Here is a 129399-nt window from a genome sequence, read left to right as displayed (position 1 = left end):
TTGGGGTGCCACACCCTGCACCTAGATATAGCGCTAGGGACCCGCAATATGCATAGAAGCCTTGACGCGGCTTGGGAGCATGTCATACACCTGCGCTTGTATATGTAACCAATATCTCTGAATTCTATTATCATGTAGTGTTCTAGATTGGTTACTAACATTGCTCAGTGTGCTGAGGGAAAAAATGTCTTGTTTTACTTACCCAGTATTTAACCCCTCCCTCATGCACCTGGGTAATGTTACTGAACTAATTGAGCATCTACCACTATCTGTATGTATGTTGTTAGAGGCAGAAGGGAGCCCATATTAGGAGATGTGGGTCCTGATATGCCACATGGAGTAGTCTGGGGTTGCTCCAAGGTAGGTAGCTCTTAGTTTGGATATATCAAGTAAGGAGCCATTATCATGTGGCTCCTTGCTGGTTAATCGTAGACCCAATTTAGGGTAACGGTGGTGTGGGGTGCGGTGCTCCTGGACTGGATGGGCTGGGAGGCTTAAGTGCGGCATGCCCTTACATTCTATTAACACTTTTCCCTCACTAACACTATCTCTCTCCTATTTTAATTACATTTCATCTATCTCTCGCTTTATATATAGCTTCGGCTTCTTATCACTAATTATTAACACTTAGTATATCACTGGCATGCCGCACTGGGCTTCCCAGCTTATGATGGTTTTTGGGGTGCCGCACCCTGCACCTAGATATAGCGCTAGGGACCCCCAATATACAGAGAAGCCTTGACGCGGCTTGGGGGCATAGCATACACCTGCGCAGGTATATGTAACCAATATCTCTGAATTCTATTATCATGTAGTGTTCTAGATTGGTTATTAACATTGCTCAGTGTGCTGAGGGAAAAAATGTCATATATATATATATATCTATATGATATAGATATAGTTATATATATCTATATAGATATATATATCTATATATATATATAGCTATAGAATACAAACAAAAAGTGGTCAGGAATTGCGCTAGGGATGGTTTTTCAACCAGCTGCACCTCTGGAACGTCTCTCCTGTTAGTAAGAGACAGAAGTAAAATACACAAAAGGGGGGGTGACCAGAGTGCGCTTGAGAGATACCACTTAGCCACAGAGCTAGACTCAAAGTCCAAATAAATGTGATCCTGGGGTCACTTGTATTCAAACGGAAATGTTCATAGACTTCACAAAATAAGACCGGAGACCTCGAATGTAAAAACCAATTCTTTTATTGGAAGCCCAACGCGTTTCGTCTACACGACTTCATCAGGGACAAGGCTAAAACGTGGTAAAAAGAGGGGGTTGGTTGGCATATTTCTTGTACAAAATTGGATACAAATACATTTTATAACATAGAAAATTTGTACATACCAAAGCCTAATACAGGCTGGGAATCCGGAACAAAGAGGCAATATTTGAACAATTTCCACTTAAAATCTGCAATAATGCGTTTAAACAACCAATCACTTACAATTTTTCACAATTTCATATAATACATTAAACAAAGGGTAAGGAGCAAGCAAATGGACACAAAAATCAATTAAAAACGTACCCAAATAGGCAGAAGCGGATGATAAACGTAATCAGAGATGACAATCCAAATAGATATTTCTCAAGACCCTTCCTTCTAAGGTCTATATAGAAAGAGCTTTGTGTAGCCTATAAATGGTGGACAATAATCTATCAGTCTTAAAAGAGACTATAAAAAGTTTCATTTATAAATAAAGTCTGGGAATGGCCGTACATACCCAATAAATGAAATCCAGAGATTGGGGTCAAACAACCTATAGGTTTGGAGGTCAACCTTTCCGTTCTCAAATAGTTAAAAGCAGTGGTAAAGTCCTACAAATCAAAATATTGCGCAGTATTAAATTATATTAATGTTCCCCATCATTTATCAAAGAAAATTAATGGAGGAATGGAGCTAAGGATCACAGGGATCAGAGCTTCAGGTGTGGGGAATAAACTGACAAATGTCCCACTACAAGTGTTTAACCATAGCTTAGTATATTCCATACAGCAAAAATCATTATTAGACAGAAAATTCAATACAGTCCGCTAGCAAAGTACTTGCACATTTACATGGAGTATAAGTCCTTCCAAGATACAGCAAATAAACATATATGCTCCATTGTGGTAAGTACCAAAACGTTTTGGGTGCATATATGTTTATTTGCTGTATCTTGGAAGGACTTATACTCCATGTAAATGTGCAAGTACTTTGCTAGCGGACTGTATTGAATTTTCTGTCTAATAATGATTTTTGCTGTATGGAATATACTAAGCTATGGTTAAACACTTGTAGTGGGACATTTGTCAGTTTATTCCCCACACCTGAAGCTCTGATCCCTGTGATCCTTAGCTCCATTCCTCCATTAATTTTCTTTGATAAATGATGGGGAACATTAATATAATTTAATACTGCGCAATATTTTGATTTGTAGGACTTTACCACTGCTTTTAACTATTTGAGAACGGAAAGGTTGACCTCCAAACCTATAGGTTGTTTGACCCCAATCTCTGGATTTCATTTATTGGGTATGTACGGCCATTCCCAGACTTTATTTATAAATGAAACTTTTTATAGTCTCTTTTAAGACTGATAGATTATTGTCCACCATTTATAGGCTACACAAAGCTCTTTCTATATAGACCTTAGAAGGAAGGGTCTTGAGAAATATCTATTTGGATTGTCATCTCTGATTACGTTTATCATCCGCTTCTGCCTATTTGGGTACGTTTTTAATTGATTTTTGTGTCCATTTGCTTGCTCCTTACCCTTTGTTTAATGTATTATATGAAATTGTGAAAAATTGTAAGTGATTGGTTGTTTAAACGCATTATTGCAGATTTTAAGTGGAAATTGTTCAAATATTGCCTCTTTGTTCCGGATTCCCAGCCTGTATTAGGCTTTGGTATGTACAAATTTTCTATGTTATAAAATGTATTTGTATCCAATTTTGTACAAGAAATATGCCAACCAACCCCCTCTTTTTACCACGTTTTAGCCTTGCCCCTGATGAAGTCGTGTAGACGAAACGCGTTGGGCTTCCAATAAAAGAATTGGTTTTTACATTCGAGGTCTTCGGTCTTATTTTGTGAAGTCTATGAACATTTCCGTTTGAATACAAGTGACCCCAGGATCACATTTATTTGGACTTTGAGTCTAGCTCTGTGGCTAAGTGGTATCTCTCAAGCGCACTCTGGTCACCCCCCCTTTTATATATATAGCTATATATATATTTTCTAGAAAAAGACAAAAGCGGAGCGCTCCATAATGCAAGTATTGTTTAAAAAGGTGATAAAAAGCAAGTGCAATATGAGGTGGATCACGTACCACAAGCGGCGGTTTTCACACACCGCGGATGTAAATCGCATGTAGCCTCAGGCGGCACGGTTGGAAAGGTTACACTCCTTCAGGAACGATCAACGCCAGGCCACGACCCAACGCGTTTCATCACGTGGACTTCGTCAGAGGGCTGGCCTGGCGTTGGTCAGCACTCATTAAGTAGCGTCACCCCAGCATCATGTGACTCAATATGTAAATAGGATTTAAATCCTTTATCTGTGCTAACTTCATTTATTTTAATACTGCGCACATATTAAGCCAATACATTTTTACTCAATAAGGCATGGTTTATAACATTTTAAAGTTAACTTATGCCCACCACTACCAGTAGTCTTTTATCATGAATATAATCGACTATGTCTGGATTCCGAATGACACTACCAAATGCACATATTAAAACAAACAACCTTTTTACAAAGCATATACATTGTGATACTAATTGACAAACATATTGTCAGTGCTTATGAAAGATCCTGCAATGACAGCAGAAAAAGCAGCTTTCATCTGTGACTGTTTAAAATTTGTTTTAGAACACAACTGTTTTTCATACAGAAAAACGGGACTGCGATGGGGACGATTTGCGCTCCGGGGTACGCAAATCTGTTCCTGGGGGTTTGGGAAATGTCCCATATTTATGAAAATAACCCATTTTCCAACTATATAGCACTATACAAGCGCTACAGTATATAGATGACATTATAGTAATTTGGAAGGGGGATGAAAATGTGTTTAATGAATTTGTCAAATATATGCATAACGAAGAATTCAATCTAAGTTTCACCTCCAAATTTAATGGAGATGAAACTGAATTCCTAGATTTGGCCTTGAAGACTCCACAAACTACACCGGTCATGAATGTTGAAACATGCACGTATTTTAAACCGGTGGACAGCAACAATTATCTAGATTACAGAAGTTGTCACTATAATAAATGGAAACAGAATCTCCCCTATGCGCAATTGTACCTTCTAAGATGCAATTGCAGTACTCTAGTGAAGTTTGAAGAGCAAGCGGGAGTCTACATAGAAAGATTTAGGGAAAAAGGTTATCTCAATGATGTTATTATGACAGCTCTGGAAAGGGCAAAACATCTGGATAGAAGTAAGCTATTGGAGTATAAGAATGAAACTTCATTAACCAATAGAAGTGCACCTTTTTGTCCCTTTGTAACACAATATAAAACTTTCAGAATGAGAATATCAGACACATTCTGAATAAATACTGGCATATTGTCACTATAGACCCTATTTTGAAAGGAAAAATTACTCCCCGTCCAGAACTGGTGTTTAAACGTGCTGCAACTTTAAAAACCAAGCTGGCACCGAGCATGTTGCCAATAGCAACAGGAGGCAACACACAAAGCTTCCTTGATTTGTCTAAGCCGCAGGGATTTTTTTCCTGCGGTAAATGTAAAATGTGTGTGCATGGGCAATCAGGATTAAAAAAAATTCTGACTGATACTGGTAAAGAAATCAAGATCAAAAGTTTGATCAATTGCAACACATCTTATGTAGTATATGTCCTGCGATGTAAATGTGGCAAAACATACGTGGGGAAAACCAAAAGATGTCTCAAGGTCAGAATATTGGAACATTAAAAATTGTATTGAAAACCATAGTGTTCCTAGGCATTTCAAAATCTGCCAAGCAAGCAATCCGCAGGGAATGACATTTTTTGGCCTTGAGCATATCAAACTGGACATCAGAAAGGGTAATAGAGACCTAATGTTAGCAAAAAGAGAGTCATTTTGTATTGTAACCCTTAACACCCTCGTATCCAATGGGTTAAATGAAGGACTGGAAATTACCCCGTTTCTCACTTAACTCCATTTCCAGCCTTCTGTATTACCTTTGTGATAAAATGTGATAAAATGCCATTGAACTAATTTTTCCTCTTATCGTTTCTTTTTTCTCCGATATAAGTTTATTATGAGATGATTATGAATTAAAAAAAAATTTTTTTTTATGTACATATATGTATAAATACTACTGTTCGCTACATAGATTTTTTCATATAGATTTTTCACTTATTTATACATGTTTTTTATACAGGCTATGTATGTATATATATATATATATATATATATATATATATATACTTTTTATATGTATCTATTTTTGTGTTTATTTCTCCATTTGTGGATTGAAACAAATGTGGTTGCCAATCAATTCCTTAATCGACTCCCGATGTATGAAGCTTCAAGCACAAGATGTGTGCTATTTTATGTTTATATATATATTTAATAATTTTTTCAATGTGAGATTAATTTTTGTCAATTAGTATCACAATGTATATGCTTTGTAAAAAGGTTGTTTGTTTTAATATGTGCATTTGGTAGCGTCATTCGGCATCCAGACAGTCGATTATATTCATGATAAAAGACTACTGGTAGTGGTGGGCATAAGTTAACTTTAAAATGTTATAAACCATGCCTTATTGAGTAAAAATTCCTTGGCTTAATATGTGCGCAGTATTAGAATAAATGAAGTTAGCACAGATAAAGGATTTAAATCCTATTTACATATTGAGTCACATGATGCTGGGGTGACGCTACTTAATGAGTGCTGACCAACGCCAGGCCAGGCCAGCCCAGCCCTCTGACAAAGTCCACGTGACGAAACGCGTGGGTCATGGCCTGGCGTTGATCGCTCCTGAAGGAGTGTAACCTCTCCAACCGTGCCGCCTGAGGCTACATGCAATTTACATCTGTGGTGTGTGAAAACCGCCGCTTGTGGTACGTGATCCACCTCATATTGCACTTGCTTTTTAACACCTTTTTAAACAAAAAAAACAATACTTGCACTATGGAGCGCTCCGCTTTTGTCTTTTTCTAGAAAACCTTTGTGACCTGTGGATCCAGGTATTGCGGGAGCTGCCGGTTCAAGTTAGGAACCTAAAGTGCATCTGAAATTCTATCCTGGGACTTGTAGTTCCTCATCTGAAAATCAAGGACTTGCGCACCAGATATTTGTGATTATATATATATATATATATATATATATCCAGAGAAAAAAAAGGGGATGTAGGGCGCCACTTGTGTCCTGAACGATTCTGTTTAAGTAATAGAAAAATGCAGATACACCTTTAGAAAAAAAGGGTGTCAGCTAACCTCTAAGGATAAACACCTTAGTAAGGGGTGTAACATAAAAAATACAATGGATTGGATAGAGGTGTAAGCGACTACAAATACCTGTATAAGAAACGTGTTTCTTTTTAAAACATATAAGAATTTATTTTATATATATATAAGAAATGCACAATAGCACTATTATAAGAACAAACAGTATAATAAAAAATTACATAGAAAAACAGCAATATAAAAAAATGCAAAGCTTTGTAAGATTGCCTACATGTGATATCGCTAAAAGAAGGAGGGGATATAAAAAAGTTTTTAGATGGAGTATAAAAGTATAACTTATCTATTTAGGAGGAATCAGCAGGCAGTATCCAACGCGTTTCGTCACTTAAGACTTCATGAAGTCTTAAGTGACGAAACGCTGACTTGCCTGTTTCATTGGCCATAAATAATTTGAATTGGTTCTGGACCGCCAACCTGAGGCACCCCTGCAAGTGCTCCGAGGCACCCCAGGGAGCCTAGGCGCACAGTTTGGGAACCACTGGTGTACCCTTTCGGGGATCGATACTTCCAAAACAGTGCTGTCTGTCATAAAGCTGACATTGTCTGCAGATGGTTCGAAAAGCATGACAGATGTTACCTTGCTTAGTAACATGTGCAGAGAGAGTTACCAGAATAATCCCCACAGTGCATATGGTTTTGTCGATTAAAGAGTGATTGTGCTTTTCCGAGTGAATCAGAATAACCCCCTTTGTCTCAAATTCCTCATACCACCTACCAACATCTTAGAGTCCATGCCAAGAAGAATCCATGCAGTATTAAGGGCAAAAGGTGGTCCAACATTGTATTGAGGGGGTGGTCATAATAATCATAAAAATAATTTGTAGCAATATCCCAAGAAATCTTGCATCCCCAGTATAATTTGTTGTTCTATGACCAATTATTACCTAGAATTCTATGCAGCCAAACCCCACCACCTCTCATCTGTATGCAAGATTGTAGGGGAAAAAAAGATGCCATAAGTTTACCATATGGCCTTCTGGAAAAGTAGAGTTACATATTAAACATGTAGTCCATGTGGGATATTGGGGATTCATCAGAATGTATGGGAAAAGAGAGGTATCTGCAGGAGACAGGCACATAGAAGCTCTTTCAATGGGTGTACTGGCTCCTCCCCTCACACCAGTTAACATGAAAACTGTGCCCAAAGAAATTGAGAGTATATGGGAAAAGGATATAACTATGTGTTTATATATATATATTGTATTAAAGTGGTGACATGCAACCAGCACACCTGTAACACAAACAAATGGCCAAGAACATGATTGGCAATATAACTGTAATTCAAGAAAACAGTAACAATATAACTAATTATAGAGAACAGTAACATCCCGCACTGAGATGGGTGCCCAATATCCCATATGGACTCAGAGAAAAGGATTTACCGGTAGGTATTAAAATCCAATTTTCTCTATCATTCATATGGGATGTTGGGGATTCGCCAGAACATATGGGAATTATAACCAAGTTTCAAGGACGGACGGGAACGTGCGGAGATTGCTGTAACACCGCGTTCCCATACTGAATGTCCTCCTAGGCAATAGTGTCAAATTTATAAAATTTGACAAAAGGTATGTTAGCTCGATCATGTAGCTGCCGTACATAACTGCAGAACCGCAACACCCCAGGCTGCCACCCAGGGTGATCCCAACACCCTGGTAGAATGAGCCCTAACTGTTGCAGGGCCAGGCAGGCCGGCCACTGCATAGGCCTGTTTGAAAGTAGTACAAAGCCACCTAGCAATTGATTGCTTTGAGGCCGGATTACCTTTTTTCTGGGTATCGTACAGAACAAAGAGGGATTCTGTCTTGCAAAGCTGAGCCGTCCTATGGACGTACAACCCGAGAGCTCGGACCACATCCAATGTAGCAGCAATGTCCGAGTGAGGCCCACCTGCTGAAACCACAATGGGTTGGTTCAAATGAAAGGTCGAAACCTTTGGAAGAAACCTTGGGTTCCTTCTCAGCTCTGCCATATCCTCATGGAATATAAGGTATGGGGCTCTTGCAGGATAGAGCTCCCAGCTCTGAAACCCGCCGTGCTGAAGCCAGTTAAAGGGTTCAAACCAAGATGATTGTAGGGAGGCTAAGACTACCTCCAATTATCATGGAGGTGTAGGCGGCACAAAGGGGGGCTGGATACGCAACACCCCTTGCAGGAAAGTTTGGACCTCCGGCAAGGAAGCAAATTTCTCTTCTTTCCAAATGTGGTGGTAATGTATAGAAGTCAACAGCTTCCTGGCCTGAGTCATCGTAGAGATGACTGACGCATGCAATCCTTTGTGAGCTAAAATCTGCTGCTTAACCTTCAGGCCGTTAAACATAGCTGCTCTAAGGCAGGGGTGGCCAAACCGGTCTTCGAGATCTACCAACGGTCCATGTTTTCCAGATCTTGAGGACAAGTTTGGCCACCCCTGTTCTAAGGCCTGGCAGACGCAGGGACCTTGAGTGAGAAAGTCTCTTTCTTGAGGAGGGAGCCACGGGTCATCCACTAGCATGGCTTAAAGGTCCACGTAGCATGCTCTGCGAGGCCAGTCGGGAGCTATCAGAATTGCTTCCACACCGTTGTTTCTTATATTTTTTTAGGACCTTCGCCAGTAATGGAATCAGCGGGAATACATAGCACCAGGGTGTTGTCAGTGCGTCCACCGCCTCCGCTTGAGGATCTCTGGTCCTGTAACAATACCGGGCCAACTTTTTGTTGAGTCTGGATGCCATCAGATCTATCTGTGGGCTTCCCCACCGTAGACTCATTCTTTCAGGTTCCATTCCCCGGGGTGAAGGTCGTGATGACTCATAGTCCGCCTCCCAATTGTCCACCCAGGGAATGAAAATGTCTGACAGCGCAGTCAGATGAGCCTCTGCCTATATAATATATATATATATATATATATATATATATATATATATATATATATATATATATATATATATATACACACACATACATACATACATACATACATATACCACTTTCGTCGCATTGTCCGACTGGACTTTTACAGCCTGGTCTTTCAGCAGTGGTGCAGCTTGCAGGAGAGCATAAAACACAGCTCTGAACTCCAGGTTGTTTATGTGGAGTTTAGATTCCCAAAAGGGGGCCGGGAAGAAAGATGGCAGCACTTCTCTGAGCTCTGGCTCCTTGCTGCACCAAAAGTGCATTTACGCTGCCCCAACCCTCCTCTCTGCTCCTACCTGAAAGCACAAGAGCCCTCCTGACATCGGGGAACAGGTCGAGCGGGGCCACGGAGCCGGGAGACGCCGCTGGCGGGTCTCCGCAGGTTGTGGCCTAGTCTCCCTAAAAGCCGGGACCTAAATTTATCACCTCCCCGCCGCCTGAGCTCCGCGGCGGAGATCGCGGCGGAAAAGGCCCGGGGACGGCACTTTCTCTGCCCAGGGAGGACTGCTGCAAGGCGGACCCCCCCCCTGGCATTGTAGGGGTCATCCCTGCACCCCCCAGGCTCCCCATCTCCAGCAACACAGCCCAGGAGGCTCCAGAACAGAGGTAACGGCGGCCATTTTAACAGCCAGTGCAGGCTGTCAGTCACCCACACACGCAGCCCCTACCCACAGACCAACGTTGCGATTAGCCCTCACCACTCAGAGGTCTCACTGCTACCCCCCCTGACACCCCTAAGCAAGCCCACATTACTGGGCTTAGCCAGGCTGTCCTTTCTTTGCACAATAATTGAAGAAGTACAGTGAACGGCGGCCATCTTGGTTGGGGAAGGGGGTTAACTTGCAGTGCTGGAGACTGGGGGAATTGGTGGGCACCTGCCTAGACCCTGACTGCCACCTCACTTGTCACCCTCCTAGCTGGCCACCTCAGCCTACCCCACATCTAGTGCCCAGGGGCGCCCTCCATCATTCTGGAGACCTACTTACCAATCCAAGAGGACTATGTGATACCGCTCCCTATGCCCTAATGCAGAGGCACCGGGCGCCCCAATCACCATGCGGATATTAAACCGCACTGATGCACCCATGATATAATCCTACCCAGGGAACCGAAGATTGTGCTCTCCCTCCCTCCTGATCCAGTGAAGTCCCCGCCCTTTCATACTCCAGCGGCTATAAGCTGTACAATGCCATCCAGGCGCCAGAAAGACGTGCCGGGGACATCAAAATCGAACTTCTTCAAGCTTCCGTCTCCAGTGCAGGGGATTGCCAGGAAATCTCCGGCCACATCTTCCTATAAACAGCCGCTAGCACCTAGCACCTCCGCTGACGCCTCTTCACCACCCCCCGCGACTCTGCCAACTATGGGTGACAATGACCCCCTAACAATAGGAGCCATGAAACAACTCTTGCAGGCCTTCAAGACAGACTTCTCACAGGAACTCAAAGCAGCTGTCCAATCTTGCCAGCAGTCCATCGACGCAGTGGGACAACGGGTTGATCATTTAGAAATCAAAATGGAGGAAGTTGTGAAGTCCCACAATGAGCTGATTGTTCTACATGAAGAGTTACAGCAAGAGAATGTTGCCCTCCGCAGTAAACTAGGCGAAATGGAAGACAGGTCTCGTAGAAACAATATTAAGATCAGAGGCATCCCCGAATCGGTCACCCCAAACGGCCTGGTGCAATTTGTGACAGACCTGTTCACAAAGCTTTTACCAACGGTACACATCTCAGACTTTCTATTAGACCGCATCCACCGTATCCCCAAAGCCAAAAACGCCCCACCGGGTGCCCCACGAGACACCCTGATGAGATTTCATTATTTCCACATCAAGGAGCGGGTTCTGCGAGCAGCAAGATCCTTAGACGAATCCGAATCTATCCTGGGAGAGCTACAGATCTTTGGGGACTTTTCCGCTTCTACTCTGGCAATGAGAAGATCCTTTGCGTCAATCACTAGATCCCTCCAGAAAGCGAACATTCCATATCGTTGGGGCTTCCCAACAAAGTTGATAATCAAACGTGACGAGACCACCACCATTATCACTTCTCCAACAGCAGGTGCCAAAATTCTGGCGGATTGGGACATAGCTATCTCCCCGCCTTCTGTCAATAAAGTGGCCCAGGAGTGGTCTACGTCTGGACATACTACGTGAACGTAATGTATATGATTTGCTTGGCTCAGTTTATTCCTCTTGAAATGTGACAGTTGTTTATGTTTGAACATTAAGACCCAGCTACCCACAGTTGGCTTCTTCCGCTTAGGAGCTTTGGACGAGGGGGACGTGCGACTCATTCAGTACCCGGATATAAATCTCAGATGAGTCAGGGATATGGGTCCGCACCCCCTCTCGGCCAACTACGGGTCGAGTGTGTCTAACTAGTAGACTAATAGACTAATGTGTTTAATGCTTAACGATATTCCAGCTATTGATATGGCATGTTTTCCTATCTTGTTACCCATGTTTGTCCTAGGATTACACAGCCGTCTGCTGGCCTAGGATCTTTTCACGTTATTAGAACTAAATTCAGTTCACTACACACGTTTATTGCATTGGTGTTCTAAAGATATATTAATATTTGCTCTGTGTTTATCACCGAGGGCCCCCCGGTACAGTCCTGTGCTTAGGCCCACACCCCTATGTGCCGCCAAACTGGGCGGCCTTCTTTAACACCCTTAGGGTGTACGCTTCTATGTACATATTCCCTGTTTTACCTTTCCTCCCCTACTGAACCCACTACTCAGCTTCAGATCATCTGGAACCATCTCTCAAAACCCGTCCCTGCCCACAACACTTCGCATCAATATTGGTACGCTACATCTGGCACCACCTTTATTAGATATACAACGCAATACTTGGTTATGCTTTTCTCCCATCCCAGTTTTAAAACTGTGGCCACGTGTGCACGGCCATGCACCTCTGGCTATATGACTATACAGGCCCGAGAGCCCTTGTGGTTTATCCATAGATATGACATCGCCCACCCACTAAAGTACGAGTATCCATGATCTCGACAAAGCTTAAAATACTGTCACTAAATGTAAAGGGCCTAAACTCCCCCAATAAGCGGAGAATGGCACTGACTCACTTCGCCAGGCTCAAAGCCCATATAGTAGCAGTCCAGGAGACACACTTTATGGCTTCAGCACCTCCCCGCTTCTATGACAATAAGTTCCCAACATGCTTAACAGCTAACGGTCCAAAAAAAAAAGCTGGAGTAGCCCTTCTCCTCTCTCAGGCGTGTAGCTTTTCTCTGGAGAAACAAATTACAGACCCGGAAGGTCGATATTTAATTGCTATAGGACAAATAGATAATAACCCAATCACGATCGCTAATGTATACGCTCCCAACACCAAACAAGTCCCATTTATAAGGAAATTCTGTTCAGCCCTCCACTCATCATATAAGGGATCACTGATCATCTTAGGTGACTTCAATTTAGTCTTAGACCCTGCTATGGACAAATCGACACCCCGCCCTGCCCATGCAACTCCCCCCACAAGAAACCAATCGCAGGCATTTCAACGTATATTACATGAGTTTGGCCTTTACGATGTCTGGAGGGCAAGGAACCCTAACTGCAAAGACTTTACTTTTTACTCAGCGGTCCACAGAACCTTTTCTAGAATCGACCTGTCCCTCTCAGACGGGAGGACCCTCCAACAAATTAAGAAAGCAGACATATTGCCGATCCCATGGTCAGACCATTCAGCTATCCTGCTCATTTGGGACTTAAGCTTGGCAAGATTGCCTCCTAGACCATGGCGACTGGCCGGGTACCTTCTGTCTGATAGAGACTCTAAATCCCTAATTGATAAATCCCTAGCCTTGTTCCTAGAAACCAACTCCCCTACTGAGACCTCTCTTCCCACACACTGGTGTGCCTTGAAGGCAGTCCTTAGAGGCTCCTTTATCCAAGCTGCAGCTCAGCATAGAAAGAAACTAACCAAGAATCGTGAGGAAATTGAAGCCAAACTGCTAGACCTAGAAAATAAACTTAAACTAGATCCAACTAACAGATCCACGTACCGAGAGCTTCTTAAGATGAGGAATGAGTGGAATGCGCTATCGATGTCAGAGGTTCGGAGAAATCTGTTTAAGCTAAAACAAAAATTTTATACTCAAGGTGATAGAGCAGGCAGATTGCTGGCTAGAAAATTGAGAGGGAAGCAAGCAAAGGAACGTACTAAGCAAGTCACTAACCTGAAGGGAACCACAGTAACGGACCCCCTTGACATAGCCAATGCCTTTGCGGAATACTATTCCTCCCTTTACAACCTCCGCCATGACCCTCTCACCCCCCAACCCAATCCAGAATTAAATCTTTTTTACGTCACATCAACCTCCCCTCACTAGACCAATCCACACTACACAACCTCGAGCGCCCCTGGTCTGAGAATGAGGTCCTCCTAGTCATTGATAACCTTCCAACAGAAAAAGCCCCGGGCCCAGATGGCTATATTAATAAATTCTATAAAACTTACCGAGACCAACTAACTCCCTTATTAACCCCCCTTTATAATGAAGCATCAGCGCAAGGCTCATTCCCAGCCGAAATGCTGGAGGCACGAATCGTTACGTTCCCAAAACCGGGTAAAAATCCCAAAATTTTAACGAACTACCGCCCCATAGCTTTGCTAAATACCGACGTGAAAATTTACGCTAAATTAATAGCGAATAGACTTAACCCAATCCTCCCACATCTAATCAACCAAGACCAGGTGGGGTTCGTGATGGGACGACAGGCACCTGACAACACGAGGAGGACTATACATCTTTTGGACGCCTTCTCCGTGTCAACGGAGCCGCTACTATTCCTATCACTAGACGCGGAGAAGGCGTTCGATAGACTCCATTGGGGATATTTACAGGCAGTCCTGCAGAAATTTGGAATTAAAGATAGGGCGCTATCCTCTATTATGGCCCTCTACTCCAACCCATCGGCCAAAGTTTTTGTGGACGGCATGCTTTCATCCTCTTTTGTAATATCTAATGGCACCCGTCAAGGGTGCCCACTATCCCCACTAATGTTTGTTCTCGCGATTGAGCCCCTAGCAGAAGCGATCAGGTCAAACCCTGAGATCAAGGGCCCCTACCTGTGTAGTCGCTCATATAAGATCTGCCTATTCGCAGATGATGTTCTCCTCACCATTGCCAACCCTCCCACCTCCCTGACCGCTTTACATAAGACTCTCCATACGTATTCTTCCGTCTCTTACTATAAATTAAATAGCTCCAAAACGGAGGCTTTACCCATAAATATGCCGGCAAACACCCTAGCAGAATTAAAGCTAAGTTATGACTACTCGTGGCAGACGAACAGCCTAAAATATCTAGGTATCCACATAACCCCTAAAGTATCGGATATAATCACCGCTAACTACCTCCCACTACTACAGAAATTCTCCCAGATGACCAGCGAATGGATGCTTCTTGAGACCTCGTGGCTTGGCCGAATCTCAGCCCTAAAAATGATCCTACTACCTAAGCTACTCTATCTTTTTAGAACTATCCCTATCCTCCTCCCAAAACATTTGCTAACTAAATTTAATACAGCATTCTCAAAGTATGTTTGGAGAGGCAAGAAACCTAGACTAGCCAGAAGCAAAATGTGCCTCCCTAAGTCAAAGGGAGGATTGGCATTTCCAGATCTCCTTTCATACCAAATAGCATGTATTCTAGCCCCGCTCCATGCTTGGTTTGTAAACGATGATACTAAACCATGGGTCCTCCTGGAGAGAGGAATTTCTTCCCCGATGGACCTCACTGACATCTTGTGGCTCCCCCCATCGGAATCTCCAAACTCTATTGAACGCTCTTCTATTCTATTATCCACCAGACGCTCATGGCTAACACTGGTATCGACAATACCGGAGATATCCCTCCCTTCCCCCGATTTGTCCTTAAAGGGAATAGCCCACATGATTCCAAACTTATCACTGGACAACTGGGTTGCCCAGGGCATCCCAACATTAGGAACTATCCTCAGAGAAGGTTCCATGATCCCATTTGGCGATATCCAAACCTCCTTCTCAATCTCAGCTAAGCAGTTTTATAAGTTTCTACAATTGCGACATTGGGTACAGAGCACAAGCCCCTCCCCCCACAAAATAGTGCCAATTCCCAATTACATACACCATAGACTTACAAGAACAAACACCAAGGGCTCCATATCATGGTGGTACAATGTATTAACAGACCCGCAGCACCCGGTTAAAACACGCTCCCAATGTAAATGGGAACACGACCTTATGAGCCCTCTGTCGGATGACGAATGGAAAACCATCTTCCACAACTGCTTCCACATCTCCAAATGCCAATCTCATATAGAGCAATTCTTTAAACTGGTTCACAGGCAATACCTGACCCCAGCCCTCCTCCACTCAATCTGGCCATCTACCCCCAACACATGCTGGAGACAATGTGGAGGAGTGGGAACACTATTCCATATATTTTGGTCGTGTCCTAAGCTGAAGGGAATGTGGACTAGGATATTTACTTTACTCTCAGACATTTCGGGTGTCCTCATATCCCAACATCCGAAAATAGCTATATTCCATCTATTCCCAGACTTTGTCCCTAAGGATACTCAATATGTACTCGGCCATATTCTGATAGCGACCAAGCTGTTTCTGGCCAGTCATTGGCGAACCCCCCTAGTTCCAACGACCCTAACTATCGAAGAAGCGGTCCATAACCACTTCCGATTCGAGACAGAGGGCTCCACCTATGTTAAGCCCTCCACGCCCTCTACAACTAAATGGTCAGCCTGGCTCGCTTACACAATAGCAAAGGCCTAAACATCCACCCCAAAAAGAACTATCAGCACATATTCCATTTACACACCCCTTCTAGAGTTAATTATTGCTGAAAGTGGGATGTTACCGATGACCTCTATATCATTATGACCACATGTCTGTACCATGTATGTATATTGCTTATTACTGCAAGTTGTAAAGTGTTGCTCCCTCCCTTCCCCCTCCCTTCCCTCCCCGTCTCTTCATTCTGTATCCCCCCTCCCCCGTAGCTGTCTATTTGACATGCTGTTGAAAATCTAATAAAAATTCAATCTTTAAAAAAAAAGATTCCCAAAAGGGACCACCTGCCTTGGAAGGTCACTCCCATCATCAAGGCGCCCCATCCTTGGGCTGGCGTCCGTAGTTAGTAGAATCCAATTCAGGATCCCAAATCTCCAGGTTTGGAGCATGGAACCACCACTGCAGTGATTCCCTGGATCTTGTGGACAGAAAAACCTGTGCATATGCCGATGAGATCCTGACCATTTTCTCAGGAGATCTAACTGAAAACACGGGAGTGGAATCTCCCGTATTGGACCGCCTCAAAAAAGGCAACCATCTTTACCATTACCCGAATGTATTGGTGGACTAAGACTTGGACTGCAGCGAATAGATCGCTCACCAGTACCTGAAGCACTTGAACCTTGTCCCCTGGCAGAAGTCTTTCTGCTCCCTGGTATCCAGTACCATGCCCAGAAACAGCAGCCGCTGCGATGGGATCAGCGAGGACTTGGGAAGGTTCAGTAACCACCCGTGTGCAATGAGGACCTACGTAGACACCTGAATTGCTAGCTTCAAGGCTTCCTCTGACCTGGCTTTTATAAGTAGGTCATCCAGATAGGGTATGGTGTTTATCCCCCTCTTTCTGAGCAAGACCATCACCTCCACCATCACCTCCACCATCACCTTCATGAATATGCGGGTGCAGTGGACAGACCAAAAGGGAGGGCCTGAAATTGAAAATGCTCTTCCAGAATGGCAAACCTCAGGAACGCCTGATGTCTGCCCCATATTGGGATGTGCAGGTAGGCGTCCTTCACATCAAGGGATGCTAGGAACTCTCCCTCCTCTAGTCCCACTATGACCACCCAAGGGGATTCCATATGGAAAGTAGTTACTGTTAGGAATGGGTTGAGAGACTTTAGGTTTAGAATTGGATGTACCGAACTATCCGGTTGCGGTACTACAAATAGGTTGGAGTAATAACCCTTGCCCCTCTTCTGAGGAGGGACAGGGATAAATACCTGAGACAGCAGTAGTCTCTGTATTGCTTGTAACAGGGTGGCTTGAGTCTCTCTCAAGGCTGGTAGTCCTGATTTGAAGAACCTGTGTGGGGGCTGCTTTGCAAACTCCAGCTTGTAGCCTTTGCGAAATGAGAGTCTGTACCCAAGGAATTGGCACAGGACACCTCCCACACCTGAGCGTAGCATAGCAGATGAGCGCCCACCTTGAGCAAGACTCGTGGAGGTTTTGGGCAGTCATGCAGAGGGCTTGGATGCAGTAGCTCCAGCGCTACAATCCTGGGCTGAGGCCTTATGGAACTTTGTCAGAGAACCCCTCTGCGCCTTGGAGCCACCTCTAGCCTTCTGGCAGAATCTAGTGGCCCAAAAGGACTGCTGCACGGGACCTTAGAAGGGCCGGCAGTGCGCGTAGATGGGAGGAATGTTGATTTCCCAGCAGTAGCCTTGGAAATCAGATCATCTAACTCACTGACAACCTGTCCCCCCGTATAAGGGAGATTTGCCACGCTACGCTTTGAATCAGCATCTGTCGCCCACTGGCATAGCCAGAGTGTCCTGCGTCCGGAGACCGCCATGGCAGAATTGCATGCATTAATTGCACCTAATTCCTTTTGTGCATAGCACAGCATTTTGGCCATGTCTTGTATGTTGCCCAGTTTCTCTGAAACCTGCTCCACAGTCATGTCCCCTTGCAACCCTTCCATTATCTGGAAGGCCCAAGTATGGACGGTAGTACCGGGCGTTGACATGCGCCACTGGCAGTATAATAGCCTTAAGGGTAGCTTCTACCTTTTTTTTTATCAGAGCTGTTCTTCAGAGATGAGGACCCTGGTACCGGTAGTACCACCTTTTTGGACAAGCGTGACAGGGACGTGTCCACAACACGGGACTTCTCCCACAATTTTCAGCCTGCTGGCTCGAAAGGGAAGATGAACACAAACCATTTTGTGAGCTTAAAACATTGTTCTGCGGACTTCCACACCACCTTGAATGTGTCCTCTAATCAGCCTGTTCTGCATAAATAGGCTGCTTTTTCTGGGCTCCAAAGAATGGATCCCCTACTACAGAATCAGTTAAAGGGAGGTCCCGAAGGGCCATAATGAGTGGTTCAGTGCCTGTAAATGCAGGCTGCGAATCCTGTAAGGGCTCATCTAAATCATCCCGCAAATCTGGCTCCTCATTAGTATCAAGCACTAACCCCTTCAGGGAAAGGAATTGGAGCCAGCACTCAGCAGTTGGTGAAAGAAAAATAGTGTTTTAATGCAAAGACATAGTGGCAATGGTGACAGCTGTTATCCTGACAGCTGTTTCAACTGCTCCTTGGCAGTTTTCATCAGAGGGCCTCTGAAGTTGCTGCTTCACAAATATCCTTCATGGATACTCTTGCTTCCTTAGAACAAGACGCTGCCACTGCCCTTGCCGAGTGTGCCTTTACTATTCCTGGTAACTGCCTCCAAACTTTTATGTAACAGAATGTAATAGTTTCTTTGACCCACCTGGACAAAGTTTGCTTTGATGGCATGAAACCCTTTCTTATGATTGATGGAATAACAAATATTGGCCCTTATTCAGATCTGATCGCAGTACAAATTTGTTCTCAAAATGGGCAAAACCATGTGCACTGCAGGTGGGGCAGATGTAACATATGCAGAGAGTGTTAAATTTGGGTGGGGTGTGTTGAAACTCAAATCTAAATTGCAGTGTAAAAATAATGCAGCCAGTATTTACCCTGCACAGAAACAAAATGTAACTCTACACGTTACATCTGCCCCCCCTGCAGTGCACATGGTTTTGCCCATTTTGAGAACAAATTTGTATTGCGATCAGATCTGAATAAGGGCCAATGACTCGGAATGTCCAAATGTTTTGACTCTTAAATAAATAGACACTGCTCACACTACGTCCAACTTATGAAAATCTTGTTCCTTTTTACTTGATGGTTTCAGATAAAAAGAAGGCAGGATGATTTCTCTATTTATATTAAACGTTGACACCACTTTTGGTAAAAAAAAAAAAAAGATGGGTTTGTCCTGAGTACTATACGCTCTTCAAAAATCTTCAGGTAAGGCTCATGTAAACAAAGTGCCTGTATCTCTCCAATTCTTCTGGCTGATGTGATGGAAACCAAAAATATAGCTTTCGAGGTTAAAAATGTTAATTTTACCAAATCCAAAAGGTTAAAAAAGGAGGCCACATAAGTGTATTAAGTACCAAATTGAGATCTCAATGAGGAACAATAGATTTTATCCTTGGTCTTGCCCTTTTCATAGCTTGAAAAAAAAAAAATTCGAATTAAATTTATTTGTCTTTCCACCAGTCTTTTATCTAGCAGAATACGTAAGGCTGAAATCTGTACTTTTAGTGTCGAACTGGCCAAACCTTTCTTGCAGCTGTCACCTAAGAACTGTAAGACATCAGTTATCTTCAAATTGGCCATGTCACATTTATCCTTGCACCATTCAAGAAAAGTTCTCCAAATTCTGTAATACATTTCTGAAGTTACCTTCTTCCTTGCTTGAAGGAGAAGTTCCACAACATATGCTGACAGTCCTTTATTTTTCAATGACTGCCTCTCAATTTCCATTACGTCAAAGCCAGCTATTGAGGTTCCTGGTAGAACAGAAGACCCTGACTCAACATGTAAGGGGATGTGGTAAGGTCCAAGGTTCCTCCAGCGCCATGTCTAGTACCATCTGGAACCAAGATCTCCTGGGTCAATATGGAAGAATAACTATTGCTTGCACTTTCTCCTCTCAAATTTTCTTTAACACCTTGGATATTAGAGGAAAAGGTTGGAATATATAAACCAGCCTGAACTCCCACTTCTGGGACAATGCATCTATTTCGAATGACCCTTGCATCTGGTACCTGGAAAAGTAAAGATTCACTTTCTTGTACTTGCTGGTTGCCAATAGGTCGATTTCTGGTTTTTCGAACCTCTGGACTATTAACTGAAACAAGGAATTTTACAGTTCCCATTCTCTTGGGCAAACTACTGTCCTGCTGTTATGGTTTCGGGTGTGCACCCGTAGCCGGGACTGCTGTTCAGGACAACCACGGCGAAATCCTACACTACCTCTGTTGACCCCCCCCCGGGTAGGGTGACCGGCTCCTGCAAGAACTAGGCTTCGCCTGTAGCCGCCACGTTTGAGAGGGCGAGTTAGGCCCACCCTAGCTCCGGTGCAGCCAGGTGTTAGGTACAGACAAGGATCCAGGGATCCCCCCCAGGGTACAGTCAAAAGGATAAATCAAACTAAAAAGCCTGACAGACTTAAAGAAAAAAGGCAGCTTGCCGTAACTATCTAACGCAACTAAAAGCGCCAGCGACCTGGTCGTCCACCAACTGCAATCACGTCGCCTACACAATAAGAAATACACCACACCAAAAAGCACACAATGAACGATACGCACGAACACTAAACACAGATAAATTCCCACTGGGACCACCCAGTCTGGGAAAACTGAGAACGCAGCAACTGCTGAGGAGAATCCCACTGAGTTCCTCAGTGGGGCTGAAATAACAAAAGATGAACAAGACCCAGGAGGGCACCAAGCCAAGAATAAGGAACCAGGTCCGCAACCGGGGAACTTACAGTACCAGGAACGGACCGCCGACCAACCGATGCCCCCCGGGAGCGTACCAGCAGCAGAGAAGCACAGAGGAAGATGGCTGAGATCAGGCAGGCGGACAGCACTGGAACAGAAGCTGAAGCTGCCAGACAGGATTCAGTAACTGAGTGAAAGCAGGCTGGAACTGCCAAAGGCCGGGAAGGCTGCACTGGGCTAAGTGCAGGGAGAAATGGACAATTGCCAGCAAACGGCTGGTGAACTCCAACAGAGCAGTACTCAGACAGGTGGCCAGCTGTGGATCGGGAATAGCAGCTACTAGCACAGGAAACAGGAAGCTGGAAGCTATCACTGGCAGAGTATTGCAGGAGAGCCTGCCCTATGAAGGGCTCAAGTGATTAATTACACCTAGTAGAAATCCAGGCAGCTCCCAAGCTGTACTTAACAAGCTAATTACCTTGCAGACTAGTGAATGAATTAAGCTCACAGAATGTTGAGCTGATATGGCACAGACCTACCACTGGAGGCCACCAGTGAGTCAAATGCCAAACACAAACTGAACAGAAAACAAAACTGAACTGACCCTGGTTCCTAACACCTGCTCTGAAAATCTGCTTTCGGATTCTCCTTGCCTGGAAGATAAAAGGCTGATTTAGATTGCAGATTTACTTCTAACCAATTCATAATATTTGTCAGGTTTTTTTAACAGGTTTGCACTCCTTGAGCCTTCTTGTTTATTTAAATATTTGACACTGTCGTGATATTGTCTGTCAATTTTTACATGAGAACCTCAAATTAGATTTTTTAAGATGCAAATTGCTAGCCATACCGCTCTCAATTCTCTTTGATTGGAGGGAAATTTGCTTCCTAGAGTGGACCAGGCCCTTTGACAAGTCTGGGCATGAGCTCCACAACCTACTACACTTGTGTCTGTGGTGATGATGATGAATTGAGGATTTTCCAGAGACGAGAAGCTTTCCTTCCTCCCACCAATTCAGAAATTTTTTTGCCTCTATAGGAATGGTCACAAAGTAATTTTGAGCCGTTTGATATTTTGCATACTTTAGCAGACTCCATTGAAACACTCTCATCCTCCATCTGGCCCAAGGAATAATTTTGATAGTGGATGACATCATGCCCAATAGACTCACTGCTGTCTTTAGCTGAACTCTCTTCCTTGTTTGAATGATATCGATTAGTTGTTGGATTTTTAAACAACGTTCTTCTGACACAGAGACTGTGAACTCTGTTGTGTCTATTATTACACCAAGAAATTGGATCACCTGTGCTGGTTGTAGCTGGCTTTTTTCCCAAAGTGTGCTGAGGGAAAAAAATGTCTTGTTTTTTCCCAATGTATCAACCATCCATGATTTTGTAATACTTCTAACACCATTGTCGTAACATGGGGAAAACTGGAAAGGACTCCTTTTTTGGGGCACAACTTGTAAAGGATATGAATTTAGTTTAAAATTTTACTTTTATTTGGTTAAGTTAAAATATACGAACCAACTATCAACACACAAGCACTTTTACATACAGGAAACATGCAAGGTTTGCCAAGGTGAGTATATTTCCCTAGGCAAGACAAAGTTATTTTTAAAAAAGAACAAAAAAGAGCAATGACACCCCTGTGCCTCCAAAATTGGTCTTGGGCAGGTGGGCTTGCTCTTAGTGATGAGTTTAGCCAAATATCACCTTATATATTTTGGATGTCTATTGTGCTCCTCTGAGAATTTGGACACAAGTACACCCTAATGGCTATAAGTCAATAGACTGTTTTCTTTAGTAAAGTACCACAGTAGGGAAATAATAATGAGTATTGCTGATTAGCACATGGGGCCTTATTCTGGTCGATGCGTAATTTTCTGAATTCTTTCGGATGGTGTTTTTTAGCCGTCTGCGCATGCGTGGGTAACGCTATGCGCATGTGCCACGCAAGGTCTCCGTACTCGTTCTCACTAATACCGTACAGAAATGTGCACCGCATTCACTCGGGAAATATGGGCGTAATATGGGCGGCATTCGGAAGTACACAGGGGCGTAGTTTCAAAGTGGGCTAAACTGGGCGTACATGAGGGAGTGCACTAATTCTGGTAGGCGTGCATTCGGAGAGCACACCGACTGCACACAAACAAAAAGGCAGGAAATATGCTGTCTTCATAAGCAAGTATTACTTTGCGGACACCACTCGGTCATGCGCTAGGCATTCAGAACGCCCAATCAGTATGGGCGCACCTGAACCAGTCAGCTGAACACAATACAATCCACTCCTTTACTCATTACTCATTAATTACACTCTTGCCATTGCTTCAATTGGAACCATTGCAGCTTAAATGGACCATTACAAAACACACAAATATATGCTCAAAGCACGGCTGCACGGCACACATTTTCACTGCAAGCAATGGACAGAACTTGCTATCACTAATATAAATATACATGTCACTTTTACATTCACCAATAACATCGGTGCGTACGGGCAGGTTCCCATCCGTTCTGACGCGGTAAGACCGTGCAGACGCTGTAAGACCGTGCAGAATATGTGTGTGTACACCGCACACGCATGGTTTGGATGTCGTCCGTACACACGCCCTGTTCTTAAAGTGTGAGTCCGTCCGAATGCGGAGGACCAGTGGGCGTTTCTTCGTACCATGTCCGCACAGCGTGGCGTGCGGACCGCTCCGAAATAATTCGGAAATTTACGCACCAACCAGAATAACCTCCCTAGTGAGAGTTTTTAAGATTGTGAACAATAGTTTGAGTGCAATAATAAAGACATTTGTGGGGATGGATAGGTAAAAGAGAAAGATCTCCTTTCAGTCTGTAGCTACTGCTGCTGCTTGCTGGGAGATGCACTGATGCCAATATAGCAAGTGAGCGAGTGCTTTCAGACTTAATTTGCCCACTTAAGAAATCAGTGGGCTTCTGCTGTTGAGGCCCAATATGTGGAGCCACCTGGTTAACCTTAGGTCCTTGCAGGAGAGCTGCGCACATGGACTCCAATGAGAGAGTCCAGAAAAGTTTAGATGCAAGATATATGGGTGATCCCTCTTCCTAGCCCTAGACGCTGCTTTTTACCCTTTTGTCAATGCCAAAGTCTCTGTTGGAGAAAGATCAGTACTTGTGAGTTATCTGGGCGCCCGATATTGAAATTGTATGCCAGTACCCTAAGCATGCGATTTGATGCGATTTCCCTTGAAATTCCCTTGAAGAGAAAACCACATTGCATTGTATGCTATTGTATTGCATGTGATGCGATTTGAATATGTACAGGCACCCAGATGCCTGTTTCATATGTGAAATGGCCCCCCAGACCCCATTTTTAATTGTATACCCACCCTGATGGCTAAATGACCCCCATTGTTAAAGCCACCCCACTATCAACGCCAACCCGAAGCGCGGCGAGCGGTACGCGTCCTCCGACCTTTTCATACCCCCACTATCCGAGTCGGCGTGGAGTTGATTTTATATAGTGTGGCGAGCGCAGCGAGCCACCGAGCCCGAAGCGTGGCGAGCGCAGCAAGGGGACATGGATACCTTCACAGCTATACGTGTCCCCTCGCGGGCTTCACAGGTATCCGCGTCCGCTCGCCGCGCTTCGGGCTCGGTGGCTCGCCACACTATACAAAATCAACTCCACGTTGACGTGGATAGTGGGGGTATGAAAAGGTCGGAGGACGCGTACCGCTCGCCACGCTTCGGGTTGGCGTTGATAGTGGGGTGGCGTTAACAATGGGGGGCATTTAGCCATCAGGGTGGGTATACAATTAAAAATGGGGTCTGGGGGCCATTTCACATATGAAACAGGCATCTGGGTGCCTTCACATATTAAAATCGCGTCAAATCGCATGCAATCTGATTGTATGCGATTTGATGCGATTTTTAGGTGCGATGAAGAAAATCGGGCGCCCAGATAAGTCAGAAGTACCGAAAGATCTCATTGTCTTGCTGCTTGTCTTGAAGAAGGTCTGAGATGCAGACCGAAACGTTGACCGAGTTCATTATTTTAATGGATTAAATAAAAGTCGAATTTTTTATCTGCGAAATGGTGAGTGCCCTCCTTCAAAAATACTGTGTTGGTCCTGTGCCTTGGAGTGAGCACAACCTGGATGAATTACTTAATTGCGTGCGGATTGTGTGTGTGTGTGTGAATATATATATATATATATATATATATATATATATATATATATATATATATATATATATATATATATATATATATATATATATATATATATATATATATATATATATATATATATATATATATATATATATATATAGGTTGTGGCAGTGGTCCGGCACTCCTGCTTCAGGATTTTAAGTGCTCCGGTGCTGGCAGCGTAGTAACGAAATAGTAGGCAGGTGGGGTGTGCTGCAGCACAATAACAGAGACTGATCAACGAGGATGATAGTAAAAAGTTTTACTGAGTGACATCAAGCATCTCTGTGCCGACGTTTCGGGGTCCCGTGCGCCTCGTTTTCCCCGTTTTCCTCTTTCCTCCTTGAAAACGGGGCGCACGGGACCCCGAAACGTCGGCACAGAGATGCTTGATGTCACTCAGTAAAACTTTTTACTATCATCCTCGTTGATCAGTCTCCGTTATTGTGCTGCAGCACACCCCACCTGCCTACTATATATATATACATATACATACAGTTGTGTTCAAAATTATTCAACCCCCAATGCTGTAAAGGGGTTTAGGGACTATAGTGTACATTTGGAATTGTATTCAGAATGAAATCCTACAAGGACGTTTTAAAGAACCAAATGCAACTAAAATGACATCAATTGTTTATATAACACAGTAGTAAATGTGTATTTTGTGGTTTCTTCATTGCCACAATTATTCAACCCCTTAAAGACTACCACTCTGAAGAAGAGAGGTTAATTCTGGTGTTTTCAATCAGGTATTGAAAACACCTGTGGATGTCACCAAGCACCAATCAAGCATAATAAGCACCAATTAGGCAGCTTTAAAATGACTGTGATACTCAGCTCCTTCTAGACATTTACTGGTGTGGTTACAAACATGGTGAAGTCAAGAGAATGGTCCAGGAAGACAAGAGAAGAGGTGATTTGTCTTCACAGGAAGGGCAATGGCTATAAGAAGATTGCAAAGAAGTTAAACATACCAAGAGACACCATAGGAAGCATCATTCGCAAATTCAAGGCAAAGGGCACTATTGAAATGCTACCTGGTCGTGGAAGAAAGAAGATCCTGACTTCGACTGCTGTGCGCTACCTGAAGCGTAGAGTGGATAAAAGTCCCCGTGTAACTGCTGAGGAACTGAAAAAAGATTTGTCAGATGTGGGTATAGAAGTTTCAGCTCAGACAATAAGGCGCACACTGCGTAATGAAGGTCTCCATGCCAGAACCCCCAGGCGCACCCCCTTGCTGTCTCCCAAGAATAAGAAGAGTCGACTGCAGTATGCCAAAAGTCATGTGGGCAAACCACAAAAGTTGTGGGATAGTGTTCTGTGGACTGATGAAACAAAATTAGAACTGTTTGGGCCCATGGATCAACGCTATGTTTGGAGGAGGAAGAACAAGGCATATGACGAAAAGAACACCTTGCCTACTGTGAAGCATGGCGGAGGGTCAATTATGCTTTGGGGCTGTTTTGCTTCTGCAGGTACAGGGAAGCTTCAGCGTGTACAAGGTACCATGAATTCTCTTCAGTACCAGGAGATATTGGATGAAAATGTGATGCAGTCCGTCACACACCTGAGGCTTGGGAGACGTTGGACCTTTCAACAGGACAATGATCCCAAGCATACCTCCAAGTCCACTAGAGCATGGTTGCAGAGGAAAGGCTGGAACATTTTGGAGTGGCCATCGCAGTCACCAGACTTAAATCCGATTGAGAACCTCTGGTGGGACTTAAAGAAAGCAGTTGCAGTGCGCAAGCCTAAGAATTTGACTGAACTGGAGGCTTTTGCCCATGAAGAATGGGCGAAGATACCCGTAGATCGCTGCAAGACACTTGTGTCAAGCTATGCTTCACGTTTAAAAGCTGTTATAACTGTAAAAGGATGTTGTACTAAGTACTAAGATTGAATGTCACTTGGGGGTTGAATAAAAACTAATAATGATGTGAGCACAGAAAAGACATTTGTGGTTATTTCATTATAAACTTAAGTTTATATTTCTCTGACCTACAAGTGCCTCTTTCATGTAAATGTAAGCAAGATGACTGAATGATCAAAATCAATGTCAAACTGGCCAAAACATTCAATTTCAGTGGGGGTTGAATAATTTTGAAGACAACTGTATACACATACACACACATATACACACACACACATATATATATCCCACAAGGGTTATAAGCACCAGAGTGCTGTCACTGCTGCAGAACTCCCTTGATTCCTCACCGCTGAAGTTAATAATGGCAATTACAGAGCCCATGGAGAAGCAGGAAGCTGTGTTTTGGCACCCTCAGATCAGGTCCAGCTCTGAGGGGGGGGGGTGGGGGGGTGTTTCAACATATTTTTATACTTGAATATGGCCATAAAAGCCCTATTTGCAGTGAAACTGCCCTGGGGTACAGTGACAGCAACAAATTCCATTCTGTGGCACGGCTGCGTGGTCCCTGTGCAGGGACGCTACCACCATATTGCCGCATCACATACCGGGGTGCCCACTGAGGGAACCCCTGGTCATACTCACCACTGATGTCTTCGGGCTGAACCAGTGGTGTGTGGCATGCTGGGGGTGAGCTACGCTGACATCTAAGCGACTGCATAGGCAAACACCCTCTCAAGACAGTGGTCCCGCAGCAGGGTCAATTCGGTACCTAAAGAGGTCGGCAATTGAACCCTTCCCCTGGTTTCCCATGATGCAGGAATGCTGTTTAAGTTCAAACAGCAGACCCAAAATAACAAAGAAATAAAACTGAAGTAAAAACTCTCTGGAGCTTCACAGTGAGCATCCTTTCCTGAGGGCACATTTTCTTAAACTGGCTTGTGGGGAAGAAGTAGAGGGGAGGAGCCAGTACACCCAGTGAAAGAGCTTCTATGTGCCGGTCTCCTGCGGATACCTCTCTTTTCCCATACGTTCTGACGAATCCCCAATATCCCATATGGATGATAGAGAAATGTTGATTAATAAAGTGCCTGTATATTTCTAAAACAATTAACCACTATGCAGAGAAATTCACTGCCCTAAACCTTTCCATAAATCTCAGCTTAATCTCAACTATTCCCTATTGCAAAACATCGATTCCTAGGAATAAGATTTTTTTTTTTACACAAATGATGCAATTGCTTCATTTAGTCTTGCACTATGACACTTGCATTGTATCTTCAGCAATAGAAGAGAAGCAGGAGGATAAGTCTGAAAACGCTTCTCAACTAAAGCATCAAGAGGGTGATGGATTTAGACTAGCTGCCCAGTATCAGCAATAATGCGGCACTTTGTGGCTGGCTTAAGATCGTTTAGTAATTGCAATTTCCATATCCAACTGCTTACCACTAATGAGGAGCTACATACAATAACCACACAGTATTGGTACACTAGGATTCGTTCCACATACATTGTTCATGTTGATGAAATATGAATTGCACATTTGTTCCAATTACTTTTTTATTTTGGTAAAGAGGACTCTTTGCTTATAACAGACACTACAGATATAAACATGTTGTGGCTAGATATAAACGGAGCTAGTAAACAGAATTAAAGAAGACACGCCACGGCCTTTAAGTTAGAGATCATGAGACAAATTTGCATACAAGAAAGAACAGTATTTTATTTAGGTCTGTGTATAAGCAGAGTTCAGATGTCAATTTGCAAAGGGCAGGCAGAAATCTGTAAGCAATGAGGGGGAAAAAAAAAGAGCTGGGTAACAGGCTGCCAGTAAGGCATTGCAAAATAAAAAAGTTACATGAAGACTTTAGGATAAATCGAATCCATCTTTAATCCACTGCATCCCTTAGTTTGCTGCCTGAACAAAATAAACAGGAGGAAAAAAAAACCAAGATAATTGACCTTTAATGCACAATGTGAACACAAACACCTGCAGCTCATTCAATAAATCGTTGTCTGTTTGTGTTTTCCACCTATTTGTGATGTTTGTAAGACGTGCCCTGTGTCATACTGCTACATATCTTTCAGAACAATGAACAGCATGGACTGCCAATATATAGCTCTACAGCATGGAGTACTCTACTGGAGGGCTCGATAGAATGATGTGCCTGCTATGGCACAAGAGAGGGTGAGATTGCAGTGTGTATGCGGTGCACTTAAGGAATGGCAGATTTCTTAACAAATGTTAATACACTGCAGAAAACAAGTGGCGGATAATTACAGTATGAGCCCTTGTAAGGCAATCCAAATTTACTGATCTGATGTTACATTATACAAAATTGCACCACTTTATTTAAGGCTTTAAAGTTTACATTTGGCCACCTCAATGAAGCTGTAGCATTAGGTTTGTCAACTGGATTACTGTGTTTCCCTGTTGGATATATACACAATTTTTACACCCAAACGTTAATGCATACGAAGCAAGAAGGCATTGATAAATAAATCTGCAAAAAAAAAAGTTAATTACTGCTATGTAGGCCTGGTGACCAATAACACAGGATTTAAAATTACGTCCCACATTCACATCCACTGGACTCTTCCACCATTTAACAACGCAACCAAAACAATACACATGTGAAACAACCACTGACAGAAAAAAGGTACTAAATCTGTATATTTGGTATTGCAAATACACTTCTGAATAAGAGCAAGCAGGGGAAAGGACATGGTCTCACAGTGAGAATCTACAGCTGCAGAAGCCTGAAAATGATTTACAAAATCGGAATAAATCATTATAAAAGAACTCTTAAAATATACACTTCTTGTTGTAGACCCCCACTGTATACACATCTATAAACATTATTCCCTATGTAAACAAAGAGTGGGGAAATGGAACCACTTGGTTAATAAAAAGAAAAAGGAACTTAGGAATGTCCCTCCAAAGAGATATTAAAGGCAGAATGTTCAACAAAGAGACTACAAGAAATACATTTATTGTAACGACTCCTTTTGCTTCCAGAAGAGGTGCAATAAAGTCTCCACAGGATTCCCTAAAAATGAGTGAAAAAAAAAAATCATAGTTGTGAGAAGCACTGTGTACAACACAATAGATGTTGCTCTCGTATTTCTTTAAAGGAAGGGGAAAAAAATAGTTACAAGAAGCTACAAATACCAAAGATGCAAGATCATCAGGAGTAGTCTATAGCGGAGCTCTTTGGACTTTCTTGTTTAGTAAGCTAAAATAGTGGTGCTTTTCATTGTACACTCCGATAGAAAGGAAGGGCTTGTGAAAGAATACAGTACACGTTTCTGCACGTGTGAAAACATTGCTGGGTGAACAATGTCTGTTAGCAGTAATACTGGATGTGGGCTCTGTTGTTCCCAGTTGCATACGTGAAGAACATATCGAAGCAGGCATCTTTGTTGTGACTTAGGAGGGGAACTGATGGTACACAATCTGAGCTTGCAACTTCCATCCATATTGTGTAAGGGGTACCACCACAGGAAAGTCCATTGGAGTTGTTAACAGGGTAATTTGAGTTGGAATGCTGGCACTGTTGTTGCACAACAGTTCTTCAGACCTGTAACAAGTGACAACACACACAGTGAGTATTTCCTTCGCCTGGGTCGCAACAGTAGTGAAGATAACCAACAGAAGTACAATAAAGTCATAAATGAGTCAACATCCAGTAAAATGTGAAGCATGATCCTTTTTAAGTATATTATGAAGAAAAAAATTGTACATCTGGCATATTCAGTTATAAAATAAAATAGCTATAGTCAACAGAAAGAGGGGTGTAGTGAAAGAGGGAGGATAAGGAAGGAGAGAGAAGAGAGACATAAGAAAACGTCCCAGAATACAACTGGGAATGAAAAAGAGAAAATCAATTTGTGGTTGTAAATCTCACATGTGATTAGTTGGTGTGACATGTAGGGGCTTCATACTTTGGGAAATAATTTAGAAGAGCTATTAAGGATGCTGGTCATGTATTCTGTGGATAAACATATGAGGGACAATATGGATTGCCGATTGGGGACAGCTGGCTGTCTAGTCTGCCACTATTTGGCATGTAGTCGCAGAGATCTTATGACCATTTTTTTTGCTATTTGGACAGAGATGGGGGACCTAGTGGAGTATTAAGTTGATACATGATTTGATTGAAGACTTCCATGACTACCAAATATGAAGGAATGAGCCTTCAGCATCACAGCCCCTCCAGCATCTATCAGTGGAGCCAGGACATTGTGTGTAACCGGGTGGGGAACATAATACCATCCATATAGTATTTTATATACTATATTATATTTTATATAATAGAGCTGGAGGCAGCACTCTCCCAAATCTCTGTCCAGTCATCAGTTAAAGTAGTGTTCAGATTGGTTTCCCAAGCCTTTCATAAGAGGTGCGTTTGCGTTGGGGGGCAGATGTCTCCGTGAGTAGAGTATAGGTAAGGGCGATTAACGCTCTAGTTGGAGACCATCCAAGACAAAATTTCAAAAGCAGTGAGGGGAATATACTCATGTGAATACATACTTGAGATCATCTCCAAGTGCCCCTTCTTCCTATGCGGTCTACGGGTTCTAGGTCCCATTGACCCTGCTTACCTGTTCACACTGCACCGCAAGTCAGGATGAAGCCATATTAAACCATGCTCGTTTCAACCCAGGTTACTCCACTTATTTCAACTGGGTGTTTCCACACTGCACAATATCGTGGGTTGCTGTGTGTTCCCATGAAAGGGGGTATGAGAATTGCTACATTTGTATGAATGACACAGGTTCTGTGGATGGCTGACTTCTAATCTTCCTCTCAGCTAGTATTAATCAACCACAGAACCTGTGTAATTCACGTGTGCCCTTTAGTAAAGGAATGAGCCTAGAAGGGAGCTACCCACCATGTTGGATTGTGGCCATGACTAGATCAATTTGAGGAGGCTCCCAGACTCCCAATTCAATTCATAAATATTAAGAGTTATACACATGAGAGAAGAGGGGGAATCAACCAGATATCATCCACTAACATCCCTGTATATAATACAGTACTGTACTATAGAGCATTGATGTATGGATCTTTTGTTATAGTGAAATTCCGTGGGAAACAGATCACTTCTATAAACAAAGTGGACAGGTTTTTTTCAATGACATCTATCATAATAACCAAGCAGGGGGAGATACACTTTCCATCAATTGTAAGGCATAACACAAACAGCGAGTTACCTGGCTCAGAGCTACTGCACATCTGTATATTAAAGCAGCTGACATGTTGACTTTTTTCGTGCCTTGCCCGGTACTGGAGTTTTTCTGTTAATTTGTCGCACAAGATCATAAAAAATCTGTAAATAGAAACATTATTTAGGACTATAAATTACAGCTTTGCAAACCAAGGCCATCATGTACAGTATATTTCAGATTCTCACAATTTGAGGATTTTTTGTTTTAACATTTTGGTGATAAGAACAGACCAGGATTTAATGTAGGCATTATTCTAATGTCATACTCATTAAGGTAAGCAATGGTGGGCCCCTGAAATGTTGGGCATGGAGTCAATGTCCTTTTTGCCATTATATCAAAGCAGCATGATTGCATCTCAATTTCTATGTTTAAAATTAAGGTGTGTGGTCCTACCCCAACCCCTTTGTTTATATAATGTGCACTTTAAAAAAGGTAGATCGTTCCTTTTGCTAGGTACTAGAACTGGCCCCATCTGCCCTTAGGTGGTTTTAATCAACACAGGTCCAAGATTACGTTTTACATATTAAGGTGCATTAGTATGGTAAATCCTTGATAAATTGACATTAGGGGGGTATTTAATCTGTTCCAATATTACCCGACAGGAAATAATTGGCACTTACCTATTCAATGCTGCCCTTATGGACAGCCTTGAATAGGTGTCAGATCCGACTTTTTTAAAATCGGATCGGTATTCTCAGAAACAGCCCGATCGTCAAATTCACAGCTGGGTTTATACAATCGGCGGCCATTGCCGACATTTTTTGCGGACTTTATGAAACTCAGAATATTGAATTCAGATCCGGTGAAACTGGCCAGGATTTCGACTGTCAGTACGTTCCTACAGTCGGAATCCCCCTTAATATTAGTAATGTTAGGAACCCAGCTGATGGAGTTCATCTTGACACGGTGCAGAGCCTATTACATCTATGTTGACTATTAGTGTTATAATTGTGTACCAGCATCATCTTTTTCCTGCATGGCACGACAACTATCAGCATGGTAGCACCTCTTATATTTAAAAATAGTTAGCCCTGTCCTAGACACTGCCCCCTCTTCACTATATCAAAAACAGACAAGAGGTTGTGTATAATTTTTTTTGTTTTAAAAGCCCCCAAAAATAAAAATAAATGTAAGAGAAAAGTCAGTAACATTAGCTCAGTGTACAATGGGGGACCAAAATATAACGTTTTAGCATAGCACTACTGCCAAGTGTTGCTAGCATCGATATAATTGCCACACCTAGTCGCAATGGACACGTGAAGAGTCAATTCCACATTACCTCATTGACATTAATCTTGGACTTGGCAGAAGACTCCAGGAATGCACAGTTGTTCCACTGTCTTGCTAGGTTCTGTCCTTGTTCTTTTCCCACAACCCTTTCATCTTCCAAGTCACACTTGTTCCCAACCAGAATCATTGGCACCTAAATAGAAGAATTCTTGTAAGAAATGTATTCACATTTACAGAATAATTTAACAGCCAGGATCAAAAGACCCTCTACTTTTATTCTTGTAGGCCAAAGCCTCTCAACAAGCCCAAATTCTGACCCGTTTATAATTTGTTAGCAATTTTCTAAGGTCACCTGCAGCATCACTGAAACTGAGTGGATTAAGAGGATCACATTCACTGCACCTGCCCGGCCCCCACCCAACACAAAGATGTAGCTGCGCTCATCTATCCACGATTGGCACCGCTCGTTCCAGTTTGGCATGCCAAATTCACACCTGCGGCATCGCCACGCTTTAACGTCACCACTCAATGCTTTTCTATGAGCTGCTGGAGCAAAGTAGTCGCACAGGCATGGTGACAGGATCGACTTACATGGCGATTGGTACGGCAAAGATGAGTGTAGATACATCATTATGTGGTACTGAATCCAGCAGCACAAATTGCTTTACATGCTGGGGATATTAAAACTGCTAGTGTGAAGAGATAATGCTATAATGTGGATGCATGCTGATAAAAACAACATGATCATTCTAGAGTCTCAGGTAACGCAAGATGTACACATTAGATAAATTGTTTAGAACTAAAAAACAGTTGACCTCATACGAAAAAGTATTTAGCAACATTTACATGTAAATGTTCCCACACAATATATATCAATGGAAGCCCACTCATCACTTCCTAGTAACCGATGCCCTTGTTTATTTACAAGAGAAATATATTGCTGATACTGTGTATTTTTAACAATACTGGGAAATGAAACCCACATTAACAGTACTCTGTACATACACTGCCCATACTAGGAGGATGTGGTGACAATATCATTACACAGGTCTCACTGCAAATTTAAAAAGGAAATACACACTTTTGCCACAGAAGTATTTTTCCCTTGAGACGTTAATGCTGGCAATAACTGTTACAGTAATGAAATACCTCAGTGCCAAGAAATGTAAAAGTCTATCCATATACAGTGATTTTGGCGCTATAAAACAGTGAACAGTTCATACAGAAACTGCACAACTACAAATAAGGGGATGCGGTCATTTGGTCTACAGCATTATGGTCGACAGTCATTAGGTCAACATGGGAAAAGGTCATTAGTTCGACATTGTCTAGGTCGACAGTCAAAAGTTCAACATGGAGTTTTTCACAGTTTTTTGAGCAGACGTGTGGTTACATATAGTTACATAGTAGGTAAGGCTTGAAAAAAGACTTGTGTCCATCTAGTTCAACCTGGTATAGATATCCATTGCTGATGTGGTAGGTTCTAATATTTTACAGACAGATTATATTTCTTATTTGTACCCATGGATGTTTTTCTCCAGTAAATGTTTGTCCAACTTTGCCTTGAACGCATTTAATGAGCCAGCCGTTACCACCTCTCTGGGAAGAGAGTTCCAGAGTTTGACTGTTCTGACCGTAAAGAAATTCTTTCTACTAGCTGAATGAAATCTTTTTTCTTCTAATCTATACTCATGCCCTTGTGTCCTAGATTCCTTTCTAGTAGAAAAGAGGGTGTGTGACAGTTCCTTATATTGGCCCTTGATATACTTGTACATGTTGAGCATGTCCCCCCTTAAACTTCTCTTTTCCAATGTAAATAGTCCCAAATTGCTTAATCTCTCCCCGTAGCTTAAATTCTCCATTCCCCTAATAAGCTTTGTTGCTCGCCTTTGGATTTTTTCTAATTCTATGATGTCCTTTTTATAGTGTGGGGCCCAGAACTGTACTCCGTACTCTAGGTGAGGTCTCACCAATGCTTTATATAGTGGCATAATTACCTTGAGTCCCTAGTTTCCATTCCCCTCTTAATACATGCCAGAATTTTGTTGCCCTTTTTTGTAGCTACATTACAATGGGCACTGCATCCCAGTTTGCTGTCTATTTGGACTCCTAGATCCTTTTCAAGTATGGAATTACCCAGTTCCTCTCCGCTAAGGTTGTAACTTGCACACTGGTTGTGTCTCCCAAGGTGCATAACCATACATTTATCTACATTGAACCTCATCTTCCATTTTTTTGCCCACTCATCTAGAATTGCAAGATCATTTTGAAGCATGGTGACATCTTCTGATGATTTGATGACTTTGCTAAGTTTTGTATCGTCCGCAAAGATGGATACATTGCTGAGTAACCCTATCCCAATATCGTTAATAAAAATGGTATTTCATGCCCTACCATCCACTAGGGCGTGATGGGAGAATAAAATAGTGTGCCGAACATAGTGAGGCACCGTGGGGATGCGGTGCATTTTAAACTGTGTCCAAGGCGACTGTTTTTGACATTCAGGTCAAAAAACCGTATGTCGACCTAATCACCTGTCGACCTAGAACCATGTCAACCTTTTCCCATGTCGACCTTATGGTGTTGAACCAATGACTGTCGACAATAATGCTGTAGACCAAATGATCCCAACCCATAATAAACAGTGTCTCCAGCAACAAAATACAGTCTAGGAAATTCTTTTAAAGTTTACCTTTAGCTACACAAAACCATATGCCAATGGAAGCCTTACAGTACTATGGCACAGGGTAGCCATTTTGTGGCCTGCAGCAGCTGCATGTGACAATCCTCCAGGATGCAACCACAGTTTGAGCTTTGCATATGCACACTGTGGTGGCCGCACATGCGCAGAAGTGCAAAAATTGCCTTAATGTGATTTTTGCAATCCTGCATGGTCTTTTGAATTAGGCCCATATTGTTTTTGACCATAAGGTTAAGGAAGAAAGGAAACGATGGAGGGTTATAAATGGTGTGGTTTGAAGTATATAACTTGAAACATACTTTTCTTCCTTTCTGCTTATTGTAAAGAGCATTGCTAACTTGGCAATATTCATTTTTAAATTTTTAAAACAAGACTGCAAGGGCTCAAAGCACTATTGCTACCCCACATTCTTAAGAATTATACTCTAGAACAGGGGCGGGGAAACTCTGGCCCGCAAACGGCCCCCGTAGGCACTTTTTGTTGCCCACCCCCCGGTGGTCTGCACGGGAGACATGTAAGGGAGTCTCGTGTGAGGTGGTTATACAGGCGGGAGCACGACAAACGCCAGGCAGCCGCAGCTAATCTGCGGCGGGGACGGGGGAATCAAGGTAATAGCCCCTGGAAGGATTTCATCCATTTAAAATGGCCCGTGTAACAAAAAAGGTCCCCCTCCTCTGCTCTAGAAAATGTAGGTTGGAGACAAAAGCTGAAATCTTATTTTACTAAATCTGCTTGTAATGGAGAACAATGGTGACAGCAGTTTCTCACACATTTTACTGTGCTGTACACTGGATTGCTGATCAGTACAATGTGGTGGGCAGTAAGGTATTCAGACTGCTTAGGAAAACTGGGTTATCTTCTGATACAAAGGTCAAAGCCGCTAAGCCAGGCTATAAGCTAATTTTGAACTAAAACCATTTATATGTCTGCATTAAGCTTACATAAGTACCCACAGCTTTCTAAAGGAAACCGGTTAAACATAAAAATAATGTTTTTTTTTTGTAAAATGCTTCCTTCATACAGACTGAGGAACATGACAGCGTTCACATCTCTCTCTCTCCCCTCTGTCAGTTCCTGTGCAATGCACAGGAACCAACACAGCCACCAGCAGTTATTACATAAACAGTATACTGTTTAAGGGTGTGATTTATGTGTGGCTCCAACCACTTTTCTGCATAATGTGTAACGTCCAATGGATTATTCAGTGGGGTTTTGCTGCAGGAGGCCAGGATTACCTATACCCACAGTGCTGCAGAAAGCGACACATTTTTTATGTTTAATTGCCCTAGATCTTTCAATTCAATGCTATGTTAGCCCTACATACACTCCCATCATACATGTGTGTGCCAATCTCCAGACGTTCACTTTCCAATACAATGACTATGCTCATACAGTACCTATTGGCATGGGTTCTTAATTAGACTGGCCAGTTGATCATAGTTAATTTATGGAGCATTTAATTCCTAATCTCTGGCAAACTGCTTACATCATCAGTGTCTTTGACTCGAAGAATCTGTTCTCTGAGGTCCTGTAAATCATTAAACGTAGACTGTGCAGTTATGGAGTACACTAATGCAAAGCCTTGGCCGTTCTTCATATAAAGATCCCGCATTGCTGTGAATTGTTCCTGTACAAAAGAAAAGTGAAAAAAATAAACTGTTAAATCTGAGGAACCAATTTATTGCCAAGAAGGACCCCAAACCACCAAGAGATAACTGGTCTATAAGCCATGTATAAACTGTAGAAATACTGCATTATAGCTTATTAAATAGTACATTTCTAAAAATAATAATCACATCCGCCTATGAAGCGGGAGCGTGCATCAGCGCTCAAAACACCAAAAATGAGCTCAATCGCTCAGTAAGTATATGTCTTTAGATGTAAGGCGATTGGAAATGAGAGGCCTCTAGTTTGGTGGGAGACAGGATAGGGGAGAAATTGGCATTACAGCCATTTCTAGACTGCTAGGGTAGATTGATTAAAGCTTCTAAAAAATGAAAAGTGGTGATGTTGCCCACAGCAACCAATAACATTATCTATTGCATTATACAAAATTATAGGGCGTATTGGATAGGTTGCCATGGGCAACACCCCAACTTATCTGCTTTAAAATCTATAGTAAATCTACCCCCTAGCATTTCCTTTTCTGTGTGTCCAAGGTATTATTGTCTGATGATCCATATCCCTCCCTCAGCTCCCACTCCTGCAGTTCTGGTTAATCATTGCTGCTCTCAATGACATTACTCAGTGGTATTACTCTGGAATTGGATATATTGCTTGTGGTAGAAAAGGAAAAACACTGCACAGGTAGAATACTGTATTCATTCCCTATAACTGAGGCTGTGGTAATGTCATTAACTGTTGCAGTTGCCTGCAGCAACAAATCAAATTCTTACTGGCTGCTATTGGTAAAGCTGCCATTTTTCCAGTCTAGAATTACTGGTGTGTATGACATGTACTACAAACCATTGTGCCATATGTTTCAAAATTATATTATTGTTACATTAAACAGAACATTAAAGTTTTAAATGCCACTTTAAATTAGGTGATTTATATGAAATCCCACAGAAAGCCGCATACAAGGTATTTATGTTTTTGGTACTTGTTTCCTAGCACGGCCACAATCTTATGGATCGTGTACCTTTAAGTTAAGGTACACGATCCATACGATGGACCCGATTTCCTTTGAAATCAGGTCCATTTTGCCGGCTAGGACACAATATCGGGGGCATCGCGTCGGTCGGGACCATTAACATTGGTCCCGACGCGACCGACGCGATGCCCCCGATTTTTACATAGGCTTCAATGTTAAAAAATATTTTAACATTGAAATCGTGTCGGGAAAGGTAAAATATCGGGGGCATCGCGTCGGTCGGGACCATTAACATTGGTCCCGACGCGATGCCCCCGATTTTTCCATAGGCTTCAATGTTAAAATATTTTTTAACATTGAAATCGTGAGAAAATGTGAAAAATGTGAAATGGGCCAATATGACCCATTTCACATTATAGATGTCCCCGTCGTCACCCCACGATAGACGCCAACCCGAAGCGTGGCGAGCGCAGCGAGCCCGCGAGGGGCGGCGGTGCGCGTCCTACGACCTTTTCATTCCCCTACTATCCACGTCGGCGTGGAGTTGAGAATAGAATAGTGTGGCGAGCGCAGCGAGCCACCGAGCCCGAAGCGTGGCGAGCGCAGCGAGCCCCGCGAGGGGACGCGTATAACTTCACAGGTATACGCGTGCGCTCGCCACGCTTCGGGCTCGGTGGCTCGCCACACTATTCTATTCTCAACTCCACGCCGACGTGGATAGTAGGGGAATGAAAAGGTCGGAGGACGCGCACCGCCGCCCCTCGCGGGCTCGCTGCGCTCGCCACGCTTCGGGTTGGCGTCTATCGTGGGGTGTTGGTTTACGCCGTTAAATTTGGGGGGGTTGGGAATATTTTACATTGAATCCAATGTAAAATCGGGTCCCAGGGACCCGATTTACATTTCATTCAATGAAAAAAATCGGGTCTAAAATCGGTCGGTCGCGTCGATCGCATCGCATGCGACCAAATCGCATGCGACCAAATCGCATGCGATGCGATCGACCCGATTTTTCCGACACGACCACCCCGATGTAAATCGGTGTGGCCGTGCTAGGAAACAAGTACCATGTTTTTCACTAAACAGCATGTTACAATTAGCAGATCATCCTATTGATTCAGAGAATACTCAGTTGTGGCAGTTCTTTCAGAAAACTAGGTTGATGTCAAAACAATGTGACAGCTTCACTGCAGCTAACATGAATCCCAGAGTGAGTGAGCTGGACTCCACATCAATAAGTTAAGGTCTTTTTACCTTCAATGGCTCATTTGCTGGCAAGTATATACTCTCCTGAAACAAATACTTTTGCTTTCAGTAGTGTAACAATAGCCCTGCAGACCCCGAGGGGAGGCGCTAAGCATGTGTGGGTGCTGGGGCCCGAGAACAACCCTTCTGCTTGCCGCCGCCGGGACTCGCAGACCTACTTGTCTGCAGTCCTGGCTCTCCTCCTGGCAGGCGAATATAAACGAAAAATAGCCCACACAAAATGTCCACCCCCTTACAGCAGACACTTTTTGAAAATGCCAGAGGAGGTGGCGGCCTCCTCTAGCATTCTCAAAAACGGTCTGCTGTTAGAGGCAGCCATTTTGTGAGTGTCATCTTCATTAGCAGGAACCAGCCAGAAAGAGAGCCAGGACAGCAGAAATGTAGATCTGTGGGTCCCAGCGGCAGGCACAGGGGTAAAGCAGCAGGGTAAGGCAGGGTTGGAGGCTTGCCCTTTTTGTGCTTTTCAGTCACGCATTTAAGCAATGCAGAGCTTATGTTCTAGGATGTATGTGACAAATGTATCCAAAGCACTGAAGAGTTATGTTGTAGCTAAAGACAATTACAATGAACACTGTCTAGTTATAGAACTAAACTCAAAAGTAGTGAAGGAACCAGCTAAAGTAACCATTTGTGGCACATTAGTAATTTACATGGATGAGATCAATTACTTAGAACACTTGTAACCTACAGAAGAGTTATACTGCTACTTTGAGCTCCAAACAGAAAATGCATTTAATAATGGGCAGTAATATCTCACTAATATCTCTAACATTGCATAATTTACAAGCGTTCTCTCATAACTGTAGTAAGGAATATGCTGTGATCATGTCTTTCCTTAAGACACATCGCAGGATAGCAGCAATATACTCTTTAGGATCACTGGTTTTGGGATAGAAACAACATTAATATACTAAATTCCTACATACTGTACACCATCTGCTACCAACTCATAATTGAATAATAAAAAACATGAGCAAATAAGATTGATGTTAAAAGAAAACAAACACATAATGCAGATTAAACATGCTGGAAAATGATTAGAAAAAAAAAAACATTGTGAAATCTTGTGTGAATAAAATCCCACTTTATTATGCATTAACAGCTTAACTGTAATAAGAACATACCGTTCCTGCAGTGTCTAAAATTTCGAGCATACATTGTTGACCATCAACTTCAACTTGCTGTAGAACAAAAAAAACAGAAAATACAATGATAAAAAGTCACCCAATAAATCAAACCTTTTTAAAATGAGAGTTTACCATTAAGGGGGTATTTCATCTTTCCCCTTATTTTTGGGGAGAATTAGCATTAACTAAAACATGCAGACAGGCTCTGATGATACAAATGCTGCTGTGGGGTACAGCAGCATCACTGGATTCCTGTCACACAAGTACGGGCAGGCAGCAAATGCGTGCAGTCGCCCCAATGGATGCTGACTGATCATAGCCTGTACTGTGCTGAGCACAAAGTGGCCGGTTGGAATGATAATCGATCAGTACATCATGGCATGCATTACCGTAGCCTAGACATTCCCAACCACGGTCCTCAAGGCACACCAACAGTGCAGGTTTTAGTGATATCCAGGCTTCAGCACAGATGTTTTAATAAGAATCACTCAGGTACTAATTGTCACCTGTGCTCAAGCCTGGATATCACTGAAACCTGCACTGTTGGTGTGCCTTGAGGACCGTGGTTGGGAATGCCTGCCGTACATGATATTTACATGTCAAATCACATTGACATACATAGCCAGCCATTTTACAGATTCTCTCATTGTCCAACTATGCACACAGCTGGCTATACGAGTCAAACATGTGTTGCAAAGAGTTCTACATAAATCTAGCCTGTGATAAAGTAGCAACTGGAATGATAGGGTAGATGTAAGTAGGGTAGTATGGCAACAAACCAGCTTCTTCATATTATTTTCTATTCTGTATGATCACTTGCTATTTATATAAAACACTGAAGCCCAACATAATATTTTGGGGCAATAACAAAAAAAAAACACAGGTTTAATGAAGTTAGCCAAAAGAGAACATGTGGGCAAATACTGTAGGTGAAGTAATAAGGAAGGTAACAGTACAGCTACTTACCTTATAAAGAGCTGTGCATAGCCATATTGCTTACTAATGCTGGCCACGCATCAGACCAGCTTTGCTTGGATGGAATAAAAATATGGCACTGGATGGGAGCAAATGTAATATTTAATTCAGAAATTTGCTCCCAAATTCTGGAAAAAAGGACAAAAACGGTCGCTCAGACTGTAATTGAACCGGTTTGATTTAAACAATTTGATTGAATATTTTTGTCCATATTCCTGGGCTTGTGAGCACATTTTTGATTGTCCTTTGCTCCCATCCAGTACCATTTTCTTATTCCATCCAAGCAACTAGTTGGATGGTTGGAGGGACGTTGGTCTGATGTGTGGCCAGCATAAGTTTAAAGCACAGGGACCATACCAGTAAGAAAACTTATGTGAATCATCATATCTGATTGCCAATCACATTTTGAATTTTGGATATTGAAATTACTTACTGAATAAAAAAAAGGAAACATACTCTGTAGTAATGCTAGATGTACAGTCGTTCCCTTCCTGTATTTATAAACATAACCTTGCTTAGCAACAAGCAGTGACTTCCTCATATACACAGCAGCACAAGATCCCACTCACCAACAGCATGGCAGCATAGCAGTCAGCAATGCAGCCTGTGTGTGAAGATTGATTTTAAGTGCCATCGTAACTGTAAAGTGCTTTGGGAAATATGTTGGTGCTATAGTAATATGGGCTGAAAAAAAAATAGCAGAAAACAGCCCCAACCTACGTCTATGAATGTGATATATCACATCATCATATATTATTGGGTAATTGCTTAGCTGGAGCATCTCCAGTGCACTGTGAGCAGCTTTCTGCGGCATCGGCGATGAGATTCAGGTGCACAATTTAAGAAAAACAGCACATTGATCTACTTCGGTTTCTCTGCCTTGTGTCATAAGACTTATGGACACCAAGCAAAATAAGGCTGTGCCTGTAGACTATTTTCTACCAATAAGACAGGTGTCACTACTTAGCAGTTTTGGCTCACGCTCCAGCCATCACCAAATCCGCAGGTTCTCAGTCGGTCCTCTTGATTATAATTAGCTCCAACTGTGGATCTTTCAAAATGTATCAGTCAGTAATGAGTGCACCTGTCAGGTGTCCTGGAAAACGTGACCAGTGCGGAGTCCCGAGGACCGAGTTTGAGAACCAGTGACCTAATCTATACTTAGGGTTGTAAACCCAAAAGCATTGTACAATTCAGATTCTCTGGTAGTAAAGATAAAACATTTGAAGGTGCATTGATGCTACGATGTCATAATATAAACTTGTCATAGTTAGAAAATACAACCGCTTTACTAACGGCAATGTCCCCATTACTGATCGGAATATCAAAGGTGAATATATAAGGTTCCCCCTTATCTGCCTGAGTAAAGGGCAGCACTGTTATAATATGATTGACTAGATCTACTGAAGTGTTCTAAGAAAAAAAAATTGATTTTAGACAAAGTGAAACACTAATACAAATGGCCATTAGAAGCCATTCCTTTTTTTTTTTTTTAAAAGATAGTAGCTGTTCTTATATAAGCTACGTTCTCGCTGATGTCCAGCAACAGCTCAGAACATTTATGTGAAGAATAAATAAAATGTCACTTGCAGTTAGAATGATGTGCGAGTACTGTCCCTGCTTTTCAAAAGCTGCAGGCTATGGAAGTCCATGCCTATATACTGCAGGAACTGCTGACAGCATGCTTTCCAAACTCTTTACTTGTACTTTCATTTGTGAAGCTTTGATGAACAGACAAAGTACTACCCAGGAAATGTAACCTGTGCATTGTTTTCTGAACAGAAGTACACAATGAATTTAATATTTTTGACAAACATCCTATATCTTGACAGTGATACTGAACTAATTTGTGCACTAGGGGCAGATGTACTAAGCCTTGAAAAAGTGATAAAGTGGACAGAGATCGAATACCAACCAATCAGCTTCTAAGTGCCATGTTAGGGGCTGTGTTTGAAAAATCTGACAGAAGCTGGCTGGCTGATTGGTTGGTAATTTATCTCTACTATTTGAGGGTTGATATATCGGTTAAAAAAAGGAAAATAAGTATGCAATAATATAAAATAAAAAAACCAGAATTTAATAATGTAAAGAAGCACAGTAAAAATATGAAAAAACACAAGGCACCTTTGACACTTAGAATTAATTAATAAGCAATGAGTGGATCCACTCCTATGAATACCGCCAGAGACAGACCACATATATAGAACTCCAATAGATAAAGGAGGAACAGAGTACCTGGACACTTGTTTGCCATTCTTGTGCCCATTGGATCCAGACCAGCCACCATCCAGATTTTGCACATCAATGCTACTCCAGAGGGATTCTCATTCACCATGCTACCATTATGGAGGATACTGCCGTTATGCATTCCAAATTAAATTAATTCCCCAAATGGTCAAAAATTGTGGTAGCTATACACCCACCATCTTTACTAAAGATATACTTTTACTATTGGAGGTCTATATATGTGGACACTCTGGCGGTATTCATAGGAATGGATCAACTCATTGCTTATTATTCATTCATCCTAAGTGTCAACGGTGCTTTGTGTTTTTTCATGTTTTTACTGTGCTTCTTTACATTAAATTCTAGTTTTTTTTTAATTTTATATATTATTGCATAGCGCTACTTATTTTCCTTTTTGTATCTTTGTTTGAGGGAACACTCCCTCCCTCTAAGTAGCTGCTTCACAACGCATCCCTTTCCAACGCCCAGTTTTTGTTGCCTAGGCAACTATTTTTATTTGATATATTTGTCCCTTAAAGCTGGGGACACCCCGTGATATGTCGACGGATTCAGCATATCACACAGATGGTGCATATCAAGCAATGTATTTGACAGTTACGCAGGTTTCAATGGTCGCTAGTGACCGTCAGGTTTGATGTTTGGCACACCAAACCTTACAATATCACTAGCGACACAATGTGTGCTATGAAGGATAGAACAGCTTGATAAGCTTTTCGAGGCTCCTTAGATAGCACCGGGCGAGCTGATAATCCACGATCGGCGATTTCGGGTATTCGGATATTCCTGGAAGTGGCTTAACTCCCACAAGCAAGGGAGTCTATCAGTTAAAATCAACTTCTACAATACTGAATCCTTTTTTGCATTATTGGAGTTTACAGTCTTATAATATAAGTTAGCTCACACACTCCCACACTTTTTGTCAACAAACAATTAACTAATCAGTATGTTTTTGCATATTAAAGAAATCCATGCAAATTCTTATACAAGTTATTTTAAAATAAACCATTTTAATTTTGAGGTTGTCATGGTTTTCAAAAAGGGTGAGATCAACAGTTAAGTAAATTATCAGTCATTTTGATTTTTCTATATTTTTTATGTTTAGTTTTAAACCATGGAGTACACTGGTGAAGAAAGGTCCACCATACATTGTGACTTCTCTGAGGGAAGAAGTCACAGTCGATCCCCCTTGAACCACCCAAGAGCTTCCCAGGAAGTAGGCTCGCATGTGATATTGCATGGTGTCCTTTTGCATGCAATCCAAGCAATTGTTACCAGAGGCTGTCTGATCTGATAGATCCTACGTGCAGCACTTGCTATTTGGGGGCTCTAAAACTCATGCGATTTGCCAGATTTCTCGGAACAAGAGATCAGCGTAAAAATCGCACTAGTAAATGGCCATCTTAACCCCTTCCTGACATTGGGCCTTATTTTGGTTCATTCTTTCTGACAAAATCCTTCTTATATGGGCAAAACCATGTGCACTGCAGGTGGGGCAGGTGTTACTTGTGCAGAGAGAATTAGATTTGGGTGGGGTTTAACTTCAAAGTGAGATCTATATTGCAGTGTAAAAATAAAGCAGTCAGTATTTTCCCTGCACAGAAACAAAATTACTCACCCAAATCTAATTCTCTCTGCACATGTTACATCTGCCCCCCCTGCAGTGCACATGGTTTTGTCCATCTAAGAAGGATTTTGTCAGAAAGAATGAACCAAAATAAGGCCCATTGCCTTTTATGGTAATTTTTTTTTTTTTTTCCTCCTTGCGTTCAAATAAGCGTAACTTTTTTAATTTTCCGGCTATATAGACACATGAGGGCTTTTTTTTTGCGGGACAAGTTGTATTTTGTAATGGTACCATTTACTATACCGTATAATATTCTGGGGAATCAGGAAATAATTCAATGTGGGGTAAAAAAAAAAAAAACCGCCATTGCACAATTTTGCGCTGGTTACGGTTTTTTTGGAGTTCATAGTTCGTTTAAAATGATGGGTTATCTTTATTCTATGGGTCGTTACGATTCTGGTGATACCAAACTTATATAGTTTTCGTTATGTTTTACCACTAAAAAAAAAAATCGCAACTTTTACGGTTTTTCTAATTTGCGTTGCGTCGCCATGTTCTGCGGCTTATAACTTTTTTATTTTTCCACCTACGGACCTGGGTGAGGGCTCATTTTTTGCGGGCTGAAGTGTACTTTTTAATTAATACCATTATGGGATATGGGCGACTTTCTGATCTCTTTTAGTTATTTTTTTTTGGGTACGCGATGCGACCAAAAAACGTAGTTTTGGCGTTGGGGATTATTTTCCGTTTACGCCTTTAACCGTGCGGGATAACTAATGTTATATTTTAATAGATCGGACTTTTAGGAACGCGGCGATACCAAATATGTTTATTTTTTTTATTTTTTATTTATTTTTATTTGGGAAATGGGGAAAGGGGGGTGATTTGAACTTTTAATATTTTTTTATTTTTTTTTTATTTTAAACTTTATTTTTATTTATTTTTTTACTTTTACTACAAGGCCCCCTAGTGCACTAGGGGGCGCGATCGCCTGTACTAGGTTCAGCCATAGAGCTCTATGGCTGAACGTAGTGATTTTATGCACTTCCTATTACATCCTGCCTCAGGCAGGATGTAATAGGTATGCAGACACGGCCAGCACAGGGGTCTACATTAGACCCCTGGCTACCATGGCAACCGATCGGCACCCTCCGATCTCGCTGCGGGGGGCCCCGATCGGCGCCGGAGGGGGGCGCCCCCCCTCCGATCAGCTATTTAAGCACTGCGGTCGCTTTGCCCGCGGTGCTTAAAGGGTTAAACGGCCACGAGCGGCGAACTCGCCGCTCGTGGCCGTGAGAGCAGGGACCTGGCTGTAATATACAGCCATTACCTGCTCTCTTTCAAGCCAGCTCACTCCGTGAGCTGGCTTGATTCCCCCTCAACCGACATATGACGTAAATGTACGTCATATGTCGGGAAGGGGTTAAGGGATAACTTCTAGTTTTAAAAGGAGTACATTGCTTCTAAATGGGCAGTCAGCACATAATGAGCAACAGATTTTCAGAGCAGCAGATTGTGCACTTTTTCGATAACTGTTCTTTTAAAGTAGGGTATTTCACCTTTAGGTACTTGTTTCCTAGCCACAATCTTGTGGATCGTGTACCTTTAAGTTAAGGTACACGATCCACACGATGGACCCGATTTCCTTTGAAATCAGGTCCATTTTGCCAGCTAAGACACAATATCGGGGGCATCGCGTCGGTCGGGACCATTAACATTGGTCCCGACGCGATGCCCCCGATTTTTCCATAGGCTTCAATGTTAAAAAATATTTTAACATTGAAATCGTGTCGGGAAAGGTAAAATATCGGGGGCATCGCGTCGGTCGGGACCATTAACATTGGTCCCGACGCGATGCCCCCGATTTTTCCATAGGCTTCAATGTTAAAATATTTTTTAACATTGAAATCGTGAGAAAATGTGAAAAATGTGAAATGGGCCAATATGACCCATTTCACATTATAGATGTCCCCGTCGTCACCCCACAATAGACGCCAACCCGAAGCGTGGCGAGCGTAGCGAGCCCGCGAGGGGCGGCGGTGCGCGTCCTCCGACCTTTTTATTCCCCTACTATCCACGTCGGCGTGGAGTTGAGAATAGAATAGTGTGGCGAGCGCAGCGAGCCCGAAGCGTGGCGAGCGCAGCGAGCCCCGCGAGGGGACGCGTATAACTTCACAGGTATACGCGTGCGCTCGCCACGCTTCGGTGCGCTCGCCACACTATTCTATTCTCAACTCCACGCCGACGTGGATAGTAGGGGAATGAAAAGGTCGGAGGACACGCACCGCCGCCCCACGCTTCGGGTTGGCGTCTATCGTGGGGTGGGGTTTACGCCGTTAAATTTGGGGGGGTTAGGAATATTTTACATTGAATCCAATGTAAAATCGGGTCCCAGGGACCCGATTTACATTTCATTCAATCAAAAAATCGGGTCGGTCGCGTCGCATGCGACCAAATCGCATGCGATGCGATCGACGCGATTTTTCCGACACGACCACCCCGATGTAAATCGGTGTGGCCGTGCTAGGAAACAAGTACCCACCTTTATTTTATTTTTGTGTGTGCTACCAATTGTTATTATTTATTAAGAACTGATCTCGATCATTATATTTCCTGTATTTCAAGTACAGTATATAGTCTTTTCTTTAGGTTTTGTTCTCTTTCAAGCTGTAGAGAGGTTCAGATGATTTATCTTGTATTTTGACTTTAATTTTGATGCTTATAAATAAATTGCAAACTTCAAGAAAAAAATGTTTCCAAAACTTAACCCAAATATATCCAAGTTTTGTCTGCTGTTCACAATACTACATATCAATCTTGAAAATGTAAAAGATAAATTACAACTCATCTACCATGCCAAGGTTAAGCAGGAGACACAAATATGGAGTCAAAAATCTAGAATCTTTGGACTTCTGTAATTTGGGGAACTATATCCTTAATGCGCAAACACATTGCCTGAGTTAGTTCCTTCTACTATATACAATATTTTATTATCTCATCCGAAACTGCTGACTTTTTGAATTCATGCAATGCGTCTTTCCTGTGTGTGTACATTCAGCGTTATTTTGCAAGTTTTATGGGGCCTACGCACGGTGAGATGTAGATGCAAGATCACTCAGAATGCTGCATAGCGATGTGCCACTGAGCCATCGGTCAGGGCCAGTAAGAACACTGGCAATTATAGATTTATCCAGCATTCTGGATATTAATCGCCAGGTGATAGTTACACGCGTGGCCATGTATTGCTATGGCCCCTACACACGGCGATGTAGGGTCATTTTCTGAGCGATCTAGTTAAATTAAGTAATATCGCTCAGAAAATGGCCTGAAATCGCTATGCATGTAGGCCTCATAACCCATCATTGTTGTCTTTTTATACATGTTTTATAAAGGTTATCATTACCATACGGTAACACTTTGTGATTCTACTTTCGCTCACCAACAGTCACATTACTCTTATATCCTACTGACCATTATGTACATATATTGATGTGATCATGTATTTATATATGCAATTTTTTCAGTGATTTGTACAAAACCAACCAAAAACGTCTTGATAAAAATTCCCTGAGTTAACAAGTATGGTGGGACGTTCCATATGCAGACATTCATAGCCATCCAGTGCATCATATCCTACCTTTCTGTAGGAGTCTTCTATTGTGGGATCATATTTTTCAACAAAAATTCCTTGGACAAACTGGACAGTCTGTAACACAGGAAAAAAACAGTGATATTACATGTTAGGTAGATCACATGAGACACTATGTAAGCCTGCGAGATGTCAATACTGTTTATAGCAGAAAACAATTACAAAGCAAAATATGGCTCTGCCTTGTAAAAGAGTTTCAATAAAAAATATGGGAAGGCTCACAGAATTTCCCATACAGCCTGCAACTCACAGGTTGCTCTCAAAGTCTAAAAACACGCACACAAAGCATATTATAAAAAGTGCGGTAATAAAATGAATGGTACTTATAGGTTAGTTGGGTGCCCACTAAGCTATTTGCTTAGTTTTCCGCATCCCCTCCCAGGTACTAACTATAGTGGGCGCCCAACTAACATAAGTACCAAATAAATCTTTATATTACAGTGTTTGCAGATCTGGGCAACACAATCAGCAAACGAATGCCACACAACTTTGTTATTCCTAATAAAGAAATAAGCTTCCTTCTCAGCGTCATATTTCCATAATACCTGACTTTCCCCTTCATTAGGCACACATCAGGAAGCCTTGCAGACTTATACAAACAGATAAAGTACACAGTATCTTCCACTTGTACGGTTAATGGTGTTACATACTGTTCTTAGCTTATCTAAATGTCTCCGGAATAAGCAGTGCAACATCTGCCTATCCCCATCAGTATTGTAGACGTAATGAGCAATAAAGAGTCAAAATGGACAGCAAGAAGTGTATGCTTTGGTCACATTTCCAAAAAAAACATAGCACAACACTTACTAGGTGACGGAATTAACGTAATATCCTAAACAAAGACACATTGAATGCACATTTGCTGCAGTGTCTATTATATTTAATGACTAGTTCACTTACTGAGGGATAGAAGAAGTTCAACATTGGTATTGGAAGGGCCTGAGCCTAGAGTTAGGGTAGCGCTAGACTAACAGTACCTGGCCTTCATAAAATAAATCTTCAATGTTTGCAGTACAACCAAGATGGCCGTGTAGGTGATATGAAGCACAGGATTGTGGATCGGAGAGACAGAAAGATGAAATGCTACAAAACTGGCAACACTGTCCTTCATTTTGATAAAAAAAAAATGTTTCCTCTCCCACTCCAAAACCATGCTGGTAGGTTTATTGGCTTTTGTGCATGTTAGTCGACAGGAAAGGGAACAGAGATGGTAAACTTCACAAGGACAGGGACCGATATGAATGATTGAATTATTCACTGTAACGCACTGCAAAATATATTATTAACTATTGATCAAAGACATTCAGTGGGCGGTATTCAATGCTGACAGTGAGCTATGATGGCGATAAGTGCTGATAGCTCTCAGTCAAAGTATTCAAAAGATCACTAGTAAGTTTAATAAAGAGATTGACGTTCTTCTCTATTAAGCTTTCGTTTACCTGCCGATTCCCTCAATTTGCTCTAGGAAATTTAGATCTATATATATGACTATACGCTAAATCCATTTTTAACAGGTACTAGACCTAAACATTTTTCCGTAAGAATCTACTAAAATCATTGTCAAGTAATAATGATCTCAAATCAAACTAGTAACTATTATTCAATGGTTGGGTAGTAGAATCCAATGTCTTCACCACACGGGTCAAATTCTCCACCCCACCCCCACTAAAATAACCTCTAAATAAATTTTTGCCTGAAAACTCCAAGTGAGAATGAGGAATCTACATTTACACATTACGGCTAGCAGCATTTTAATGCCATAGAATTTCATTTGCTCCTACTGTGAGTAATTAACTCCCATTTCACACTGTTCCAATCCAGATCAGACCCGCTTCACACTGAGTATGTGACCATGAGTCAGCTTACACTGCACACTGGTACAGAGGAACTCACTGGCGTAACTATAGCACCGCAGCCCCCGCCACCGTGGGGGGACGCTGTGCATATGGGGCGCCGGTGCTATAGTTACACCTCCCCCCAATCCCCCGCAGGCTTACCTATTTCGCTGGTCCCGGCGGCTCCATTCTTCTGCTGAGGACCACCACAAAATGGCCGCCCCCATATAGCACAGTTCTCCGAAACTGTCTGCTGTATGGGGGAGGCCATTTTGTGGTGGTCCTCAGCAGAAGAACGGAGCCGCCGGGACCAGCGTGAAAGGTAAGGCTGCAGGGGATTGGGGGGGGGGGGTGTTTTGAATGGGCGACGGGGGGGCGCCCAAAACGTAGCTACGCCGCTGGTGGAACTGTTCTGCCGGGAACCTGGCACTCCCTATACTGTAAACTGTTTACACTGCCCTTTAACCCAGGTCATTAGTGTCTAACCCTAAAAGTTACATAGGCTGGATTCCTGGGTCACTGGATCAGAGGATTTTTTTCGGGGGAGCATTTTTTTCAACAAGCCACGACCCTGATTAACACTGCAAAAACCTGCGTCAAAGTGGCAGTGTGAAAGAATTCTGCAGCCTAAAAAAAAAACAAGGGTTCCCAACAAACTCCTGAAAATTATATGGTGGAAAGAATTACTTTTCCAGCATTGAATAAGGGGATAAAATGGCATAACGTTTAAAGGGTTAATATTGCAAAGAAAGAGAAAACCACAAGTGTCCAATGGTTCAGTCTCTTTATTCTCTAATGAGCTGTATAAAATGATAGACTGTCCATTCTGTGAAACTGTAGATTTAATTAATAGTAGCTTTACTGAAGCATATAGAAACTGCAGCATCCTGGGGCTTGTTAGACACACAATTGTACTTAACTCCAAGAAACTATTTTGTTCACTTCAGTTGTACCTAGTACAATATTATTATGGCAATAGTGTAACGCCGTAGGATCAAATTTTCCTCTATTATTGCAAGCCTGTTTGAGTGCCGCCGTCTACCCCTGATCTCTCACCCTATATCTATCGAATATATATATATATATATATATATATATATATATATATATATATATATATATATATATATATAGATAGATAGATATATACACACACACACAGTATGAACAAAAGGATGGAAAAATAGCGAAAAACTCGACCTTTTCAATCATGTGTTAACCATTGCCATGCTGATCTATTGCGTGTGTCGACCTTTTGCCTATCAGACTAGACACAGGGGATTTAACAACTTAAACCAAGTTCTGGCTTTGTGATAAAATCCTAACTCTGCTGCGCTTTTGTTGTTATTAATCTGCAGTCGCTCAGTTCTGTATTTCCTGGAGAAGGCCACAAGGATGGAAGGACAAAGCTCCTCACACACTTCCGCATTATAAATTTAATGGAAATGACCCATGAGAGAAAAAACAAAACAAAAAAAGAGCTCAACTTCTAGAACAATGGCACAAATCCACTCCTAATCCTATTGGCAGTGATCACATAAAGCCTTATGTAATAATCCAGAGAGATGCAGGCATGGTCAAGTTTCCAGCAAGTTAGCCCTTTAAAAGAAGCATTAATTTAAAAGCAAAGTTTAGTTTTTATGTTTAAATTATTGCCACTTTAAACATACAGACTACATTTTTCAGGGTATTATACAATTCTTACATGGTAATTTAGCTCCCAGACTAAATTAACGTGAGCTAATCAATCTTAAAATGTACTGTACCAGCTAGCCCTGGCAAACAGGGCACACTGATGCCTGTAAAATATTCAAATAAACAGTACACAAACACAGGATATGGGCATCTTATTAAAAACAGTCCCACAGATCACTAGTGAACCATTTTGTAAATTGGAAAAACCCATCTTCCATCTGATTGGTCAGAGTCTAGGATTCAAGACTTGGGACTTTGTTAATTTGAAGGTGGTCTCCGGATAATGTTTTTTGTTGGGAAATGTTTACCATTTTTAAATATAGAAGTATGCACAGATGCTAGGGAACTGTGCAGCTCTTTGTACAAACACACCTGAGGCATATCATCTATTTGGGTGGCTTTCAGTGGGCATTAAACCATGTTAAATGTTAGTTCAGCAGTGTGGCAAAACACTGCTGTTGGGGTACTTGAAGACTGGATTTGAAAGCTGGTCATTATATAAATATCCGCATCGTAGCTCTTCAAAATTACTTTTCAATAATCCTGTTATGAAAGCGCTACAGGCCTTATATCCATGCACAATGGCAATAATAACTTTAAAAAGGTAGCTGTAATTCTCAGCTTGGATGTTAAAAATGCAGTTGACAGAAAGTAATCAGCAAAAGTCTAAAAAAAGGCACCACTGGTTTGACCCTGCAACTTCATTGGACCTCCAAACCTTAACGAATGGTCTACTTCAACTGGAATTTCTTAGTTTCATATTTACCTGTTATACATTTTAGATGGGACCCACTCAGCTTTCCATCTATGTGAAATTTGCACATAAACTAATGTGGTTTGCCCTCTCAAACTGTGCATCTAGTATTTGTGGGTTTTAGCCAAGTTCTGATGAATGACACATAATGTCTGTACCAATTTTTATGTCCAGAACTAAAAAACTCACTTAAAATGTAAAGCTCTGAAATGGTCTTTAGTTCCTTGGTAAATGCGTACATTAAAGAGAAGACTAAAGTACAAGTATGTATAACTTTAACAGCTCAATAAAATAAATATTTCTGCAGTGTTTACCCCTGTCAACACATTTGCCTATTATCATATAAGTTGAAAATTGAAATGAAATAAATCACGTTCAGAAGCTATGGCCAAACTACATGTATAAAAGCAGTACAACATTTCACTATTGCAGACAAACATTTAGTAGCTCTCACATAACATTGTTCTATTCAGAAAGTTGACATCTGCAAACTTACAGTAGGTCATTTTTTTTCCAGTATAACAGCCCTGAAAGCTTCCCTTTGTGCCTATTAATTTTAAAAACCTAATGTATTTGCCGTTTATAGAGGGGCATGCTGGAAAGCACATAAGCGGCAGGGACTCATTATCTGCAGGCTGGAAGGAGGTACTGAATTGCAAAAAACACCATTAGGAGAGTTTACAACAGCTTTGAATTACATGCGGCTAGTCTGGGGAGATGTGCAGTCAGTCCACACTCTGTGCTCATGTGGCCCTTGTGTGAAATACAGGAGCTAGACCATAAATGCTCTAATAAAAGATGACAGAATCTGGTAGTGAAGATGACTAAAATTCATTTTGTTTTCCAGATAAAGTTGATTTGTTGTTATGGCTTTGCATATTACAGTAAAAAAAGCAAATACATGGATATAAATGTTGCATTCCAATGAATAACCTGGCTTTATATAATTATACCAGAACATGACAATAAGATGAGAAGAGTAGATGAGCCAAGTTTCATTTCATGGGTCAATATTTTATTTTTACAGCTACTTTATGAACATGGTTATCCTTTAACGCCAAAAAAAGGTCTGCAAAGTGCTAGTAATCATTAAGAGTCACCCAGCTCTTATTTCCCAATTGTTGCAGGAGGCAAAGCAGCCCTTCCTAGCATTCAGCTCACTGCTTTATTCAGACTGTCATTTCTAACTTTGCCCTAGTTTAGCTGCTTGATGTGAGCTGTTCCACTAAGCGGATAGACGACAAATTAGTACAGAGGTTCAAAATGTAAATCTAATAAGTACAAGCACAAGTCAGCCTTAGAAAGGATCATTTTTTTATTTTATCAATGTTATAGCAGTCAAATAACCAACTACTATATCATCTTTGCGATAATCTCCTTAATGATTTTTCCTCTAATTGAAGTCTGAGTATTACCACCTTCTGCAACTCGCCGCATAACAAGGAAACGTTGAGTATGATCACAAACAGCAAGGCCAACTTGGAAGTATGAAAACTTAGAGGGAGGGGTTTTCTGGAGCCGCACTGGATGTGTCACCCCTTATGAAGGGCATACGGTCATTAAGCCTACAACAACAAGGTCGACACAAGCATTAGGTTGACATGGGCTAGGTCGACATGGGTTTTTTTTCACTGTTTTTTGAGCCGACAGGCGGTATCTCATGCCCTACCATCCACTAGGGCGTGGTGGGAGAATAAAATAGTGTGCCTAGCGTAGCGAGGCACCGTGCCCAAAGCATTGCGAGCGAAGCGAGGGGATGCGGTGCACTTCAAACTGTGTCCATGTCAACTGAGTCGACACTCGGGTAAAAAAACTGTGAAAAAACCCATATCAACCTTTTGACTGTCGACCTAACCCCGCGTCGACCCAATGCTTGTCAACCTAGTTGTTGTAGACCAAACGATCCACACCCTTACAGTATGAAGCTATTTGGAATGCTAGAGATTGGAGTGTGGTTGGCTGATGCTAAACTACCTTTATTTGTATCTGGTTAATAATCACAAACCTTGGAGAGGGAGAGAGAAAAAAAACTCTTTTGTTGGGGCACTCTTCTAGGTTTTAAGAGGGGTTCACTAGTGTGTGTATATGGTGCTCTGAATTTAATTAAAACGTAACTTTTAATGTGTTTCACATAAAAAAGAATTCTTGTATATATTCAGTATAAAGAAAATGGACATACAAATAAAACAGTCAGACAGGCAACCACATATGTAGATAGTTCCCTTCAAATGTCAAAGCATGACAACTTACCAGAGCAGACTTCCCGACACCACCTGACCCCAGGACAACCAGCTTGTATTCACGCATAGTGCAGGCTTTGACTCAGCAACTCCACACCTAAAATAAAAAGGAGGTCACATTAAAACGGATTGGTAACCATGAAGGGCAAGACAAATTGAACATACATACATTTCTTATTATATTGTGAACAGTTGACCTTGCTCCATCAGATGATTAAAGATATTATGGCGGATCGCACAAAGGGCAGTATTCAATGAAAAAGTTCTCCGTGCATGGAGAGCGTTTTATTTCGCTCTCCATGCACTCTCCGTGTTCCGGAGGGCTCTCTGCCACTCCTGCTCCCTCTATTCAATGTGGCTGATGCTCTCCGCCACTCGCGGAGAGTCTTAACCCCTGCAGGGAGCAGGGAGCTTTCAGGGAGCCGGAAGCAGCCAGAGAGATTAAAGTCTCCCTGGCTGCTCCAGAGGACTGTGGAGGGGAGGGGGGCTCTCCAGGACCCAGGCTGCACCCCCCTATAGCCAGCGGGGGACCCAGTATTCACTGCACCCGTTTGTGCATAGTTACGTTCGGGTGCAGTGAATATATGAATATCTAATGAGCGGCTCGAGCGCTCCGGCCCCCTGCTGGCTGCACTGTGTAAAAAAAAATATATATATATATATTTTTTTTAAATTAAATATATATTCATGTGCTATAAGCACATGAATAAAAATAACATGCCCCTTCACAGAAAAAAAAAAAACTGATTTTTTGACACCAAAATTTCTTAAAAAAACCTTTTAGTTTAAAAGTTCACATTCCAGCTCTCCATCAAAAGATGGAGAATTGCTACACGGAGAGAGACGGCGAAAATCACTTAGAAAGACGGAGAACATTTCACATTGAATAGGGTTGCTCGCTTTTGGAGAGCAAAATGCTCCGTCCAAGGCGAACAAAGCACAAGTTCTCCACAAAACACGGAGAACTTTTCTCATTGAATACTGCCCAAAGAGTAACCCAAGTAAACAGAATGGGCTTATTCCAACACTCCTAGTGATTGCATCTCACTGGGAATGGCAATTCCTACACCAGCACCTGGAGCCTCGTTCCACACATGCACCTACCATTAACTCTTAGACCACCTACTTCTGGGGATGCATGGAAATGGGTTTGGCACACAGCCATGGACTAACATCCTGGCTACAAAGGCTCTTTATATACATTCCACTGCTTCGCCACAGCTGACCTGGGGTTGTGGTGCATAACACAAAACAAAAATACATTTTTAAATCTCCAACCGTAAACTTGACATTGACAGCGTATGGAAGATGGAAATTATGATACACAAGCAAATTAGGGGATTTTTATCTACAAGGAAATTGATTAATCCAAACAGAAATGTACCCTTTTTATACCTAAATCCTGGGTCTGACTAGAGTTTTTGTACATTAGGCCAAATGTATTAAGCTTTAATAAGTAATAGAGAGTAATAACAAGTGATAAAGTACCAGCCAATTAGCTCCTCACTCATTTTAGACAGCTTGAGAAATGACAGTTAGGAGCACATTGACTGGTACTTTATCACTTGTACCGCCACTTTATCACTTGTTATGGCTTAATACATGTATGTAGCCTGATGGAGATAAAGTAGGTGATAACGCACCAGCCAATCAACTCGTATCATTTTTTTCAAACATACAGTAGCTGATGCGTTATCACCTTCTAAGTTATCTCTTCACCAGGCTTAATATATCTGTCCCAATGTTCCAAGCTGTGCAGACTCTGTTTACACCACCATGGTCAAACAGGTTATTCAAGGGTCAGCCCAATTTACATTGCACATGGGTGCAGTGTATCTTTTTATGCTGGCACTTTGGAAAATCTTGACAAAGACTTGCCAATCGCCAAGTGTCAGTGAGGTGTCTCTCCCTTCACCTGGAACTGTACCTGGGTCAGATGACCTGAGTCACCCGGTTACCCCACCCACTGATCCGTTTTCACTGAGCTGCAACTCTGATTATGCCAGCAATAACCTTAATTACTGCAATAGTATAAAAAGGGTATAAGAGAGATGGTGAAAGGAAACTTCATGTTATAGATTCTAAAATATATTAAAAGGCGTATTTACAGTAGAACTAAATACAAACAATTATGGTGTGCTACTAGAAATAAATGACGGGTTAAAATAATTACTAAGAATAATAGTTATGCTTCCTACTTCAACAACTGGCCACCATATGGATGCCCACATTGAAAATTTGCATTATTAGGATAATACTCAATGAGGAGTCCTAACCAGGACAATACATGATGACTGTATGTGGATATCCTGTGTAACCAGGATACAAACCAACCCCAAGGATAACACCCTGACAATGGTTGTCCCGTTAAATCCTATTACAATATTATATAGTTGTGAATTAGATAGGCATATTTGTCTTTTTTTCTGAAGGGGGTTTAAGGACCATATTTACTGGCTTAGGGATGCCTCCAAGCACTATACTATGTATGCATCAATCCTAAAGGGATTTATAGTACAATGGGTTATATTGCTAAGATGCAACGCCTTCAAAGCAGGACAAGAAAAGTACATGGCAAATAAGGATCCCCACTTCAGAACAGACAGGCAGACATAAAGAACTTGATACATTAATATAGAAAATGAATAAATCCATATAAAAAACTAATTTAAGATTCTAAAAAATGCGTCTCATCTTACCTAACCTGTTACAGTAAATAAGTTATAAATATAAGATACTGTACATTTTGCTCATTTCACCCAATTTAACAAGTAAAATAGGGAACTTTAGTAGAGATATGACACGGTCATCTTCTATCTTCAATACACGCATAAGGGAAGTGCTTTCTCAGTAAGAAAACACAAGGATAAAAAAAATATCTGGGTATAATTGAAAAAGTGCCTTTTAGTGGTATATGGTACAACCCAGAAACTTTTAGAAGAATACACCTGTATTGCTTGTGCCCTATCAAACAGAATCTTACATTCTGTGAAATCCAGACTTGTGTTCGGTACAATGGAAAAGGAGGGGTGGAGTGTCCCTAGGGACACCTAAGAGCGCTGGATGTATTCTACCTGGTGATTTGGATCACAATTGAAATTAATATAACAGGCGAGACTGCTGCCGCTTTAAAAAGAGGATGTGTGGCCTCTTAAAAATACTAAGAAAAGACAGAAAGTGACTTTGTCCCAATATGGGACGCTGTCACTTTAAGAAGCGCAGTCTAGCCCGTATGAAGTGCACTTCACCATAACAATATTGAATAAAATCCACATACACAACAACATAGAACATATAACATATAGTGCTGGCTATTTTTAGCTAAAATTGCCTCGAATTCAAATAGCCAGCACTATATGTTATATATGTTCTATGTTGTTTGTTGTGTATGTGGATTTTATTCAATATTGTTATGGTGAAGTGCACTTCATCCATTCATATGTATAACTTTTTAAAATAAATACACCTAAGTATTTCACTATAATCTGTGTTCAATACTGTTTAATCCGGGCTAGACTGCGCCTTTTTAAAGTGACAGCGTCCCATATTGGGACAAAGTCACTTTCTGTCTTTTCTTTGTGTTAGGTACATCTGATTTGGTCACATGTAAAACTTTGCCAATAGGAAAATAATACTTCTGGACTGCAATCGAAGTTATTCCAAACCAGGTTCTTTAAAATATGTCCAACTGAATTGCCCAACTAATGTAAAGTATTGCTGAAAAATACAAACCTTAGACATTACTGTACAGACTGCCATACAGAAGATTTTCAAAAATACAACTTGGTTTACGTTACGCCAGATCGCTTTAAACCCTGACCTACCTTGAGTTTAACTGATTAGGCCCTCCAAAGAGAACCCATTGATGATATTTCACCCATCAATTATATAATTGACACCTGGATTACAGTCTACTATTGTAAAGTGCAACGGAATCTGCTGAATCGGTAAATAAATAAATAAATAAATAATTAACCATGATCCACCAGAGACCCAGTTTCACAGAACTTGAATCATGTTAGGCGATTGAGGTCTTGTCCCCCATGTCTGTCTCCGTCCCCTCCCCTATTATCCACCCCCCCCATTACTTTAGAAAAACTTTTTGTATTGGAGATGTCGCTATATTTATTGATTCTGAAATACTTTACATTAATGTCCCGCAAATTTCATTCATTCATCCATTGTTGGACTGAGAAACAAGCACACTGGGACAATTTCTCTTCAGTGATTTACCAGATCCACGGTTCGCTGGACTATTGAAATGGGGATAACCCAGGGCTGACCCGGTCCAATTCTACTCTAATGCTACAACCTTTTATACTATGGGACTAGCCTTATGTTTATTATTCTAATGCGGATGTACCAAAAACAATCACATGTAACATCTTCTTTGCAATATAGGTTTATTCTTATTGTAACATTGAAAAATTTAATAAAAAAAGTGTTTAAAAAAACAAAACAAAAAAACGTATTGCTGATAATCCTGCGAGAGCAGGCCATTGGCTTCAGAAAACAGCACTATGAGGCAGGGCAGTCTATTCTCTTAAAGTTGAGACACAAATTACATCACAAACTTATTGAAAACTTCAAGGAGACTATAATAACATTATCGGTCAGCCACCTGTGTGTTACAGACTTTAGTCTAAACTGCACAAGATGGTGCTCAGCTAGATGTATGTAGTTGATCAAAAATCCAGCACACGCCAAGGTAGATCTATGTTATAGCAAATATACATTTACAACATGTTCGCTTCTATACACAATAACAGTTTTAGATACTATTTATTATCTAAATATTATACTAATAGGGATTACTTAATTTAATTATTCTTGGGCGTGTTTAAGTAATGGGCACTAGATGGGCTGTACCTAATTATTCTGCATTTGCCGCAGGCACTTATGACTTTTCACACCCACATTAGATGTGTAAAGTGGCCAAACCCATGCAAAGCATGGGGCGTGCTGCCATAATGGGAATTCTGCTCGCCACATTAGGAGGGGAGTAGCGGAAAAGAGGAATTTGGTACCTACCTGTAATTCCATTTCTCCGATTCCACAGGGGACACTGCAGGCTGCGTACACTGGGGATACAGTGGTGGACAGATAGGAGTCAGCACTTTAAAAGTTTTACATTGGCTGGCTCCTCCCCTCCCTCCTCTATCCCCCCAGACCTCAGTCTTAGAAAACTGTGTTCAAGAGGAAAAGAGACCATGGAATCTCCAAGAATGGAGAAGGAAGACAGCACAGGATATGCATACACACCCACAATCAGGCTGGGTGACACAGCACTGGGAGGGAGTGCAGTGTCCCCTGAGGAAAAGGAGAAATGGAATTATCAGTAGGTACCAAACTGCTCTTTTTTCCCCCTCATTCCTACAGGGGACACTGCAGGCTGCTAACACTGGGGACGTCCCAAAGCTACCCCCATCGGCGGGAGCCCTGCAACACTGTGCCCAAACAGACGTCGACGCAGCAAAAGTGTCAAATCTGTCAAATCTGTCAAATTTTGTCAAAGTATTGTGACCCATCCAAGTTGCGGCCCTAAACACTTGTGGCAAGGACACTCCCTTAGCCACAGCCTGGGACGAGCTAACTGACTGGGTTGAATGGGCTGAAATCACCTTTGAGAAGAAGCTAGATAAGCACCTTTAATGGAAAAATCCACTTGGCTAGTTTGTTTAGTAACCGTCCAACCTCTCTTAGCCGCATCAGAGTACGAAAAGCGAATCAGAGTTCCTTACAGACTATGCGCTCTACGTAGATTCATAGTGCACGAACCACGCCCAATAAAACTGAATCACCCATGAGGACTGGAACCATAATAGGCTGGTTTACATGGAAGGACGAAAGGACTTTTGGCAATAGCCTGAGTGGGTGCGTAACTCCACCCTATCAGCATGATACACTAAGTAAAGAGACCAGCAAGGTCCGGTATCGGCACAGAAAAAGATTGACGCCCGACTGGCGCAGACCATTGACATCAGGGCATCCCGCTTGGCATGTCAAGCAGAAAGGCCTGTTGTGAAGAACCGAATGGGTGGCTGGTACACAATTCCAGTCTGCACGCCTCTCCTGATCTGATTTACCCAGGTGTCATTGAAGGACTCCTGCCATGCGTCCTTGAACAGCAACAGTCCTGCGCCCACTGTGGGACAGGAGCCCATCATGCCACAGGTTTGTCTGTCGGCTTGAAACCCTGTCGGCAAGAACCTGATGCAGCCCTAGCTGAGGAGGAGGCTCCTCTACCTCATCTACCATGTGAGGAGGGGAATGATCCCAGCAGTGAACTCTGGGACTGCCCCCGGAAGTGAAAAATAGCCTGCGCGAAAAAGAGCCCTTGCATACATGTGCGAACATCCTGTCCACTCTTCTGGCAAAATGGTGCTGCTGACCAGGAGCCACACAGCGATATCTGCCCCTACTTTGTCTTGCGCCCCAGCATGTGTGGCATCTGTCCTGTGGACCAGCGGCTGGCTCTAGTATTCATTCTAGCACCCGCTATCTTTGAAAACCCATGCAGTACCTCTTCCCTGTCTGGGGTGTCGCTGTCTGCTGTAGTAGCTAGTAGCATAGTATGGTCTGTATATCAGCACTGATATGCAAACCAGACCTGTGCTAGAAACACCAAAGCAGACAGACACCCCAGGCAGGGAAGAGGAACTGCATGGGTTTTCAAAGATAGCGGGGGATAGAATGTACTCTAAGGCTCCGCACATGTGGCACCCCGGGCACACAACTTGGAAGTCTGCCTGCTACAAAGTAAAAAAAGAAAAGCGGGGGGGGGGGTGTGTGGTGGAGCCGGCCAGTGTAAACCATTTAAAGTGCCGACTCCTATCTGTCCACCACTCTATCCCCAGTGTAAGCAGCCTGCAGTGTCCCCTGTAGGAATGAAGGTGATATAATGGATGCCCCATCACTCAACAATTGACAAGCTTCTGTCTGGCACCCAAAAACTTTCATCCATTATAAAAGAACTCTGCAGAAAGCAAGTGCTAGTTGCTGTGTCACCCAAGTTTCCCTAATGTAATAATGACACCATTGCATTGGCAGCTTGTGAATAATATTCTCAGCATCAGAAATGAAGGCACCGAAAGTTCAAAAGATACAATTTGCTCTCCATACTGTCAGCTAGAATTTATAAATGCAGATGTCAAAATCCAATGCAGAAATCTGAAAGAGCTTTTGTCATAAGAAAGGGCATTAGAATAAGAACAAAAGTGAGTGCTCAGCAAGCGGGCGATGTGATGGAAAAGAAGAATCCGGCTGCGTGATGACTCAGCTCAGTGACAGGTCACTTCTCTGTACTCAGGACACAGCAAGGGTTTCATATACAAGCTCTCTTATCTATACTGGGAAGTGAGAAATCAAATGTTACTTCACAACCAGCCAAGCAGAGGAGTGATCGCATTACTATCTATAACAAATAAAAGCAGAAAAATGACTAACACAGATACTGACTTTATACTATCATGAACAAAACGCCCTTCATAACATACTTGGTGAACAAGGACTGCATTTCAATCAGGAATCTAGAAAATGGACACACATATTGTAACTTGCAAAACGCACAATGACAACATATCTACAAAAACAAACATCTGAAGTTAATTTATGTCCTTAATCCTAACCTTTAAAGTAACTTTCAATAAAAAATTTCTAGTGTTAAACCCAATAGACTATAAAGCAGACATTCTTTCAACATTGCAGCCTAAGATTCCATAAAGTTCAGAAGCAACAAAGAAAATCAAATCAAATCAAATCTTAATTCCGGCAGGAATTATCCCATGTTTCTAGGCAATTCCTTTCCTCAGATCCACCCAGTCGGCACAAAAGTGCTTTGTGCAAGTTTGATGACATTTATGAAATGCTTCCAAGCCAAGCAAGGTGTTAACTTCCACACCAAAAAAGTAAAGTACATTCTTTACAGTTTGGTACACAGTGGGAAAGTTTGAAATCGGTCCCTAATTCTTTGCACAAAATGGTGTTACTGTTGCCAAAACACCTCAGCGTTACATTGAGATGGTGAACACCTTTTTCATCCTCAAGTTACAAAGCAGGCATATTGCTCATCAACATCTGTGGTTTTGGCAAGATGGGGCCACGGCACACACAGCCGGAGAGTCAATGACCAATGTGTATGGGGCTTTAGAATAGATTTTTGCAGATCTTTACAAACAGACAGAACTTGCTTTAGAATGACAGCATAACTTTGTTTTGAATGGAACCAACACCCAATGTTGCAGGAAACAGCACTGTAGATAGCGCTATATTTAACAGTGTTTGGTTATAGGCTTTAGATTTCATGATTGCAAATAAACAGGTCAGAGATTACATAACAATGCTACAGCTTTAGTGCATTCAAAACACTTTCTGGTGATTAAGGAAACAATTAGAAGTTTTTTCTTTAAAAGCAGGTTGGTAGAAAGTGGTCACTAGTGGTAGAAAACTAGCTAACCAATTATCAGTGAACCACTTATAGCAACATCACTTTGCTTTAAATCCCTCATTTTAGATCTTATAAAAGCCATACAGCAAAACACTAAGCCTAAACCAAATGAATATACCGATTACTTTTTAATGTCAGGCCTGATAAATCCATCATTGCACTGTTGACCTTTCCATGCCATACATACAGTTTTACCCAGTCTATTATGCTCTTTTTTTCTTAAAGTATGCATCATCATGTTACAATGAGCGATCTGGATATCTGTACTTGTATAAGTCTAATTTACAAGTAAATAATTGTTGCATAAGAAGCAATGAAAACTATCATTAAATACAGAGGAGTGCTCCTACAGCTGCCTTTTTTGCACCATATGATGGAGGATGCCTGGCACAATATAGTATCCTACTTTGCTGATGGTATAAAGTCGCATAATGAAGCATGACGTGCATTTGCCTTTGTACCTCTTGTCAATTTTGCTTGAGGTTCACTTAAGCCACATACACACTAAGAGATCTTGTTCACAATATCGCTAAGAAAGGGCCTAGTGTGTACGCTCCCTGTTAACGATGTGCACTCCTGTGTGTCCTTAATGACCCCATCCCTTGTCCAAGCATGTCCGGACGAGGGAGGTCATCTTTAATGACAGCCATGCTGCAGCACTGCCATCGCTCCCGCCGCCACCGATCACCTCGGAGAAGGCATTGGCTAGTGTGCTCAGCTTACTCAGGATAGGAATATAGCAGACTTCATGGGGTTCAAATTCCCACCGGTTCCAGAGTTACTTCTAATTTCAATCACGTGTTCACCTAAAAGTTTCTTTAAGCATGTCGCTGGTCAAAGGACAAAACTGCACTTTGACCAGCGACATACTTAAAGAAACTATTTTGTGAACATTTGATTGAAATTAGAAGCAAGTCTGGAACCGGTAGGAATCTGAACCCCATGAAGTCTACTATATTCCCATCCTGAGTAAGCTGATGACAGTGCTGGGCTTTCTCTCCTCAACCCATTTTGTTTTTTCCACATGTATCGATTTGGGACATTGATGGTCTTCTGGGGAAAGACTAGCTGCTTGTTATTAAATTTACATTAATTAGCGTCTGGTTACAAGTATCCAACATTTTTGCAAATCGGCTAGTGTGCATGGGGCTTTCATGTACTGGGTGTTTAGGATTAGTATTCAGGCATAGCTAAGTCACAAAGTCTGTGGTGCATTAAACAGGTCTATTTCACAATAGATGTAAGTGGACAAATCTGTATTACACTTGCACAACTCCTGGATACCTATATAATGCTGCTTTTCACTGTCCTGCATGTTGGAAATTATTTCCTATTTTATCAAACTCCAGTCTGTCCACAGCTATGTGCAACGTTGGCGATATAAGTCACGATATCAATATGTACATACTGCCAATACCAATATATGCAATAGTCCAAAAATTAACCACACCAGAATTCCCCCTTAATATGATTATTTTGTTAAAGAATACCGGTACCTCCATTACAGAAATGTCAAACAGTAAGTGGCTTGCCACCTAAGTGGTGATAGTCCCCACTCCTACACTGAGAGCTAGTGTATATGAATGGCTTAATAAGCCAGACTATCCTGGTGTTTTACATTTTTGCATTCTCCACTACAGAGAAAGCCCATCCTAGATAAATCAACCAAACACACTAAAATGTTTATTGCTGCAAATTTCTGTATAATGTTAAGCTGTGGAGAAAGCTTGCCAAAATGGTTCTCCTAATCGATCAGACACTGTGAATTATCAGAGTAATGCCCATTGAGCATACAGAATGAGCACCGAAAACAAGCTTACTGAAGAGCTGTTTAAGTAATTCCAAACATAGGACTCATGGAACCGTAATGCTAATAAGCCGAGACCTTACTCGTAAAGTTATTTTAATAAGTCAATGTAGCACCTTTTATGCCAACACCAAGTAACAGTTAACTGTACAAAAGCTTTATCTCTCCATCCTACAACTCCCATGATTCAACGCTGTGCAGCCTGGGATCGGTAGTGCACAGCTGATGAAGTCACAGTCTGGGAAGTGGAAGCACCGGTTTGCCTAGTCCAAAACCCTGCTTAGCGACAGAAATGTCCCTCAGCCAAAGCGGTAACCCCCCAGGCAACAGATTCTGAATTTTTGAGAGCCAACATATGTGAGATATGTGCAAAACAGGCGCTAAAAATGCCAGCGTCACTCACATTTGTTATACAAATTCAATTTTTTTTTGTGTAAAACAAAATTTCGGGTGCCGGGCGGGGTCCCGACAGTCATCGTCTATTTTCCCTCGTGGGGGTCCACTATGCCCATAGAGGGAGAATAGAATAGGTGGCTCGCGTAGCGAGCCATCGTGCCCACAAGGGGCTTTGTTGTGCTCGCCATGCTCTCTGGGTCCGGCCAGTTGGGATCCCGACTGCCGGGATAATGACTGTCGGACCCCTATACCACACCCTATATTTCCTATAAAAAAGGTGAACATTAAGGGGGGTAATCAATATGTGTCTTCCCCGACAGTATTGAACAGGGGTTCACGGCAGAACAAGCCTGATATCACAAGCTGTCGGGCTCGTTCTGCCGAGAAAAGCCGGAAATAGGCGAGCTCCCGGGCGGAGCTCGTCTATTTCCGTCCTCAACTCGCGGCCACGCCCCTCGCTGCTCGGTGGCCGGGACATTGAATCCCGACCGCCGAGCTCAAGTCAAGAAAAGCGAGAACGGGACAGGATGAATAAAAATTAGGATGAATAAAAATGTTTGCTTGGCAATTTTCACAACTATTTTGACAAATTTCACTTGGCACTCCGTGTTAATAAAAAAACACACACTTGTAGAGAAGTGGGATGCCTCAATCTCAGGGAGGGGGGGGGGGTATTCAATGTCTGTCGAGTGCTCGATATTTTTGGCGAGCTTTGTTGTATTCTTGACGAGGGTTTTTTTTTTATTTATTTAGGAGGTCACCTATTCATTGTCTAGTTTTCTCGACTTGTTGAGCAGAGCTCGCCTGATGTCATTTTCGGTTTCCTCAACTGTCGAGTTGAACATTTCTCGAATTGTCGAGTTATTTTGGGTAAAATCTGTTAAAATAATTCCTGCAGCCTATTCAATGTCAAAAAGTACACCTGACCTCAACTGTTTGAAATCACTCGTCCCTCAAATTTAACTCGACAATGCTTTCTGTCATGACAAGGGAGTTCCTCTTGTTGCATGTCCAAAAATTGTGTTAAGTGTATATGCAGGATTGTACTAATGTTTGTAGTGCTTATCTTCACTTCTATCTGTGATATTTTGCTAAATATTCCTAGTTTCATTTTTCATTTGCTGCATGTTTATATGGCATGCTTTATTCCATTATTAGCATCAGTTTTCAGCTTGTATTATTATGCATTTATTTAAATTATTCCATTTGCAATATAAGAATCAACTTTTTTCTGCTCACCTTTCATGTTCACTGTGCTGGATTTTGCCCATTGAAAGTCTTCTGTATACATGTTTATTTGTGTCTACTTCTGGTCTGACCAAGCACCCATGTTTAGGTCCCTTGTATCCATGCTGGGGCAGATTTACCCAGGATTCAATGTTTATTGTTGCCATACTTTTGTTTAATTCTCACACAATGCACTCTGTTTACCTCAGAGCTCTCACTCCTGTACTGAGACTTCAGGGAGATACCAGCATTGTGCAGTCTGCTGATTTGGAAACGTTTTTTATAGGAGAATTTGCGTTTAACAAGAGATCTACTTTCATATCATTGACTACAAAAATGAAGCCTATCTCTGACACAATTGCTACTTTCTTCTTTGAACTTCTTGTGGTCAGACGTCATCATCAACAATAGGGGAGAACTAGACTTGTCAAGCTAAATTTTCATGTCGAGAAAAGCAAATGCTCGACAATTCGGACTGTTACTGGTGGGATTGAATACCCCCCTCAGTCTTAAGAAATCATAAAAAAAAAAAATTGTATTTATGTTAAAGGAAATATAATTCCCCAGCTTTGTCATCCTTTGGAGATCGCAGCAATGGGCTCCATTCATTCAACATATGCGGCCATCAGCACAAACTGTGTGGCTGCATTATTTTTCTGCCCAGTGACAAAGCCTTGTTTGTATCTGATTGACTCACATAATTGATCAGCAGGTTGTAAAAGCCCAAGACTGCGCAGTAGGAGGTAGTGGAGCAGAAGAGCTATAAACACAAATATTGCTGACGTTTCGCCACATCAAAATCTGTAAGTTGCACCAATATTATCATTCCCTTTCATACAGTTCCCAAACAAATAATAATTTCACACAATACAGTACAGCTTGTCTTGTTGCAGATATGTAGTGTTCATTCTAGCACCCGCTATCTTTGAAAACCCATGCAGTTCCTCTTCCCTGCCTGGGGTGTAGCTGTCTGCTGTAGTGCTTCTAGCACAGTGTGATCTGTATATCAGCACTGATATGCAAACCAGACCTGTGCTAGAAACACCCAAAACAATATTGATCAAAGGGGTACATTTTATTAAGATGGGAGTTTTGGACTAAATAAATAAAAAAAAAAAAAAAGGGGGGGGGGGAGAAATGTGTTAAAAAAAAAAAAAAAAAATTGTCCACTTGCGGAGACAGAGACAAATTAACAAAATGTGCCACCAGAGGCCCAGTAATACTGCTCTGTCTTCAATCTATTAAAGACCAGGACAATTATTTAAAACCCTAAATTAATGCTCGGAACCATTATACTCTATTATACAGAAGTCAGTCAAAAAATAAAAATAATCAGTGACTTAATCCCAATATGACAAGTCACTGGCTGCCAACTATGGAGCTGACACAAGAAACGCTGAAAGTCCCATAGCGCATATCCTGTGCCTTCTCAGCCAGGTAGAATCTGCAATACTGACAGTCAATGCACTGAATTAGTTTGTTCTCCTTCCACCTCCCAGCCTCTTTAGCCTAAAGCACATTACCTCATTAACCTTCTATATATAGAACCACTTACTCAGGGAAATAAACAAACCTTTAGACTGCTTTGAGGACATGTTTACATCCTTATGAAGGTGGATGTATTTAGAAATTTACATTTAGAATCTACCTTTCCTTTTGTGAAACTTAACATAGTTAATGTGATTGTAGCACCAAAAAAAAAAATTGTCTGACATTCTGGGCATTTGCCATGTCCAGTAGTATTATCATTTCCCTGCTGAAACACATGTGCACCAATATAACATAGTAACATAGTAGTTGAGATTGAAAAAAATACTTTCATAAATCAAGGTCAACCTTATTCAGAACCCATTAGGTGGTAAAGACTAGATCTGATATCCCTATTTCAGTTTACCTTTTTTCCCCAACTATGGGCTAAATAGAAATGAGTAATACCACTGAATGTTATTTTCCAGAAAATGTTTGTCCAACCTAATTTTAAAGGTGTTCAACGTGCCTGCCATCACCACCTTTTCTGGAAGAGCGTTCCATACTTTTACTGCCCTGACCGTCTAAAAACCCTTCCTTCTAAGGGTAAGGATTCTTCTCTCCTCTAGTTTAGTGATGCCCACATGTCCTAGTTTCTGACCTCACAGGGAATATTGACCCGATATATTTGTACATGTTCCGTACGTCTCCCTTTAAATGTCTCTTTTCCAGCGTAACCATTCCTAATTTGACTAGCCTATCTTCATAGTTTATACACTCAAATCCTTTTATTACATTGGTTGCTCTTCTCTGGACTTTTTCCAGTTCCATAACTTCTTTTTTTATAATGTGGTGCCCAAAATTGCATGCTAAATTCTATGTGAAGTCTAACCAGTGCCTTGTAGAGTGGCGTATCTGCCCCCCATTCGCGTACTAACCAATTCCTAACTCCTCTGTCCTTCCAGCCAAAGGTTTCTGTTTGATTCCCTCCCCCCTAAGGTTAAATGCTCCTCAAACCTTCTATCCATCCTGTCCCTCAGCACTGCCGCCCCTTTCCCATTCAGGTGCAATCCGTCTTTGCCGTAAAGATGCCCATTGCCTGAGAAGTCCAACCAGTGCTTTAGGAACCCGAACCCTTCCTGCATGCCCCATTCCCTAAGTTCCCTCTGGCTCCCTGGTCTGGTACCCAGCACATGTAAAATTTCTGAAAAAATGACCATAAATTTTCAGAATATATAGCAGCTCTTCTTATAATTGTCATTAGATTAGGAGTAGCTTCAAGAGAATATGTAAGCCCCATTTGACTCATCAATAATTAAACTGCTGTGAGCAAAAACAGTAATTAAGAGAAGGGTCTCTTCAACACACAAAAATTAAAAACTACAAATCCTACAATAATCTAGACTAAGTAATGAAACTGCCTCTGTTTTTCTGTCCATAGGTAGACATAGAAGCTATGTGAATTGCAAAGCTCAAACATCGTTGCGTCTCAACCTGCAATTGGACTGCAGAAGTCTTCTGTCTTGTCACAGCGAGTGGAAGATCTTTGTACATTTTTTCAAGGAAATGCAACTCATGAAAAGGTTACAAGGATTGGAGGGTGGTTATCTGTGCACTGAGTATATTGTGCGGAGCTAGTGGCTGCGCTTATCGGGAGACCTGTCCGATGGTATTGGTTAATATAAGCAAACAATTGGATAATTATGCGCTCGGCTCCTTTGTGTTTAATTGTCTCCAATTAAATTGGATACAACGTTTACTTGGTGAACAATACACAATCGCGCATAAATAAAACAATGCAGAGAGTACAATTTGGTTGTACAGTTTTGTTTGGATTGCATTAAATCAAAATTGTACAACTGAATTGTACCATTTGCATTGTATTTATTGTATCCAATCAAATTGTTTATTGTTTTATTAAGTAAACCTTGTTTTAAAATTTACAACACATTGTTGAACATTATTCACCCACAACCACAAAGGAGCCGAGCGCAGCACTCTAAAATGGTTTGCTCATGAACGGTTACAGCAAGCATTCATTGGAGAAACAATTAGCCGTGCTGCAGGATTTCAATGGCGGACGTGTGTTAAAGGGGGTATTATGCGAGTGACTGACTACGCTCATTCTGGGAGATCTACCACTGCAGATGTCAAGTTTGCCAAAGCTGCGGAGATTTTGCAATAGGACAGAAGATTTGACTTGCAAACTTTCGGATTAACTTGGCATTTCATTCATTCAAACTAATTCAGCATATTGTGACACAGGAACTGAAAATTAATTGTGTGTGCAGCAGGGGGGGGGGGGGGGATGTAAGGGCACGGTCTCTGGTGCTCTCAGTCAATAAATGCTTTGCCCATTTATTTCAATGGTGGAAACCACTAGGTTATTAATGGTCACGTAGCAGCTCCCACCATTAAAGTTAATAGTCGATTTATTGACTCGTTTTTTGTTCCCATATTTTTAAAACTAAAGCCGGCTCCAAGAGTCTAGTCTGGTGCTGGTCAATAAGATAAAGGGAAACCTATAGATAATTTTGCTCTGCATTTTTAAACCAGGACCATCTCAAAGAGCCCGTGGCCGGTTATACTTTTTGAGTTAGACCCCATGCTATTTTTAAAAAAACTTTTACACACAGAAGCGTGCATGAATCTCACTGCATGCTTCAGTCAAACTCGCACCTTGTAATGAAACTCAGTACTAGGTGTGACTTACGAAAAAAACTCACAAGTACTCGCACTTGTAATAGACTTCAACATTTTCAACCTGTAAGCTATTAAATAGAGCAAGTTGTACAAATTTGCAGTGTGTTTCTGAGGGGTTTGTACTATCACTAACATTTTCACCCTATTACATTTAGCCCAATGTGTCTGACATGCATTTGTTACTGTAGTTTGCCACTGTTTTTGGGCCTGTCCCAGGTTAAGCCACAGAATGCAAAAAAGAGCAATGCACAACGGGTATTGTGACATTAGAAATGTATAGCTGCTTCTGAGGTCAGACCTATTCTACCTACATTTTAGTCAAGTTAAACATGAACTACCAGTAGTTAGAAAAAAAAATGCTACAGATTATGAGACCTAAAGGACTGGGATTTGCATAAGCAATGTACTACCTTTATGTTATTTGATGCACTAAATGCATACTGAATAAAATAAAATTCTAAAAACGTAATGATTAGCAGATTTAAGAACACAGAATTGTTGTAGTTCCTTCATGGGCTAAAAAAAAAGAACATACTAGCATATTTCTTGCAACTGCCAGTGGCCAAGAGCCAGGAACCAAAACATTCCCAGCAACTGCCAGTGGTTCAGAGCCAGGAACCAGGCTCTGCCAATGGCTGTCAATGGCTCATTGCCAAGAACTACCACAGTGTCTATGACCACCAACCGCTCAAAGCAAAACACACACAGTATCTGTAATCACCAACAGCCTGGAGAGAAGTTGTATAGTGGCCAAATCAATAAGAGCGTGAAACAGCTACACCTACTATTCGGCTTCCTTATGGGTCACGTATGCCCCCCACCTCCTATGTGAGGTACACACTGGAATGACAAATCTATTTGGTAAGGGTTCTGCACAACAAATATTGTGCACACTAAATTATCTGCACAGTATATCTGGCCTGAATGACAAATTGCAATGTTATTTTTGGCTGATGCCTGTGGTCAGCATATGGGTCTGCCATTTAGCCATGTGTATACAAAGCAGACGTGGGTGATAAATCGGCACAATATATTGCATCCACCATGCACTGCGCTCTATTCAAGATCTTTCAAGGAAGGCCATCTTCACAATACTGTATTTTATATTTGTATCAACAGCCTCTCAGATGTAGAGAGATTATTAAGAGCCGCACACAGGCAACACAAATATCATCAATGATATTGGTGGTAAGCCCAGATGAACAAGATCGTGTAAACACACTGAACCAAATCAGTAAATTACATAATCAGGGACATCACACGCAAACAACCCCTTGCTGAATATATAGCCAAGATTGAGCATGCAGCAAAATTGACCGAGGGGGGTTATTAACTATGTTTGGGAGCGTGCATCATTAAGGATATTAAGCATACACAGTGAGTGAGAAGAGATCGCTCAGAAGGGCCAAAATTAACTTTATCTTTTAAAATATCATCTAGTGTATATGGGACTTTGGCACTTCATAAACAAAGGATGATGAGAATTAAAGGAACCCTTTAAGTGTAAATAAGCGCACATCTGTCTAATAATTGAAAATGGTCTCTAGGATTTTGAAAATGCTAAAGCGGATTGTATTTTAATCACCCACCAATCATAGGTCTCATTATAGCTATACTAAAGGGAAAAAAAATGATCCAGTATAAAAATGCCAGGACATGCTACACAATTGGGCTAGGGCTCAAATTAAAATTGTTTCATGACTACTGCAGCATACTGTCAACTTCAAAAGCAGTAGCTCTTTATAGAAAGCACAGCTATTTGTGTGTACACCCTAATAAGGATCTCCATGGATATAGAATGTGACAGCCATGAATTTGTCTTCTTCCTGGGGTTCTCTGCACTGCTTTGTTACATGTGGAATTGTTAACATCTCTGTGCCTTGGTTAAAATATAAATGAAACAAACACTTAACTAGTTATGGCAATAGGATCATTTGAAAAAAGAATATGCCCAATAGAACAGAACAGTATGCATTCAATTAGCAATAATCTTCTTATTTCAGTTTAGTGATGCCTTTCTCTAGGGAGGAAAAACACAGTTGTGTAGAACAAAAAGCTATAGAGAATGAAAACATGCTTGTATTTTGTCTAATAAAGAGGTCATGAAAAAATTCTACTGTTGAATAGGATACTTGTTATCACTGAGTTCGGAAGACTGACCCTGCCATATACGGTATATGTTCATAAATGGCCAAATCCTGAATTATTGGTCTTTACAGCAATCTTCTGAAGCGTCATACACACCAAGTGATATTTTAAATAACATCAATCATTTTTGTCCTTCTAAGCAAGAACGTTGATAATTGTGCTTAGTGTGTGTGTGCTCAAAATTGCCAACAATTCGCACTCCTGTGGGTCATTAATGATGTCCTTCATTTACCGACAGAAAACATTTAAGAAAGGCCAAAAGCAGCATGTCCCCCGTTGTTCACCGCCACCATCAGCAAGTACATACACACTTGCAGATGGTGTCCATCAATCTTTTTGGACACACACACACTGAAGGTTATTCTGGTTGACTTGCAAGGCTGCGAATTTCGCAAACTTGCGAGACAACCAGAAGTCACCCGCACCCTCCCCTCGCATGTCTGCAAACGGATGTTTTGCATAAACATCCATTCACAGCCTTGGGTGCGGGGGAGACATCATTCAATGGTCGGCGCTCCAGCACTCGCAGATCTGATCTGCAGGCGCCTTGTGCGGGAAGCGAGCAGGCATCTGACATCCGGTACAATGGGAACTATCACGAATTCCCATGGGCAAATCCCCGGGCCTACCACCCCCCCACCTGCACGGTTGTCGCCATGGTTGCTCGCACACAGCAGCTGCACAATGCTAAAAATCGGTCCTCCGATTGTGACTGCGCGCGGGGGGGGGGGGGGGGGAGAACCTATTGAATTAGAATCGCCCCAACATTGTGTAGTGTGTACCCAGCTTAAAAGATGCGAAAACACATTATCGTGTATATAGTCTAGTGCTGGGGTAGCCAACCCTAGTCCTCAAGAGCTACCAACAGTGCATGTTTTGCAGGTCTCCTCACAGAATCACAATTGAGCTAATTAGCTCCATCTGTGTATCTTTTAAAGTGTGTCAGTGATTAATGATTGCAGCAGCTAGGTTGTCTGGAAAATGTGCACTGTTGGTAGCTCTCGAGGGCTAGGGTTGGCTACCACTGGTCTAGTACATGGATAGCCAACCTCGAGAGCTACCAACAGTTAACATTTTCCAGGTCTCCTCACAGAATCACAAGTTAAGTAATTATCTCTACCTGTGGATCTGTTGTAATTTGTCAGTAAGAAAAGAGTGCACCTGCTAGGTGGTCAGGAAAACATGAACTGTTGGTAGATCTCGAGGACTGGAGTTGGCTACCCCTGGTCTAGTGTGTAAGCACTATATAGGTAATATCTTCCATCATCCTGCATGTACAGGCGACCAAGGACATACTTAGCGATGCATGGCCCCCTCTGGTAAAGGACCCATTTACATGATCACGGCAGCAGATCTGTGAACCTGTGTGTTTTTGCCCAAAATTGGGGTTGTTTTTTTTCCTGTTTTGGGGGGGGGGGGGGGGGGGGGGGCTGCATTTGATTTGCCTGAAAAATATATATGGTAAAGCCAATTACTTTAATATTGGTGATATAGCTTCATTACAACAGCTATTTTCTAGTTTAATATAGAACTCATTAATTTATTGTAAGAAACTTGCAGGATTCATTAAATAACTATTAGTGGTTTATAATGGGTTTGTAATGAGTACATAGGACAAGCAATGCAGCAACTACAACTTCTAAAAACAGATTTGACAGAAAAAATGATGGTACTTATGTATTATCTGGACGGTATTCTGTGTCCGCTCGCCTCGCTACGCTCGCCACAGGTTTATATCCAACTCCATGCCCACTTGGATAGTAGGGGTATGAAAAGGACCCCTTTTCCCATTGAATTCCATGTTAAAATGGACTCAGTCCATTTTAACATTGAATCCTATGGAAAAATCGGGTCCATCGCATCGCATGCAATGGACCCGATTTCAAAATCGGCAGCCCAGTTAGTACATAAGTACCAAAATGATGATCTGGGCATATAGAAAACAGCCTACAGTATATGAAAAATGACCAAACAGAAAATGAATTTACTTACACTTGTACATTATTTTTGCAGTAAATGGTTTTGTGTTTAGATGTAGCTTTGCATAAAAGTCTGTACATACAGCATTGTATTATTACAACCAATAATAGGAATAAGGAATTACGTATTATCGGAAGAACCCCAACCCCCATTTCCTGTTCTCAGTCAATATGTACAGTATATTCTACTGAACTAAATAAAAAAATTAAAAAAAAAAAGAGAGAAAATGGAAATCTCTCTTGCAGGGAGAGGGACGCTGTAACAGCAGGCTACAATGTTTGCCTGGACAGGTCGATCCACCATTTGGTGAACAAAGTAAAGCAAAAAAACAGTCCTATAAATTCAAAAGACTATTCTACCTTTAGGTCTGTCTGTTATTACCCAATTTTGTCTTATCTCTGTTGTATCGCATTATAAAGCACAACTGCAATATTTCCACATCATGTACTTGAAGGGGCCACAGACAATACCTTTTATAAAAGCATTACTAAATTAGTCCCAGTGCTGAATGGAAAATGTTACGCCATTAACTTAATACCAATCTCCATTATTTGGCAGTGTTGTTACTGTGGACTGAGAGACACAGATATAAAGGACATCTAAGCTCCATTCAAGTGAATTTAGTTTATGTGTGACAAGTGTACAATCTGAACCTGGACTAAACACTGCATTAGCAAGTCATTTTCTTGGTCACCCTGTAGACAATCACACTAATAGAGACTTATGCACAACTGGCGCCTGCGACTACTTTTTCCAAACTGATAACAGATGTGTTACATCATAGCAAACATAACTCTGTAAATTAACTTTGTATGGGCAGAGTTCTACATGTCCTGTCATCACTAAACATCAGGTTACATTTTGTATAAAACTATAACATTTTACTAAAAAGAATGCAATGCAAGTTATAGAATCTCTGGAATGAGAATGAATTGAAAACTGCAATTTCCTAAAAATGAAAGTAAAATATATTACAGCAAATAAGGAGTAGTATTCGTAAGGCTAGATCCCCTTCATTGTGAGCACCTTTCCCATCCTGCATTGGGTCCACATCGGCCTGAAGGGGGACTATAACCCTACATGCTCTGCCAGGGGTACATGCTCATTGCCATGTGGAATTATCCATCCTTCTCCCTGCCTTTACCATCCACAGTAACGGTAACAGCCGGGCAAATTTCAAAACTCGCACCACATCGTGAGTCATTTGGAGATCTCTACCGATCCTGATTGGCTGCTAAACAAAACGGAAGGTCTCGCGATGCCGGCTCGAGTTTTGAAATCGAGGCGGTGAACCTGCTCTATTACAGCTGGGTTGGTTGTCCACCACTTTATCTGGCTGTTACCACAAGCGCACCCGGCCACGACCAGATTCTGCTACCTGGTGACTGGATTTTCTGGGGGAGGAAGCAGAATCTGGTCATGGCAGTGGCGACCTGGCCCCTGGGGTTTGTCGAGCCATGATGTAATAGCCTGTGCTGCATATGCACATGCTTTATGAATACGGTTACCAACTGACCCTATAAACACTACTAGTACCCTGCACCTTTCCAAACTGGTGCAGTTCCTCTTCCTTGCCTGGGGTGTAGTCTGGTCCGTATTGAGATACAGTCCACAATGTGATAAAGACATAGCAATGTACGACACCTCAGGCAGGAGAGAGGAAATGCATGGGTTTTGAAAGGTGCTAGAATGAACCCTATACTCCAATCCTGTAGAGCAATTATTGAGTTGGCATAATGTATCAGATAGTGTTTGATAGAAATGAGCAATAGCCTTGGATGAGTGATCTCCAAGATTATATCTATATGATAATTTGAAGTTCAATCCAAAACAGGGTATGCGCTCATGAGGTCAACACTTACTAGGGCTATCATGAGTATACTGACCTCACAATGCCGGCACCAGGAAGTAGACATGCTTCTTACAGCAGTTTATCTATGTGGGTGTTAAAACTTTAAACATGCCTGTAGCCATCTCTGTTCCTCCTTTGGTTACTATACATGGCTCACTTGCTGCCACAACGTCTGCAAATATGAGGAAGTCCTGGCACGGTGTCCAGCAGCAAGCATGATGCCGAGGAGAATTACCAGGCACAAAGCCACTAAGCTGGCAGATATCCAAGAGTACCAAACAAGCACAAATACAAAATAGTCTTAAAAAAAGAAGCAAACAGATGTACAGAGAACAGGGAAAATGGTCATGTGGACACAATCTGTTTGACATTTCTACATTGACTTTTATTTCATGTTTCCAATAGGCAACGGCTGCTAGTATTGCTGTTGCCACAATACGTGACCCTATTGCAAGTTTTCCTTTGTACCCAATAGAGGTGCGAGGAAAAACCTGTAATGTCAGATCTACTGTATATGGCCGATATGTGGAAAGTTGAGCATAGAGGCAATGCCCAGCGGCGCACAGCGTTCAACTGAATTCTAACCTTAAAATGAGGCTCTGGCTTACCAGCTTCTATTGCTGCCAAAAAGTCAGCACTAGCAATATTTTGGGTCCCGTCTGTGGTGTAAACAGGGTTCAAGTCCCTGTGGCACAGCTTGAAAACAATGTTCAATGTCCCAGGCTGGACCCAGGATTTAAAATGTTAAAAAGGGGTGTTCTTCTTGTACTCCTGAAATGATTATGGATAGATAAGTCAGAAATAAAATCTTTTTAGTGCAACTTAATGTGAACCCATTCTTAATGAAAACATTTTTATGAATGGTACAGACCAGCTTTCAAAATGTTTTAAGGCAGGGGGGTTTAAAAAAATGTAACTTCATTAAAACAGAATGTATGGAGATATTTCTTTGTGCCTGCAATGCAGCATATTGTGTAGAGCATGGCGGGTCCGCAGCCTCTTAAGGACATTTTTTTTATAAGCATTCCCAAAACCTCTATCTACTGATTGAAAGGAACCATAAAACAAGTTTTAAACTATACCACTCAACAAGAAAATTGTGACAATGAACCTTTTTGATTAGCCGCCCTTTCAAAGTAAGTAGCTTTCTTGTAGAGACTTCTATGCCACTGTTTTCACATACATCAATTCAATAGGTTACAACAAGGAAACATAGGACCATGGAGTATAATCTTACTTCTTCAGTCATGACAAAAAGCGCCACTCTTGGCACAACAGGTCATGTGAAAATCTTCTAGTGCTGGGTGAGGTTTTTGCAAAAAATTATGTCTCCTTCACAGCAAAATGTGATTAGGACAGAGGAGGAGACTGCAGAGTAAACTGAAACATCTACATCTGTGTGCGAATGAGTCATCAAATCTGTACACAAAGTGCCACAATATAGTAGTGGCTGCTTTTTAAAAAGTTCTGTTCTGCGCAGGGTTCGCCAATACTTGCTATAGTGAGTATTTTACCCAGTTTTGAGCAGTGGGGATTCAGTTGTTTATGTCTGCGCCCCCTGAAACACGCTCTACCAGGATTGGCGGAGTAAAAGTATGCCTGAGTACTTCTCATTACAGCGCCACCTGTCACCCTCGCTGCTCTGGAATATTTGACTGCTAGTCCAGGAAGTCACGGCAGTGGCTTGGTGCAGTCATGGGGTTGGGGAGAAAGGAGGGTATGCGGCTGCAGTGCCGACAAGAAACTTTTTACCAAGGTAAATCCAATTAGACGCTTTGTATGAGGAGTTTCTGGCTGGAATAGCTGCTGCTTGGGATGAGGGTATAGTCAAATCCTCAAATTTCTAAAGGTACATATACAATAAATAATAAAGCAGCGGTATGTACACTGTGGGATGGTTTGAAAGGTATTAAAAAAAAATTTGGTACTTATATGTTAGTTGGGCACCCACTATAGTAAGTACGCTCATACCCCTACTATCCATGTCGGCATGGGAGTTGATTTTATATAGTGTGGCAAGCGCAACGAGGCACCGAGCCCGAAGCGTGGAGAGTCCCCCGAGGGGATGCGTAAAACTAAGCAAATAGCTTAGTGGGCGCCCAACATAACAGAAGTACCAAACATTTATTAAATTGATCTACATAGACAACATTAAAAATAATATCACATTACTACAATTAATGATAGAAAACAGTTTAGAATATATAAAAATTCAATTTACAGGAGTGTAGCACCCTCCAGGATGAAATGTCCTCTGGTGTTAAAGAGTGTATATGGGCAAATTTCAATACAAAAGTATCACCACTGTGGATCCTTTCAGTGGACAAGTCGTGGCATATGTCCAGGTGTCCTCACAAGATTACGGTATCCATGCTTAATGGAGCTTGCCGTTAGAGGAATTTCTCTCCAGGACTTGAAGAATCTTGCCTTTGGATAGTTTTTTTATTTTTTTACAAAGGTCCAGTTTTTGCCCGTCTGAAGATTTTGGAGGTATAGAGGTTTTTTGGTAAAGTTCCTTAGGTGCTCACTCCTGTACCCACTGATACGTTTCGCTAATTAGTTTCAGCTTTTTCAAGGGCATTACTCTGTGTGGCACGATGTGTAATGGGCATTATGGTGTGCGTAATCCTGGCACAGTGTGTCCAAGTGGCTCTAGCTGGCACAGTTTGTACCACTATTGTGTGGTGTAATGTGAATTGGTACTAAATGTGGCAACACCCCTTCCCCACAAAGCCATGCTCTAAATTTTTGGGGTGTCCCTTCCTCACGCACTGTCCTTGATTCAAAATTATGGTCCTTATTCTGGTTTGTCCGGACCGTTCGTTCATACAGGGACCGATGGTGTGCATCTGCGAAGAGATATTTCTGCGCATGTGTAGGCGTAGGGTGCACGCTGCCACAGCAACCAGGGTGTTTGCCGGTCACACACACCTAACACTGTGGGCAGCAGGTCAGGGTACTCACCAATGGGAACGGCTAGCTGTAGCCCGGTGATGTGGGCAGGCAGCTAACTTTACCGGATGTCAGCTGTCCACCCACTTCATGTTGAATGTCCACACACATCTAAGGTTACCTGAGAGTAACCTTAGATGTGCGTGGGTCTTCCACATCATTCGATGGCAGCAGACTATTGAACGATGTGGGTGTTCCCCCACAGCCTGCGAATGGATGTTTATGTTAAACATCCATTCGCAGGCCCAGCAAAATCGGTGGGTGGATGGGGGTTGGCGTTCTAGCATTCCTAGGGCAGCACCTGGTGGATTCACAAGGCTGCGAATCAATCAGAATAACCTCCTATGTCTTTTCTAGTATATGTGTATCTTGCATGGGCCGACTCAGTTCAGGGTATATGCCATGTGGGAGAAAGAGGAGGCTTCTCTATGTGCCATGCTGGGGGGGCGGCTTTATTTTATCGGGTACCCAGAAAAGCTGACCTTTTCTGGGTACCCAATGAAATAAAGGACCCCAATTTTTGTCAGTGATGGGTCCTAGGGACCCTGCATTTTGTATGCTATTTGTGATCACTGCTGCCTCAGACTTAGTCTGACACACAATATAGTCTTCCCAAGCATTCTAGTCACATAAAAAATAAGATGCTTTTATGCCACAAGGCAGGATGTTAGCAGCAAAGCAAAGGACCTAGAGGCTCACTCAAGCTTCATTGTGTTTTGAGGTTAATTGCAGGAGTACACAAATGTTGAAACAGTCATGTGTGAAAAGAAAGTGTTGGAACAAGGAACAGAGACTATAAAGAGATATTTAAACTCCGTCAAGTTTCCTTATGGACTAGAAAACATGTTTTATCTATATAATCAATAAATTACATTGAGCATATACTGTATACTACAGTCTTGTAGCCAATAAGATACAAAAACTAGAAAAGCAAACCATACAGAGTCTCACCATATTCCACATGGGACAGTGAAAGGTTGCACATATAACAATCCTAATTTGGACTTTAGATAGCTAAGGGGTGATTCAATTGTTATGGGTGCCAGTACCAATATAATTAACGGGCACCACCAGAAAAATTGTTCAGGGCACTCATTAATTATAAGGCTTTCAAGACAGATAATGGCTAAACCCATCTAAACTCCTGGTTGGGGAACCTCAATAGAGGTTTTGCACATTTCTTCTTTCCACTACAGGTGCCTGAATGGAACAAATTGCATTGCTCCATTCGAGGCCACCTAGTGGCAGCATCGAATGCGGTACTTCTGCATGTGATGTATCGCTTGCGATCCCCATTCCCTGCAGCTGGGAAAGTGTCTGACCCGGTAATCTTACAGTATGTGCAGCACATATGAGCTCTGGCTCTGATCGGATGTGCGTGGGAACGGATGTCACACATGCTATTTGGGTCAATTTAACCCGATTTCTTGGCCCGATCTGCCAGAACCGAGTGAAATGCGGCCCAAATCGCAATCATGAAATGAAATGCATATTTACAAATACAGTGCAGATTGGTGAAATGGTGTGTACATACTTGTACAATTACAAGTATGCCGTGCGATCCGATGCGATGCGATCTGATCGCATCGGGGATCGCTTCGCACGGCACATTGCAGGTGTGTACACACCAAAAGAAAAAGGACGTTTCTGTAAAACTGTATTTATGCAAAATATCAACACAACTTCATACATCTCTTATGAACATTAAGTGGCAATCGTTTGCAGCCACACCTTGTTCTGTTCCAGATCTTGGCTTAAGGTGCGTAAAACGGGGCAATATGATCGCTGGCAATATATTGCTAGCAATATATTGCTCAGCAATCATATTGCCCCTTGTCCTGTTTTCATCTGCGACCAGAGATGGTCGCAGATGAGAATTTAAACACTGCTGGGTGAAGAGGCAGGGGATGTCGCTGGTCGGAGGAGCATGCTCCTCCGACCAGCGACCATTCAGGGGCTGAAACGGGAGCGCGCACCCCGCGATTTATCGCTGGTGCACACTCCAATCACTGGCAATATGGTCGCTCAGCGACCATATTCCCAGCCCCTATCGCCCCCGTGTGTACACAGCATCAGTGGCATACACACGTTAAGATATGTGCTAATCTTTTGTGCTCAGCAATTTCCCGGTGTCTAGATCGCCCATACATATGCAGCAATCTGTGTTAAGAGGACTTGCTGAGAAATTTAGCTAAGCAACACAATAGGAAACAAGAGGAGGGCTCACAGGGATAGGGAGTGGAGTGGCTCAGAATGCTTAGAAAACAGCTTAAAATGTACCCGTTTGTATTGCTTTCAAAGGGAAACTGTCGGTTGGTCGACCTAAAGATGGTCAAAAGGTCAACATGGGTTTTTTTCACTGTTTTTTGAGCCGACGTGTAGACAGGCGGTATTTCATGACCTACCATCCATTAGGGTGTGGTGGGAGAATAAAATAGTATGGTGAGCACAGCGAGCCATGTGAGGGAACGTGGTGCACTTAATCCTGTGTCCATGTCGACTGTGTTGACCTTCGGGTAAAAAAAAAAAAAAAAAAAAAACTGCGACAAACCCCATGTCGACCTGTTGACTTAATGCTTATGTCAACCTGATGACCTGTCGACCTAGTGGTGTCAACCATCTTTAGCTCAACCATATGATCCATACCCCTTTCAAATGCAGATCTATTCTGAAGCTCAGTATTTGAATTGCCTCACTGGTGGATAGATCCAGAACTTACTTTTTCATTAATATTTCCCATATCTCATTACAGATACCTACCTCCAAGTTACATGTACCTGCAGAAGTTTAGAAACAAGGAGTCTTAGGGGGTATGCAATACAGGATCACGGCTCCTCGATTCCCGACAGCCGTGATCAGCAGGTGGGATTCCATGTTCCGCCTGCCGATCTGCAAAAATGGCAGTTGTCGATCTGCGCCCGGGATCGCAACAATCCACAGCCGTTATCAGCAGAACGGGCCCGACAGCTACTTAAATCAGGCTCCTTCTGCCATGATCCCTCTTTAATGCTGCAGTGTTGAATAGGGCCCCGCCGCTATTTCCCCCGTCTGAAATAGCAGCTGGACATTGCTTACCCTCCTTAACGTGGCCATACACAACTAATTTAATCGAACTGTCCAACCAGTCTGTTCAGCAAATAAAAAAAATAAATTATTTCTATACACTGGACTAGGTTTTTACACCAGACCAGCCAATGTCTTGAATACCCTTTCACATCGCAAAAATAAGCTGGGTCGACCTGAAAGGGCCTTTTTAAATTTCCCAGAGTTTAAGATTATTTACATGCCCAGACTGAATAATGAAAAAATCTGACAGAGTTTAAGTTAAGAGTTAACAGAAAAACTATTAAGTTTGATTAAAGCCTAGCCACAAGGAAAGCACAAAAAGTTTGGCATACACATTCTCCTATACTAGGCACATTTAAGACTTTTACACAAGTGATAACATTAAGCATTTTTAAAAGCCTATTAAATGTGATTAGACATTGATGGAGCAAAAATTAAAAAAAAAAAATGTACATATACACCGACCTAATATTGCTCCTATTATATAAATTTAGCACCCAGAGGTGTTAATGCTCGGTAACACTTCATTGTGTCATTTGGGAACACAGGTGTCTACTCAAAACGATACTATTAGCGTCAGGATGGAGGTCCTGAAGCTATTCAATTAGCTACGCCATTAACCCAGAGGTGCAAGCAGGAATCTGACTAAACTACTGCCGTGCTTCTGTTTTCTGCATTTAGTGTGGAGAGAACAGGCAATGTAATGTCTATTCTCATGACTAAACATCCGGTTTAATGCGCGAGAACTGGCTGATCCCGACTAGCAATGAGGGCAATTGAACAGCTCCTGGACCTCCTTTCCAGAACTTTTCATACAGCTTTGAATGGAATTGACCCCCATAGTATACAGGTTGAGTATCCCTTATCCGAAATGCTCGGGACCACGAGCATTCCGGATGAGGGAATTTTCCGGTTCTTGGAATAAATTTTTTTTAGGCATACTTACCTATCCCCAGGTGGTACCCCGATGGTCCCTTGGCTCCCACGTTGTCCACAGGCAGGCCTTCAGCACCGTCTCCGGCGGTCCCAGGAGTGCATTGCACGAGTTCCCAGGCGTGTCGATGATGACACCGGCGCACACTCATGCAATGCACTCCTGGGACCGCTGGAGATGCCAGAGAGGATGCTGAAGGCCTGCTGTGGACGCCGGGGGACTTGTAAGTATAAAAAAAGGGTTGGGGGGGGGATTCCAAGTGTTCCAAAAAAAAACACGGTTTTTGGAATAATTCAAATACGGGATACCGTACCTGTACTATGTTGAAAAAAAGAAAATAAGTTTTTAGATGCATTCATTAATATGAATGGAAATCTTTGTCAAAAGTAGCCATAACTAGATTTCTCTATTAACTAGTACCATTTTTTTCAAAATAGAGGACTGAGGTTAGGGGCCACTGAACGGTCATTTGAAGCCAAATATTTGCATTTTCATGTACAATGCATAATGGTAAAATACATTCTAGTCCTTCATTGCCTTTCCACGTCATCTCCAGTAAATAGAACAGTTTAATTATTTTCTCTAACAAAATTAATCTGAAATGTCAAAGGTAAATGTTATTGTATATTATTTATACCTACCAAAGACACAGATGACTATTTTTTAATCAAAGACACTGGAAAGTCAATTACACTTCATCTTGAACAATTACAGAGCAATACAAAATAGAGATGCACCAACATCAACAAAATGTGACGTTAAAAAGTTTCCTTTGCTTAATTATGCCTAGCATAGTTGACGATATAGGTGGACACCATTTATGTCAACCCTTTGTGTAGATGAGATAACTTGGGGAACGGTGTCCAACACTTTTCTTGCCTGATCATATTTTTCACAAATGTTATGTACCAAGTTACACAAATTACCACCTCCAATGAGGTCACATTTTTTGCTATGGGCCACACCGCAAGCCTCTGTACTGGTGGAGGAATTATCAAACCAAAGGAGGAGAACATGGGGGCCAATGAAGATGATTAACATATTATAGCAAACTCAAGATATATAAGGTTAACTGAAAGAAACAGTAAAGGGGCCTTAACGTAGCGATGCTGAAGCGTTCCGAGCAATGCTAGATCGCTCAAAATGCTTCAGCATGATCGCACAGCACACAGATGTGTAAGCGTTGTGTGCTGAGCGATTGGTCAGGGTCTGTGATCTCCGGTGAGAACAGTGGCCCTGACTAATTAATCCCCGGGCATAACACACGGGGCCGTGCATTGCTATGGCCCCTACACACAAAGCGATGTAGGGACATTTTCTAAGCGATCTAGTGAGATCGCTTAGAAAATGCCTGTATATCGCCAAGTGTGTAGGCCCCATAAGACATGTAAGCTAACTTGCTAGCATAATTAACTATTTACATGTATATTCATAGAAATTAGGTATAGTGTTGCAAGTATATACTTTTGTAGAAGTATTGCTTAATATCTATTAAATAAAAATAAAGCAAAAGGAGGTTGGACAAAACTGGTTATAGCATACTTTGGAAGAGGGTATTAAACTCATCCCTCCATTAACTACTAAGGACTTTATTTAAATAAATTGTAGATCTCCTTAGTTGAACTGCTAAATGGAAGCAATTGCTTTAGGTAAGCTGGGAGCCCATTACAAAAGGATATAGATGTACATTATATCAAGAACAAGTTTCCCATGCCAGCCAATCCTCATTGAATTAACATTTAAAGTTTGCATACTATAAAATTATACATAACCGCTGACAGAAGTTGCTATTGACAACTTCTCTCTTCCCACTGCTTCATACATTTACCTCATCATTACTTTTAAAACAACTTCACTTTTACAAGCACAAATACATCAATTATACAGTTTATTATGATTGGCTGTAATCAGAGTAACAAAATGCAGGAACTGAAATGTTACATTTTGCAGCCTTGACTGAATCTGTAGTCCCCTGCACCAGAGGCCACATACTTCACCAGTAGCCTAATAAGCAGGGGCATTTTAAGAGAGGAGAGGACCCCGGGCAGCCTCCGCTGCAGGCCCCCTCCTTTCGGATGGCGAGTAGACTCTGGCTAATGCCAGAGTCTACTGCTTATGCACCAGTCTCCGGGATAAAGGCACCTGGGCCTTGTTCCCTGAGACATATCACTTGAAAATGGCTGCGGCGGCCATTTTTAGTGATTTGTGTCCTTAGTGTTGAGATGCGCCTCAGAACTCCGGAGGGGTATGGGTACTTTATGGGTGGAGTGTATGCAGAATGGGCCCCCCACTGCGCACAGTGCCCCCATTATAAACGCCTATGCTACTAAGCTTTCACTGCTCTTAAGGTTTATTGTACTATTATAAATCTCAAGGGAGTTGGCTGCACCCTCAGACCTATTTTATTTGTGGATCTCTGGTTATGTAAAGAAGTTTATATAATGTATCAAATATTTCCTAATACAGGTTGAGTACCCTTTATCCAAAATGCTCAGGACCAGAAATATTTCTAAATATGTTTATACATCAATAAGTATCTTGCATTTATGATGTATAAGCACATCAAAACACATAAAATACACACAAATATACCTTGAGCATAAAACCGTTTAAAAACATGAAACAAAGTTTGTGTACTCTCTCAGGCATTGAATTTGAATACCAAACAATAGTTTTCTTGTGCATACTGTAGAAATGCCAGTTACATATGTCCCCATTAGTGCTTTTAGCAATAAAAAAAAAAAAAAATTACTAAATTATTTGTTTGATTAATGTAATAAGTTTTGCACTGAAAATGTGACTTTTTAGATCATTTAATCAGTTATTAAAATGCAAGTAGAATTTTGCTCCATTGCACTGAACTTACTTCCCTTTGCTGGCCACAGAAGGGGAGGAGGTATTTTCACAGTAATATCTTAGCTGGATTTTTTCCCCCCAGGGTAGTTTCACAAAACAAAATGCTTTGCCATAGATACACCAATAATTATTATCCTGTGATAAACACAGATTTTGTAAGCCATTCAGTTGTATAGCAATTAGACATATCTACCTGATATAGCTGCCCTAAAAATATATATTTGTCACTCATTGTACCAAGTGCCGGTCGTCACATATATATATATATATATATATATATATATATATATATATATATATATACACACATACATACACACACACGTAATATGGCCTATCTATCTGATTCCTTAGCAGTGGATGGGTTAAATCTCTGTATAAGCCAATCACTGCCTAGGGGGTCACCCGCTGCCTGCATCAGCGCTTTTCTGCAGCAGTAGAGATCTTCCATTATTTTAACTTTGAATGCAAAGCTACAAGCAAGGGAAACAGTTGCATTAAAAGAAATGCATTAAAACAACTGTGGGCCTGTGTTCTGCTACAGTTGCCAATATAAAATACAACTAGTCCCTTATCTTTTTCACCGAGAAAAAAAAAAAAAAAACACTATATACACTGTATAGATTTTCCATTGGTTTGAGCAGATGTCAGACAATAAAAGGTGAAAGTGGAGCAGTATTACCACCAGCATATACTGTATACAGCAGTGCAGCATCCAAGTGATGCTATTTGGTCCCTGCCACAAAGGCTGGCTGATGGCATGGTGTGCTCCTGGTGCCATGCAGACACACATAAAGGAGTGCCATGGCAAACATTCCAAGTATGCAGAGAATGGCAAGCACTGCTATCACTTCCAGTAGTGCCCATCCCCTGGACATCATATCCCTACACCAGGCTATTGTCTGGTCATAGAGCAGAGCTGTCCACACCCTTATGCACAGTGGCCCCGGAAGCCCACGATCCGGGCATCACAGCAGTAACCAGCAGCCGGCCGCTGTAGAGCTGGGCCTGGCCCTCCCTCTACTAACCCGGTTATCCGGGCGTTAGACCGGCCGGTTGCGTACTCATAGTCTGCGCTTGAAAAGTGGACTCCGGATGCACTCACCCCGCTGTCCTCCCACTCCTGGATGGGCCCGGGCACTGCCTGGGATCCCCGCCGCCTCCCGCTTAGCCTCCTCCGCTCGGGACACACAGCGCCACCAGCCCAGCCTGGGTGAGGCTCCAGCTCTCCCCCTGTAACGTCACCGCGCCAGCCTCACTCAATCCGTGCGCGCTCCCGACGCCCTTCCCTTACACCGCGCGCGTCTCCACGTCTGAAGGGGAGTCAGCGCGCCGACGCGGAAGTGTAGTAGTAGCAGCAGGCCAGGCAGCAGCGCCCTTGCTGAGAAGGGGTGGGTGGGGCACATTGCCGCTGCTGGCCGGGGTGTAATGTATGTATCAGCTGGTGGGCGGCTGCTGGAGTCGGTTTCTGAGAGCTGACTATATATACATACAAATATATATATATATTATATATACATACACATATATATCAGGGTTGCCGACATTCTTATTCTCCTCTCCGGGAGAAGCCCGGAGAGTAGAGTTTTAGTAGCCGCTCAGGGGGCGGGGCTTAAGTGTGACATCACTAAGCCCCCGATGCGATTGTGTCATTTTAGCTCCGCCCCCTCCTCTGAGACCCGAGAGGGTCAGCGGGGATCCCCCTGAATCCAGGAGGGTTGCCCACCCTTCCGGGGGGCCGGGAGGGGGACCCAATTTTCGGGAGACTCCAGGAAATTCCGGGAGGGACGGCAACCCTGATATATATGTTCAGTATATATCAGTGGTGGGATCCGAACAAATTAAAAACAGGTTCTATGTCCTAATGCCCATTGCACGTAAAGCCACACACTAATGCCCATTACACATTGTGCTACACACCAGGATGCATATCAGTGGCGTGCGGTGGGGTGGGGTATGGGCACAACCTTTCCTGTCATACTAACGTATATGCTGGACTTTTGAGTTTATAAAGTATGTCAAAGATACAAAGAATATATATAAAAAAATCTTATTTTTATTCTAATCATTTTTATAGTCAAAACTCTGGAGTAAAAAGTCTATGGCACTGCCTCACCTGGCTACCTTTTCTGCACATCCCTTATTAAAACTCAGCGAATCTCCAGCAGTATGTACTGCTGCACATGTGTATAATGCCGGCATGTACCCCATGGCTCATAAATCGGGTGCAAATCTGGCTCTGGTACTTGCCTGGGGCTTCTCAGCCATTTACCCCACCGCACGTCCCTGGCATACCTCCCAACATTACCCTCTCCAGGAGGGACAGAATGCTCTATTCCTGGCCTTCCCTCTTAATTTATGATTACAACCATCTGTGATGAAACACCTTTCTTATCCATTAACCTGCTTGAAACAGGTGATGGCAGTCATAAATTAAGAGGGAAGTCCAGAAACAGAGCATTGAGTCCCTCCTGGTGAGGGTCATGTTGGGAGGTATGAGGATGCCCATGATACATTATGCCGTACACAGTGACGCCCATTACATATTTGAAACATAAGTGACACCTACATGCTCATTGCTAGGTTGGGTTTTGCTCGATGCCAGGGGCTTCATGCTCGAAGCCAGGGGCTTTATGCTGGATGCCAAGGGGGAATACATTCTGGTTGCCAAGGGGGAGTGAATTGCTTGTTGCCAAGGGGGAGTAAATTGCTCATTGTCAAGGGGGAATAAATTGCTCGTTGTCAAGGGTAGTGAAATGCTGCCGCACTGTATAAAGGCCACCGCCGTCAGCCGCACACGATGTAAAGCTGTGACAGCCGGACTACGTGCTGCCCAGCTGTATACTGAAAGCAGGTACATGGCTCTCCCAATGTACCGCAAGCCAATAGGTGCTCGCGGCCCACCAGCCAATAAGTGCCAGGGGCGTAACTATGGAGGGTGCAGCTGCTATGGGGCCCGGCCGCCTGGGGGGGCCCGATGACCCAGCAGGCGATCCCCTGCACCCTTTAGAATATGTTACTTTTATTTAATATAGTGCCGCCACACTATGGGTGAATGTGGGACCCGCAGCAGTTATTCTGCGTGAGTGAAGAGGGGGGACCAGCTGACGTTGGACGGAGCCACTCTGTGAGGAGGAAGGGAGCCCGCAGCCACTGTATGGAGCCACTCTATAGCGGGGGAGGGAACTGAAGTAGGTCGGCAGCCGCAGCACAGAGCTACTGTACTCTGTAGTATGGGAGGGACTGGAGAGAAGGGGGTCCCGCAGCCACACCACAGAGCCGCTATATAGCAGGAGAGGGCGTGAGTGGGGTCCTCCTGCAGCCACAGCACGGAAGTGCTCTATAGGAGGGGAGGGAAGGTGGTCCTGTCTGTGTGCAGCCTATGCATGGAGCAGGTCTCTGGGGGGAGGGGTTTCCGCACAGATGCTGCATGGAGAGACGTTCTGTGGGGAGGGAGGGGAGCGATCTCCTTCCGCTGCAGAGAGCAGCTCCGTGGTGGTGGTGAGGGGGGTATGACTGGCTGCTGCTTCCTGAAATCGGGTGAATGGAGGAGGAGCCACTGCTTCAGCCCAGAGCCACACTAGATAAAAAGATTAGACTGCAGTTGGAGACCTGGTGACTGTGAGACCCCCCCTGTCTATTTGTCAGTTTGTCTCCCCCAGTATGGTGGTCTGTCCATACCTTTATACCCCCCACCCTTCTCTCAATCTATTATGTCCTCTACCCTTCTGTCCATCTATGCTGCCCCCTATGTAGCCGCAGACCTGCTTTCTGTATACAGCCGGACAGCTTTATAGTACCTAGCGTCTGTATAAATCATAAGGAGTGGACAGCGCAATGCTTCTTAGCAAACGGTTCTGCAGAACTGATAGTATATTAGGTATCGGTTCTGCAGAACCGATGCGAACCAGCTGAATCCCGCCTCTGATATATATATATATTTATCCACCGGGTAGCTCAGCACAGCCTCCTGTATAGGAATAGGTGGGTGCCCGCACTATAAAGTAGATAGATATCCCCAGCGTGGTGTGCTGCACTCCAAAAAAACCTTTTCTTAAGATGCGTAAATAGCAGCAAGTTTATTGCAACGTTTCGATGGTACTAAGCCATCGTCATCAGGCTATATATATATATATATATATATATATATATATATATATACAGGTAGACGGGGTAGCCGGCACTCAGCTCCAGCAAGCTCTTTGTGCCCCGTGCCTTCAGTAGGAACCCTGCAACAGCTGGGTCAATGTACAAACACAGCGAGGACCGCGGCACTGGGGTCTGAAATAATGAAGACTGACACTTGCCTATTGTAGGTTAACGTTTCAGCCTTTATTCAGGCTTTTGTCAAAACAGCATACATGTATGCTGTTTTGACAAAAGCCTGAATAAAGGCTGAAACGTTAACCTACAATAGGCAAGCGTCAGTCTTCATTATTTCAGACCCCAGTGCCGCGGTCCTCGCTGTGTTTATATATATATATATATATATATATATATATATATATATATATATATGGGATGCAGTTAAAATCCCGGCGGTCGGGATCCCGGCGTTCAGAATCCCGACGCCGGAATCCCGACTGCCGAAATCCCGACACATTCTCCCTCCGTGGGTGTCCACGACACCCCTGGAGGGAGAATAAATTAGTGTGCCGAGCGTAGCGAGGCACCGTGCCCGCTGCGTGGCGAGCGCAGCGAGCCCGCAAGGGGGGGGCGATCCACGTCCCCCCCTTGTCGGGATTTCGGCTGTCGAGATTCCGGCGTCGGGATTCTGAACGCCGGGATCCCGACCGCCGGGATTCAGTACTGAATCCATATATATACTTACATACACAATAACCCAATAAATTGGGAAAAAGCACTCACCAAAAAAGCTAATTTAAAAAGTTGGGACACCTGTAATACATGAGCGATTGTGACTAATCATGTCACCAAGGGACACATGCACACATACTGTATATGCTATTTCAATAGGCTGTGGGCATCTGTGTTTACATGTAGATGTACCCACCATCGCTCCTGCTTTATCTCCATTACAATAACCCGCTGTCACTGCTGATAGTAAGGTAGCCAAGCACTTCTAAGCCGCCAGCGGCGTGCAGTTTCGGTGTGATTTTCAATTCGGTTGAGAGGTATAAATACGGGGACTGGAAAGCTGTATGACAGCGATGGTCGCTGATGAAAATGAAACACTCTTCCGAGGAAAGCCGCTGGTTACAGGAGCATGCTCCACTACCAGCAACCACTTCTGGGCTGGTCGCGGGAGTGCAGACTGTCACCCTGTACGCACGGGGATATGGTCGCTCAGCGACCATATCCCTGCCAATTATGCCTGAAATCGCCCCGTGTGTGCATCCATTGCCGAGAATGGGGCGGCGAATGTCTCCGACATGCACCTGCCCCATTCACCGGTGCAGGCTGGTGATCAGCGCAATGGGAGTGGCTCCATCTGTAAGTCCCCCCAGCAGTGCCTACATTTATCAACCCAATTTCCATCCACCCACTCCCCGCATACTCACCAATTGGGATGGCGGCTTTTGGCGCTGATGTTCTGATGGCATTCGGGATGCCGACGTCCATATACTGAACGTATAATATATAGTGTAATACAGATGTGTTTAAGAAGCATTTCCATGGAGGAAGTGAAGAACCATATACATCCTGTACCTGTATGCTTCATTGTCCCTGACTCTCATGTTTCCCAGAGGAAAATATAGAGAAAGTGGTATTGCTCATTCCTCTATATTTTTTTAATTCGATAATTTTAATTGATTTTTTTTCTTACATTCAAAGATATACAAAAAAAAAAGAATAAAAAGATATGACATCGGCTGATGTCATTAAACTATAGGAAGACATCATATGATACAACATCTTGGGGAAATATGAAGGGTACACATATAGTATATATGAATAGAGTCTTCCCCTGGATTTGCTTAGTACCGCTAATCTACATCTGTGCCGTCTCATTCACCCAAAGGCGCCACTCAGGTTCAAGAGAAGCAGGCAGTAGCTTATCTCAAAAAAGTATATATTCAGAAATAAACATATCCCCTATAAAAATAAAGAGATACAATTCCTTGTGTTGATGCATCAAATTGAGAAAGAATGGCCGAACAAATCATACAAATATATCTAGCCGTCAAAATTGTGTTAAATGTAAAATATGTAAAATAAACACCCCTTAAATAAAACCTTCCCCATACCTCCCACCCTTTATAACCTGCCCCAAATTTTGGTATACTTGGTTCCCTGAAAAAAAATATACCCCTATCCTAGAACTATTCTAACCTAATTATCCCCTGCCCCCCCGCCCAAATAGGATAATATAACATATAATAAACCAGGGCAAAAACTAATTAAACAATTATCTAGGCAGAAACAGAAGTAGCAGGTCTTCTACACAAGATGTTCTATTAAACATCAATAGTCCAGTAACAGAAAGGGTGGGATAAAATGAAACATGGTTGGAGAGGGGTTTTCTCAGCAATAAAGACAGAGAGCATTAGTCCGGCCAAATTTCCACATCTCGAAAGAATGTGAGTTAAATGCCAGTCCCATCCCCAGGGTGTACAGTTGAATTTTTAGCTTGAACCAGAAATTAATGCTGGAGTTTCAGGTTGTCTGACATATGCATGGGGAGGATAGTTGGGGAGACCGCGGTGTCATCACAGCATCCAGACATGAAGTAACAATAATTCTGTAATTTGTGCAGAGCTAATGGGAGGATCAAGTCCAGAATGTACATAATCTCAGGAATCGAAGGAGTAGGCTTGCAGTTGATAGATACAACCACCTTATAGCCATCATCGCGTACCTTGTGCGTACAAGAGGAAGATGGTGCATCCAAATAGACAACTTCAGGATTTGCAGATATTGTAGGTTTACAGGAAATAGGCTCAGCAACCATATCCCTTTGGCACCTTTCGCAGAGGTAAAGAAGGGATCAAATGCAGTCATTTGCATTTGAGCTCACAAATGAAATGGAAGTTTCCACACTCTTCTTATCCTCCTACTGTACTACCTCTCCTCTTGATCCTATACCTGCACAAGTCATTAAACCTCTGTCTACTGTTCTTATCCCAACCTTAACTAAAATCTGCAATCTCTCTCTTGCTACTAGTACTTTTTCTTCTTTGCTCAAACATGCAGTGATTACTCCCATTCTGAAAAAAACACAATTCTGACTCTCTCTCTAACTATTGTCCTATCTCTCAGCTCCTATGCCTCGCCAAACTACTGGAGAGACTTGTCTACTCTCACCTCACACACTTTCTTAACTCTCACACCCTATTAGACCTGCTTCAGTCAGGCTTTCACTCCCAACACTCCACTGAGACAGCACTGACTAAAGTGGTGAATAATCTGGTAACTGCGAAGTCTAAAGGCCATTACTCACTACTTATTCTTCTAGATCTTTCTGCTGCGTTTGACACTGTTGATCATACTCTGCTCATACAAACACTGCACTAACTAGGTCTTAATGATACAGCCCTTTCCTGGTTCTCATCTTACCTATCTGATCGCTCTTTCAGTGTTCACTTCTCTGACTCTACCTCCTCTTCACTACCTCTGTTAGTTGGAGTTCCGCAAGGCTCAGTCTTAGGTCCTTTGCTTTTCTCAATCTATACCTCATCTATTGGCAAACTCATCAGCTCTTTCGGATTTCAGTATCATTTATACTGTATACGGATGATACTCAAATCTATCTATCAACCCCAGAGTTGTTACCAGTGGTTTTGGGCCGTCTGTGAATGCCTCTCTGCCATCTTATCTTGGATGTCTTCTCGCCACCTCAAACTCAATATTTCCAAAATGGAATTACTTATTTTCCCACCAGCCAAGAACAGTTACCATCCTGATATCTCCATCACTGTTGACAACTCGACAATCTACCCTACCTAATACGCTCGTTGTCTAGGGGTCATCCTTGACTCTGAACTGTCCTTTGTTCCCCACATTCAATCTGTCACCAAATCATGTTACATGCATCTAAAAAAACATATCCAAAATACGACCCTATCTCACACAAGACACTACTAAATCTCATATCCATGAACTCATTATATCCTGCATTGACTACTGCAATAGTCTCGTAACTGGTCTTCCCAAGAACAGACTCTCGCCACTGCAATCCATTCTAAATGCTGCTGCTAGGCTGATCTTCCTAGCAAGATGCTCATTGTCTGCTGATCCGCTCTGCCAGTCCCTCCATTGGTTACCTGTGTTTTCCCGTATTCAATTTAAAGCCCTTCTGCTAGCATATAAAGCTATTAACCATACTGCACCAGCTGATATCTCAGTACTTATCTCAAAATATCTCCCATATTGACCACTGCGCTCTGCACAAGATCTGCGTCTCACTTCTGCACGGATCACTATCTCCCATTCACTATTACAGGACTTCCATCGTGCTGCTCCCACCCTATGGAATGCCCTTCCACGCACAATAAGACTCTCCGCTAGCCTCCAAACTTTCAGGCGTTCCCTGAAAACTCACCTCTTCAGGCAAGCCTATCATATTTAAGTTCCATACGCATAACCCTCTGAGGTACGTTGTATTATATAGCATCCCCTGTGGACCTACAAGCTATGCTTTTACTGGTGTTTCCCTCCTATGTCCCTATAGATTGTAAGCTTGTAGCAGGGCCCTCTTACCTTGTTACCCAGTTTGTTTTATCTCTTTACAATTGTAAAGCACATTGGAATCTGCTGCGCTACATAAGAAACTGTAAATAAATAACAATATTATGTTTCTCATTAACCACGTGAGTGGTATAACGGGAATTTTCCAGGCTCAGCTGTGCTGTCACAGCGGGCTGTCCCGGAAAATTTCCAGGCATTCCACTATGTAGTAAGTACTACCTTTAGGGGTTCCCCGGTCCGTCACCCCCCCCCACCTCCTGTTGGTACCTCCGAGTCCCTCCGCTCCGGCGTACCCGGCGATCATACGCTGGATCGCGGAGCATAGTGACGTAGGCGGCAGGCTCGGGGATGTTCGGACGGCCTGTCGCCTGTGTGATGACTGACAGGCGACTGGGGCAGCGGCGTTCTAGCGCCAGAGCGAAGGTGAGGTGGGACAGCGGCTTCCTATGATCTGTGGTGGGTTTAGCTGATGCAGGACAAACCCCTGCCCTGGTAGGTTTGTCCTGCCCCAGCAAAACCCACCACTCAAGGGGTTAATCCCTTGACAATTAGTTATAGCTTTTATCCTGTCTAATTCAGCGCCTTGTATTTTAGCCTTTTTCACCAAGGTACCTTCATAACCCTTAGACAGAAATTGTTTTTTTTTTATGTCTCCTCCTGTTCATAAATATTCAGTTTGGTGTAATTCTACCTCAAATGATAGAACTAGCTAAAATACATTGTTTACTGCTATCCTACAAGTGCAGTTTGATCGTACAGTATAATCTCCCTTCTACAGTTCATACCTTCCCTATTGTAAAGTGCAAAGGAATATGCTGCGGTATATAAGAAACTGTTAATAAATCAATACAGTACAGATATCTGCATTCTTCCAGATGTTACAGGTGAAGTGCATGTGCTGTATCTCAGGCTGAAGATCCGGACAGATTTTCCAGGAGGTGACAATAGAGGTAGGCTGAGCAGAGTAACAAGCTGTAGCCAACTATATGCCAGGAGTCTCAGGGACGTGAATGGCTCAGAAGCCTTTTGTACTGGGCAGCACGGACGGAGTAATGGTTAGCATTACTGCCTCAAAGCGCTGAGGTCATGGGTTCGATCCCCAACATGACCCTAACTGTGCGGAGTTTGTATATTCTCCCCGTACTTGCGTGGGTTTACTCCGGTACTCTGGTTTCCTCCCACAATCCAAAAATATACAGGTAGGTTAATTGGCTTCCAACAAAATTAACCCTAGAATGTCTGAGTGTGCGTGTACATGTGGTAGGGAAAAATAGATTGTAAGCCCCACTGGGGCAGGGGCTGATGTGAATGTTCAAATAGTCTCTGTAAAGCGCTGCAGAATATGTATGCGCTATATAAAAAAATGTTAATAAATAAATAATAAATACTGACACCAAATAGCCCTGACAGGCCCTCTAAATACCCCAGAGGCAGCTGCCATTGTTTGTCAGTGGCAGGGGACTGGAACAGTGCTCAGGGTGTCCAATACTTCATTTGGATATATCCAAGCGGTGCTGGCCTTCTGGTGCCAACCAGGAACCAGGCTTCACTGCTCTGCTGACCCTCTGCTTCACTTCCAGAGACCCCCACCGTTCACCCCAACTGCCTGGCAGCCAGTACGGATAGACGCAGCAGTGTACAAACGTGTGAGTAATAGGTCCGCCATGCACCTCAGGCCTGTGAAATGATTGGAGTAATAAGAATGTTGATTAAGTACAAAGTTATAAAAGACAAACAATCCAATTCACTGTTCACAGAATATCACTCCTCGGTGTATCAGAATCAATATATATGCTAAACAGGGTTTATGTCATGGGAATACTTAAGGATGACTGGCTAGGGGGCACCAGCCAAAATCCAGAAAATTTCTATATTGAAGATAAAATGTGGTTGTGAGGTTAGATCATATGATTAGTCGTGTTATTGTTGACATATGCAAAAATGAGACAGTAAACCTTATTTGCCTACATTTATGTAGATGGGCAGTGCATTAAAGGGAGGGAGTGGGCTAATCATGTAATTAGGCCCTGTCAGGGCTGGATTAGGCCTTCGGGGGGACTGGGGTCACTTTAGACAGGGGTGCCCCCTCCCACTTGTCGTTATTGCCCGCAAACTGCACGGGAGAATATTACACTGTCAAAACACAGAGTGAAGGCAGTATAAACTTGGTGAAAGGGTAACTGCAGGGGGGGGGGGAATTAATATAAACATACACATATATATATAGTGGTGGATGGGCAGTGGCACTCAGGAGTCTTGAATCGTGGAAAAGAGTTTTTAATGCTAAAACGCTGACATCTCAATTCCCAACGTTTCGGGGTCAAACTCACCCCGTTTTCAAGGTGAGAGCCGTGAAAACGGCTCTCACCTTGAAAACAGGGCGAGTTTGACCCCGAAACGTTGGGAATTGAGATGTTTTAGCATTAAAAACTATTTTCCACGATTCAAGACTCCTGAGTGCCACTGCCCATCCACCACTGTATTGACCTATTCTGCGGGGGGCACCGGAGCATATATATATATATATATATATATATATATATATATATAATAGAAAGAAGAGACTGGCACTCCTGGGACTTGTGAAGAAACTCTGTATTCAAAAATATAACGACCCACGTTTCAGGGCAGATGCCCCTTTGCCAAGGTGTAGGTGATAACGTTATCACCTACACCTTGACAAAGGGGCATCTGCCCCGAAACTTTGGTCGTTATATTTTTGAATACAGAGTTTCTTCACAAGTCCCAGGAGTGCCAGTCTCTTCTTTCTATTTATTGTCCATTTATCTGAACGGGCACCCGGACAGTCGAGCAGGAGGGGTGAGTGCCGGGCCGCAACCCAGATATATATATATATATATATATATATATATATATATAGGAAATAAATGCAGAATGGCACTCCGGGGTCTTTCAAACAAGCGTGTTGTCACAGCAAATAATACCAACGTTTCGGGGGTGATCCCCCTTTGTCAAGGTGTACAAGTGATATCACTTGTACACCTTGACAAAGGGGGACCACCCCCGAAACGTTGGTTTCATTTGCTGTGACAACACGCTTGTTTGAAAGACCCCGGAGTGCCATTCTGCATTTATTTCCTACCAATACCCCTTCGGCGGGGCACCAGGGCAGCTGAGACGTTGTGGAGAGTGCCGGGCCGCAACAACCCCTATATATATATATATATATATATATATATATATATTTATATAGAATGATGTGTCACAGGATGGCACTCAATGCAGGTAATTGTTAATAGTCCGGTGCCAGGTACATATGAGAAACATAAAAGCACTTACCCCCTCTTACAGGAAAGGATTGGAACCAGCACACGGATATGAAGTGAAAGAAAAAACGTGGTTTAACTTACAAGCATTATTGCACAACAGACAGCTGTTCACCTGACAGCCGTTTCAACTGCATGGCAGCAGTTTTCATCAGATGAAAACTACTGCCATGCAGTTGAAACGGCTGTCAGGTGAACAGCTGTCTGTTGTGCAATAATGCTTGTACAATAAACCACGTTTTTTCTTTCACTTCATATCCGTGTGCTGGTTCCAATCCTTTCCTGTAAGAGGGGGTAAGTGCTTTTATATTTATATATATATATATATATATGCACACACACAGGTGCAGGGTCCGGCACTCCAAACAATGTAAGCTTTTAGCGGTCGGTGCCTCCACAGCTCGGCAAGAGCAAATATAGACAGTGGTGGTGTGGCACTCGCAACACTTACTCAGGAACATAAATGGTATGCCAGTCAAGTTTGCATCAACGTTTCAAATTCATCAGGATACCTGATGACAAATTAAATTTGAAACGTTGATGCAAACTTGACTGGCATACCATTTATGTTCCTGAGTAAGTGTTGCGAGTGCCACACCACCACTGTCTATATATATATATATATATATATATAATATATATATATATGCGCTTGTAGGCAGTTTCTTTCGCCTATTGCTATATATTTAGGCTTTTTTTTATTATAATGGCTCTTTTTGTATATATAGGGTTACATGTCACCTAGGTTACGGGTCCCGGCCGACTGTGCACTTCCGCCCACCGGATGACAGTTTCCTGTTTGCGCCTTGTTTCTATGACCACAGGCTGTAATTTCCTGTCTGGCAGGGTGCATGCTGGCTTTTTTCAGGTGAGGTGATTTGTCTCTTGATTGCTGACTGGGGTATTTATATGTGTGCACATCTCTGACAGTCTCTAGCTATGATTAAGGTGCCTGGAGGTGCACCGAAACAGCTGTCGGCAGTATGAATGTTTGATGGAGGGGATATGCCTGATCACACCATGTATCATCTGTACCATGAGTAGCTATCCTTTTCCTGTTTTATATTGATTTTTTGCATTATTTTTTTGCATATGCCATGTCTCAATAAATGTTTTGCTTTTTTAACTAAGATGTTGCTGGCTTCTTAAAGGTACAGGCTTATATATAAAATACCACATAAGGGGCCTTATTCTGGTTGGAGCGGCCGGGCCGTACGCGTACGTCCCGGTGGTTTTCATGATCTGCGCATGTGCAGATACGCTAATGCGCCGGCGCGAACACTCCACAACGCTTACGGCCGGGTCTCAACGTGCGAAAAAACCTGTACGCGAGTGTACGGGTAATGGGGGCGGCATAGGGGCGTGTTGATGGGAGCGGCCGAAATAATGAGGGAAAATGGGCGTAAATATGGGCGTACACGGGGGTGTGCACCAAAAATGAGTGGTGCTACTACCGCACGATCGACTAAAGCACCGTTCATTTCGGACACAAAACAGGCGGCCGCCAACCGCCATCTCAAACCACCCCTACAGATACCGCATGCCTGCGTGCGCCTGGGTTAGCTAATTTACGCGGATTACTACCAAACACATACACCTGAATGTAATAAGCAATACTGCAGTCTATTAAGTCCAAACCATGAATTCACTACCTGCAAGCCACACACAGCACTCTAACACATTAGAAGGTTATCTTTCTATACTTCTCTACATTTAAAGGTTTGTTTAATTTAAGGTAAGAATCTTTGTAAGACCTGCTTATATATGCTAAGGTAGGTATTTGTTAAACAGGTCGACACATTCACTATGTGCTTTCATAGACTTTACACAGTAGCACACTCAATCTACACAAGTCGACATGTGTCAACGTGTTCACTCTAATACAAACATAGGTTTTGTATTTATGATACAATAACATAAACCACATCTAACACCTACAAAGGATGTTTCAGCAATGTTTTAAGCCCATGCCCACTATTTAGCACATTAATTAATTCAATCAATTAATTAATTTTCATAATTATAGTTGAAAGGCAACATTTGCAGGTCCATATATATGAAGGGTATGTCAGCGTACACGGACGTACGCTCACTCTCACGAGCGGTGACATAAGCTGAGTTTTCTATTGAAAACAATAGGGACCCGTCCGTGCAAGCTGGCGTACGCTCAGATCTCCGCAAGAAGGCGGTGGGAAGACGGACGAGAGACGTCCGTAAACGGCGGCGTACGCTCAGTTGTACGCCAGTTGTCGGAGTGTAAGGGCTGGCCCGTCCGTGTACGTTGGCGTACGCTCATTTGTACGCCACTTCCCTTCTACGTTGTTTCTGGCCGTACGTATGCGGCAGTGTTGTGGGTGGACTTAACCCCAACGGCCGCGTGCGGCTAGCGTACGTTAATAGCGAACGTACGCACGTTTGGCCGCTCCGATCAGAATAACCTCCGAAAAGCCTGTGTTTGTCCCTCTGTACCTTGCTCTGACAGGCTTAGCTCTGCCCTAATAAATAATAATAAAAACCCTCCCATGATGAAGCCACTGCTGCTGCTGTCCTCCATGGGCCTGAGAAGCATATGATGAGCTCCACCAAGCAGAGCCTCTCAGCCTCTGACCTCTTGTGCAAAGTCTCATGGGACTCCCAGTAATGCACTCCACACTTGTGCAGTTAGTGTGCCTTGGCTCCTGATGCTCAGCACCATTAATCATTGTCACATTGGCATTTAGGCAAAGCTGCAGCACTACCCCACTCCCATACACAAAACCTTTAGCTAAAAAATGCCCACCACAGGGGCCCCTAGATAGAGGGGGCCTAGGGGTACTAACCCCCTATTGAGTGGAGGGGGGGGGGGTGGAGAGAGAAATTAGTTCCACCACCTCTCCAGGTGGTATTTAGGTGTATAAATACGAATCGGGCTGAATACACCTGCCTACGCCATCGGCCAATTACAAATCAGTAAATAAGGCAGATTAGTAAATCTGCCCTATTTACGGTTTGTATTTCGGTAAGTACTCGTATTCTTAGTAAATTTCCCCCAGTATGTTTTATGCATTCCAGAACTTGTTTAAGTAATATGATGTTATTTCTAGTGTAATGCAAAAGTTTTTTTTTTTTATGTCAGTGGACAAAAAAACTAAGTTTGGGACTATACAGAGCTGAGAGCAGAGAAATTGAAAAAGACATAAAGCAAATGTGAATAATAGGGATTCAAACATTATTAAGAAAAGTGCTTCGCAAGTAATAAAAAAAACATTAATTAGCCAAGTGCTCATTAGCTTAACAGGATAATAAAAATGATTTATCTTGCAAAGCTATGACATCACTAAAAACTCACTAAAAACTAAAAACTGAGAGCAAAAGCCTCAAATGCTGGGCATGTTTGTCAAGCCCAATCTTATAAATATATAAAGGTGCCCATACACGTTACAATTATTGTATACAATATTGTATACAATATCGCATCTCATCCGATCTCGGTTTTGCGATGACATCAGATGAGATGAGATCTAGTACAAAAAGTATGTGCAGCACATACTTTTTGTACTAGATCTCATCTCATCTGATGTTATCGCAAAACCGAGATCGGATGAGATGCGATATTGTATACAATATTGTATACAATAATTGTAACGTGTATGGGCACCTTTACTCTACTGGGACCAATACGGGGCTATGTTCTGAGTAACTCTGGAATGCCTGGAGCAATTTACACCAAACTTGGTACACATATGACTTACAATCTGGAAAATAATACTCTGGGGGTAAGCACCTCTGTGTCCCTCCCGGGGGCCCAAAAAGGGGTCCGGCCACTACATAAAGTGGGTCAGGGAAGCAAGATATGGCAGAGCTGCGTAACATAGAGGGGGTAGAGGACATTGAACAGGTCCAGATTAGTATCACAGCTACTATTATCCTCAATCCCAACACCGAGGGGTCTCAGGGCCCAAAATGGGGTCCAGCCTCTACACAAAGTGCATCAGGAATGATAGATATGGCAGAGTTGCATAACATAAAGGGGTAGAGAACATGGGGTTCAATAAAAAATAAATGGGGTTTACTAAAAACCTGTGGTTTTGGGCATGGCGAGCAGTTAAGATTAAAACAAAAGGATAAAGCTCAAGTAATGCTAATTGCACAACAAAACCAGAGCAACGCAGAGTACCTCAGCTAGTATGTATTATATATTGAGTTCATATTTTATAACTTCACTTATATTTCTACAACAATACAAAGGTTCAGATCATTGCTGTGACCATGATCTGCATTTTAGGAACATATGTTTTTACATGCAGAGACATGTTCCTCTTACCAAGAATTACAGAGATCAGTTGACTCATGTTATCTCATAACCACAAAGTGTACTGCAACCTCCTATGGTTATTATTAAATATTATTAAAATTCAGACCATGGACAACACCAAGGGGAATATTAATCACCATCTGCATCCTCCGATCCAGATGTGCTAATGATAATATCGGCGTAATTCGCAATGCGATAATTGATTTTATTGCACAGTTACAGTATATCAATTATAGCATGAAGGGACAGACCTTGTGATAATGCTCTGTCCCTACGATGCTAGTCCACAGCCCTTTAATGAACAATACCCTGACTATAAGCTGCGCATGTTCCCTTGGATAGGAGGATATGTCCATCTGACACACACAGCTGATCACACTTGGCCAGGCCCAGGGACGTTCAGTCAGAGGAGGCAGTGCATCACCTGTCATAATTGAGTAACAAAAATACAAAGATATTTATAACACATATACTATGTAATAAATATATTATTTGTATTTTTTTCTATAAAGTATTAGGTGGGACACTTTTGTGAGGGTGGGAGGCTGCGGGAGCAAACTATCCGCAGCGGGGGGCGGGGCTAATCAAGGACAAAAATAGAGGCTTCAAAGCCCATTGAAAAACAATGGAGAAGCTGCACCTAGATATCTGCATCAATGACAGGGACGTGCCTTTAGCCCATATACAAGGCACACCCCCTCTCACTGTGACAGATGTGATAGGAAAGCGGATCAGGCTGTCACACACTGACAGCCTGTATCCGCTGTCATGGTTGCAGGCAGGGGCAGGTTAAGAAGATCACCTCCTATACATAATACAGCATACCATGTGCTGCCACTGTGTGCCAATTTAGTCGGAGTCCAGGAATCTGCATCAATCCCTCACAACAGTGAAGTCACCGCTGGGTCAGGACAGACAGGAGTGAGCCAGCAGCAGCACTTGTGCAGAGGTAGGAGAGCTCTCCCGAGTCCCGGCCAATAAGATCCGCTCTGCCCCCGTCTTCTCCTCCTCTCTCCTTTCATTGGCTTTCCCCCTCTTCTGTGAGCCAGTCTCCAGTAGGGATGGCCATCGTTGCAATTCTGCAACTGGCCATCGATAGTGCTAAACTATGCAATGGCTGACCATCGATATTTTTACATATCGATGGTCAGCCACTGTGTTTGATTGATTGGCCTGTGGGCCAATCAAAACATGGGGGCGAGGCTTCGTGGGTGTCGGGGGCGGAGCTATGCTCAGTGTCCTGGCACTTTGAAAAAAAAAAAGCAAAACATTGTTTTGCTGTTCCCTCGATGGAGAGAAACCACCTGGTTCTCCCCCATCGATGGCAAAAGTATTCGATATTGGCCATAAACCATCAATGATTTCAAATCAACGATGGTCGATGGCCATCCCTAGTCTCCAGCAAGCAAAGCATTTTAGGTGTGCGAGTTTGTGTTCTGCTGCCCAGTATCTCATCACCTCAGCTCCGTTTAGACTGATCAGTAGTACAGTCTGTTTCTGTCCTTGATTTCTCCCTGCATCCAGTGCACTAAACAGGACAAGGTCAGCCCCTACCCTGTCCCTTATCTGTACAACCTCAGCTCAGCAGCATTTCCAGGATCGTTCAGCCATACAGTATATAATGATTGATGGGGCTATGCTGTGATCTGAGGTCTGTGTGTTGGGGCAGAAGTAGATTGGCCAAGTGGTTCTTATCTGCCGTCAAATTCTATGTTTCTAGGTTTCAAATTCTATAAAAATTATCGCATATTAAAAATGCTACTCTCTTGTCCAGTGCGATGTTTGTGGGCTTACATCCACACAAACAGTAAATGTGGTAGAAGAAGCTGCTACCACTGGGCATGTGCAGCAGCTCCGCTCTGTCCCTCTGATGTTTTGGCAACTCTATTGATAATATTATATACCAGTGCTATTGCTGACATCCTTTAAGGCATTTTCCTGCGCCAAGGGTCATAAGTGCAGAGACATTCAAAAGGGCGGGGTTCCTTAGATGAGCAAGATTTACTGATGGAATGAATAAAACGGGATGCAGTGTAAATCCCGGTGGTCAGGATCCCGGCGTTCAAAATCCCGACGCCGGAATCCCGACACTTTCTCCCTCCGTGGGTGTCCATGACACCCTCGGAGGGAGAATAAATTAGTGTGCCGAGTGCAGCGAGGCACCGGGCCCGCTGCGTGGCGAGCGCAGCGAGCCCGCAAGGGGGGGCGATCCACGTCCCCCCCTTGTCGGGATTTCGGCGGTCGGGATTCCGGCGTCGGGATTTTGAACGCCGGGATCCCGACTGCTGGGATTTAATACTGAATCCAATAAAACTAGTAATCTGTAAGTATGCAAAATGATGGCTATCTTGCAAACCATATTTCTCCCATGCGTCTTTAAAAGTCTGAGGGTCGAAAACCCCGGCAATATGTTGAACTCTAGTGAAACCCGCAGCAACCCAGAGGTACATGTTGGAACCCACACAACCCAAGAGAAATTGGGGTATCTCCATAATGGAGTAAAGTGGTGATGGATATGGAGATAGATCTAAATGAGAATTCAGTCTATCCCATATGTCCAAGGTAGCTTTAACACAAGGAACAGCCTTGAGAAAGACCCTTATTTCTTTGGGTCAAAACGCGTTGGCGGAGTTTGGTGGCATCAGGATTTCCGGGCCAGGAACATTGAAGGACCTTGCTTTACCTTGTATCGACTCCTCCCAGACCGATTACCCGGGCATTTGGAGTGGTGACTATTGATTCATTTAAGCGCTTGAACTGACTAACCACCAGTTCTGATACTGCAGCTGGTAATTAGTACCTTTATATCCTGTCTCCTGGAAACCATTGTCTTTTTTAAAGTTTTTTACTTTATTGTATTGTGTGTTCTATGTATGTAATGTATGTATGTAATTAAAACTGGCTTCACCATCATAAGCCTTTTTGTCTCCACATACATTGGATTATCCTACCCTCTGGGGGACCTTGAATGAATTTGAGGATATAATGGAATCCCCTATGTGTTGAAAGGGGATTTCAATACATCCCCTATATATTTGCATTATTCATCACCTCTTTTATCACTCTATTGATTGCAATCACTTCACCCACCTTTGGCGCCGTTGAGAGTTATATACTTGGTTTTGTATTTATGTATCTAGGAGTTGGGAATTCTCCTTATTTATAACTTTTTTGGCAGCCTAAGGAGCGCAGAACCGGATATAACACATTACTCTTTGTGTATAAGGAACTAAAGCCGTCTTGCTGGTTGGTTCGCTGCTTTGTGAGCCTTGTAGCGCTGTTCACCCAAATGCCTACCCCCGCTATTCGCATATTTTCCCTGCATCGCTGTGAATGGATGCTTTGCATATACATGCATTTGCAGCCTTGTGTGGGTGCCCGAAATCATTTGATGGTCACAACCATGGAATGATTTCTGAAGCGCTCCCTAATCTAACTCACTCTCTTATGGCTAAGATTAGCGGCACCCTGCTCTGTGAACAGGGTGGGCATCTGACATTGGGTGATGTCAGCTGCCCACCCCTGGAAGGCAGGTAGCCGCCCCCCTGTTCGCATGGGGATGCCCAGCATTTTCGCGGGTATGCCCAGGAAATGCTGGGCATTCGCATGCAAATGCCTCATGCCCACCTCCTGTAGGTCTACCACAATGTGAGCTCCTTTGGAGAATGTGCAAGTCTCCGAGGGTGCCCGCAGAGAAGACCTGCACATGCGCATATTCTCTTGTGCACACGTGCAGATCTTCTACATCGGTCCCCATTGCAAATTTGCAAACAAAGAGTGAAGCTCCCTTCTGATGACCTGTATCTGTAGAAATAATGACGTTATTGTGACTATGCTCAAGCTGCCCTACTTGGTCAGTATGTCAACTATCCTTTGGGAATTTTGTTTCTTTGTGGGAGAGGCATATTTAATCACTGCTCCTCTCACCACTGCCTTATGGGCTTCCCAAACCATGGAGAGTCAAACATCTGGACTGATATGTAAAGTAATGCTCCATCTAGAATCCAGAATATAGTCCTGAAACAGCAATACCAAGAAGTGCTTCATTCAGGTTCCATTAGGGGCAGCCCCTAGGTGTCTGCAAGGGGTCAAACTTCATTAACACAATAGAATTATCTGACCACACATTACAAATAGTGTCCACTTTAATGAGGACAGCTAGTAAACCACTACAACCCAGAAGCATATCCAAATGGGAATATGACCCTTGAGGGTGCAAATAGAACGTGTAGTCCCTAGAAGATGGGTGATGAACCCGCCATGTATTAGAGACCAGCCTTGTCCAGATGTTTATGTAGAGCCCCAGGGTGGATGATGCTGGGGAAAAGTGTGATGTGAAGCAGATCTATTGAAGTCAGGAGACAAAATAGTACTAAAATCTTCCGCTAGGACAACCATACCTCTCTGTTTCTTTACAAAGCAGTAAAAAGTGAGTGAAACAGCCTAACTGGTATTGGGGCATACAGAATGTCTACGGTCACAGTTTGATAACCAATTCAATCTACCATTGTAATATTTTTGCCTTCTGTATCACATGTATTGGAGAACGTTTAAAGGAAACAGAGGAGCAAATCCATATACCCACTCCATTCTTTTTAGTAGTGTGGGAGGAATATGCCACCATTGAGAATCTACATGAGATCAGTGAGAGCCTCATCTAATTTCTTTTTTCTGTGATTTCTATAACATTATTCTTGAGCAATGGTCACCAATTTTTATCGCTTTTATCGCTTATACAAACCTCCCTTTACCCATGACCTTAATAACAGCATAGTCATTTTCTCACTGCAGATGAGCCATGTTGGGCTGAATTAACTGCTGATAGTGTAAATAATACAAACATATGCAATCTCTGATTTTGATTACAGGCCATCTGAGTAAATTGGGATTTTTGCTCCTCATCAGTAGTTTTGGTCTGGGTTGCTAATATGTTTGTATTCTGTTGCAGACATTAACAAGAGTTGTACATCCCCAATTGTTTTAACAACTATTTACCAAATGCCTGTTATAATTGTAATCCAAAATAAAGGCCCTTATTCTGGTTAGTGCGGATATGTCCACGTGCGTTCGTTCCGCCGATGTTTTGTGTTTACGCATGTGCAGAGGCATATCTGCGCATGTGCGAAAGGGACATATGTCCAAATTTCGCATGAATTGGTTACACTACGAACAGGGGGAGGAGAGGTTCGTGAAGGGCTGTTTGGCCTCATTAACATATGCATACGCCCCGCGTTTCATGGGCGTTCCCATGAAAACGCTGGGCGTACGTATGGTAATGCGACCGTGACGCTCGTGTAGGGGGAGGACATATGACATTGCCGGATGTCAGCTGCCCGCCCAGATCCCTGCTTTTGCACGGAGAAATGCCCGAGTGGTCTGAGCTCGCGGGAGCTGCCTGACCGCTCGGTCCTGCATTCGATGGTATGCGACCATTGAATGATGGGGGAGGTTCCCAGAGATGGAGGAGGTGTATACATGAGAAATCCACTCGTGCTCCGTGCGGTCAGCGGCTTACCGCATTCGGACGGAGTGAGCGATCCGTACGGAAGGCCGGGTTTAGGACGCACGGTCCTGGCCGCATATTCGGCTCCGGCCGCACAGACCAGAATAAGGCCCAAAGTGCTGTAATCCAAGACATTATATGAAAACCCAACAATAACATCATGGTATGCAGTAATTCTTGAGTAAGTGAAGTAAATTGGAAGATGTCCATGAGCTTCAAAGGAAAAAAATAAGGTAGTGGGTAAGTGGAGGTAAGTAGAGGTTAGATTACATCACGGTAAATCAGGTGCCAACTATGGCAGAATAAAATAATGTGCTTAAATTCACTGTAAAAATATGCATTTTTACTTACATCTGTTGCCCGTTAAGCTTTTATTATCCACTTTATATTGTTCACTGGACCTGGTAGGAAGGGTAACAGAAAAGTAGATGTCACCATTGGCTGCAGGAGGCAAATAAGCTGCTATTCCCAGCTTACTTGTTCTCTGATGTCATAGTACTGACATCATGAGCGCATTTTTATATTTAACTATACATTTGTACAAATAAATATATTGGTGCTTGCATTTGATGGGTGTTTGTATGTATATAGTATGACCAAAAGAGCATGAAATGTGTTTATTCTGTTGCAGGTCACCCTCCTTATATTGACACTTGTTTTTAAGCGATATGATACACAGCTGCATATGTAGTAGATGCCAGAGCTGAAGAGGAGAAGGAAATGGTTGTGGGATCCCCTATTTGTCAACTGAGGAGGTCTTTATGAGATCCAAAATCACTGAGTACACTCTCGCAATGTGCCAGAATCTACTGCGCCTGTAGAGATATTGATGAACATGGGGCCTGAGATATTTTCACAATTATCATTGCATTGCACCGGGCCCGCAGTGTGGCGAGCGCAGTGAGCCCACAAGGGGGGCGATCCACGTTCCCCCCTTGTCTGGATTTCGGCGTCGGGATTTTGAACGCCGGGATTCCGACCGCCGGGATTTCGTATCAAACCCAATTTCGTATTCAACATTGTGCTGAATTCACTTGCCCTATACAGTTTTATAGGACAGTTGTTTAATTACTCATTCCATCAGAATTTTCAACAAAATTTGAATTTTCAATTAATTGACTGAAATACATTTTAATTGGTTGAACATTTATTGTGTCACTGAAAACTGTATAGCTTTAGTATAGATTAGCTGAGAGAGCCTATCAACAATCAAAAAGTTATACTATATGACTTCTAAACACTTGCAAAAAAGAAACTGGATGCAGAAATGGATCTCACTTATTGATGCTTGTAATTCTTTCTGAGAAATGGATGCTAGTGTTTTCATGCAAATGCATAATTAAAGATCTGCAGCAATTAAAATGCTAGCAACACCTACACAAATCTGCTATAAATAACTTTTCCATTGCAGACATACTTAAAGACTTTAGAATAGACCAACACACAAACAATTCTTACAAGATGGTAGGATTCAAGGTGATTGTTAGTGGAATCAAAATCATTATTTTTTAAAATGTTGCTATGTTAGGTTGTTAATAAATAAAGCAGATATCACTTAAGCAGATATCACTTAGGTGTGCACAGCACATTTTATTAGGGGGTGCACTGTCAAAGGGGTTTGTCTAGCACCACCTACTGGGCGTGTCTAACACTGCCCATTGGGTGTGTCTAACACATCCAATCAGGTATGTCTACCATAATCTATTGGCACTCGCTACAATATAAAACGTCTCAGCCACACCATAATCTCCTACCTATATCAGTTTTAGTCTTCTAATTACTAACACTCTAGAGACCTTATTCTGGTCGTGTGCGTTTGCACAGGGCAGATATTTTCTGCGGATGCACTGGGAGCGCGCGTCCATGCCAAACAAACTGTTCGCTGGATACATGCACCCAACCTTGCAAATTTAGGGTAAGAGCGGGCGTGGGTCGTTCCATTACCATATGGAAACGCTGGGCATTCTCATGGTAATAGGCCGATGACGCAGGTGTGGGGGGCAGGCAGCGGACATCACTGGATGTCAGCTGCCCTCCCACTTCCCTCCAAATGTGCACGCAGATCTAAGGTTGCTTTGAGCAGCCTTAGAGCTGCGTGCACTTTCCACATCATTCAATGCTTGCCGACCATCAAATGATGTGGGTGTTACTCCACAGTCTGCAAATGGTGTGCCGGCATACCACCATTTGCAAGGCAGGATCTGGTTCACTCACAATGGTGCAAATTTGCATCTCAGCTAATGAACCGGAATAAAGGTCCTATGTGCACACACCTATGCTGAAGGGCACCATGCCTCTGCAACTAATTGGGGCAATTCCGTGTTTTGTAGATGATTGGGAAGAAAAACTGGAAACGGGAAACCAGGATTCTGACCAAAAAGAGATCAAAATTGGTAAATCAGGTTGTCCAACCAATCAGGGCTTTAGATTAGATTGGAGATGGCATGGAGATTTGGTGACTGCTACTAGTGAAATGATGAGTATTTCATGAGTGGCAGATATATCATCGATAAACAATAATGTGCAATGTATGGGGCAGATATTCGTATTGAGGAGAGAATAGAGCAGAGAGAACCGTTAGCTGGGGGAGAGATATGTAGAATTGCTGTGTTATATAAGACTAAGGCCCTCATTCTAATTGATTTGGTCCCCCGTGCGGTCTCTTGGGGGACCCATGTTTTTGTACTGCGCATGTGCATAATGTTTTGACTTGCATAGTCACTGAGCCATTCGCACTGAGCAGTACGGGGACGGGTGTCACCCATGGGAACACCCAGCTTTTCATGGGTGTCCCCATGAAAACGCTAGGCATTCCCATGGGAATGTGGGCTGGACTGACTTATATTTGCGAGCCCTGGAGAAATCATCCAATGGTCGTGATCATCTAACGATTTCTCTAGCAGCGGGCACATGTGAGGGGATGTGTCTTCGTGGCACATCCCCTTGCATGGTTGCGAGAGGAAGCGGCAGGAGGGGGCGGAGATTTGCCTTGGTGGCATCATATGGATTCGGTAAGCTGCGAGTTTCTTAGGAGATCATTTCTGTTATTAGAATCTTTTGTGCTGATTGTAACTGTGTGTGTGTCAGCAATAACAGTGGTTACCACTATGCTGTGCCATAAATGCAAACTGCTATTTAATTCAAGGATCTATTTCTGAAGCCTTGCAGATTGAAAAGTGTAGAGAGATAATGTACGCTCCTAATTGCATAATAAGCTTAAAAAAATGACAGTTAGGGGCTGGTTGGATGAGACTTTCTCTCTCTGCTTAATATCTCATAATCATGGGGGCTTGGCTAGTTGTTGAATGTGTCTATCAGATAGCACTGTGTTACCGCACTGTAACTTATACAGTACATTGAGTTACTAGTGTTTGTTCAATTTACTGGAGATTGACAAAATAGGATGGAAGATCAGATATAAATAACAATGAATATAAATAACAATGGACTTGTTGTAACCATATAAACATGAATACCAAATATATGCATATTGAGTATTTTATATTATGACGTTACCAACATCCGATTCACCTTTATGTGAATGCCAAATATCAATAAACAATATACATGATATTATGCTGGTTATGCAATCTTGCATAATACAGTCTTTGTGCGGTTATACGCACACTAATACCTTAGGAAATAAAAGACCAATAGTGCATGCTGTGATTTTGTGGTTCCGAAGCAAAAAAAGGTATTTCTTTACCTTCTAAAGAATATCACAGTTTACAGTTTATACACAAATAAAAATTTAACAAATAACAATGAGAGAGATTATATTTACAGTTTAGAACAATACATTACATATCACAGATAATACAATGCAACCAAATTATACTGTATATACAGTACGATTCCAGGTTCGAAAAAATCGCTTGATTCATATGTGTAATGTATGGGGGTGGGGTGTGTGTGTGTTTGTGTGTGTATTTGAATGGATGGAATTAGTGGTGAGTGTGGGGGTCAGTGTGTGTGTGTGTGTGTGTGTGTGTGTGTGTGTGTGTGTGTGCAGGGGCAAACGCAGGATTTTCAGAAGGGGGTTTCCAGAGGGGCGGAGCAAAGCACGGAGACGGACACTTAGGTGACCCAGTTTATGCCGGGTCAGTTAAAGTATTATAGATAGACCAAGTGTATATAAATAATAATAATTAAAAAAAAAATATATATATATACACACACATACATACAGGGGCATCAACAGCAGTGTAGACCCCTGGGCATAGCAATGTATTGGGGCCCCTACCGATCCTCCAGTGGTAGGGGTGGGGGAGGCTTTGATTTCCCACGGGTGGTAGGGGGTAGAAATAGATTTCTTAGATTTTAATGGAATTAAAAACTAGAGAATCCCACCTACCAAATGGTATTGGGGACTAGGGTATCAGAGTTCAGGAGGCAGAGCAATCTTCCAACGAATATATAAAACTACACACCAGGTGGAGCTGGAGCAGTAACCAGCTGCTGGAAGGATGATATCTCTGGTTCTGGGAACAGTAGAGACAAGCTTCTAGTGTCCTTCAAAGGGGGAGAGTCCCAGATTTTTGGAATATACCCTCAGAAAAACTCTAAGTCAGACAGAATCTGAAATATCTGACTGGGAAGAGCAATTAACAGGCTTGGATAGGGACCACTGCTTTGAAGTCAGATATCTCCAGTTCCCAAGGGCCGATTTTTAAAATTCTTGTACCCATGGAAAGAGGGGACCCTCAGCTTTCAGGGCACTTAGACTCCTGAGGGGGTTTCTGGGTATTTAGAAACCTCCCCTGCGTGCGCTACTGGTGTGTGTTACCTTCTGGGACTCTGTTTTTATACCCTAGGTTACGTATAGGGAAGTACAGTGGCAAACCCAGGATTTTTAGAGGCGGGTTTCCAAATGTAATCCAAAGTCTCCCACTCTGACGTATTGGAGTATGTACGGTAGTCCGGGGGAAGCAGTAACAGCCCTTAATATTGTACACTGGATACTGTATGGAGTACAATATTTATATTTAATAGTACAGATGGTTTATAGTATAGGCTGTTTCGGATCCGATATGATTTCCCGGCGGTCGGGATCCCGGCGGTCGGAATCCCGACACTGGAATCCCGACCGCCGAAATCCCGACAAGGGGGGGACATGGATCGCCCGCCCTTGCGGGCTCGCTGCGCTCGCCACGCAGCGGGCCCGGTGCCTCGCTACGCTCGGCACGCTATTTTATTCTCCCTCTATGGGTGTCGTGGACACCCACGGAGGGAGAAAGTTTCGGGATTTCGGCGGTCGGGATTCCAGTGTCGGGATTCCGACCGCCGGGATCCCGACCGCCGGGAAATTAACCGCATCCCGCTGTTTCAAACGGGATGCAGTCAATTTACCCACAATCAAAATCCCGATGGTCAAAATCCCGACAACCATTGACTGATGGTCAAAATACTGACAAGGTCAAAATACCGACATTTAAAATACCGACACGGTCAAAATACTGACACGGTCAAAATACCGACATTTAACTTGTTCATACTTTACCATCCCAGTGGACATGGAGGGGGAATATAACAGTGTGCCGAGCACAGTGAGGCCCCGTGCCCGAAGAATGGCGAGCGTAGCCGACTGGCGAAATTTCATGCCCTACCATCCACTAGGGAGTGGAGGGCGAATAAAATAGTGTTACGAGCGTAGCAAGTCACCATGCTCGAAGCATGGCGAGCGCAGCGAGCCATGTGAGGGGACGCTGTACACTCATACGGGTTTCATGTTGACCTATGTACACATACAGACCAAAAAAATATGAATAACTTGTGTATACTTTTTGACCTGTGTATATTTTAAATGTCTGTATTTTGACCTTGTCTGTATTTTGACCGTGCTGGTATTTTGACCTTGTCTGTATTTTGACCGTGTCGGTATTTTGACCGTCGGTCAATGGTTTCCGGTATTTTGACCGTCAGGATTTTAATTGTAGGTATATCATACAGAATCCTTTCAAACATTTAAATAAGGTAAATTCTCAGGAATAGATTAAACATATCCTAATCAATACACAAACATAATAGAACCAGTACTGCACTTTCTAAGCTTACATTCTCCCACCTCATGTTAAGACTCCTGTCTCTTCCTCCTGGAAGCTGCTCTCTGGTCCATTGCGATGTTTTAGGGCTCAGATCACATATAGTATATGTAGTAGAAGAAGCTGCTACCACTGGGCATGTGCAATAGCTCTACTCTGTCCCTTGCACTGCATGGTGTTGTGGCAGCTCTATTGATCATATTATATACCAGTGCTAATGTTGTCATAATTTGCCCCTTGCACTTGCCAAGAGAAGGGGGTTTCTGTGCAACCAGAAACCCTGCTGCGTTTGCCTATGGAGTATGTTATGTTACGCAATGTCTCTCCTCTTTGGTCCAGAGTTTAGTCCCAGCTATAACACGACATGTCCAAGAGCAGGAAATGGGCTATGTTCTTGCAATTGTGGACCAACTGATTTACACTCTTCTCTGTGTAGTTTCAAAGAAGCAATATCTAACACATTTTCTGTATATTGTGAATACATTATGCTACAATTTCCCTGCAACCACCATCTAATAGCAAATGCAATGCTGAACAGTTTAAACCTAGATATGAGTACACTATGGGGGTTATTCTGGTTTATTCACAAGGCTGCAAATTCGCAGCCTTGCGAGTCCATCAAACCCTTCCCTGCGAATGAACACCCCCCTTGCAGTGCGGGATCGCGAATGCACAGAGAACTGAATGGACTTGAATAACCCCCTATGTTACTCTAATCATGTGTTACAGAATTGGCTTAATTGTAGCTAATATACTAACGTTTTCAAATATAAAGACAGTGCTCAGGATGCGTAGTGACTGTGTAAATTATGTGTTATGTAAGAAGGTAATTATGTGTAACATTATGGCTTTTTCTCATTCTGCCGTAATAAGCAATGGCTGCGATAATGCGCAAAGTACAGTATTGCGCAAAGTGCGTATACACGCACCCTGCTAACAAGTGTCATAATGCATTCTAATCCAGAGATATAATTTAGACTTTGACACTTGATACGGTTGATATAATTTAAGAGGTTGTGTGAATAGTTTGACACCTCTCGTCACTAGATATTGTGCAGGAAATGGAATACCAAAAATTGCAATTACCTCATGCATTTCAAATGATTATAGAGGTAGGGATGAATAGATGGGGATTTCTGAACCTCTAAACACTTCTAGAGTCATTTTCAATATGTGCCACTCCATTCTTATTTCAGGGTACTTAATGGCTACATGTTATATACACAACTGATACTTATACCATAAACCGGGATGGTAGACTGTATATAATAATTGAACTTATTATAGAATGGAGACAAATAAAGACATACAGTTTTTTCTAATATGTTTTATTCAGTTTTCTATATTTTCTTTACATTCTTTCTATACATTTTACTATTTTGCTGCCAAGTTATGTTTCTGTATGGAATTTGTTAACATGTATAATTTATTTTAATGATTTAAGGAGTATACTTGCCACACATTACAATGCAATAAAAAACTGACAACATTTCTAATTGTACATGGCATAGTATAAGAAATTATGCAATTCAGTATCAAGAACCAAAAAATAAAAAATTTAGGGGAAAAGAGGGGGATCCAGTAACCAAAGGATTGAAAAGAAAACCTAAGCAAAGAATCTTGAAAGAAGAAGAGAGTAATGTCAAATTGTGATATAACCCATACATGTATATGTTAAACACTACCCATCAAAATAATAAAAGGAAAGTCAACAGCCATTCAAAATGGTAATTTTTATACCAAGGAGAGTGTTAAAGTAGTCTGCTGATAGGAATAATACCATTTCAAAAAGGGTTGGAGAGTTGGGTTTCTTCCAATGTTGGGCAATGGCTGATCTGGTTGCCATAAATTTGGGACCTGTTACATATCTAGAGTTTTGGGCATGTCCCAAAAACATTCACAACAGTTTCTCCAACATAACAAAATGTATGCATGATGTGGTAAGGTATATTTTTTATATAAGTTTGAGTGGTTGATCACATTACTAAGAATCATATTCCACTCTCTGTCTTATACTGCCCAATTCCTACTCCCATTTGATCTGGACTGGTAATTTGCCCACCTCACTTGAGGCCAAATAGTACGTACACCATGAAGAAATATTACTACTTAGGGGCAGGGAGGACAATTTGGACATTACGAAGGATGGGGAGAGGTGGGTAGGGAAGATCCCAATCTTAATGACTGAATAAAGTAGCCTGACATGTAAGAATTTGTAAATCACAATTAGGAATATTATATTAAGATTAAAGCCGAGCAAAGGATTTGAAACAGAGCCTCTGTTTCACCCAAAGGGACAAGGAGAGGTCTGAGGTCAAATTAATTGGGGCTTGTACGGATATTTGAGCTGAGGGTGATATAATTTTACCAGAAATTTCAATCATAGCATCCCAGGCTTGAAGGTACACAAGGGCGGTTTTCAATATTTCAAGACTTCTACTGACCTTTGCATCATCCCAAAAATTTGCCAACCAAACATTTTGTTCATGGGCATAGCTATAACCACAGTATTCCATGTGCTTGATATGCCACTCTTCAACAACACATTGATACAATATTCTGAGTATAACGTGCATTTCCATCAATTTAGCCACATATTGCTTTTCAAGGCAGGAAGCAGATTTGGCGACTTCTAATGAAAATTGGAACAATACACTGTTCAGGCAGCTGTTCTGAGTGAGAGTAAAATAATTAGAACATGGCAGTATAGTGTTTATGAATGGATATAACAAATGACAAGAAGCCTTTCAAGGGCTTGGAATTTCCTGTTACACAGCTAATTTTCATATGTCACTTTAGTAAAAAAAAAAAAGTCCAACATGTAACCTCACCCTTTTCCTTTATTTTTTTTTTTTGTAGAAATGCCTATGCCCTTGTTACAAAATATTGTACATGTAAAATAATAGTCAATTATAGTCTAAAGAAGCTGATAGAAGATACTTTAAAGACAGATGGAGCACTGAGTCAAGGGCGAAGCCTTAAAAAGTGTAAAATTGATTGATAAACCACCAACCAGCCAGCTCCTATCTGTCATTTTTCAAATACAGCCTATAACATGGCAGTCAGGAGCTGATTTGCTCTTGGTTTATCACTCTCAACTTAGAGAGTGATAGATTGGAGAGAATTGATGTACCCACCAATCAGCAACTACCTGTCTCCTATACCAAGCATGTTAGGAGCTGATTCACCTGTACTTTATTTCTCTCACAAGCTGAATACATCTGCCATAGACTTTTTTCAAGGGGATATCACAAGACACTACTTATCTGGCATTTAATACTTGCTAACTTTAAGAGAGGCGGAGGCCTCGTGTCTTCACAGGCTAGTCAACACCTCCCCTAAATCACAAAGTTTTCCACCAAAGCTATATTAGCAATGAGCTAATATGGTCTTCCATAAACACCAACATAAAAATTTCTGAGATTTTTTTACCAAAAACTTTTACTACTTTTAAACTTTTTAATACAGTGCATAGAGTCAGATAACCTTAATGCATGAGGTAACCTGAAGCACAGGCAAGGTACCTGAGGGTTGAACCCCTTTAACAGATGAGACTGCAGCGGATTGGCTGGGGAACTGCTCTGAGCAGCAATTGGGCAGTCCAAGTGTCCAACATGGCGGCCCCCTGTACCGAAGACACATGTAGAACCAGGACACATACACCATACTACCCATCCTCCCAGTGCAGCGCGCACCTGCTCTGCCAGATCCACACAATGGTGGCTGCGACACGCTGTAACCTGGCACCCAGACTCTTACTCCTAGCGGACATTGTGACCTGGCTCTGCAACCACAGCATGTGCCTGATGGGGAGACCCCCAGACCCAGAAACAGAGGTAAGCCTCTGAATACAGACAATAATTAAGTTGCAGCAGCGAAAACTGCTTTGCTTCAAGCTTCTGCCTAAGTCTAGAACAAATCGTTGATTCGGTTATGGTGGCAGCAATTCAAGTCACTTAGTCCCAAATGTTAGAAGTTTTTGGCAAAAGTAGGAGATACACTTATTTCTTCTATCAAGAATAATGGGCTGATATAAGAGTAAAGGTGTGTACACACGGCAGGATATGCCGTGCTATGCGAGTCCCGATACGGTCAGATCGTATAGGGACTCGCATTGCACGGCATGCATGCAGAGGGACAATTTGGACTATATAGTGCAGATCTGCACTATATAGTCTTGGCTGCCCTCTCTATTTCACTGGCGATTTGCGCTCACACGGGAGCGCGCATCGGCAGCGCATCGGGCTCGCAAGCCCTAAAAAAGCATCCCATCTGCATGGGATATGGGTTCCGATGTTCACTATATCAGCAACATCAGAAGCCATATCGCCCCGTGTGTACACACTATTAGACTTATTAGGCCATCATAGTCATTTATTCAGAAATAGTTTAGCTCATTATGTTAACCTTTAACTTCTCAACATGTATTAGTGCTCTATCTAGAGTAATAATAATAATAATAATAATAATAATAATAATAATAATTATTATTATTATTATTATTATTATAGATACATTCTAGAAAATCTAATGCACATACACAGGAGACTTCTGTTTACTTTTGGTTGATTAGTATAATGCTTTGCTAGGTGTGGCATTAAATTACTATCAATTCTCTGATGAAAGAAGGAATGGGTTTACTATCAGGAAATCATTTATGAGATGGCACAATTTACTTGGTAATTATTCAAAAGTATGACATCTGTAGCAATAAAGGATTTCTTTTACAGAAGTACAGGACTGTATTTGCTTATTAAAGATTGGAATAGTGTCAACAGCAAAATTAAGGGCTGGCATCAAGTTAAGCACTTTCTCCAGTACTCATCAGAAAGGCCTATAATTGCTTTCAGATGGAAGGGTCAGAACCAAATGTATTGGAGTGAATGTTAGTGGCAGAATTATCACACTAGAAAAAATAATAAAATCAGGAATATGCATCCAGAAAACGAGAATTTGCTTTGTATGTTTTTTTTCCTTTAAAAATCACTTATTAGAGAAATAAGACAAAATTATAGATTATGGAAATTGGTTATGGCAGCAATATAAATGACTTCAAAACTTTCAGTGGCTCTTAATAGCAGAAAAAAAATACTTTATGTTCAATTATACAGAATATACTGACATTTTTATATATAATTTAATATTTAATTTGATTAAATTGATACATAGTGCCACATTAAGTATGCATTGTATTACTCCAGTTACCATACATGTACTTAGTGGGAGAGAATTTGGTACACAAAATACGACCCTATCTCACACAAGACACTACCAAATCTCTTATCCATGCACTCATTATATCCCGCATTGATTATTGCAATAGTCTCCTAACTGGTCTTCCCAAGAACAGACTCTCACCACTGCAATCCATTTTAAATGCTGCTGCTATGCTGATCTTCCTTGCAAGACGCTCATCATCTGCTGATCCGCTCTGCCAGTCCCTCCATTGGTTACCTGTATCTTACCGTATTCAATATAAAATACTTCTACTCACATATAAAGCTATTAACCATACTGCACCAGCATATATCTCCTTACTTATCACAAAATATCTCCCATCTCGACCACTTCGTTCAAGATCTGCGTCTCTCTTCTGCATGGATCACTAGCTCCCATTCGCTATTACAGGACTTTCATCGTGCTGCTCCTATCCTATGGAATGCCCTTCAACGCACAATAAGACTCTCCACTAGCCTCCAAACTTTCAAGTGTTCCCTGAAAACTCACCTCTTCAGGCAAGCCTATCATATTTAAGTTCCACACACATAACCTCTGAGGCTCTTATGTATTATATAGCTTCCCTTCTGGACTTGTAACTTGGTAGGACTGCTATGCTACTACTGGTGCCTGTCCTTGTGTTTCCCTCCTATATCCCTATAGATTGTAAGCTTGCAGCAGGGCCCTCCTACCTCCAAGTCTGTCTGTTGTTACCCAGTTTGTTTTATCACTGACTACTATTGTAAAGCGCAACGGAATCTGCTGCACTATATAAGAAACTGTAAATAAATAAATAAATAATACACATTCGACAACACTAGAAACGATGCAATATCCTCAATGATTTCCCTTGAACTGGTTGTTCTACCAGACAAACAATATAGTTCATACACATTAATTGATACCTTTAACAATCGTTCAGTGGCCACATCCATTAGCATGCTGTCATTGATGCTATAGTCAGGATTTTACTGCAAGTACAGACAACATTCATCAAAAGCATTGTTGTCTTTGTCATTGTGTATTTGTAAGGTGCAAGCATGCAAAGCACTCTACAGACAGCATGCAGTATCATACAAAAAATAGTAATTATCAGTGGCAGCTCCAGAAGAGGGGCTGCAATGCAATTCAAAATTCAAATAAGGTAGCAACACCAACAGCCAGTGAGTCAGTTTGGAATGGCAGTTGATGGCAGTTGCTTTGCATCCCCAAATTTTGAACTGTTTGAACTCCCATCTCCAGAGCCCCCACAAGAGCTTATCATACATTCAAACAATACCATATCATATAAGGCCAATGGAGAAGCTGCCTACAGGCAGAAGACAGTAGCAGGAGCAGTTTAACAAATATTTAATCTCTCCATACATTAAGCCGAGTATCACTTTTAAACCAAAATCTATTTTTAACCCTACCCATATCTTTCCCTTGTGTGTCTCGTTAATATTCAGAGGTTGATGGTCTCTGCAGGGTCTATCCAGCTGCATAGTATTGAATTAACTCTGAGCGCTAGTTTTAAAATAATAATAAAATAATAATTTTGATTAACCCTACGTATGTTAGGGGGAATATTATGGAAACCTTTTTGAAATTTGTGATAGATGGCATAGGCAAAATGGACAACAAAATTTCCAAAATCAATCTAACACATAAGGAAAGGCAGGCCCTTAAAATCAGACATATTTTTCAAACCCGCTGATATGGGGGGAGGTGTTGTAGTGATGTCTAAGATCAAATACTGTATGAGGAAGAGATATTAGGCCAGCTGAATGATAAGACCACTTACCAAATGTTAAAGACAGACCCCACTATTAAGATTCTCAAAGAATCTTCCCTTTTAGTAAAAAAATAAATAAACATATGAAAGTTTTAGAAGCATCTTTTCTGTGTAACACAGAACCTGCCTCTCCAGTTATCTTCATCCTTCCCATAGTCCACAAAGACCCTATAAATCCCCCTGGAAGGCCCATAGTGGCATTGATCCAGTCACTGCCAACCTATTGGCTTTGATAGACCATTACTTGCAACAATTAGTATACAAAAATAAATCACACCTAAAAGATACAAGGGAATTTATTACCCATTTGAAAACTGTAGTATGGGAACCTGGGATGATTTTAGCCATGGCCTATATATGCTCCCTATATACCAGGGGTGGGGAAACTCCGGCCCGTGGGATGTAAACAGCCCCTGTGACCAGTCTGACTGGCCAGAACACCCGCCCGTCAGCTTGTCCTGGGAGTCAAAGCAGGAGAAGTTCTCGAAAGAGGGCGGGAGTTCTTGCGAGAGCCCTCATATGTAGCGGCAGTGCTGGGAGCCAGAGCGTGGGAGACTGGGAGTCTGAAGCAGCATGGGATGGGTGAAGCAGAGAAATTTGTAAGTGGCTATTTTATATATGGCCCCCGAATAATTTTTTTACATTACAAATGGCCCTTGGCAGAAAAAAGGTTCCCCAACCCTGCTATATACCATAACTGCTCACCAAGAGGGTACGAAAGCCACTACTAACTTTTTAAGAGGAAGTGATTTACCATAAGAGTTTTATTTTCTAAGGAGTAAAGTTGGATACCAGGTTCGCTACAAGTTATGCAAATATTTTCATGGGTCAGTGGGAGTTAGATACTATATGGAACCACAACCCATTTAGTGCGACCCTGGTGTCCTGGCTAAAGTATATAGATAATATTTCTTCAAATTTGGAATGTAGGGGAAGAGCTTTTATCACAAATTTTCATATATTTGAAGACAAATGTTTTGAATTCACATTTTCATGTGAAATTAAGGTAAATTTCTTGGACCTCACAGTATATTTGAATGATAATATGATCCACACCAGGAGTTTTACTAAGCCAACTGACTTTGGGTCGTTTATACCAGCCAACAGTTGCCTCCACCTAAATTGGCTGGATTTGACACCAGGAGGTCAGTTAAGGTGAATTAACCAAAATTGTTCAGATCAATCAACACAGAAACCCTAGTGCATATACAAAAGAGTACTGAATCTCGCTACTAACCTAGTGCGGAGTGCTTTGCCACCCAGTAAGTCCAGATATAAAATCAATAGTCCCTATTCAGCTTGGCTTGCATGTGTGATCCCTGGAACAGTTTCCCGAATTTCATTAAACTGCACAGGTGCAGGACCTGTTCTGTGCAGAACGGGTCCTGTGATCACAACACTATAATGCAAATGCCTGCAAGTGGGGCAGATGTTATATGTGGAGAGATTTAGATTTCAGAGGTGTGTTATCATGTACAAATAAAGCTGTCTAGTATTTGTGGGCTACATGCAAAAATAGCCAGTCTTTACCCTGCACAAAAAAAATATAATCCACCATGTTATAGATCACCATGTTATAGATCAGTAACACATGGATTTGTCCATTTTCTTGTTTTTTTTTTTGCTTCACTTGCAAACATGAATTAGGCCCATACAACTTTGTAAAATAAGTAGGCTGGATATGATCCTGTCAGAGCCGGCCATAGGCATAGGCAAACTAGGCAAATCCCTAAGGCATTTAGAATGCCTTGGGGCATGCAACTCATACAAATGAGCCAGAAGCAGCAGGAGTGCTAGTGCGAGGAGCAAAGACATGGCCATATTCCCTGGAGGAGGGCTGGAGTGCATACCCAGCCATAGCAGCTACTTCCATGGGCCTTTGAGGAGTTCAGCAGAATGATCTTGCACTGAATAACTCCCTGCAGTCAGCCCAGGCTTCAGAATCTACAGAGTACAGACCAAATGAGTGATGGACTGGGTTGTAATAGTGTGTAAGTAGCATTACTGTGTGGAATCATGTGTATAGGGTGCACTACTGTGTGGTGTAATATGTCTAAAGGTCACTACTGTGTGGTGCAGTGTGAAAAAGGAGCAATACAGTGTGGTGTAATGTGAATCAGGAGCAATACAGAGTGGGGAATAGGGGGCAATGGGTCAGGGGCATAATTATCGATAGTGCTAGGGGACACCAACTAAAATCTTGCCTAGTCCATCAAATTAGCTAAGGCCAGCTCTGGAGTCTGTAAATGTAGGTAAAAACCCCCATAATTTATTAATATAAAAAACACTATTTTAGAATAATAATGAACACACTGATGTATCTTTCAAAAGAACAACCTGCTATGGGAGTGTACAAATAAACAACTCAGCCAAAGAACATATCTGAAAGCAGCAGAACCAGTTGAACTAGTCATATCAATGCAAGCAAAGAGTAATAGAAGTATACAGGTTATCATAATACAGGACACTGTAAGAGAAGCTCATTCAGGTGCACAGTTACTGAAGACATCATACATTAACCCAGATGTGGAACTATCATTGGTGCAGGAGGTTCAGTGCACTGAGACCCCTAACGCTAAAGAGCCCACTGCTGCCCCTGTCTCCTTCTTCCTGTCACACACTATTGTTCTCTGTCTCCTCCTGCCTCTCCCATCACTCACTACCATGTTGCACAATGTGAACTTGGGTTGTGCTGGAGGGGGTCTAAATATTTTTTTTGCCCCCAGGCCCACCACCCACAAGTTTCTCTACTGCATTAACCTGTAGCTATTTTGCATTGTGTGCTAGGTAAAGCTACAGTATTTGTTTGTCAAATAAATACTTCTGTGAACATGAAAATATGTACTCTACTTACACATAACATGTAATGTGAAGAATGTACACACAATATTACATTTGTTTTTGCAATTGTTTTTATTTAAAATAAGGCAATAAATAGTAAATGTGAAGTTATTTGTTATGGTTAGTAGTTTTTTGCCTGATGTAATAGAAACTGGCAACTCCCGGGCAATCAGACACAATCCTGCGTTGCCTCTGTAATGAAGGGAGAATTACACTCCAGAAAACTTCCTATTGCATTAAAATTCTGAAATACAGAATATTCCAAAACACTAAACTGTGCAAAGTTTGTAAATTCTCCCCATGCTTGCATGGGTGTCCTCCGGGTACTCTGGTTTCCTCCCACAATCCCAAAAAATTAAAGGGTTAACTACCCTCCTCAAAGATGCCCTGGAAGACGGTGCGGCGGGAGCAGCGTGCAGCTCAGAGAAGCCAGCAGATGGAGCAGTGAGTAACAGCTCCCTCCCGGCACCGCTGACACGTCCCCTCGCATCGCCGCACACCAACCAGCCCCTGTCCCCGGCCTCCTGCCCAGGCAAGCACCTGGCAGCACAGGGGGTGCATGTGCTGGGCAACGGAGAGGAGAAGGGAGCCGCGTGAAGATGCTGACATGGAGGAGCAGCAGCCTGGAGCAGAAGCCCAGAGGTGGCTGGAATATCCCGGCTGGAGTCTACCCCCGACAGGAAGCTTTCTCTACAGGGCAATATCCGCAGAACCGTGAGTTTGGCCCCGGAGGCCACCATTTGGTATCCACATAGCGTACCTTCAGGAGGGTGGATCTGGGGAACCCTGACAGTGCTGGGCAGAGTAGAAAGGGGCACTCTCCCCTTATTCCTTATTAATAGGAAGCAAGTGTGCAGAAACAGCTGTCCCTACACTAAGGGAACCCTTTAACTTTTCAGTAGTGACCCCATTGCTGGGTTAAGAACATACCCAGATACATTGGCCTTAAGTTCTTTATTGAAGTGTCCCCCGTCCCCCCTCCCCCCAGGCTATTGATCCGTAGGAAGGCCTGATTAAAGTGAGACCCAGGCTAGTTATCCATAGGAAGGCCTGATTCAAGTGAACCCAGGCTACTGATCTGTAGGAAGGCCGGGTTTTCCATTAGAGACCTCTTCCCCGGGGAGTTGCACATTCATTCCTGTTCACAGGCCGAATCCTAGATTCAGGTGCAGAACAATAATTGGGTACCGGCATCATTTGTAGTACTGTTAGTATCGTTAAGAGTAAAGTGTACGGTTAGCACCCTTTGAAAGTAAAGTGTACGGTTAGCACCGTTTAAAAGTAAAGTGTACCGTTAGTACCATTGAAAGTAAATTGTACAATTGACCCTGCGGTAACAGCCCAGTCGTAGGCCTCAAGTTGTTACCATTGTTTGCAAGATTGCGTGAAATAAAACCAAATCCGTTGAAGTTCACCCGCTTCACTGAATCTGTGTCCAACTATTGTCTTCCAATACCATGGAGTAAAAGAATCTAGCTGCACCGTGGAGTCTACAACTACACACAACACACTCTGCATACATAAATACAGTGTTCTCTCTCACACACCAGCACTGCACATACATACATACATACAAACACACACACTACATATACATACATACATACATACATACATACACACACACACACACACAGCATACATAACACACACACAAGACACACTGCATAGATACATACATAACTCATACAGCATACATTCATACACACACACACACACACACGCACACATACACTACACACAGAATACAACCACAGACACACAGAACATATAGATATACTGTGCACACTTACTGTGTACAATGGAGCAGCAGGGAGACCGGGACGCCCGGGTGTACCCAGATATTCAGCTTGGGGCTCCGGGCGAGAGGCTGGTGGGCTCCGGACGAGAGGCTGGCAGCTCCAGGCGGTAGGGTGATGGCTCCGAGTGAGGCAGCTCCCGGCCAGGAGCCTCACCGCGCACATGACAGGAGCTGGGCACAGGAGGAGGAGGGGTGAGCCTAGAGTGCTGGACAAAGCGGCTTCCAGCACTTTCAGGAGCTCTATCAGTGGGGGCAGCTCAGTGGGGGTGCTGTGGGCAGAGTGAATGGCCCGGGGCCCCGGGCCCTTTACTGGCTGGGCCCGGGACAGCCGTGCCCGTAGCACCCCTCTGTCGGCAGCCCTGGATTTACAGAGGTATTGAGTTCAAGTAAAATGTATCAAATTTGTGAATCCATTTATTTATAATCAGTAAAAAAATATTTTACTCTACTGTACATTACTCTGCAGACTAATCTTTAGAAAAGGAATGATTCCAACAATGGGTTTTATCAGGTTTTTTTGAGGGGAAGAGGATCTTTTTGAATTATCATAAGCATAAAAAATATAGAAAACTTGACTGTTTCTTTTAACAGGGTTTTTTTTGTTTTGTTTTTTAAACTGTTTAGTGAAAAGGAAGAATAAATCGTACAGAAATGAACAAAGAAACATGCCAAGTTCAAAATAGAAATCACAATAAATCAATCAGGGGAATACAGCTTGACACATAGTAGAAATATGTTATATTAGAATAGAAAGAAAAGGGTGGAGAAAGGAAAGAAGAAGAGATAATAATTCCCTACCTTAAGGCATACATTAATAACACACTCAATAAATTAGGCATTACAATAGATTAAAATTAAGATTAAAAATACCTTAAAATAGAATTTCATATCATGTCGCTATGTAAATAGCAGAGAAGTACAAACATTTATAAGGTGATTTGCCTAAGTAAGAACCTTCTAGATGGAGTTCTGAGTCTGCACTGGTAAACAATTAATGTAAGCACCCCACTTTTTTTTAGAATAGTTTGACCTTAGATTCAATATTGAAAGTAGCCGTGCATCTCTCATGGAAGAATATTTCCAATACCGCCAGTTTCCCTTAAGTGAATATTTCAACATCCAAGAACAACAAAATGCATAGGCAGGTAGTTCCTGCAGAAAATGCAAATATTGAGGTAGCAAAATGCTCAAATAGAAGAATAATAGCAGACAATGTATTAGAAAAAATGCAGGAATAACATTTTAAACTCAGGAAATGTTTTACTGATTCCATAAATGACCTGCTCTCTGTGTGCAGGTTGCTGTTCCTGACCCTAGGTGACTACACAATTATTTGTTTACATTCAATACATTTTAGGGGGTGATGACATGCCCCCTTTTAGGCCATGCCCCTACTCCTATCCAGGGCCTTGTGTTCTTCTATGCCAATGTGCATGATAAATCCATGTGTACCCAGATTTAGAAACTTTTTATTCCTGATGCAAATATACTCACTATATCATACAGCTAAAAAGCTTTGCTGATATCAAATACTTTACTCTTTTTGTTTCTTTGTTTACATTCAGTAATTTTTATTGAAAATTTTCAAGTTTACATAACAACCTCCCTAAACATATATAAGTGGCCAGCTGAATCGATATAGATATCAGTATAGCAGGCAAAAATACATGTAGAACAGGATCAAACAGTTGTACATAGAGAAGAAGGGTCATTGTATCACGCACAAGAGGCTCAGAAGATCACCGCTCAGTAATTTGATTACATCAGTACCTGAAAGCGCCATTCTGGCACAAACGCAAAAGAGTGGCATAGTATATAGAATGAAATTACACGAACGTGGACAATACCCTCCCATATAATAGGAGTCACTGAAATGTATATCATAGCTCACTGCAATCAGGGCCGGTGCTAGGCACCGGAGCGCCCCAGGCGGGGAGGCCCCCCCCTCCCCGCCTGGGGCGCTCCGGTGCCTAGCAGTGCCCCGGCGATCAATCACTAACCCGCTCGAGGGGGGGCCGCCTGTAAGGTCCAGTGATGC

General features: G+C 42.4%; 1 protein-coding gene across 1 annotated transcript; it reads right to left on the bottom strand.

Moving 5' to 3' along the window:
* Window positions 1-28712: 28712 nt before the first annotated feature.
* On the bottom strand, window positions 28713-89246 carry RAP1B (RAP1B, member of RAS oncogene family). Its single transcript, XM_083182506.1, has 8 exons — window positions 89060-89246; window positions 56131-56217; window positions 49585-49653; window positions 41159-41215; window positions 37665-37805; window positions 33527-33670; window positions 32233-32348; window positions 28713-30596 (listed from the first exon to the last, which is right to left on the bottom strand). Exons 2-7 carry the CDS (start codon window positions 56185-56187, stop codon window positions 32262-32264), a joined length of 555 nt encoding a protein of 184 aa, XP_083038632.1. The 5' UTR covers window positions 56188-56217; window positions 89060-89246; the 3' UTR covers window positions 28713-30596; window positions 32233-32261.
* Window positions 89247-129399: the final 40153 nt, after the last annotated feature.

The sequence above is a fragment of the Crinia signifera genome, chromosome 4 (genome assembly GCF_055691185.1).
Source record: "Crinia signifera chromosome 4, ASM5569118v1, whole genome shotgun sequence".
Lineage (NCBI taxonomy): Eukaryota > Metazoa > Chordata > Amphibia > Anura > Myobatrachidae > Crinia > Crinia signifera.
Note: the sequence above shows the minus strand (reverse complement) of the source record. Positions and strands in the feature narration are given on the sequence as shown.

Coding starts and splice junctions, on each gene's coding strand:
- RAP1B (XM_083182506.1), bottom strand. CDS start 56,187: ATGCGTGAATACAAGCTGGTTGTCCTGGGGTCAGGTGGTGTCGGGAAG. Junction 49,654..56,130: donor GTGTCGGGAAGTCTGCTCTG/GTAAGTTGTCAT, acceptor CCTGTGTTACAG/ACTGTCCAGTTTGTCCAAGG. Junction 37,806..41,158: donor TTTTAGACACTGCAGGAACG/GTATGTTCTTAT, acceptor TCTTTTGTACAG/GAACAATTCACAGCAATGCG.